The sequence below is a fragment of the Pyrus communis genome, chromosome 8 (genome assembly GCF_963583255.1).
Source record: "Pyrus communis chromosome 8, drPyrComm1.1, whole genome shotgun sequence".
NCBI classification, from domain to species: domain Eukaryota; kingdom Viridiplantae; phylum Streptophyta; class Magnoliopsida; order Rosales; family Rosaceae; genus Pyrus; species Pyrus communis.
Window position 1 is genome coordinate 8,816,974 of NC_084810.1, and position 105,139 is coordinate 8,922,112.

Genomic DNA, 105,139 nt, shown 5'->3' on the forward strand with positions numbered 1-105,139 from the left:
AGAAGTCCAAAAAATTCAATTAGTGCAAAAAGAGTTAAGTGAACAAATAGATAAGTTGCATAATGAAATAGATAAATTATTAGTTTAATTATTAATTTAATGACCGATTCTAGAACTAGCAGAAAATATATCCAAGCTTTGAAAGAAATTAGTAAGTTAGACAAAGAACCAGTAGGTTTAACAAATTTTTCAACACAAGTAGCCAGTAGTAATATTCTCATTAGGCAAAATAATTTAATTATTCAATTAGTTTTAAGTTTGGCTGAAAAATTAGATCAAGTTGAAGAACAAATAGCAAAAATAAACCAAGTTTTACATAACGCATCTTCATTACTTCCACAATCTTTGCTAGATAAATTAGAAAATTTAATTTTAAGTGCAAATAATAATATTAGAAGACCCAAGCTAAATCCTTTTGATAATAGAAAATGGAACTCTTTAGGAAAAAAAAAAAAAAAAAGTAGTTAGAGCTGAAGATATTTATCCAAATGAAGAAGATGCACAATAATTTATTCGAAGAGGTTTTGAGAGAACACGGAAAAATAAATATAATTTGTATCAATTAGGTTTATTTGAAAATAGAAGCAGAATTGTAAGTAGCATCAATCAACATGAAGTTAGCTGTATTGATAAATAAGTTACACTTAATTTAATTAGTAAAGAAGCAGTTACTCATTTGAGAAAATCACATTTTAGTCAAATTCATATAGGGACAATATTAATTGGAATAACAGGATTAATCAGAGCACAAGTAGGCACAATAGCATTAGTGTGTGTGTGTGTGTGTGTGTGTGTGTGTGTGTGTGTGTGTGTGTGTGTGTGTGTGTGTGTGTGATCATAGATGGCATAATCACCAACAAGCAGCAATAACAACAGCTGAAGTAGATTTAAGTTCAAACTTAGCAATCATAAGATGTATTCCAAATTATGTTATGACAATTAATAAATTTAGTAAATATATTAAAATAAGCATAAGAACAAAAAATTATAATATGAAGGGAGAGTATAAAAATTTATGTATTAGCTTAATGTATATTGGTAAAATGTCTGATAAATATAATCACAAGTTTAATTTAAAATTTCAAAATTTAGTTCAAACATTTGATAATAAACATGTAAATATGATAGAAGCAAAATCCGTAGATAATAGCTTTTTAGAAGGAACTCAATGGACATTACCTAATTTACAAGTAACAAGAAATAAACAACCAGTTAAAATACAAGTATATGAAACTAGTACAGGTAACGCAACAATTAGGTTTAGTAATTACAAGAAACTAAAAAATATAGAAGAAAATGAGACTAAGATCGAAAATGAGAGTATACATATGACTTTTGATAATTTAGATATTAATTTAGTTGAGAAAATTTTTGATCATATTGTAGATAAGCTTATAGAAGATATTGATCATTTAGATGAAGAGCAGTACTTAGAAAAATATAGGATATATGATTTAGAACTACATAGAATTTCAGATGAAGAGATGAAAAAATTAATTTTAGAAATAGGATGAGTAGAACGTATTTTAGGATCAAAAGAATATAATAATTTATTAGAATTGAAAAAAGAATGTAATACAGCAGAAGAAAGAAAATCCAGGACACGCAAGTAGAACTGATCAACAATTTTTTAGACCAACAAATGAACAATATAATGAAAAAGCAAAAGTAGATTACATAGAAGAAAGTATGATAAAATTACCTAGAAAAAATATGATTCCATATTTGAGAAGGTTAGAACAAATTAATATAGCTGGCAATATATTAAATTTAGATAATGTAGATCCACAAGATTGGGAAAGAACGATTGAGAGATGGGAAAAGAGTTGCGTACATGCAACATTAATGTTAGATTTTTGTAATTCACAAAATATGTTAGATTACTTTGAATATACTTTGGATGGTTTAGTTTTTTATTATTTCCAGTCATGGAAAGTCCAAAATCCAGAATAGCATCAAGCAGTTAAAGCACATTTTAATATAGATGGTTTTGTTACTTTGATTAAACAAGAATTTTTAAATCATAATAGGTTAGATCAAGAACAAATAAGGGCAATTAGAAATTTAGAACAATTGTAAATTTGTGATTTATTGTATATAGTTGAGTATACAATAGATTTCTATAAATATTTAGGAAAAACAGATAGAATTAGTGATATTAATTTATTAGATACTTATATGACAAAAATAAAAGGATCAATAGGAGAAAAGATTTGGAATGAATGACAAAAGCATCCAAAGACAAATGATATTGCATAGGACCTAGAATTTAACATGTATATGATATATTTAGACAAGAGTGTAGCCAAATAAAAGTTAAGAGACAAATTAGAAAACAATTTTACCTGAGTTGTAAAAATATAGACTTACCACAACAGTATGGTTGTTATAAGAAAAATAAGCATAAGCATAAGAAAATATACAAAAAAAAAAATAAGTCATATAAACCCTACAAACCGCATAAGACATTCAAGAACATATAAGAAGAAAAAATATATTCCAAAACAATTTACGAAAAGAAGTGGCAGAGTTTGGATTAGAAAATATAAAGCACTTAAAGATAAGAATAGTTGTAAATGTTATTCATGTGGAGAAGTTGGACATATTAGATGTGACATCCCAAATCGCCCAGGGGAGTGATCCTTATATGTATATTCTCATCTCTACCTAGCACGAGGCCTTTTGGGAGCTCACTGGCTTCGGGTTCCGTAGGAACTCCGAAGTTAAGCGAGAAAGGGGCTAGAGCAATCTCATGATGGGTGACCCACTGGGAAGTTGCTCGTGAGTTCCCAAAAACAAAACCGTGAGGGAAAGGTAAGCCCAAAGCGGACAATATCGTGCTACGGTGGTGGAGCGGCCCCGGGAAGTGATCCGCCCCGGGTCGGGATGTGACAATTTGGTATCAGAGCCTAACCATGGCCGCATGTGTGCCGACGAGAACGTCGGGCCCCTAAGGGGGTGGATTGTGACATCCCACATCGTCCAGGGGAGTGATCCTTATATGTGTATTCCCATCTCTACCTAGCACGAGGCTTTTTTGGAGTTCACTGGCTTCGGGTTCCGTAGGAACTCCGAAGTTAAGCAAGAAAGGGGGCTAGAGCAATCCCATGATGGGTGACCCACTGGGAAGTTGCTCGTGAGTTCCCAAAAACAAAATCGTGAGGGAATGGTAAGCCCAAAGCGGACAATATCGTGCTACGGTGGTGGAGCGGGCCCAGGAAGTGATCCGTCCCGGGTCGGGATGTGACATTAGACCTAAATGTCCAAAATTAGAAAAACAGTCGTGAGAAAAATGCACATTTGATGGAGTTGTTTAAGTTAGAAGAAAATGAAGATATTCAGTCAATATACAGTTTAGATGATTTAAGTGATAACGAGAGTATTTATAGTATAGAGAGTGTTAACATGATAGATTCAAACTCGGAAGATTCAAGTAGCACAAATAGTGATTTAAAAGAGTATATATGTGCATTCATAGAAGAACAACATGAAGAAGAATATAAATATATTAATTTAGGTTGGCCAGAAAAATGTCATAAGTGTAGTAAATTAGTTGCAAATAAATACTATAATACATATTCAATACTATGCGAAAAGTGTGATAATAATAAGTTATTAGAAATTAATTCAGCAGAATCACAAGAAAACACTAAAATATTAGAAAATATTGTTTATAGTATAGAAAAGCCAAAACATAGTTCTTTAATTACTATAAATTGTGAAATAGAATTAGTAAAAGAACATAAGATACAAAAAACAGCTATGATAGATACAAGGAATACAAAAAGCATCATAAGAGAAGAGTTGGTACCAAAAAAATATAGACAAAAATTAGCAAAACCAGTGAGAATAACACAGTTTGATGAGAGACCAGTTTACTTAACACATTGCATCAATAATGAGTCTGTTAAAGTAGAAAAACAACAATTTAATTTACCATTAACATTTGTTTCACCAATGGGATCATACCCATTCATTTTAGGTTTAAATTTTTTGAAAAGTTTACAAGGCTGTTTATATATGAATCCTAGCATAACATTTTTCAAAAGAGGTATTACAATAATTGACCAAAGTAATAATGTAGAAGCATAAAGAAAACATAAGTATAGAAGAATCTAGTAATCAAGATAGTTATTATTTGGAAAACTCAAAAGAAAATAATGAGCATAATAACATAGAAGAGTTTGATGAAGAAATATTTGAACATGAATATCCAATTTTAGAAGAAGGAACCCGTATAGAAATATTACAGTTAAATAAACCAAAAAGTTTAAAATAAATATTACAATTAGCAGAACAAACTAGAATTATAGGAGAAAATCCACAGTTACATTGGAATAAAAATAAAATACTAGCAAAATTAGATATAATTAATTCAGATTTAACCATAAAAACAGCTAACAAGCCTTGTAGTTATTAGATAAGTAAGAGTTTGAGCAGCAAATAAAAGAGTTGTTAAATTTAAAAGTAATTAGACCCTCTTTAATTAGACCCTCTAAGCATAGACATAGATCAGCAGTATTTATAATGAGAAAACATTCATAGCTTAAGAGATGTAAGGCTAGAATAGTTTATAATTACAAGAGATTAAATGATAATACATATGAAGATGATTATAAGTTACCAAATAAAGATGAGCTTATAAATAAAATTCAAGAAAGTAGATATTTTAGTAAATTTGATTGTAAATCAAGATTTTGGTAAATACGATTAGCAGAATAATCAATTGAGTGGACAGCTTTTACTTATCCAGAAGGACATTTTCAGTGACTTGTTATGCCATTTGGATTTAAAAATGCTCTGCCGAGCTTTCAAAGAAAGATTGATCAAATTTTCAAGAAACATGATAATTTTTGTGGTGTTTATGTAGATGATATTTAGTACATAGTAAAAATAAAAATGAACATAGAAAACACTTAAAGATAGTTTTACAAGAATTTATGAATAATAGAATTGTGATTAGCAAAAATAAAATAGCATTAGATAAGCAAGATATAGAATTTTAAGGAATGTATATTAAGTCATGTACAATACAATTACAAGATCATATAGCTAAAAAAGTCTTAGAATTTCCAGATAAATTAGAAGATGAGAAACAGTTACAAGCATTTTTAGGATTGTTAAATTATGCAAGAAAGAGAAGAAAAATAGCAGTATTACATAGTAAAACTTGCAAAACTGGACAAAAGTATTTTAATAGTGAATATATTAAATTAGTTCAAAATATAAACGAAGAAATTACTAAACTTAAGTCATTAACATTATCATTAGATGATAGTTACAAAATAATTGAAACTGATGTTTCATCATTAGGATGGACATGCATACTATACCAGAAAAAGCATAAGGAGTCTCCAAAGTCTGACGAACAAGTTTGTAGATATTCATCAGGAAAATTTAGTGATGTACATTCAAAACTACTATCAACAGATTTAGAAATTTTAAGAATAATTAACTCACTTGAAGCATTCTCTTTATTTTTACATAATGAAGTATTTACGATTAGAACAGATTGTCAAAATATAGTTTCTCATTATAACAAGATACATGCTAATAAACAGGCAGCCCGAAGATGGTTAATTTTGTTGATTCAATTACAGGAAATTGTTTTAAATCAATTTTTGAACATATAAAAGGTAATGACAATACATTAGCCGATATTTTATTAAGATTATTTTGTTGAACATGAATGGAATATTGTGGACCATCATCCTCAAATAGCACAAGACCACAAAGCAGAAGAACATCTTTCAGTAGTATAATGATGCACCATCAAACTCCACCATTCAGTGGATTCCAAAATAGCATAAGCAGACCAACATCACCACCAATACCCACTTTCAACTTTAATGGCAATATTGTTGAAGGAATCAGAAATCTAACTCTAAGGTATAGGTCAAGAATATCAGAGCTTTCTGATAGGCAACAGGTTCTCTTAGATAATTTTTGGAATATCCAAATCAATCAGCCAAGCATGAGGTTAGGTCATGAAAAACTAATTAGAGCCTTAGAACAAGAGTTTAATAATTTTAATTTTAACTTCCATCAAGGCCAGCAGCATATTCATTCTCTTGAGCATATCCTTCAAGTCATCTCTAAGGATCATGAGTCATTACTTAAGAAGTTTGCCAAAATGAACCAAGAACTCCAATATCTTATAATGCAGCAGAAGGCAAATGACACTTTGAAAAGAGAATTGAAAATAGGTTTGGAAACTGATCATCATAAGAATAAAGGAAAATAGGTTATTGAACCCATAGAACAAGAGGTTAATAAGCATATGGAAGAAATTAAAATTGAACTCTTAGAAGAAGACATTGAAATGGAGCAACATCAAAATAATGAGCAGCATCAGCTTCTGAGTGACAAAGAAAAACAAGAAAAATATGAAAGTTTTCTTAGAAATATATATTTAGACTTAATAATAGATGATATTTTATTAGAAGAAATTTCAAAAACAAAATTAACAATAATGCTACCAGATATGCAAAATGAGATTCTGAGCAGAGCATCATAGTCCATGAAAAAGTTGCAATTACAATTACAATGTGCTTTGTATCAGTCCATCTTTAATTCAAAATCATGGATGGATATTATTACAAAGATGTATCTACCATATTTTTGTGATAGTACAGAGAATTGTATTTGTAAACCGGAGATTGGTATAGTTGTAGCCAAGATTAACATGAGAGATTTTAGACCATAGCATTTTAGTTATGAGCATCAGAAAAAACATAACTTGGTAGAAGTTACCCTAGCCTTACTATTAGAGTTTGACTATCATGATAAAATATTCATTAACCATATTTCAGAATCATTTCCTGAAAAACTTATAAAAGTAGCAGAAGATTATTTGGAAAGATAGAAAGAAATTTGCATAGGTTTTATTAGAAGTAATCTATATTGGTATATACATATGCATAAGAAGAAAGTTAAGCATATAGCCATGATTAATGAACAGTCCTTTAGACTATCCCCTATCTCCTCACATAGGTGGACTCCTTTATACACAAATATTCTAAAATTTCGAGGGATCCAAATGCTAGCCTTAGATGATTTTGAAGATTTTAGGTATGATATGATATTGGTAGTAGAAGAAGAATAAATGTATATTTATAGCAAGACAAGGATCAGTCTTCAGCCTTATTGGAAGCATCAAAATTTCAAATAAGAAACAGTAGAAATGTACTATAAGGTGAAAGAAGAAAGAAAAAGAGATGCAGAGCTAGTAAAAGGTGATGAACAGTACTGGAACAATTTGACAGAAGAAGAGCTATAAAACATCGACAACATGATGGAAGCATAAAGAGCTGATAGCAAATTAGCATAAGTTGAATAGCATCATGTAAAATAATGTATTTCCAAACAGAAATGTCAACATCATTGTGGATCCCACCATAATAACAAAAATAGCATAAGAGTAAATAAAGAAAAGAGCTTGATTCATTATGGACTTTTCATACACAAAGTGTCATTTTGATTAAGAATGAATAGTAACAAATTCTTTTCGTTAAAACTCCTTACAAAAAATGATAAAAAAATAAAAAAAATAAAAGATGTTTAAAAAACTTGGACGCCAATTAGATCCTTCGAATTTCCAGTCTGTTGGCACCGTACGCATTACCATCCAAGGAGCAGGTGGAGATACAAAATATCTCCTCCTTTTTAGTGTTTGTATGGCTAGCTTGTAAATGTCACCATCAAGATTTTTATGGGAAAAATAATATTTAACATTTTAAGAAATTATCTTTTTTGCTTTGGTGGATTGTTCTCTTGGCACCAACCATGATTCTTCCAAGAAACTATGTCCTTTTATTTTTTTTCTGATCATATTAAATTGCTTCAGTACAAGCTATTGGTCATTAATATCCAAACTTTCAACAACTAAATATTCTCTTCTTCAACACTAATTATGTTTCTAGAACTAGATTTAGCCAAGTTGGCTAGATCACAGTGTGTCATATACTTTGCACTCAAGTTCAAACTCTCCTTCTCACAATTTAGATGAATTATTAGTGTAAGTATAGTTCCTATCATTTATATATATAAAAAAAAAAAAAAAAAAGACATTAATTATGTCTATATTCTTTAATTGTTTTTAGATGGTGGAAATAAGTAACTGGTTACTGGTGATCTCAAGACCCTCTGAAAGTCAGGAGAAATGCATGTGAGGGTCTTTCAGAACTCTCTGAAGGTTTGATACGAGACATTTTTTTTTGTCCATCAAGTGTTTGATGAACTACCTTTTAAGAATATCTCGGAAACATTTGGTAAAATGTATCAACAACGCTCAACATGGGATCTTGATATCCCTCGGCAGATTGCTTTGACATTTGTCGACATGAATGCAAATGACTATAGACCCATCTAGTGCATGACAAATTACCCCTCTAAAAAATTTGCACGCTACGTGCACATGCAAAATTTCTATCTAAATAAAACTTGAATATTACACACTGGGCCCTCAAAATTAGAATTTTGGATCCCTCACTGCATGCATGTCTGCTTAATTACCTTTTATCTTATAAAGCAAATATTATGGCTATTGCTATCCACACACCCAATATTATTTGTATGGTATAACCTTTTACATTCTACCAACATCTCCACAACATTTTCTTTTAAGCAGTACTGGAGCTAGAGTTGATTAATCTTCACTGATGTCAACAGTTCTTGGATTGCAGATGAGTATGTTAGACAGAACAACTGCAAATGTTAAGCTTGCAAGGACTAAAAAGAGAAACTTGATATCAATTTGTAACATGTTTCAGCAAGGATCTAATAGAAAACATAAAATTTCATCACTCATTACCCATAAAATAATATTCAAATATATGGAGATTCAGTACAAGGAATTATATATATGTATAATTAGATTATATTATCTTTCTTTCTTTTTTTTCTTAATATGTCTGAACTAGTAACTTCAGTAGTTCTGTACAAACGCAAATAATGATATTAAGGAGGAACCATTACTTAAATTACATGGATTGTTTCCCTCTGACCCATCATAATCCCCAAAAAACCAATGACCTAGATTATGACATACAATAACAACATTTATAAAATTGCAGCAGAAATATTAGAAGGCTTTGTGATAAAACTCATGAATCTTCTTCCATGAGTCTTCCCTCTGCATCTTCAGCTGCTTGTAGAAGTTGCTAATAAAGTTCTCAGCTTTAGCAAACAGCTCTTGCCCACTAAGCTCCTCGAAAACTTCTTCTTCTCCCTCAATGTAACGCTTTTCCTCGACCACTTCGTGATCTCCATGATAAGTCTCACCTCCCCCTATGAAGAAAAGGCTAGGCATAGAAGTACACTTCTTCACACTCTCCACTTTCACAGTGTCCACAATCTTCTCAGACTTGGATTTCTCAACAACCCTAGCCTTCTTTTCGACATAGTGCGGAGCAACAACCGTTTGATGTTCATCATTACGGGAAACAACCCTTTTTTCGTCGGAGGCTAGCTCCGTGGGAACCACAGGTTTGGGAGCAAAAGAAAAACTGGCGCCAGAGCCGTTCTTCTTGTCATGGTCTGAATCAGGTTTGGAAAAGGATGAGAGGACGCCGGCTTGTGCTCCGAGGGCAATGATGAGGAGGTTAGTGATGATGTAGATGTAAGGAGTCCTTAGTGAGGAGGACAACAAAGGTGCAAGGACGAGAAGAAAAACTAGCAGAGAAAACATAAGAATCTGAGATTTTTCATTAAGCTTGCTCATGGCGTCTGCTGAGGGACTGAAAAGGTGGTGCGGGTAGTAGGAATAATAAGGATGAAGTGCGAAGAATGAGAGGAGTAAGAGGGATGTGGTTTATGGTAGTAGAGAACAAGTAAAAGCCTAGGGACATATTTATAGAGAGAGAGAGAGAGAGAGAGAGAGAGAGAGAGATGGAATTGTCTTGCTCATAGGATCATGGCTGCAGAATATTATTATAATAGTCAAAAGAAGTACAAAAGAAATTCATAGGAAGCCAGCAGTGCCTTAATCACACTACAATTTTTATCTCTTCATGCATGTCATTTTCACGATCAATTCATTTAATTAAGCAAAGGATCAATCGAATTATGTACGTTCATATATTCAAACGCACTCACCGGTTAGCACTTAGCAGTAAGAGCATCCACTCTTACATCTAATGCTCTATGTTTGATTTTGTTTACAATATCATCGCACGTGATTTGTATACGTTTAGAGCATTCAAACTTACATATTTGGTTCTATGTCCGTATACTCAAATTCACGCATCAGTTAGAAATTGATCAGAAGCTAGGAACTAATAATTTAAATTGTCAAGAGCTTTCGCTCATGTACTGAGGTTCCATATTTGATTCCTCCCTTCTAGAGTATCATAGTAAATGACTAGTAACTCCAGTAGTAGATAAGAGCACTCAACCTGACATCTGAGATTTTATGTTCAATTTCCCCCTTCGACAATCTACAGTATCATCGTAATACACTTGTAATTCAAATGGTTAAGAACATTAAGACTTAACACATAAGATTCTATGTTCAATTTCTTTACTTTTTACAGTATATTTATAATGAACTTGTATATCAAGTGCTTAAGCACATTCAACCTTTCGCCTGAAATTTCGTGTTTGATTCCTCCCTTCTCCAACATGGTTTGTATTAATAAATAAGAAGATTAACAATATTATCGTCCATTTTAGGAGCAAGATTCTATACAAGAAAGATATAACAGCAGATAACATGCAAGAGGGAGTGAGATTTGAATATAATTGGACAATGGTTGATAAGGTCGGTGAAAGAATATTCTTCAATTGCTTTCATTTGCTCTTTTTGTTTCCATGGTTAAGAGGTTAACTAGCTCTTAGCAGAAACGTGCGGTTCCTGCAGATTAAGCTTGCATCGGGTCCCACGATGGGCTAATTGTGTTGTGGAGAAAATTTTTATTAGTTGGAGTGAGTACGATACTTTTATATATAGAAATCAGGCAATTTAAATTTGATACTTATAATAATACTATTATTTTAGTATGAGTTTAATATATTGATATCATACTCACGAGTTTATCATATTGAAACGATCAAATCACATAGCTACTCAGTACTACAGTTTAGTGGTATTTCTTTTGTAAGTGAGAGGTCTTAGGTTCGAATCTCGTGGTTGACGAATTCAATACCAAATTAGGTTGCCCATTGTGTGGCTTAGCCGAACTCCTCATCTCCCTTAGTGTAAAATATATCGTTGTATTCAGAAAAACGAACCACATAATTCATATGACATAGATTTAAGGTATTAAAAACTAAATTCATGCTACTAACATAAGTAAATTGATAATAACACTTACGCTAAAATTTTTTTAAAAAAAAACTAATGAAAATCGCTTGAAAACTTTGATTTTTAACAATAAGAACAAAATAAAGGGTAAAATGAATAGTACCATAATTGACTTTTAGTGTAAAAATATAATTTTTCGTTAAAGTGAACAATATTGAAAGTTTTTTGTTAAAATTTCTTTTTTTTATCAGTCGGCTAATTAATTGTGGACCCCCAAGAATCTAGCATAGAGCCCCACTTGCAGCACTAGTGCGCCTGTAGGCTGTAGTGAATGGTCCGTCACAACCCCTCCACTTCCAAGGCCCACTTCTCCGTTGGACTTTTTGGCTTCTTCCAATCAAAATAAAATGACCCGACTTTAAGACACACCTAAAAGGATCCGCAAACTTTTTTCTTTTCTTCTGAATTCCCCTTTTTTATTTAATTATTATCTTTTCTAGTTGTTAAAGCAGATAATTCTTTTTTAAACTAATGATATTATCTACTTTAAAAAAATAAAGAAGTTGTCTAAGTCTCATAATGTGTTAACAATATTGTAGTTCAAATTCATATTTGACGATAATCAAACATAAGATTTTTGATTTATAAGTAAAAAAGAATATCACTAAATTGTAGTACTAAGTGAAAATAATTAAAGCAAATTAGCATTAACTCTTTCTCAAATATCAACAAAAATAGACAAGTATTAGTCATGCAGTCCTTCAGTACAATGAGTATCTCATTCCGATTTATAATGCGAAATACATAACACCTAATTTGAAATGTGGATAACAATTTTTTTAAAATAAAGAACAATATTTATTTATTTGAATCCTAATTTTCAGTACTTGTCAAAAGAGACCCCATAAATAGAATCAATAGATGGCTCCCAAAGAAATGGATGAGGCAAAGGATACAAATGCACATGATTTTACTAGTCAAACTTTTCTTTTGTTACCTTTTTGAACAATCTGTAATCTTAAATAAGTTAAATTAGATGACTAATGCAGTCCATAATATTTGTGTGTACAGACAATTGTAGGACCCACATGAGATCAGATAGCCTATAAACCTACACAAGCACTCAATTCAACCAAAAATAACTAAAGAACAATACTTAGCTACTCAAAAATGAGTAGGAGCTTTTACTCAAAACCTTAGTATTTTAATCATAGAGCTTTGTACTCATGATCAGAACCGTTCATATTATGAATCACACTGTAATGATCATCTATGCCGAAAATAAATTAGAACTAAGGTCGTTTAATCAATTTATTAAAGAAAATGCATAGATGGTTCGTACTACTTTTATCAATATCGTTCATTTGTTTTCAAACAACTTAATGATTAAACGACCTTATTTTTATTTGATTTTTTGTAGAGACGATTTTTATAGAGTGATTTATAATTTGAACGGTTCAGATTATAAACACGAAGTTCTATAAATTGACAACAAACAATTTTGAAAAAATTTGAATAAAAATTCTTATTCATCTTTGAGTAAACAAATATCGTTCATAACTAAATCGAAGGGATTCTAAATGTTCTTTCTAGATTGTAGGATGACGATGATGACGATGATGATTCCACTTTTCCAAGCATTGGAAATGGAGGAAGAGATCTTGGGAGACTTGAAATAGAAAGAAAGAAAGAAAGCAATGCTCAACGTGCTTTGCACCGGCAAATCTTGTCCAACAGATTTAGATACTCCCTTATCCTTTTGATCCAACTAAGCGCCAGATAACTCACAGTTTCCTTTATGTGTTTTTCGTCCAAGATTTCCGCCCGTTTGGTATGTAGATTGCATTGTAACGAGTAACCCCTTAGTTTTAAGGTGTATTGAAAGTAGAAGTGAATAATTTTTATTTGGAGGGGATTCGAAGAGCATTAGACATGAAGAAAACTTGCCCCTTCTACTCCTTTAAAAAAGTAGAAGTGAATAATTTTTCGTTAAAGTAAACAGTACCGTGGGTTTTTCGTTAAAATTCTCTTTAAAAAATGATTGGATGATGATTTAGTCATAATATTTTTATTTATCATCTCAACGTATCGTGAAATTAAAAATTAATCATTATGATCAATTTTGCACACCAAACAAGCCCTATTATTGTATAACTTGTACTGGCAGCAAACAACTCTTCAGTTGAGAGCCTAGCTTTCTAAAATAGCTACGTTGCATAGAATTGGTCCCATTAAACTACAGTCCCAGCTCACCTTGCATACCTTCACAATTTCTACTAATTGACATAAGAGTTATGCCAACATCAGTTGCACATGGGCCCTATAGATGCTACCCACCAATCATTCTGGGACCCGAAGCGGGAAACATAAAGAACAATGGCTAGCATTCAGTGATGCGTGACTAGTGTTAGCATTCCCATTGACAATATGGTTTGCAGTTAAACTAGAAGGTTGGTCATAAAAAGTTAGGTTGCAAGCAAAAAATCAAATAAAATTATTGCACAGGAAGCAAATTAGGAGCTGATATTTCATATCAAATTCACACAAGACACATTGAACAGCGTATACAGAAGCTGGATTAGCTTAGGCAAGTTCAGGGCATGCTCAAAATCAACACAACAGCATGCAGCAAAACATGAGAATCAAGGCGACTGAAATAGGCTTACGTTTCTTTCAGAGTACTGCTCGAAAGGCCCCAGTTGCTTGCATATGGCGATGGCAAGCCAGCTTCAAACATTCACATATCAAAATGTACACTACATCTTTGCCTACGATGAGGGCTGGTCCACTCCATCTGAGATTGACGAGATGGAAGATGAATGTTCATGTCATCTAAAGTTGGGCAGTCATCTATGCTTAGCCCGCGGTCATTAGCTAGATGCAAAAGGCAGATGAAACACAAATGGGGAGTGATATCCTGAGCCGCTGCAGCTCGGCAATTGACAGGAAAGGTAGCCAGGACATACTTGAAGGATATGGTGTCTTTGAATTCCTTCTGTAAGTAGAGTAATATTCAGAATGAATGAAAAGCCTCCTTTAGCAGATAAAACAAGAAAATATATCCCTGAGTAACTTGCAAAGAGATACTTAAGTTATGAGATTGGAAAGAAATTTCATGACCATGTTGAAGAAAAACAATATGAATTCCGCACATGCAATCAGAATATGCTTACCGCAGTAGGAACTCTGGCAGATTCTTGCATATGACCCCACAGAGTTTCCTTCAATGCATGAACATCAACTTGTTTTGAAGTTCTGTCGTACTGAACTTCAAGGTTGCTTACCTGAAACATCACAAGTCACAGTCTTTAACCAGAAGTTCAGGTTGCTTACCTGAAACATCACAAGTCAGTCTTTAACCAGAAGTTCTTAGTGCGGAAACACAACGCCCAGCACTCCCAAAAAATTGATTTTCTCAGTGCGTTATTATCATTAGACAATGAGGACATTGTAATTTCAGTTCACACACAAAGCAATTGCATGTCCAGGAAAGCAACAAAAAATGAACAACCCCAGTATGCAGGGTTTTTGTTATTGCAGTTTCGCCCAATTTATTGGAAGATCTACTGACCTAATCTAAAATTCCAAATGAGCACCAACTACCAAGGTAGAGTTTTCATATTCACAAACTAACAAAGAAAAATTTGAAACCTGACGAGGTGGAGAGACAAGAGTATCCGAGTCTTCTACATCGCTATGAATACATCCATCATTATATTGGCCACTAAGCAAACTCTCATCGTCCCATGATCGCAATGCTTCATCAAAATTGTGACTTTGTTTCCAGGAGTTATAATCTGAAAATTAAAAATAAGAGTCATCCTTCAATTCTAGTAAGAGTTGTGCAGAAATTAGCCTTTTTCGTTCTAGAGTAAAATAAGATCACTATCATAAGCCAATAGATAAAAAACCATTAAAACAAAATTACAAGTGGATGATAAATAGGCATTTGAATCATGATGGATGTTTAAACTGACACACACACACACCCGCGTGTAGGAAGAAGCTGATACCTGTATGCTGTTGTCTTCTCTTCCCAAGGCACTACAATAAAAATTGAAATTTTACCACTAGCCACATCAAACAACATAAGGATTCAGAAACTTATGAAACCTAGGCAGAAATATGAGAAAAAGTGTCATAAGGCCAATGTTAAGCCTACAACTTGGACAGGCTAACCATTTGGCCATCGTTTGAAGGCACAAGACCATTGTATGATTTTAGACCTGATAAACAGTTCAAGATTGGCTTAGCATAACCTAGGCTCAGCTCATAACAAAACCAGCCCTCACTACATTACGGAATTAAGCTTGTACACAAACAAAATATGAAACATGGAACTCCACAAGTACAACATATTCTGAGTAATAGCATGTTATTATTTGTATTCAACTCTTTAACTAATTGACAAATTTTATTTTGCGGATTCTTATACTGTAGTTAACACAAACTCAACTGATGGATTATCTACCCTGGATTAGCGTCCTATACATGGAATGAGATCATGATCATGTCAGAATCTCCATCTTTCCTTGAAATTTTTTATCATGGATAACAATGGATTTGTATATTATTGGACAACATGGAGAAATCATTACCAGAACATTGGGAAGAAGAAACAACTTGACAAGATTCTCAGGTTTATAACGGCAGTCATCTGGAAGCCTGTTACTGACAGGTATTCTATTTGGAGGTAGGAGTAAAGACTTGAAATTTTTTGGCACAGCAAAGATATTTGGAATTTCGTTGTCTAGAGATGCTGTGAAATCAAGCTCAACTTCCTTATAGTTTTTGTTCTTTGATATATTAGTAGCTGGTCTGCTTCGAGTGGCAGGAGCTTCCTCTGAACCTACAGAATAGAAAACAAAGACAGTAAAATCAAGGCTTACCCATAACAGAGCAAACCGAAAAGTCATTTCCTTTGTAACACCAACCCTTAGGCCTCCAATACTTCCAGTGATCAGGACCAGACCATGAATTTTCCTTTAATCCCAAACCTTGAAACAAAAACATAGAAACTTTCTCAAATCTGTCATCCACATCCGCTTCATATGATGTATGGGAGTTATTATCCTGCGCAAATTTAGAAAACGTATTCCATTTATCTTTTTCATTCAGCAAGAATATATAAAGAAAACTAGAGAATTGCTGGCGGAAACGTGTTATGTAACAAGCCATTTATCAAAGTCTAAATGACTTCTGTATATAGCCATAACAAGTACCTCATGATGACTTCGAAATGAAGGTCCGAAACTCATATTCTCTTGATCACCACCCATATTATCATTTTGATCAATGTTCAATTTGTAATAGTCCGCAGCATTGAAGGGATCCGTTTTGAGATCTGCATTCTGGCTTATATTAAAATCTTGAGATGATCGATGATTATTTTCATCAAATTGGCAAAATATCTCCCTGAGAGTAGGACATATTTCAGTCTTTGCGCGTATGCCCACCACCATCTGCTCAAGAGATTCTACATAGAAACCAAAAAATAAATAAATGGCTGAAAGAGAAGACAAATAAAAAAGGCAGGGAGGGGGGAAGGGATGAGAAAGAGGTGGCAAATCAACCCATTGGGTTCTTAAGGGGTAATTTTTAAGACCCATTTAGTTTGATTTCACCATAATAAGGTATTACACCATCATCACCACTACCAATCTCACCACCATATTATGGTGCTGTCAAACTAAACGAGTCATAATGGTTACACATTAACAACCCAATCAGTTGATTTGCCACCTCACTGAGATGGTGATTTGGTCAAATGAAGCAAGAGATTCTAATCTCACTCGCCTTTGGCAAAAGAGAGATCAATCAATTCCAAGGCAGTACTTTGCAATGAACATGATCTGCACTTCCCTGGAACTTCGTACGCATCAGAAAGCACCTGGCATCCTCCATATGCTCCAAGGTTATTCAGTAGCAGACCCTTGGCTCCACCTTCATCCAACTTTTCAAACGTTTGATGATATAGAGGATCCGCCACCAATGTGACTAAAGTTCAAAAATAAATCAAATTAGAACTTTAAAAGGTAACAAGATAATAACCAAAATGGATAGTCTAGTTACCATCAAACTTCTTTATGTTAAGAGCTTCGAAGGAGGATTCCACTGTCGACATTGGATCTATCTGTTACAACTACATTCAATACTTTGAACTTGCAGTCAAAGTTTGTAATGCAATATAATTAAAACACAAATAGTTCATACCTTCCTCTCTGACTCTTTCTCCCTACCCTGCTTGTTGCTGACATGGCCATCCTCCATGGTAGTTACTGTCGCTAAAGCAAAACATTAGGGAACTGACGAAAGCAAAGAAGCGGTGAACCTCAAAGCTAATAAATCCGAAAACTGCCTGAGATAAAGAAAAAAGGGACCACAAAATCTGTGACACAAAAATAATTACAGACCTAAACCAGTGTCTAAACCACCAACCTTGTTCATCTTCAAGACGAGCTCGATTCATCCCACTTAGGACCTTATATGCCTCAGCGTGCAATGAATCCACCCTCGCCGAGTAGATTTTCAACCCGGCTTCCAATGTGCAACTTGCCTATTCACTCAAAACCAATAACAATAATATCTCCACAAGTACATACATAAACACCAACTATATCTCAAAAACCAACCAATTTTCACGATAAGTGCTCCAAACCTTGTGAAAATTAGTCTCCACGCCATTTTCCGTTCCAACCTTAATAATGTCGGTAAGATGATCGATAAGCTTAAGCTCCCACGTGTTCTTCTGGGTTATTTTCTAGTATACAGAATACAAAACAAAAAATCACAAAAATATCGAAAATTTTGAAAATAAAATAAACTAATGAGCCGCTTTTTTTCCTTTAGGAATGAAAAAAAACACAGAAAGGTATGATTTTTAAGTATATGCTTCCTATTCCATGTCCATAATATGCTGATTCTCTTCACTTTGCTTTCCCGCATTTTCTCAGCAACCAAACAAACCCTCATAAAATTTGGTCAATAACAGCAAATATAGTAACTGTATTACTAAACGCACTCAGCAATCTATTTTTTTGTATGTAATTTCATAGATTAGATAAGCAGACAGAGCGGAGTGGGAGTGTGGTGATGGTTTGTACGGACATTTTCGCTGGCGAGTTTGATACATTCTTGAAAGAGTTTTATAATCTGTTCTCTGCTGAGACAACGATCGTCCGGTAGAGAAGAATGAGCGGAAACTGTAGCCGCCTTGCAACGAATAGCGGCGGCGCGTGCCACGCGTGCCTGTGCACGTTCGAGCTGGTCGTCGTTGGAGCACAAAACGAAAAGCGGACTGGTAGGCGATTGGGTACGGCTCGCCGTCGACGCCGTACTCCTCGGCGCTGCTGGCGGTTTTGGACTCATTGCCTCCGCCATTGATGAGCGCAGAGAGAGAGAGGGAAGAAGTAAATTTGAAAAGAGGGGAGAATGGTGGTTGCGTGTGGGTTTGTAATTTGATTCTATTCCAGAGACGACGCACGACGTGCCGTATTGTGTGTGGTTCCCGCCAAACATGGGATTGTAGAGAATCAGACGACATGTCGTTTATTCGGTAATTCCAACCCCTTCCTCACGCATTCGCTTTTCCTTGTTTCTTGCTTTTTATTATTTTAGGCATTTATAATTTGGCCATAAACCCTAAACCCTCCACGTGCATCTCATTTCTGTTCGCCAGTGGACTCTCCAGATTCTTCTGGTATGGTGATTTCTGCTCGATCTTTTCAGTTTTTCGTGTTTTAGTGTTCCCATCTATCTACCCATTCTTCTTCGTTTGTGCATTTCTTTGTTAATTTTGTGTTTGGATGGTGAGAAAGTTTTTTAGCAAACAAAAAAGAAAAAAGGAAAATTTGCGGAAAAATCGACATTTTGGACCTTATTTTTCAACCGATTGTTGTTTACTCGTTCTGGTTTTACTGTTTAGGTAACAAAGTAATGAGATTTGCAAGTTGGGTTTGTTTTCTTTTCTGATTTTCGTCCAATTTTCTAGGTTATGTTTGGCCGGTAAGAAAATTTTAGGAGGAGAGAAAAATGGGAGTGTCTACGAGATTCACGAACATGAATCGAAGAAAAATAAGGGCATTATTTTGAATGATTTACTTGGATTAATAACACTGGCATTTAACTTGTCCACACTCAGCATTCAAAAACATGAATTTGAACAAGATGAAAGTCCCCAAACTTCCTGGAGCTCGTGGCATTGCTGCTTTGCTTACGGTGGGAGTTGTTGGTAGTCTTGGTGTATATGGACTTAACAATAGTCTCTACAATGTCGATGGAGGGCATAGGTCCATTGTGTTCAGTCGTCTTGTTGGTGTCAAAGACAAGGTTAGTTCTTTTCTCCAGTTCTTGGGAATTGTGTAACGTTCGATCATTTTAAAATCTTGTTGAACACATTTTTCACGACCTAAGAATGACTTTAAGAGGACTGGTCAATAATGAGATCTGTTGTAATTGCTTATATAGCTCACATGGAGCCAATCTGTGTCCAATTCAGCACATGCTTTGCTCAAAACAGAAACAAAAGTGGAATATCGCAATATTATGAATTGAACAGTTTTGTTCTATACTTGTATGTCCATAACTTTATCTGTAGCATGTCTTTTTTCTGTATCTACTTTTGCAGCACAATATATTTACATCTTAAAGTTGCAGGTTTATCCTGAAGGGACACACCTTATAATTCCATGGTTTGAAAGGCCGGTCATCTATGATGTTCGTGCAAAACCTTATGTAGTGGAGAGTAAAGCTGGAAGCCGTGACCTCCAGATGGTATGTAAATATCCTAATCTTTTTCCTGGAAAATTCTCAGAACAGCTTTAAAATTTATACAAATTGGCCACTGTGTAATAAAGTATGTGTTTGAGGTTATTAGATTTTTTCCTAAACAATTTTTTCATCGACTTGTATAAGTTATGTAGTGAACTTTAAGAGCATGGCTTTGAGGTCCTAAAGTAGGACATCCTCTATCTCTATGAATTTGATCGGCTATTTTGCATATGAGAGTTCAATTATGATTTACTTTCAAGTAGGATAGGGTAAGGTACAAATGCAATCCCCATGAACTATGTATGTCAAAGGTTGAAACACTTGCATCACCTTTCATTACATCTATAGAACACATCAAAACCCCTTAAATCTTGTGATAAGTTATTGTCGTGGCTAATGCCTACAGTGATGTTTCATCAACTGATCTCTTTGTCAAAACCAGTGAGCACTTGTCATGGACTTCTCCTATGTGCTTTATATTATTTGGTGTTTATTATTCTACCCATCAGATCCCAAAAGTTTCAGAATTCTCATGAATTCTTGTGTCGTTAACTCATCCCACCCATTATGTTGCTGGGCACCCATTTTCCCTCTTGCTCCTGGTCTTTTATGTGTGAGAATTGTTATCTGCTGTCGTATTGAGTTGAACCTGGTATTATCCATTTGTAGTTTCCACTTTCCAGTGAAGTGTTTATGGTGTTGTTTAAGAATTTAGGATACAAAGGTTTAAGGGGGCAGTAATAGTTTTGGAAAGTGAAAATTTTCAAACTGACTAATCATAATTCATTTTATTTCTACATATTTTGGTTTTTCTTCCAGGTATTAGTAGGTCTTCGAGTGCTAACCCGTCCCGTGCCAGACGAATTACCTACAGTTTATCGAACTCTGGGTGAGAATTATGTTGAGAGGGTCATGCCTTCAATTATCCATGAAACTTTGAAAGCTGTAGTTGCACAGTATAATGCCAGCCAACTTATTACTCAGAGAGAGGTAAGCAGAAGGTGTATCATTTTCTTTTGGCTATAACTAGGACTTTTTGGTTATGTTAAATTTGAGTTTTATTTCAATTCGTTATCGCTTTAGGTTTTTTTTTCTTGATCCCCTTCTCCCCTTTCTCTCTCCCACAACTAGTTACTGGTTTTTCTTTTTAACCTTTGAGGTAATGAAATGTCTTTTGCATGTTTAATATGTTATGTTGTAGGTATATCTAATATGATATTTGATCTAAAGAAAACAAGGTAATAGTTCAATTTACCGGCGAGAAATCACTATCTATGCCAATAATGTACCAAAAACTTTTAAAACCGGAATTAAAAAGGTAAAATACCGATTAATTCAGTAATAGGAAGGTTGTCTAACAAGTGCAGTGCTGCTTTAATAGCCAGTACTCTTTTTTCAAAATCCAATAAAGCTGGTACTCAAAAGTGTGATAGGTATTCAAATGGTTGATTGGTATGAGGGCTTGGGATTTAAAGTGCAAGTTTGACGCTCTTGCTTTCATCCTCCTCACTTTGAGTTAAAAAGTTCATTGGCTAGTGGGAAGTGTTCTTGATTATTGTGCATCTCTGGTGATCTATTCTTTCTGATGCAACTCAAATGGTTGATTTCCATAACTCAAATCATTTGAAGCAGTACTGATTATGAGTAGGGTCTTTTATTTCCTCTTCCTTTATGGTACATTGCAAACTTGTACACTTCCGTTGTGTACATATTATGTGAGGGAGAAATTGGAGATGGTATTCCATGTGTCACTGACTGTTTATTGACGGTATTCTTATTATTTCGTAGGCCGTCAGTAGGGAGATACGGAAAATTTTGACAGAGAGGGCAGCAAATTTTAACATTGCACTGGATGATGTGTCTATCACTAACCTGACTTTTGGAAAGGAGTTTCTGACTGCAATTGAAGCAAAACAGGTAGCTGCACAAGAGGCTGAGAGGGCAAAATTTGTTGTGGAGAAAGCCGAACAAGACAAGAAAAGTGCTGTTATCAGAGCAGAGGTGAGATGGGGGAATGCTAATTTCTCAATTTTGAATATAGTTTTATTTTTGGTGCATGTTTTTGCAATGTTTTTACTTATCCGTAAAGTATTTCAAAATAAAGACGGTACTGGGGCGGCAACATTGATCGGCTCCTCATCCGTTCGTGATAATGGGAATTGATAGATTTGTAGTGGTAGTAAGTACGTGACCGGAAAAGGAATCAGTTTGTCTGATTATTAAATGCCAACACATTGTATCAAACATTTGTTTCTTTGGTCGTACCCCGCGCATATTGGGACCATACTGCTGGAAAACATCCTCCTATTTATCTGTAGTATCTGGATTTCCAATTTGGTACATGATATAGTGGTAGAATGTGTGTATGGGATTAATCTTTTTTCTGTTCTTTTCTGGTAATCATTTTATTTAGATTCTCGTCCATTGAATTAAACGTCTGACTCCTTTTATTTGCCTGCTTAATTTCTAGGGTGAAGCAACAAGTGCGAAGCTGATTGGTCAAGCCATTGCCAACAATCCAGCATTTATCACTCTACGGAAGATTGAGGCTGCAAGAGAAATCGCGCAGGTTATCTCAGATTCCAAAAACAAGGTTTACTTGAACGCCGATGAACTTTTGCTGAACATTCAGGGGAATGTGCAGTAGTTAAGTAAGCAAAGTTGTTCGGTCGTGGGGATGCTTCAAAAACTCATAAATGAAGAAACTGGATGGTTCTTTTGTAATGTGATGGGTTACAGAAACAGAGGTATTCTGGAAATTCCTATTTTGTGACGATTTTCTTTTCGTTTTGACTGACTAGAATAAGAACAATGTTGGGAGGTAATAGATGGATTCTCCCCAGTGATGCAAATTTACACTAAGCCGGGCACGGCTCTGTCCGGCCTTTTTTACACGATGTTCGCCCGGTCGAAAGTAAATGTGTGGAATTTGTAATGGAAGAAAAACAATCGCATAATTCGAGCCTATCGGATGAAACGCTGACGAGTAAAAATGTATGGCACTGGTAGCATCCGAGCTGGAAATCATCTTTATATACCCGGGATCAACTATCAGATTATCATACAGCCAATTGTTTAGAGAAATTAAACAAGATTTCTAAAGATTTTACAGATGAATTCTGGGTACAAACTTCGCTTTTGCTAAATCCTTTCACCATCGGCGGGGGGAAGAATGTTGAGAATTTTTCAACAATGCAAATCACCGCCAGAGGCTGTGTTTCACTAACCATCCGCTAGCTGGAACTTCTCATGAGATAAGCTACAATACATCCCAACACTGCACCAGCGAGAACCTGCGGCAATATGAATCGAACAAAACAGAGATACAGGTTATGATCATTCGTATTAACTCTTCATCATTGACAATCAAGTGCATGAATAAACAATGACTCATGCCGAATGAACATGAAGACGCAAATGCAGCAGACCTGCAATGGAGTATGACCAAGAGAATCCCGCAGAGGTCTAACACTAGAAACAGGGTGTTCTGGAGGTAGCTCACACACTATTTGGTTTAATAACTGCAATAAGCAACATAACGTATTGAATTAGAAAAGAAAATTACACTAAAAACACAAGCATTGAAACAAACCAAATATACAGTAACACTTACACAACTTACACGAAACAAGTACACAGTAAACAACCACCACAATCAACTAACATTTTTTAATCAAAGATGAAGATTCATAACTTCAAATATACAGGTTGGACACAAGTCCACAGTCCCCAGGGTCCAGAATTTTAGGTGACGTTAACACGAAACGTGACAAAACATAATCAGTAAAGAATGAATACACCATGGATCCACTGTTGTATAGCTTTTTTTCTTTGAATAAACAGTATAGCTGTGAACATGTGTGTCTACGCAATATATGCTACAAGGATAAATAAAATAACTTGCATATAGCTTCAAAAACTTCAGGACAAAACACAGAAACGCATTTTCGACATAACTTGCATATAACATATTACTCTACATACCCCTGCCTTATCCCGGAGAAAGCAATTTTAAATGAGCAAGATGGGATTGGCCGTATTGCTACTTACGCATCAACATACTGCAACTTAAATAAATATAGAGAATCCTAATCCGTGTCTATTCATCTGCACCTATGCTAGGCGCTCCAATATTAGTCATCATTCCTTTCTAATTTGATGTGTTCAGATCATGAGACTGAGTGAATGACAAACAAAAACAAAAGCAGTGGCTCTAATATGTGGCCATCATGATATGCCAATGTTTCCTGCCACACTTGCCAACCATAAAACCTGAGGATTGCGTCTTAGGCTCCAACTATAAGGTGCTTTATAGGAACAGGAAAATGACACGTGTAAAATACATGACAAACAAGAATGTATAATATAATGTGCTATGATTTTTATCCTTAGATTCAGGAGGTATGTACGGGCTAACAGCTAGGTATTGCCTATTGGTGCCCAATAACATAGTAATATAACAAAGGTGTTGCTATTGCCAACAGAAACATTACAATGACCACTAACTTCAAAGGAAACGATGCATACAATGCATAATAATAACTGTCTCCAGAATAGAAATGAATTTTTAAGATGTAAACGGAACAATTATCACATAGCATCCACAGAAAACAAAATAGAAGAAACTCGAACGCAAATTTGCTCAAAGGGGCATATATTCAATCAGTAGCATCCCATATCCCCAAGCTTACTTAACAAACTTCACCAAACTACTCCCATTCTTTATTATTCACAAAGCATGCTGGCTACAAAATATTCTTACTTCAGCTTGACGACCAGCATGAAGTCTTACACCAGTTGCATCATACATGACCTGCAAGAAACAGTAATTTTATATACATGAAACCTAACTCCATGAGAAATTGTGCATGGCATGTAAAGTGACAAAAAAGGTTGAGAACTGAGAATAGTCGTATCATCTCTTTAAATTATAATAAGTTTTGATTGTGCTTCTCATGTTCCATCTTTGTTTAAGGTCAATTACCGCATAGAGTAACTTTCGTATCAAGGGCTTCTAATCTACACCTATAACTGGTCAAACATATGAAGTAGAAGACTTACAACTTCCAAGGAAACAAAAAGACAATGGAGTGCGTTTAGATATTAAAATTGACAGAGTAAAACCATAAGAAACAACAAGTTAATAGTAGCAGTAAATAGATCTTAAATCTATATTATTCACTCGACAGTTCACAAATGTATCAAAGATCAATATTCTGGTACTTATCTTTTGTTATGTTATCTTCAATCAAAGAAGATTGTTGGTCCAAGCGTAGTCAATTAAGTTGTACAGAACCACTATAAATGATTCTATATACTATATAAGTGACGACAATCCAATCACAAACGGAAAGTTGATGTAGGAGTAATGAATGTGTGAAGCAAAACAAATGCAATTAAAGTTAAAAATGTGACATTAATAAGAAGAACTCGGGGTATTAAATCTATAGGGAATGCAACAAGCTCAAAAAAATACAAACAAAATGGGATCGTGACATTATGTCGAGCATTTCACATGACAATCCAAAAGATTTTAAACGTGAGCATGCGAGCCTACACAAAAAGAATGAACAAAACCTGGTTAAGAGTTACATACAACGCATGCCAAAACCACGGCAATGGCAAATGCGGATCCGGTTCCTTCCTGGAAACCAATAGCAACTGCCAATGCCGTCACAGTCGCCGAATGCGATGAGGGCATTCCCCCTGACCCTAGCATTCTTCTGGAGTCCCATCGTTTCTCTTTGTACCTGCACGTCTACGAGCAAATATTTGAAAACCTGAGCAAACAAAACTTCACTAAGCATACCCAAAATGGAAAAACAAAAGACACAGATAGAATTAACAAAACCGAAACTGAAATTCGTCTACTTTTTAACAAAACAGTGCGTGTAAATTAACCTAATCATCCAATTAACTTAAATTGTCACATAATTTCACAAAATTAAAAAGAACCCATCATTACCCATCATTACCCATCAAGCAAATTACCTGAAAATGGAAAATTACAAATCATAGCATAAACCTACATGTTCAAATGCCTAGAGAGAGAGAGAGAGAGAGAGAGAGGATAATACCAGGTGGTGAAGAGCTTGAGAAACTGGGCGAGAGCGCAGGAGAGGAAGGCAGAGAGGAGGGGGAGATTGGAGGGAAGAATGGACGGCTGTGATGATGTAGATCCATTTGATGAGGCATCAGCAGCGGTGATTACCTCGTCCATGGAAGCGCCGATTACCTCGTCCGTTGTTGCAGCCTGGTTGCGTCCCCAAAGCTGGAACCCGGTTCGGATTCTGGCTCTCAATAGACGTTAAAAAAAAAAGAAAGTTCTGACTCCATAAACAAGTCGAATTATTTTTTTAAGTAATTATGGGAGCAACTTATACGAGACATGTTTATCTGTCCGTAATATCATGGCGTTTAGAATTATAATATGTTTAGAGAAAAATTTTCATATAATAATGCATTATTAAACTGTGATGTTAAGTAAAATTAAACACGTTGATCAATTCATGTATTTTAATCTGGTTTTTTTTCTTAATGAGTCGGGTCCGAAGGATAAAAAACACAGATGGTGATTGAATTGGGAGAAAGAGTATGTATTAAAAAATTACAACATAATTAAATAACAGCGTAAGGCATGAAAAATTTTCACTCTTATTACATAATGTAGTCTTTATATTTACTCAATCTATGACAGGGCTTACGTTGAAACTTGGAAGTGATAGGTTGGTGCGGGGAGAGGCGGCAAATGAGAACGAATTTTAGAGGGCCGTGTGAATTGACCCGAAACCTTATGTAATGTTGACGTATTTCAAACAGAAAACGACATGCCCTTCTCCACTAACATAGAATGATACTTTGCAGCGCTAAAATATACTAGAGCTCGTTTGGAATTATTTTTAAAATGATTAAAAGCGTTTTTAGTGAAAATATTTTAATATCAATCTTTAATAAAAATTTAAGTGGATCTTCAAAAACACTTGGCGTGCTTCCTACAAGAAGCATCCATCTAGTACTTCTTCCAAATAACAATTGAAGTGCTTTTTGAACTCAAAATCAATTTCACCAAAAACACTTTCAAATATTACTATGCTTCCTCTTTTGTAGTTAAGTTCAAATCATTTATCGCTCTGTCCAAAAAAATAAAAAATAAAAAAATGTGAGATCATATTAAAAAAAGAAAATTGGAACTTTGTCTTCCTGAACTAAAATATCATGAGTATTAGTCATTGAACTTGTCAAATATAGAACAATGGGCATCTAGATAACTTGTTAGAACTTACGTAACTTATTTGCTCCTTTAACTCTTTATTTTGGATGAAAGTTGTAACCGTGTTATCTACAAAGGTTGTTGCTGCACATTGCGACAAGCTCAAAAAATTCATCAAAATTTATTTGGTATAATATCTCTTATTGTTGGTTACATGTTCAATTTACCAAACTTTAGCGTTGGATACCAATATATAGGCGTTTAGGTACAAGCTTTAGAAACAAGGATAATGCAGCGATGTAGTGAAACTGGCATGAAGACCCCCATTTTTTATGGTCACCGCCCACACCCATGTGAGCAAAGACATAGACAATGGATAAGGTGATTGTCCTTGGTGGATATTCTGGGGCATGGCCTTTACTTTTTAGGACCACCACTTTTTGCTTTGCAAAGCACTTTGGGCCCTCTACGTCCTTGGATGTTCTGGTGCATGGACTTTGACTTTAAGGACGAGGACTTAGACTACTATTTTTTATTTTTTTTTAATTAACTGTTATTGGAAGAAAAGAGAAGAGTTCAAACTATTATAAAAAAAAAGACGAGGGAGTTTAGAATTCAGAATGCATAGATAAAAAACTTAACATTCTATTCATTAAGATATTGAACTACATGCACTACTAGTTCCTCTTTAGTTTGGGAGAACCATATAATGCCATCTATGCAAGTTGAGCCTTGAGCTCCAACTTATGTACAAATGAAAATGAATTCTGTAGTACAAAATGACTAACTTGGACATCAAGAAATTGATTAAAAAAAAAACTACAAGCTTGATGATGAGGAATGAGGATCCTTTGTGGATCCTCTTAAGGGTTCTCCAATCACCTTCGTTTATTGTACATCGTACGGTCAACTTTCGTTAGATGTTGTTTATATTCAATTTTAAATTAAAAAATTATAATAATATATAACCATACGATATGCGATAAACGAATATGATTGAAAGATTTCCGTAATTAAAGAATCCTCACAAAAAGATCTCCGGATCCTCTTTCGACGATGAGGGTGGTTAGGCTCCTAAATACTTGAAAGGTACAATACATCATCAATGGTAGGTTTGAAGTTACAAGTCCACCTCATCCAAAACACAACAGTAGAATGATTCCCTCAGGCTAACTCTAATGGTGGGCTAAAAATCAAATTATTCCCCAAAATTTCCTCCCAAACCCAATCCAACCCAAGGGGAAAATTTAGGCTAAATACTGAATGCTAAACCAAGATCAAATTCCTTCCCAAATTTAGCCCAGAAATCGGAGTCCACTCCACCTAATATTTATCGGAATTTAATTTTTTTAGATTAAAATGTTCATAAAATTAATTTATGATAGTCTACATATTTATTTATTTTTTTAAATTAATTTAACAAAAAAAAATTGCCTAAGTTCATTAATTAATAATTCTAGGCTAAAATTTTAGACTTGAACAGTTGGAACAGAAAAACTATTTCTAGACTAAAAGTTAAATTTTTTGAGCTAAAATATTTAATTTTTACTCCAACTATTGAAGATGGTCTCATGGATCACGAATTCTAAATTTTTATTTCAATTAAAATTTGTGTGCTTGCTTTGTGGAATGTGGACGGTGGACCGTCTACTTGCAAATTTCGTACTCGGCTCTAATTTTTTAATATTAAAATCCGCTGCCATGGTCAAATCACTGTTGAATTATCAACAGGCAGCCTTACAACCCACGTGTTTGTTTGCACGCATTAGAGTATTCACTGTCTATCGTTAGTGGGTCCCTCCAAGTGGGATTAGTTATATTTTTATATTTATTTTTTCTTTTTTAGAGGCTCAGTATGGTCAAATTAAGGTTTTTATTTTAATTTTTTTAACAAAAAAAGGTATTTGGAATTGACTCCCTCCATTAATCTCAAAATTGATCAATACTTTACTATCAAACATCAATTTGGTCGTTTTATTCAACAACTACCAAACTTGACTATTCAAATTATAAATATGAGTTTCTACTCAAAATTATTATAATTATAACAGTTCATATTATAAATCGCTCTATAAATATTGTCTATGCTAGAAACAATTAAAACCAAAGTAGTTGAGTTATTGAATTGTGTAAAAACAGATGAATTGAATTAATAAAAACATTACAAACTGTCTTTGTATTTGGTACAATAGATTGACCGAACGACTTTAGTTTTAATTTTTTTGCAGATATGATATTTACAAAGTGATTCATAATATGAATAGTTCTGATCAGAAACACAAAACTCTATGATTTAAACACGAAAATTTTTTAGCAGGAATCTCTACTCATCCTTGAGTAGCCTGACATTATCCCCCCATTTTGTTAGTGTGCTAATGCAGTAGAAATGTTGAATAATTGTTCTTTCAATTAAAACTAAAGTTGTTAAGTTATTCAAATAGGAAGAGGATCCTCTTCGAATTCACTTTGTAAGAATCTTAGATATTCTCACATCCTAACTGTTCATAGCACATTGTACGGCTAATTTTTGTTAGGTATTATTTGTGTTTAATTTTAAATAAAAAATAATTTATAATTGCACGATATGTGATGAATGATTAAAATATGAGGATTTCTAAAATTCCTACAAGTTAGATTCGAATGGAATCCAAATCCATTCAAATAATCATCTTTTAGAATATACGCTCTTTCTGAGTGGTGGGGTCCTTTAAGTGGGATTTTTAATTTTTTAATCCTTTTTCCTGGTTTTTGGGGCCAATAAAGAATTAAATAATGACAATATCCAGAATTTTCTAAAGCGGGAAGCTTCGGAGATGAAGTGAGAATTTTGGGTTTTGTGGATTGGGACGTTGAGATGTTGTCCTTGCGGTTGAGAAATTTCCTATGGTGGACGTTTGCGTTTGTGATAAAACAAAAGGTGGGTTACTTTACAAGGAAGGGAATTATTATGAAAAAAGTATTAGTTACATTATGATTATACTAGCCTCTTGCCATATCCATATTCTAATGATAAATGGCTTTTTTTTATTTTATTATTTAATTTTTTGGTTTAACAATATATTTTTTATTTTTTTAATTTTAGTTGTGTTAGTTATTATTGTTTTTTGTTAAAATATATTTAAAAAAATAATAAACTTATCCTGTGTGGGGTTTTTTGGTGAATCCTTTTATTCTTTTGAAATTTCAATGGAAAATGGGCAATTTAGGTATAAGCAATACTGTTCTACTTTCTTTCTATATACATGACTAATACGGAAACGTAGTTTGCTTAAATTGGCTACAGTATTATCCCCAAAATACACCACACCAAACAATCCAAGGCCACGAAAATCCCCAAAATGCTAATACATACCCCACGGTGGACGGTTCACCCACAGCCACGAAGACCCCCATCTTCTCCCCACCCCTATAAATCCACCCCCTCATCTCCTCCACACACCCCACTCACTCCCCTAAATCCCCAAATCTCCGTCTGGGTTTTTCGATTCAGTTCGAAAGAGGCGATCCTCACCCTTCTGTTTTGTTTTCCTATCTGGGTTTTATCTGAGGAAGAAGAAAGGAAGGTGTTTGATCATTTTTTGGTATATTTTTAGGGGTAAGACCCAGGTTCGACGAGTTGTAGACATCACGGCTATACACGGAGCTCCTCGGCCTCTCATTCATGTCCGGGCTGTACGACGAAAGGGTTGTGTAATTGAGAGCAGCCCTTCGCCGCACGGCGGGCGTGGTGCCTTGCCTTCCGAAGGCGGTAGCCCCTCCGACCTGCTCTTCCTCGCTGGTGGCGGTTCTGCTTCCTCTGTTTTTCTCTTCTGCTTATATTAGCTTTTTAAGACTTTCTTGGTTAGATTCTTAGGAGATTTTAGAGATTTTTTTTCTTCTATAAAGCGCACGAGTAGATCGTATTGTTGTTTTCGGGTGGTTTTGGGTTTGGTGGTGTTTGATTTTACTGGGAATTAAAAGAGAGAGAGAGAGAGAGAGAGAGAGAGAAGGGGAGGGAGCATGATGTTGAGGATCAAAAGGGTTCCCACCGTCGTTTCGAATTACCAGAAAGATGAGGCGGAGGAGGGTGCTCGCCGCGTCGAGGGTTGTGGCCGCAATTGCCTTAACCAATGTTGCATTCCAGGTATTTGTTGAAATGCCCTCCACTTTGAATTTGAATTTCTGTGCTTTATTTGTTATGCACTTGAATAGGTGTTTTGTAAAACAAGCCTCCGTATGTGATAAGTTGTCAAGAAAATTCTTCATTTGTTGATTTGTGTTTTTTTTATTGGTTCTGGCATTGTTCTTATCTGGGTATTTGTCAATTATTCGAAATATACGGGGTCGGAGTAGTATTAAAGATTCTTGCTTCTTTTTTCTTTTTTCTTTTTTTTTTTTGTTGTTTTTTAATTTTATTTTATGGGATTTGAAGAAAATGATTTTATGTTGGGTTCTCATGGTTTTTCGCTTGGTATAGGCTCTAGTTATGACTGGGTTTTGTACCAATTTCGGTTTGTGTAGGGGCAAAACTTCCATTGTATGCCTTCAAGAAGCGGAACGTGAATAATGGTGACACGGGTGTGCCCGGACATGACAAAAGAGAGCCTCCCGTTGCGTTTCTTGACTCGCTGCTTCTCGGGCAGGTAAATTGATATACAGGAGATGAAGAATGATCACCAGATTTGTTTATTACCTTTTGTGTTTAGCAATTATTTTGGAGTACAATTGCTTACCATTTAATGGTACAGTGGGAGGATCGCATGCAGAGAGGGCTATTTCGCTATGATGTCACTGCTTGTGAAACCAAGGTGTATTCACTTACTTTTCCTCAAATTTGTAGCTTTTGTAAATGGGAATTGGAATTCGAGCTGAGGAACAATGTGTATGTACTATGTACTTATTTGGCATATGGGGACCAATTTCTTTGATAATTGGGTGTAGGTGATCGAAGGGCAATATGGTTTCATTGCCCAGCTGAATGAGGGTCGCCATCTTAAGAAGAGACCAACTGAGTTTCGAGTTGATAAGGTCCTCCAGCCCTTTGATAGCAGCAAGTTTAACTTCACTAAAGTTGGACAAGAGGAGGTTCTATTCCAGTTTGAAGCCAGTGAAGATGGTGAAGTTCACTTTTTCCCTAGTGCACCCATTGATGTTGAAAATTCTCCGAGTGTTGTTGCCATTAATGTAAGCTCTTTCTCCTTGTGCATTATTTGTTGTTAACAAGGTATTTGAGAAAAAGGTATTTATCGTTTACTGTCCCCCAATTAACAGGTCAGTCCTATTGAATATGGCCATGTGCTGTTGATTCCTCGTATTTTTGAGCGTTTGCCACAAAGGATTGACCGGGAAAGCTTCTTGCTTGCACTTCACATGGCGGCTGAAGCTGGGAGTCCTTACTTTCGATTGGGTTACAACAGCTTGGGTGCATTTGCTACCATCAATCACCTTCACTTCCAGGTTTCTAACTCCATACTTTTCTAGCAAGCTATCGTTAATTATTGGATTCAGCTTCTGATGGGTTCACTATTTATAGTTGTCACTCAAACAAATTTTCTTCCGTTTATAGGCTTACTTCTTGGACGTGACCTTTCCCATTGAGAAGGCTCCTACCAAGAAAATATCCACTCTGAATGCTGAGGTGAAGGTCTCTGAGCTTCTGAACTATCCTGTCAGAGGTCTTGTTTTTGAGGGTGGAAAGACTATGGAAGATTTGTCTTACACCGTCTCTGATGCCTGCATATGCCTTCAAGAAAACAACATACCGTACAATGTCCTTATCTCTGATTGTGGAAAGCGAATCTTTCTCCTGCCACAGGTATATAGTCAATGAAACTCAAATGCTTCGTAAGTAATATTTTTGTTGTACATAGGCTGTTTCACTCACCTCCATGCATATCGTATGAAATGCAGTGTTATGCTGAGAAACAAGCTCTCGGAGAAGTGAGTGCAGAGATTCTGGATACACAGGTGAATCCAGCGGTGTGGGAAATTAGTGGGCATATGGTCTTGAAGAGGAAAAAGGACTACGATGAGGCTTCAGATGAAAATGCTTGGAAGCTCCTGGCAGAGGTTTCCCTTTCTGAAGAGAGGTTCCAAGAAGTGAATGCTCTTATTTTCGAACGTATTGCTTCTGGTAATAATGGGAATGAAAATTTGCCGGAGGATCCAGAAGTTAAGCCTCGTTCTCATGAAGAAGTCGACACTACCATTAACAAAAGCTCGCGCACTGCTATGGTGAGTGGGACACAAGAATGCATTGTTCTGCAGTAAATGAGCAGATTGGTGGGTGTTTACAATGTGAATCTAGTATTGCAGTATTCCATTTGGGTTAATGTCTGTACCTTTATTGGATGCTAGCCGATGCCTAAATAAGCAAAATTGGTTTTGCATAGTCGGCTGTTCATAGTTTGCAGTGTTTGTGTATTCTGCATAACAACTTCGATCTATTTGTTTAGGGTGCTTTATGGATATGTAAAATCCCTTGTAGTGGTTACTATTGTGGGTGAATAATGTTATTATTGGCAGTTGTTTGTTTATTGTATTTTAGGGTTTCGGGTTGTATGCATGACTGAGGTTGATTTCTTAGTGACATGTTGTCAACTCCTTAATACATGGGGTTGGTATTCTTTCCAAAGTATGGTGTAAGGATTTCAAGGATGGGTTGTCATCCTCACTTTAGCTAAGTTATGGGCTAAAGTGATGGTCTTAACTCTACTCTTGTCTTACCATACCTTGTCTTGTCCCATGCCTCTTATTTTAATTGCCTCTCACGGGTCTAGGGCAGGAACCAAGGGATTGTGTTTTGCTTCTCCCGTGTGACTTCTCTTCGTAGTTCCTTATAAGAGTGTTCTCACTCTCTTGTAATCTTTACAATGAATATACAAGAAAATCTTTGAAAAGCAACATGGTATCAGTGCAGGAACTTTGACCTGCTCCTGCTATACTGCTTTCCTTAGTTTTCACTCTAAAAAATGTCTCAAGAAAATCCGGCAACTTCAACAGCTGATAGCTCCCCGGAAATTTCCTCCGTAAATGCACAGGAAGTGGATGTCAATCCAAATCAAAGGTTAAGCTCAGTCGTATTAAATGAGTTCAATTACTTGTCATGGTCGAGAGCTGTATCGTTGGCGTTGGGTGGCAGGTCCAAGTTAGGGTTCATAAATGGAAGCATCAAAGTCCCTGAGGCTTCCTCATCAAACTATGAATCCTGGCTGAGCAAGGATCAGCTAGTTATGTCATGGCTCCTGAATTCCATGGAGCGAAAGTTAGCTGAAATTTTCAGCTACTCAAAATCCTCTTATCAACTATGGGAAGCAGTCAAGGAAATGTATGGCAGCCAAAATAATGTTGCACGGGTCTTCCAACTAAAGAAGGACATCTCCGATTTGCAACAAGATGGTAAGCCGTTCGTGCAACTCCTGGGAAGCATGAAGACCATGTGGAACGAGTTGGAAACCTATCGCCCTCATACAACTGATGCAGTGCTGTTACGAAAGAGGGCAAAAGAAGACAAGATATTCCAACTCTTGTCCAGTCTTGACTCAACATATGAAGATCTGCGATGTCACATGCTCATGAACACAGAACTACCGTCCTTTCCTAGTGTGTGTGCAACTATTCAACGTGAGGAAGTAAGAAGGAAAGTCATGAACATGAGTACAATGCCAAATGTACCAGAATCTAGGGCATATGTAACCAACGAAAGAAGGTACAAAGGAAAGCACCCTCACCTAAAGTGTCAACACTGCAATAACACAGGCCATGTTAGGGATACTTGCTGGATTTTACATCCAGAATTAAAGCCTGACTTCATGAAGGGTGTACAAAGGGTGAATCGTGCTCCACATCGAGCAAATCATGCATCCACCTTCATTTCCAACAAGTCAGATTCATTCAAGAACTTCACAGCAAATCCGACAGAACTCATGAATGAGTTCATGTCATTTCTTCAAGGCAAGAAAGGAGGTGCTCAAAGAGACAGTACTCATAACATGGAAGAAGGAACATCGACAGCAATGCTTGGCAAGTTTACAGGGTTCTTGACAGACACAAATCCTGTGCCCCAAGAAGACATGTCAGGTATTATAAAAGCCTTTAAGACTGCACTCAAATTAAATATGTTACATGATTTTTGGGTTATAGATTCGGGTGCCACATATCACATGACCAACCATGTGTCTGATTCTCAAAAATTTGAAAGATTAACCAAACCTTCTCAAGTCTCAATAGCAGATGGAAATCAAGTAAAGGTTTTAGGGAGAGAAAAAATCAAGTTGATGTCTGATGAAATAGAGTCTGTCGCTTTATATGTTCCATCGTTTCCATTCCAACTTCTATCTGTGGGAAGGATCACAAACACCTTGAATTGTTTAGCCATTTTCTCTCCTCACAATGTGATTTTTCAGGACTGTGCCACCAAAAGGATGATTGGTGAAGGGTTCTACTTAGATGGTCTCTATTACCTGTCAAAGAGCAATCCCAAGGGTTTTCAAGCCAAGCTAAACTCTACTCGTGATACTTGGTTGTGGCATCAACGTTTAACACATCCTTCCTCTCCCATTCTGTCAGCTTTATTCCCAAAGTTAGGAAAGGATGATATAATCTGTGAAACTTGTCACTTGTCTAAAGACACTAGATTATCCTCTAAATCCTCTCTTTCTAGAACCAGTAAGTGTTTTGAACTAGTTCATTCCGATGTTTGGGGACCAACTAGTGAATCTTTTGATGGTTACAAGTATTTTGTGATTTTTGTGGATGACTTCTCTCGAGTCACCTGGTTGTACCTGCTAAAATCTAAGAGTGAAGTTGTAGAAGTTTTTAAAGATTTCCATAACCTTGTAAAAAACCATTTCTCATCTCAAATACAGACCTTACGATCTGATAATGGCACTGAATACATGTCCCATATCATGAAACATTATTTGAGTGCTCATGGCATCATGCATCAAATGAGTTGCGTTGGAACCCCTCAACAAAATGGGGTAGCCGAACGTAAAAACCGTGATCTCCTTGAGAAAACTAGGGCACTGATGTTGCAAATGCATGTACCAAAGAGGTTCTGGTCCCAAGGTGTTATGATAGCAGCATACATCATCAACAGATTACCTAGTCGAGTCTTGGATCTCAAGTCTCCCCTAGAGGTCCTGAAAGGAAGAAAAATCGATATATCTCACCTTAAAGTGTTTGGTTGCATTTGTTTTGTGCATGTTCAATCTCAATACCGAGATAAATTGGATCCCAGGTCTGCTAAATGTGTCTTTCTGGGTTATTCTTCCACTCAAAAGGGATATAAGTGCTATAACCCCCAACTAAGGAAAGTGATTGTGTCCAAAGATGTTAGATTCCATGAGTCTAACTATTTTTTCAATAGAACAAGTGACATCATAGACCAAGGGGATGACATTCTGGACCTGTTCCCATTACCAAGAATCGGACCTGAGGATCTACATCACCAAGAGCTCAGTCACGACAACACTGATACTAGTCTCCAAAACCCTCAGCCTGATGGGTTCATACAAGATGAAGACAGTGAGAACCAAGAAGGCTCTCAAGATGTGGCTGAAAGGTTACACGAGAATGAGCCATCTCTCCCAGAACCTCGACGCAATCCCCGTCGAGATAGGCAGCCTCCCACCAGGTTTCAAGATTTTGATATATACAAACCAAAGCATCCAATGTCAAGTTATGTTTCATATCAAATGGTAACTCCTTCGCATGCTGCTTTTCTTAACAACATCTCTAGTTACAGGGAGCCTCAAAGTTTCCATGAGGCTAGTAACCAGGAAGTGTGGCAAGAAGCAATGCGAGATGAACTCAAAGCTCTAGACCAGCACAACACCTGGAACATCACCAAACTTCCAAAAGGAAAAAGGGCAGTGGGGTGCAAGTGGATCTATAAGATCAAGTTCAATGTAGATGGTTCAATCGAGAGACATAAAGCAAGGCTAGTGGCTCGGGGATTCACTCAAACGTTTGAGGTGGACTATAAAGAAACTTTCGCACCTGTTGCAAAAATGAACTCAGTAAGGGTGTTGCTGTCTGTTGCTGCCAATAAAGGTTGGTCTATGTACCAAATGGACGTAAAGAACGCTTTTCTTCACGGTGATCTCGAAGAAGAAGTTTACATGTGATTGCCACCTGGACATCCTCAAAGTCAGGTCCCTGATATGGTGTGTAAGTTACATAAGTCCATTTATGGACTGAAGCAATCGCCTCGAGCTTGGTATGCTAAACTAAGTTCAGTCCTTCACAGTGCTGGTTTCAAAAGAAGTGGAGCTAATTCTTCATTATTTGTTCGTATTGGAACTGGTGGCACATTAGTGGTGTTGACTTATGTGGACGATTTAATAATTACTGGTGATAATGCAGTCGAAATCTTCAAACTCAAACAGTCACTACAACAAAAGTTTGCTATCAAAGATCTTGGGGTGTTAAAATATTTCCTTGGGATTGAAATGGCATCTTCTCACAAGGGATTATTTCTTAATCAACGGAAATATGTCATAGATCTCCTCAAGGATGCTAACATGAGTGAGTCCAAGCCTGCCACTACTCCTCTCGATAGCAAGCTCAAACTTAACATGGGTGGAACTCCACTCTCGGACATCAGTTCATATCAGAGGCTTGTTGGTAAGCTAATCTACCTAACAATCACCAGACCCGATATCTCATATGCAGTGAGCATTGTCAGTCAATTCATGCACTCTCCTTCCATCGATCATTTGAATCTTGTAAAGAGAATCCTACGTTATTTGAAAGGGTCTGTTGGTCGTGGTATTCTCATGACAAAAAATGATCACACTCACATCATGGGGTACTGTGATGCAGATTGGGCAGGTAATGCCATTGATCGTAAATCCACGAGTGGTTACTGCACCTTCGTTGGTGGAAATTTGGTCACCTGGAAGAGTAAAAAACAAACTGTCATCGCCAGATCCAGTGCCGAAGCTGAGTATCGTGCAATGGCTTCAACAGCATGTGAATTAGTCTGGCTCAAGGGTCTTCTAAGTGATTTAGGGTTTTCTGCAACTCTTCCTATGTCTCTATTCTGTGACAACCAAGCTGCCATGCACATAGCCTCCAATCCCGTGTTTCACGAACGAACGAAGCACATTGAAGTTGACTGTCATTACATTCATGAACAGGTGCAATCACAAGTAATCCAGACACATTACACCAGAAGCACCAAACAACTGGCTGACATCCTCATAAAGCCCTTACCCTCTCATCAGTTTCAGCGTCTTCTTTCCAAGCTCGGATCCATCAACCTTCAGGATCCAGCTTGAGGGGGAGTATTGGCAATTGTTTGTTTATTGTATTTTAGGGTTTCGGGTTGTATGCATGACTGAGGTTGATTTCTTAGTGACATGTTGTCAACTCCTTAATACATGGGGTTGGTATTCTTTCCAAAGTATGGTGTAAGGATTTCAAGGATGGGTTGTAATCCTCACTTTAGCTAAGTTATGGGCTAAAGTGATGGTCTTAACCCTACTCTTGTCTTACCATACCTTGTCTTGTCACATGCCTCTTATTTTAATTGCCTCTCACGGGTCTAGGGCAGGAACCAAGGGATTGTGTTTTGCTTCTCCCGTGTGACTTCTCTTCATAGTTCCTTATAAGAGTGTTCTCACTCTCTTGTAATCTTTACAATGAATATACAAGAAAATCTTTGAAAAGCAACAGTTATGTTCTATGTATATAACGGTGTCATGTCGGTTATGTTTTACCCCGTCCTGGTCCAAAGATTTTTCGGTATGCATAAAACACAAGTATGTACATCACATGTTATGAAATAAGTGAAGCGACGTTGAAAAATATTTTTTAAAATGGGCATATTGGTTATGACATTTAATTATATTATAATTCGTGATGTATTACTTTGATCCCTTAGTTTTATAATTGACTGCATGAAGGAAAATAAGAAGTTTCTATCCAAGTGTGATCTGATAATGACCCTATTAGTTAACGTGTTGATCCCAACTTATTATTTTCGAATCATTAGATTAATAGATCGTGTAAGAAATTATCAAGTCTAATTTTTACTCAAGTGTTTGCATGTGAATGAATTTGCATTTATGGTCATTTGGTTCTTTGATTATTTCATTCGTCTTTGTTACATTTAAATTATAATTTAATTGTTATCCAAAAAAGTTGCCCACAGCTAAATCTAAATGCATGGGTCACACACGAAAATAGGTGGCGCCGACTCTAGCATGGGGTTTTCAATCCTGCTAAAAAATCGGTGGCGCCAACTCTAGCTTTGGTTGGGTCGGTTGCCAATTTCCCCTTTCTTCCTTTGTCTTTTCTTTTCCCTTCTTTGATGCTTTTTCCTCTGCTCTACATCTCAATCTATCTTCCTCTTTTTACTTTACTGGCATCCCTTCCTATCGTTCATCTAAGCTTTGATCTTCAGTCATACTTCCCATCAAGATGGTGCGTAGAGTTCTAGTTTCTTTACTTTGTGGATGTGCACAGAGGGCTATTTAGGGTTGGATGATGAGTTTGGCAAGGCAATGTTTGGTGATGGGCATATATTTGCGCCAGTCAAGATGCACTATTTTGGCAGAGGCGGAAGCAGCAGGTTTACCGGTTTTATTTTTTTCTGTCTTTGGGCCTTAGCTGTTTGGTTGGGCTCTTATTGGTTTGTTTGGTTGACCTTTTTTTTTGTTTATTTATGTTTCTCTTCTGAGCCTTTTATATGTAAATCTAGGACACGTTTACGTAACCGTAATCGGAATCAATTTACAGAATTGGATTCCGATTATGGGATACACCTTTGTTTACGTAATCTTGGGGAATCAAAATACATGTGGGGTCCACACACATTAAGGAATCCAACTCCTAATTTTGGAGGAATTGGACTCCCTACATGAGGGAGGTATTTCAATTCCTTGACACTTGAGGAATCCGGAATGGATTTCGTCTACCAATTATGCCCTCACTTGTTTCTTATTATTCCAACATTGCCGTTCATTTGACACTCATTATGCCATCTTTTAATAAATAAATAAAACCTTTTTATATATTTTTATATAGGTGAATTTTATTATATAAATTTAATTAAGAATTTAATTTAATTAATTAGTGTGAAAATAATTTATTTATGTAAGGGAAATTTAGTAATCAACATAGTTTTCATTCCGATTGAAGTAAATTAGTAAACAATTTATATGGACTCAACATCATTCTTGTCATCTTTTAATAAATAAATAAAACCTATTTATATATTTTTATATAGATGAATTTGATTATATAAATTTAATTAAGAATTTCATATAATTAATTAGTATGAAAATAATTTATTTATGTAAGGGCAATATAGTAATTAACCTAGTTTTCATTCCGATTGAAGTGAATTAGTAAACAACTTATATGGACTCAACATCATTCCTACTCCGATTCCAGACAGTTTTAGTAAACAACTTCAACAGGAATCTAATTCTGATTCCATCTCATTTCAATTCCTCCTCAATCCAATTCCTTCTCAATTCAATTCCTCTCAATTTGATTGCGGATTAGTAAACGCACCCCTATTTCTTTGTAATTAAGAATAATTTCCTTGACCAAAAAAAAAGTCCATAAATTATACCATATCAAAAGTACCATACTCTACCCTTCTAAACTATTTAGGAAATTTGAATTCGAGCGTTGGGGAAGCACTTAACTAATGTGGCTATGCCTAACAAGTTGTTTGTCTAGTATTGGTAAAATTAGTATAGAAGGACTATGTAAGTGTGAGGACTTACATTCAATTTTCGTAAATAACAAGTTCAATACTAATTTATTATAACTATTGTGTGGTTTAGTTCAAATTCAAATAGATAGTTGTGTCAAAAGTATTAGGGAAATACCTAGAAATAGGACAATTCATTAATCTTGGGACAAAAATAGGACATTTTGAATATGCACATGCCATGCACAACAATTAGACAAAAATATAATTTTTCCTACACCTTGAAATGACTTAATTGCACTCGTATATAAATAGGTTATTTCCTCCCATTTTTTTATTTCTCTATTTGTCTCCATTTCTCTCTCTCTCTCTCTCTCTCTCTCTTCTCTCACTTTCTCCCTCACGCACTCTCTCTCCCTTTCTCACTATGCACACACGGTGCACAATCGTCCTGACCAACACTGTCCAAATCGAAGCCATCACCAATTTCATCTCATCCTCACGAATCTCATCTCCGATTGTTAGGATCGAAACTCAAGCAGGCCATGAGTTTTCCAGCCATTTTATGGCAACACGGCAAACAATCGAGGCTCGAGACCACCACTGGACTTGCATTGAGGGTGGAACAAAGCCTAGTCATTAAATGATGATGTTTTGTTTGATGAATTTTTCAAGATTTGCTCACTGTATGTACATGAGATGCACATGATATGCTCACAGATGTGAGCCAACTCAAAAATCCAGAGCTCACAGCTATCTCTTTGAAATCAGAAAAATGACATCATCACCTGTTCATATACACTATATGCACATTAAATGCACATCATATGTAAAGTACATGCATAAAACTAGAGATCGAGCAACGAGCTGCTTTTCACATTAATAAGAAACTTTAATGGCAACCTGTTGGTATAGTGAATACAATTAAAACATAATTGTTACATATATAAGGTTACAATGGCAATTTGAAAAGTCTTGTTATGTATATCAAACACCGCTTAATCGTGCATGTGGAAAACATGATACTCATTGTCGTTGTTTCATGGACACGCATGATCCTTAACATCCTCTAAGCTTTTTCTTAATTTAGTTTTTTGTCGAGGCCAACTAGGTTGTGGTCCCAGTCACTTATTTCTGGGGCACAACATTCGTATATCATAACAAGTGAACATTCCTGCTTTTCATATTAAGATGTAGTCATGCACACCATATGCACATTATGGAAAAAATTTCACAAATTTCTGCAATTGAGCACTTGAACTAGAAATTGTTCCATCCCAGTTTTGTAGCACGTCAAAACCGGAAATTTATTCCACAATCCATAGGCCCCAACATGAAATACAAACCCTAATTTAACTTCTAAGTATTAATTCATCTTACAAACAAAAATCATTGATGAAGGAACTTGGAACTAAACACCCTACCTTACTATGCTTGTCTGTCGAAGCTTCAGTCATTAGAAAAAAAATGGAACTTTCCGGCCAAAACATAAAATATAGTACAAAACCCAGCTCATTTATCTCACCTCTCTTTCTCTCACATCTCTTTGTTTGAAATAAGACATATGACGTCAATTCAAAACCCAACTCACTGTTCTCACCTCTCTTTAGACTTTCCTCTCTTTGAAATCGGAGCTCAACCCAAAAACCCAGTGCTCACAAATCTCTCTCGACATCCCTCTCTTCCAAATGAGAAAATGATGCAATGGGCTTCTGATTTTTAGTATTTATACGTGAGTATTTTAATAATTTCGGATTTGTGCATGGTGTGTATGGCTTGTACATGACCGGTTTGTTTTATTTTTGTCCCAAGATTAAAAAATTGTCTCATTTTCGATAATTTCCCAAAGTATTATGAGAGATGGAAGAAAAATGATTCTAGGTCATTCTAACAAAAGGGTAAACTGGTCAAAAACATCATTGAAAGTTGAGCAAAAATAAGTAGCACTCGAAATTGGAGATTTAAGTACAATACATCCATATACTATTACAATCACTTATTAACATTCATATATAATAACAGAGACATCGACCGTCAATAAGTAATTACATTGAGGTCTTGTTTGACAGTTCAAATTGTATTGACTATTTTTGTTGAATAAGGTAAATAATCACCAGATGGTACTGATTAAATTAATTGAACGTTTGGTGCAGTATCGGACTAATGATATATTATTTATACTGTGTTTAGTACTGTTCCGATTCCGAATAAATAGTTCGAACTATTATTAATTTTATTAATGAGAAAAAAGGACAAAAAAAAAAAAAAAAAAAAAAACAAATTTGTGATGATATATTCTGCCTCAAAACTATCTTCTTTTAAACTTTCTTTTTAATATGTTTTAAAAATTTTATAAACAGAAATAAAAAAAGCAGCGCCCTTGTCCCTTCATCCCACACCCCTGTTGGAGCAATATTAGAAAATATGAAAGATAACAAAATAATTTCAATGCTAATAATCATAAAGAAATTCACAACATCAATTATATATGAGATTAATATAAACAACTAGAGACAAAGTTAGAATAACTGACAAACTTGGAGATTGAGGCTTGCATAAATGCAATGTCCTAAAGATAGAATTTCGCCCCTACTCTTGTGCTTGTAGTTCGGTAGGCGTCCATCTCCCAAGATTCAACAATCTATAATTCGAAGTCAAAGCACTTCAATCTTCGAACTCTGACGAACTTTATATATTCCTTACTCTCAAGACACGACTCGGAATTTGACTCACAAAACATGAGAGAAACAAAGTGGGGAAACCCTATTTCTCAAGAGTAAAAATTAACTCTAATTTTCTCTATATAATACCAATGGTTTCATGGGTTTAAATAGAATCCAATTTCTACTTATTAAAGAGATGTAACTTTTCATCTATAAGTATACATCACTTATCAAGGAATACAACTAAACAACATAACCTTTCTAAGAAATTGGTTAACAATATTTTTCATTCAATTATTAAAATTATATACTATAATATATAATATGTAATTTCCAACAATCCCCCACATGAATGAAAAATTAGGAAGAATTTGAGAGTACAGGCGGACAAGAGATGCATCGGGAGAGGTGTCTTTTGGACTTGAACCTACCCTAGTGAATACTTATCGGATTTACTTGGTGACGCAGTAAATATAGAATCTTGAACTGTTCACCGCAGTAGTAAACCGAGACAATAAGCAACACACATCACTAATCCTAATATATTCTGGTTCATACGGTTGTGTTCATTTTGGTCCTGAACAAATCCCGGATTCATGAGAGTTTTAGAGAATTTAGTCATCTCATACTCATAGAAGCGACCCACTTCTACTCTCACATAGGTGACCACTGATTAAGAATAATCTGCTTTATTCCTCTTATTTATAAGATATCACTGTCATTAAGTACAAATATACATCCTAAAACTTCTGCAGACAACGCACTTCTTCCACCATAAGAATGAGGTATATAGTGTGTTAGCTTCTTTGAATCATGCCCAACCAGTTTGCCTATTGAACTTAGACCATGGGATCTCCAATCAACTAAGTTAGGTTTCCGCTCGGCTAATTCATTAGTTATGTTGGCTTTAGCCTCATTCCCCTCGATGATCAACTTACTCTCTAATCAAACCTTTAATAATTGGTATCACTAAGGTTGACTACTCTTATGGTGTGCACTTCCATATTATGAAATTATATTTCATACGAGAGTAGTTGTTTGACATTGTTTGAAATGTCAAGTCCTCAAAATTTATATTAGGACTTAATTACTAAGTAATTTGCTAACAATAAGCACTTGGGTAAACTCCCCCACATTTAAGGTATTTGTAAGAAGATCTCTAAGCTTGCCATACCTTAAACAATTACTCATTACAAGAGATGACATCTTAAATGTCATTCAATTAGTAAACTACTTTTAACCAACCCCCACAATTCTTTCATAATTGTGGTTGCTTTTAATGGTATCACTCAATTTATCATTTTTTTTCGTACTTTAAGAAGTAGGAAACAATGAAGACTATATCTTCATATAATTAGGGCCTTAATGCCTTACAAGCCGTTTTTGGAAAATCACTTGTTGGCCTTCATCCTTTAGCTTATAAGCTTTCAAAATTGTCACGGGTCTCAAACCCCCACACAAGAATGTTATCTTTTTTTTTTTTTTTTTCCCCACATTTAAGGTAATTGAAAGAAGGTCTCTAACCTCTTCACACGTTAAAAGTCATTCATAATAAGAGATATTACTTATTATCTCTTTTACATGCAAATTACTCTTTCTAATTTATTCTTTGCCTTACTATGACTAACATGCATGACCATTCATATGCTTACTTAATAAACATCATCATGTCTAATTAGTGTCTAGTCTTTTCTTTTCCCAAAGACCCCCACACTTCAAGTGTATAATTCCTCTCAAATGAATTTCCTTTGGTTTCATCCATGACTAACATGGGCACCGTAAAATTACTTATCATAAAACTGATCTTCTTCTTTTGCTAGTACTCGTACTAGTCTCACTTCCTTTACAATTCTAACACTACACTAATTACTAGCAACGGTAGTGTCTAGTGCCAATTACTAGCCTAAAACTGTTTCTCTATAGCACTAGTAACACATTTTTGCAAAGAGTTGCATAGGCTTGTACAAATAATAACGTCAATACCTTCTTGTGTGATTTTCTGCACGTTTTTTCACAGTTCTCTTTTCAAACTACACATTCATGATATTTCTTCATAAATAAATAAAATATTCATGTTCATTTCAAATTAGAATCGAACAACCATCACGTTCCCTTTGGTTGAAAAATCAAAGGGCATTTGACATATTTCAATACCAAAATTTTCTACTTTGATAACACATCTCCTTTCTGGGAAAAAGATCTATTTCATGAACTTGTATGAATCTAGTACACCACTTTGGCATTCACTTGACCTTAACCAACGTCTTCCTTTTCATAAAGGAGACATACACAGAACATGACCTTTAAACGGATCTCATAATAATTGCAGCAATTAACCACATGATGAAAATTGTTATCATCGTATCTTTTTGGAAACCAGAATCTCCAGCTTTTCTATATCCCAAACGGCACTATCACTGCAACCGATATGGTTATAGTCTGAAAAGAACCAAACTAGTGACCACGCCATCTCTGTCCGTAACCAATGACCGAATGGTTCACCAATTTGTTTCCTTATCCTTGTGTTCGTATCGTTTGAGAAAACTTGGAGACCTTCACATATTGTTTGGCATCTATTTGTTATTTGAACATATAAATCCATTCAAATAGAAAATCATGTCTGGTTTCAGCCCACCACGAACCTCACCAATCATAACTGATTGTGTTGGTTAGAATTTTTGTTTGACAAGTTTAAACACCAATTAACCAAGCATCAGCCTGATATATCAAGCCCAGATATGGCTTCGTTAAAATATATGCAGTGGTTTGCATCTTCCCTATCAAGACAAGATTTGTCTAGATCATGAAGCCACCATCTTCCATGTTAAATAATGGGATTCATAATACTGCATATCAATTTGATTCTCTTAGAGGAATCACTCCATAACAACATCGTTAAGAAACCATTTAACAAGCACAACGGTTGGCGAAATTTGGAAATGGCAAAACTAATCACATATCATAAGAACTGATCGCCATTCACAATGTCTAATTTTTGGAGTATTGAACCAACAACAATAATGTTAAATGCAAAAAAACATTAAATAAACAATCCCTTAACAAACTGCCCATTTCGTTCTTAATGAAATTCAAGAACAATATCTTCACAGCAATATGCATGCGTTTCAAAGTATTAAACAACAGTTTCGCTAACATATTAATGAATTTGATTAATTTTAAATTCCAAGGCCCCAAGGCCGCCCAAGGCCCTTGTCTTGATTAATTAATATTAATTGTATTTAGGCTATATTATATTTAAGCCTAATTCACACAACCATAAGGCCCAAGCCTTCAATCCATTTCCAAATGGTCCAAGTTCTAATTACTAAGAAAAGGGAATAAGCCTATATAAAGGTTTATGAAAAAATACTATTGACCAATGTGGGACAAGAGGATCTCAAACTCCAACAATACCCCACATTTGAGACACCTCTCCTGATGTATGTCGCATCTATTGTTTACTCTCGTATCTTAGTGTGTCTAGGACCAAAGAGTTGTCTCAAATGTGGGGTATTGTTGGAGTTTGAGACCCTCTTGTCCCACATTGGTCAATAGTATTTTTTCATAAGCCTTTATATAGGCTTATTCCCTTTTCTTAGTAATTAGAACTTGGACCATTTGAAAATGGATTGAAGGCTTGGGCCTTATGGTTGTGTGAATTAGGCTTAAATATAATATAGTCTAAATACAATTAATATCAATTAATCAAGACAAGGGCCTTGGGCCTTGGGATTTAAAATTAATCAAATTCATTAATTTTAATTTTCGGATTAAGTTTTTTAATTAATTTATTAATTAAAAAACGTTTTGATTAAAAGACACAGCTGTTAGAAAGAGATTGTACATTTTGATTAAAAGATACAGCTATTAGAAAGAGTTGCCTTGGGATTTAAAATTAATCAAATTCATTAATTTTAATTTTCGGATTAATTTTTTTAATTAATTTATTAATTAAAAAACGTTTTGATTAAAAGACACAGCTGTTAGAAAGAGTTGTACTTTTTGATTAAAAGATACAGCTATTAGAAAGAGTTGTGTGCTTTCAAATACACTGAACAGGTATTTGAAAGGGTGTGAAACAGCCTATATATTTGTAATCACAGTATCCAAGTGAGAATTATCTTTTCTTCCTCCTTATCTTCCGTACAAAATTTCCAGAGAGTAAACACACAAAGCAATTCGCTAGAGTTTTATAATCCGGTGCGGGTTGTAGAATTTGGTAGTTGTATCCTGGTCGAGCAGACGTTGTAAAACCACAAGCACAAGAGTGGGACGAAAATACTGTTCGAATGACATAGCTTTTACGCTAGCCTCTACCTTCTGTGATCAAGTTAGTATCATTGATATTATTATATTAGTTTATATATTTATTGTATAATTTCATTCTGCACATCAAGTATATTTGGTAAATAAAATATTAGAATTTCAAGTTCTGCTTATTTCTGTTATATTTGTTTATTTCTGAATTGTTCTCCAACAACCCCAACAAACGCCATCGCCACACCACCCTCATTCAATTCCGGTGACAAGCACCATACCCACCCCACCCTCAATCAATTCGTGAACACCTCAATTGTTGAACATGACTTCTCGCCACCGCATCTTCCCCAACCCAGTAAACCGAACAAAGTTGCTCACAATTTTGCATTTCTAAATCGAAAAAAGCTCTAAACACAAATGTTGGGTAAGTCTGTAAAACCCTTTTCTGGAGGATGAAGTCTGTAAGACCCTTTTCTGGAGGACGAAACGAAGCCAATGCAAAGACAGAGAACCTGCTCCATCATCACGTTCACCATCCTCCTCAGATCTACAATCAGGGCATCAGTTCGTTGGTGATACGGTCGTCGGCGAGGCATCGGCTGGTCTTCAGCAATGCCTTGTGGTTCGCTAAGGACACGGCGTCGAGAGTTGGTGTTGGGTGCGGTGGATTGAGGGAACGGAGAGAGCGAGCACCTTCCTACCCGACTAAATAATACTGAGGTTTTAGAGTGTATTTTTTTTTTTTTTTTGAGTGAAACGGTAACGTTAATAAGCTAAACGTTAGATTAGTTATTGATGGAGTTTGAACTCACGCCGTCGTACAAAGGCACAACACCTTTCCGCCTTTATGGTAAAGAGCCATTTGCAGGTCTTAGAATGTATAGTATATGAGAGTGGGAAGTTTTGTTTTGTTTTGTTTTTTTTTTTAATTAATTAGAGATAGGTTAGGATTATATGTAGGTGAGGTTTTGAAAAAAAAATAGTAAAATTTGATTATGTAAAATTACATTTCTGCCCCATATTTTTTATTCATATTTTGTTTAATTAGAAGGTTGAATTGGTAATTTTATAGGATTTTGATTCACAATGAATTAGTAGAGATTAGTTATACGCGTGAGCTGTATATAATAAGTGGGGCCAGGACAATTAATACGGAGTCTATCTATTACGAAACTGCACCAAACAACCGGATTGGTATAATTATTCCAATCCGGTCCTTTATACGATGTGCCAAATAAGCAGCCTCGAAAATTGGGAGCAAACATCAAAATTGTAAGGTGGAGGCCCAAATCTAATTGTAAGCCCGCGTTAACAAGGCCGTCGGACACATTTTGATTACTCTGTTTTGACGACCAAGCAACAAGAAGGGCGTCAGAGCGGCTGATTTTGTATCAAACCTGACGATCGTATTTGGAAGCTCTCATTTTGTCGTCGGCTTTGCTTTAGTCTCTGTAAGTACTAGTATTATTCCACTTCACACGCCATTAGATTTCCCATCCCTTTTATATTTTTACGTATATTTTCGAATCCTCTGTTTTTAGTGGTGACACATTCACTTATGGTTTAGGGTTTAGCTAACGTGACTACGAACATCGAAGGAAACAGTGTCAATGCACACCAACTGTTTGATGAAATGCGTAGAAGTAAAACTTGGTGCTTTATAATATTCAAAGGGAACCAGTCTGAGTAATAAAATTTGGGGCTTAAAGTGAAGATGAACACCAACTGTTTGATGAAATGCTTCTACCAACCGTTTGATACACTGAAAAATGCTCTGTGTTTTTGAGTTGTGATAGTTATTTTGTTTCTCAATTTCGTTTGATTTTTGATAGATTTGGGTGTGAATTTGTGAAAGGTGATGTTTTGATAACTGAGAAGTGATGCTTTGAAACTGCAGATTATCGGAGGAGATGAAGAAAGGGATGCACCCTCAGATGCAATGGATATCGTACGTGACACAGAGTGGGAGATTGATGCAGGTTATGATGCCCAAGATCCACCACGCTGGTAAAGTCTACCACTTGAAGGCGAAACGCCAAATGGCTGAGCATATGAGCCAGATGACCAAGTTTAGGCAGCGTTACGAGAAGCAGATTGCTCCGAGAGATAAACCATGATTGCTAAGTCATGACAACTTTGTTTCGGAATAAAGATGAACTTGCTTTGTGAGATTTTAAGCACTCGTGCTTTGCCACTCTATGTTTTGTTTAACTTGGAGAAAAGTTGAAGTTTCTGTTTAAGTCAAAGGGAAAAGTTGATAGAAGTCTTGCATGCTAATCACTGTTGATATTCTATCAGAAGTAGAATTAATCTGGATTTGAGGTTAGAGTTGTTCCTTTTCGTCGCTATTTCTTTGCGATTTTTTTTGAAGCTCAGGTAATGTGGTTGAACTAAATTGCCGATGATCATTTGGTCCAACGGCGTTCTCCACTCTGTTGGGAATAGATTTCAGGCCCCAATCCCCTGAATAAGATTTTGATACCTGTGAAAACGACTTTTGTAATGTTTGTGGCAATGAAGGGAGGGTTGCGCCCAACTCAGATTTGCGTTCCAAGTAAAACTTGCGGCAGAACTGAATTACAAGCGTCGCACTGGATGTGCAATCTACAATGCTACCTGGTAAAAAACAAGGTTCTAAGGCGCTAGTCAGTGGCGGATAGGGGCCTAGTGGGAATTTTTTTTGTCCCTTACAAAACAGGTAGCATTTACACTATTATCTATTAAAATTGCTACTCAACGTAGTTTACATGGCAAGTAAACTTGTAGGTCTGTCTTACAAATGTATGGCGCACTTTGAGTAGAAGGTCGTACCACACCAGTATCAATCAGTTTTGGGACCGTCCTACGAAATTCTTGCGATCTGATTTGCACAATTTGATGAAAGCCAAATGAGACCGAGAGGACAATTTCTCGATCCTCTAGGGTTGCTCCTCTGAAAGAAAAAAAACATAATTAAATTCTCCTTCGATTGTCCACCCGTGTTTTCTTGGATGCACGCTCATCTTGCAGATGCTCACTACTTGACTGAACCTGGTAGAGGAGAAAATGCATTACATTTTACAAAACCCAGAACAAAGGTCGAAGAAAAAACACATGCAATTGATGTTATCACCTTATTGAGCTTCTCCCTCACCATCTTGACAGTCTGATTCATAGATTGTGAAGGAAAATACTCCTTCAATGAATTACAGCGGATCAAATGTCAGTTTAACCAGTTAACACAGCAAAAGTAGCATAAGAATAAGGTCTCGTTTGGCATCTAAGATTGTATTGGAATGGATAACCCTTTATATTCAAGGTGTGCTGAATGGAGAAATGAAAAAAATTGTGTCTGACTTGAAGGTAGAATATGAAATGATTCATTAAGGAAACTTATCCCGACCAATCTGCCCAAAAATGGTAGGAATAGAAGGGATAAGTTTCCTTCATGCTTAATCCCCTCGAAATGAAAAATCATTCACCTCTACCTTCAATATACCGTGAACATAGTGGGTTATTTATTCCAATCCAATCTAGACACCAAACGAGGCCTAAAGGTAATCATTTGAAAATAATAACAAACCTGGTCAGATGAAACTCTTGAAAGAGGAGGGTTAGTAACGTGTGAAGCAAGTTGTGATTCTCCAGAGTCCCTAACCAGAAAAAGAAGGGCAATTCAGCACACCAGTTTCAAATGCCTTTTGTGTCCATGACAAGAAGAGCAATTTTCCAATTCAAAGTTCACAATACCTTTGACTTGAGTTTACATGCTGGGGAAAGCAATCAATCTGAGTGGGAATTGCACGCAAAGAAGGGTCAGTCGAAGCACCAGACTTATTGACTGTAGACCCCTTAGATCTTTTGGCTGAAATCATGAATAAATATATCATGTTTCTGAGAGATATGATAAGTTTAAATCAATTGGTCACATGACTATACAAAAGAACATACGGTTCAATCGTCCTAGAACTTCTCTTGTCCTGCTTTCCAGCTTATCCTTTGTATCAGTAAGGGTCTCAAATTCAGGAGCATATGATACATTAAGTCGATTCCCGAGGAAAGCATACTCATCCAATTTTCTCTTTGCAAACCTAAAATGTTAAAACCAATAGGGTCTGGTACTTAGATGTTAGATCTATGTTTAACTATTATCAACAAGTTATCATCAGACATAATCACCTGGCATTGGTGACCAGACGAAATTTTATCCAATAAACGTCGGTGAATTGATCACAATCTGCTTCATCCATTGGTTTACACCTGAATATGGAAAACAACCAAAGTTACAATGATTTGAAGGACGACAGTCTACACTTTACAGTTGGATTATTAAAGACTTAAAACTTGTACAAGAGAAAGGATAGTAAAATACTCCTCTACTTCTCCGTAGGATGCAAATAATTTCAACAGATCATCGCCGCAACCCAAAGATGGAACGTTCCTCACAATCAAATACCTGCCACAAAATATATGCATAAACAAAACACTGAAAACAAGTTTCTACTTTCTGGAAACATACATAAGCACCATGGACAGACCTTGATTCGTCACAAACTGTGTAAACGCGAACCGCTGGAGGTTCATCTTTGTATCGAGGCATTATGTTCCACCAAAATCCGAAGGGGAGTAACTACCAGTTACTTGCGTCAATGAATTAAAGGAGCTGAGGCAGCAATTAAAAGTGGCTCTGAAAGTTATTACTGGTTCTGCTCCTCAAACATATTTTCTGGGTGCCAAAAACAGGCAAAAATAATTGCTGTACTACTTTCACTAACAAAACAGACACAAATGCACACATACATGCAACAGAACCACAAACACAAACGTATCTACGCCAATGTCAGAAGCCAAATGTGCCAACTTTTCTGTCAGCCAATTATGCCTTATTTTACAATTAGGTGGTTAAGAATCCCTTCGTCTCTCTAAAACTAAAAGTTCCTGGTTTTTCTAGCATGATGCAATGACTCTCAAGGCCCAAAGTGAAAAGAGAGCTGCCGCATCTTGCCAACTCATTTTCAATATAAAATTAAGCATAGTAAAAAATGGAAACAGATAAAGTACCATCAGTTCATTCTCTCAATCCAACTTGATCAAATATTATTATCCAACACGTAAAAGGTCTTTCTGCTGTGTAGAAATCATGTGAAAATTCACCTTACTTAAAATGTCAAGTGGAAAAAAATTGAGATTGACAGAGTAACATAGACAAAAGCCTTTCATAATCCTATATTTCATGAGTTCGGGCTGATTTACCAAAGTCCAGCTACAGCTGACTGAAGAAGGTGATGCAGGAATCCAGAAAATCAGGTGTAGCTTTTATTACTTGCAGCTCAAACAACTATCCTAATTCATTATTCTGCTGGAAAAATTCAAGTTACCTTCTGACAGCAATGGTTTAACACTTTTAACTTCAAAACATGACTCAAATAATTTCAACATGGTTTCGAGTAAATTCCGTTCCGAAACAACACTTGGAAGAGTTAACAGTAAAAGCATAACCATGAAGAGTAGATATAATACTGGCCAAAACAAACCCCACTCATCAAACATTGCAACAGCATTTCAGTTTTGATTTCATACATACAATCCAGAGCATTCAAAGAAAAACACAACACGAAAGCAGCCAGATTCCAAGTTCGAGATTTCCATACCTCGAACCGAAGGTGGCGTGGCGTCTGCTACTCCAAAACTTGATCCTTGATGAATTGAACTTCCTTCTTCGATCTAACAATCGAAAAAAAATAGGTATATTAAGCATCCTGTCATCTCAATGTAACACCCCTATACGCTATACCTGCATACACACATACCAAAACACACCACGTTCGGATTTGCATCATATCCTTGTTTCTAACTCGATGGGGAATTTTCACAAACACCTAATACGCAAGCTCTAATAGCTCCACAGAACCAATTTTAATAGAAATATTCCTAATTTTTTTCTTCTGGCAATTAAGAAATTTATAAAACCAAATTAACTTGCTAATTTGCTATCCTAAACATCAATCCTTAGCCTCTCGAAACCAAATTAAATTCCTTCATGCATGCGACTAGAAATTCAGAAGATAAACTTACCTAATTTTCTCTCTGATGAATTTGCACAGTCGGAGGGGGAGAGAGAGAGAGAGAGGGAGGGAGCTTGGATGATAACGGCGTCAAGGGAGTGACGGTTTGAACAAACGAGTGAAATGACAAGATTGCCCCTCGTAAGTGAAACATCGACAAAAGCCGCAAAGAGGCGCGCGGCTGCGACCGTCTCTTCCAAACCTCAAAAGCTCCCTGCTCGGCTCAGCTTTTACTCTCTGGGACTGTTACTGCGACTGCGACTCCATGGATCACGGCGGCGGCGAGGCCTCTGCGATTCTTCGCCAGCTCGAAGACTTGAAGGCCAGTAAGAGCGAAATAGAGCGTCAAATCTCAGCCCTCGAAGCTCGGTTCCAAGAGATTGCCCTTCAGCAGCCCAACGGCAGCGTTTCCAATGGCTGTTGTCCTCCCACTATCCCGTCCGTTGGTTCCGGCTACGGCCACGATTTGTCGCCTCAGATGATTTACCGCTACAGTCGCCACCTCTTGCTCCCTTCTTTCGGAGTCCAAGGTATAATTTTATGAGTCCCTGTCTCTGTGTATATGTTTATTTTATATGTATATGTATTTATGTATACATGTATGGCATGCATATGTTGCAAAGTTATAATCTTTATAAATTATGCCTAATTAGGATTTAGAATTGTCCAAAAGAGCTCACTTCTAATAGTAATTTTTGTGGGTAATTTCTTTTTGCATTTTTGGTAATACAAAGAAGTTAATTCTCGTTTGGTATCTACGATTGGATTGGAACGGATAATCCATTATATATGTATATTAAAGGTGGATTACAGGTAGCGGTGAATGATTTTACATTTTGTGGGATTTAAAGGGGATTAGACACGAAGGAAACTTATCCATTGTAATTCCACCATTTTGGGGGATTGGAATGGATAAGTTTACTTAATTAGCAATCCATCTTCTACGTTGAAGTTGGACACAAATTTTTTATTTTTTCGGTCACCATACCTGTTGAATTAGTGGGTTATGTGATCCTATCCAATCCTAGACTCTAAATGGGGCTTCTTGTGAAAAAATAAAAGTTGAGGCATTGAGATGAAAGAATGATTTTTGAGCTTTTGTAATTCATATAACACCTATGTAAACGATGAGATGATTTTTGCATCTTTTTTAATGGCTTAGATTTTCTAATTGGACTCTTATATCCTGATTGACTCAGGGCAGTCAAAGCTCTTAAAGTCATCGATTTTGGTGGTCGGAGCCGGAGGATTAGGCTCCCCTGTTCTGCTGTATCTTGCAGCCTCTGGTGTTGGTAATGTTTCCGGCTAATTGGGATTTTAACAATGCCTACTATAGATATTGTCTTTATGATGATTTGATACCATGAAACTGAAATTGAACTCTTCTGCTTTTTGGGAACTGAATCTTTAGGCCGATTGGGGGTCGTTGATCATGATGTGGTTGAGCTCAATAATATGCACAGACAGGTACAATTTGGAAATCATGTTCCTACTCTTGTTCTTCATATTGTTGACTTTATGTCGTGTATTTAATGGTATATAAGATAGCAATGCTAACTGGTAAAGCTCAGTTAATTTACTATTGTGATGCAGACTTAGTGCGCTTTGTTAAGCGGAGTTTGTGTGTGCGCAAATGTATGTGGATATTTTTTCGCTTTATATTGAACGAATTTTTACTGTTTCCTTTCCTATTTCAGATTATCCACACTGAAAGTTTTATTGGTCAGCCAAAAGTGAAATCTGCTGCAGCTGCTTGTCATTCGTATGTCTCTCTTTTGGGAATATTTTTCAGTGCTTAAAAGAATGACCTATATTGGAGTAGTATTGCAAATGATATACTGGCCATTGATTTCTATCAAATTCTGTTTGTGGGCTTCTATTAACACTCAGAATATACAATACACCAGCACTAAGTTTTTTTTCAACAAACTTCCAACTTTACCCTTGTCTATTGCGTAAACCCAGCAAAATCCCTTCGCCACCCCTCTGAGAACTAGAGAGGGAGAGGAGGGACTATTTAATGGTTGCTTTGGAGGTAGGTGGCTGTGGACTGGGGCGTATCTACTCTGTCGCAGAAGGGTATGCAAAGTTGATAAGAAAAACCGCCAAACCTATGCATTTCTTTGAAAGTTTTTTTTCAAACCAGGGTCCCACCCCCATCACCCACATCAAGATAACGAATGTAGCTCCGCCACTGGCTGTGAGGATGGGGAAGGAAGGGCTGCCATTGGGTGGAGGGTTCAGGGGTTGGGGAAGGGAGGCTGCATGGGGGATGTAGCTTACTTTTTCAATGTTTTTTCAATACAGGCCAGGTCAACACAGTCAATTGCTGGGTTCTAACTTCTAATAGACAAACTCCTGTTTTTTATTTGGTTGAAAAAACTCCTGTTTACTATAGTTATTTTGCGTCATTCTAACATGGATTCATGTCCCAGGATTAACTCCACTATTCAGGTTGTGGAGTACCAAGAACCACTACGTACATCCAATGCTTTGGAAATTATGAGCAAGTATCCTTGAAGATTTTCAATTTTTTAAAATCTTTTGTTCCTTTATCGTAATTCAGAGATACACTTTTACAATCTTATATATTTATTATTGGTCCCAAATTGCTGAAATATAGCGTCATCCTTTTATTTTGAAGAAAATATAGCGTCATCCTTAACTCATCTCTAAGATATGATATAATAGTAGATGCAACAGATAATGCTCCTAGTCGTTACATGATTAACGATTGTTGTGTGGTGTTAGGGAAGGTAAATTGGCTCCTTGTGATGATGTTACGAAGGCACTCTGTGTTACCTTTTTTATTTACCAGCTCATGGTTTTCATACTTGCAACATATATATATATATATATATATATGTATGTATGTATGTATATATATTGTATGGATATGTAGGTTGTTCTTGCATTGTTTTAACTTTCCATTTACTCATTTATTCAAATTTCTCCACTTATTCAATTTTCTCCACTAAGTACTAATGGGTACTGATATACTCTTACAGCCTCTTGTATCTGGTGCTGCAGTGGGATTAGAAGGGCAGGTATGTTGTGTAGAAAGCTTATTTGGTTCATTTGTAATATATGATTTTGTATAATGAGGTAGTATAAATTGTCATTTGCAGTATTTTATCATGTTAAAGTTTCCAAGTATTTACTCCAAATATATTTGTGCAGCTCACGGTTTTCAATTATAATGGTGGTCCATGCTATCGATGCCTATTTCCAACTCCACCACCTACAACCGCATGTCAAAGATGTTCTGACGCTGGTGTCCTAGGAGTTGGTATGTCAATAAATTGTTTTTATTAAAAAATCATGGAATATAAAGTTCTGGAAAACTACCTATTAACAATCCCAGTCTGCTGCTGTACAAGGTGAAATGTTCTACAAAGAGAAGTAGTTTGATAACTTGTATGGTGGTTAGGAGGAAAATTTGGTAATCCGGAGTTTAATCATCATTAATTTCTTGTTTGATTTAAAATATCTCACTTAGTATTTTCATTCCTTGCTTGAGAAACCAAGTCCCTGTTTCTTACTACTCAATTATTTCAGTTCCAGGTGTCATCGGCTGTCTCCAAGCCCTAGAAGCTATTAAGATTGCAAGTGCAGTTGGAGAACCACTCTCAGAACGCATGCTTTTATTTGATGCATTGTCAGGACGGATACGTAATGTATGCTTCATCTTAGTATCGCTGAAATCCAGTAGACTTTAATTTGCTTTGAGTTTATGAATGCATTAGTCTTAGAACAAGAATTGTTGAAGCCATATGGCTTTGCATGTACGTAATCAATGTCACCTCAGTATGTTAGTTATTTAGGCTTTTGGTCCAGTGGACCCCCTACACAATGACCATTCGCCCTTCCCTTCCCCTAAACACCTCTCCATTCTTTGGATATTGGATTACATGTTCGATTTCAGGTCGATTGTGCCTAACTTTTAATAAGGAGTTAGTTACCATCCTACTACGTGGATTTGCTTTCTTGAAATCTGGATTTGTTTTCTTTTAGAACTGAAAATGAATAATTAGCTTCACAGTTGACATTTCACGTTTATCAGATATGGCTTATCTGTCTGTTGGTGTGCATTTTAGAAATTTTCTTTGTATTCCAGGTTAAGATTCGAGGAAGGTCACCGCAGTGCGTAGTGTGCGGTGTGAAAGCACCATTCTCTAAGCAGCAATTTCAAGAATTTGATTATGAAAACTTCACTCATTCTCCACTGACTCCGGTAAAATTTGTCTCACAATTTGTCTCTTTTAAAGTGTCTGATTTTAAATGTATGCTTGGATTGAGAACTGGTATTAACAATCACGCTATTTATTCAATACAGTTACCTTTGAAGTTGAACTTACTTCAGCCAGACTCCAGAATAAACAGTAAAGAGTACAAGGAGAAACTAGTTAGTGGCGAGGCACATGTTTTGGTCGACGTTCGTCCAGAACATCACTTCAAGATTGTTTCTCTGCCGAATTCCTTAAACATCCCGCTCCCACGATTGGAGGCTCGGTTGCCGGAAATAACTTCAGCCTTAAAGGAAAAGGAAGACTATCGGGGTACTGATTCTGGTTCAGGTGGGCAAGTATATGTAATATGTAGAAGGGGTAACGATTCTCAAAGGGCTGTTCAGTATCTCCAGAAGATGGGTTTCACATCGGCCAAAGACATCATCGGAGGACTGGAGGGCTGGGCGCATGAGGTCGATCCAAGCGTCCCTACTTATTAGTAGGAGTTGATTAGTTTTGGAACTTGTGTACTGTATACCCTTTTTTGGTCTTTCCGTTCTGAGTTTGCAGGTATACGTCTTGATATAGAGTATTTATTTTGGGTATTAGTGTTGCATTTTCATGTACGTACACACGAAGGGATAATTCGGATTAAGATTTTGGTCATGTTAATTTCCACTTAAACAAGCCATTTTACTCTTTCTTTATGTGCAATTGGGAATATTTTTCTCTCTTCTTTTCAACTTATAATCCTAAGGCTACTTCCAATCGATAGGTGAGAAATTCTAAAATTTAGCCTTGAATTTTCAACTCTTCATCTATAGTTTGGGTTAATGAGTTTTTTTCTCAGATGGTAATGGACTTATAATTCTCACCCCCAACTTTATAACTTGTTAAACTTTTGTATTTCTTTTAATATTTTTTTTGTTTTGCTAATAATTTTGTAATTAGTTTTCTATAATCTATATTTTATTTTTACAAATGCTTTTATTTAAAAAATTCAAATACCTAAAAATACAATTTTTGGTAGTGAAATATGAAAAAATCGAATTTTTATGAATCATTGACAAATGGCTGGATATTTATAGAGTTTTGGATGAGTTCTTGTGTTGGATATTATTTGGATAAATTAATAATATTATTTTGACCATCATGTTTAAATATGAGGCGTTGAATTTTTTTTAATACCGTTAAAATTGATTAAATTGGATTTGAGCAGTTAAATTTAGAAATGATGTAGCTTGTCGTGACTCACCGGTCAAAACCCAAGGGGAGCAACAGTCAATGGATGGCAGTGACTCGTGCATCTTAGCCGTAGAAAATGAGCTTGTTGTAAGTCCACCCGCACCGAATTTCCTGTGACGCGCGGGCTCGCCATTCTCCTCGCTTCGTGTGTTGCTGCAGCTCGCTGAGCACTCCTCTCTTGCATTTCTTATCCATTTGAGGTGGATGCAAGACCCAAATACCCACCCCAAAACTCAAGCTCCTATATTTCCCTCCCAAAATGAATTTCTTGGAGATGGCTGGACCCAAAATTTGGATTTTCCTGTTGGAGACAGCCCAAGGGAATTATTAAAATTAAAGTGCAAATTAGACAAAAGAGTCGGGCCAAACTTTATTCCCGATTCGCTTGCGAGACTTCGAATGGTTAAAAATTAACTGCTCACACAATGTCATGTCATGAACCACTTACACAATACCATGTCATAAACCACTCACATAATGTCATGTCTGCATGAGCATAAAATTTCACCTCGGACAAAACTACAAGGAAAAGAAATTTATTCTTGTATATGTAAACCCAACCCAATAGTAAACGGATGTATCAGTGTCTAAATAGTTAAATTGTGATGGTCAAAATTTAGTCACGCAAATTCAAACGTCCCTTAATTTTATCTCATACACTTGTACATTATGAACCCGCCTCCTAAGTTTAGGTGATTTTTTTCTTCTTTTTTTTTTTTTTTTTTCTCAACAGTTCCGCTAATCAATTCAAGTACATGACATTAATAAGAGAGGGTCGATTTGGATTGAAGATCGGTCGTGTTGTAGTCGGATTTCTATTAACCAAAAGATCTAGGTGAATTTTTAAAGTTTTGTTTTTTTTAGGATGTTGATATTTTTACACTAAGGGGAATGGGAGTTCAGCTAAGTCATATAATGGGTAGCCTAATTTGGTATCGAATTCGTTATCCACCAGATTCGAACCTAAGACCTCTCACTTCCAAGTGAAGAGGAATACCATTAGACCGTAATACTGAGTGACGTGAATTTTTGAAGTTTAATAGAAGGTTTTCCATGAGATACGGTTCAATTTGGTTCTTGGAATGGAACTTTGGAAGAGAAATGCCATGCACGTTCCTAGAAGATTCTTAAACTTGGTGCTTATAATCTAATTAAAGAGTAATGTTATTCATACCATATTTTTGTACCATATTCCTATATCATCTTAGGTGACATCTGATGTGGACAGCCACATCATTTGAAAAATTTGCAAAACCCAAGAAAATGAAGAAGAAAGACTCTTCATATACCACAATCATTATTTAATTAACTAGTTTTTCTTAGTTATTAGTTTATTAAATAATGAACTAAATTTAAAAATCTGATTAATTCAAATGATGTGGTTGTCCACATCAAATGTCACCTAAGATGGTATGAAAATGTGGTACAAAAACATGGTACGAATAACATTACTCATTAAATGATGATTGTGGTATATGAGGAATCTTTCTCCTTCATTTCCTTGGGTTTTGCAAATTTTTCAAATGATGTGGCTGTCCGCATCAGATGTCACCTAAGGTGGTATAGAAATGTGGTACAAAAACATGGTATGAATAGCATTACTCCTAATTAAATAACAAAATACATATTGATCGCTTAAAAGGAAACTAATCATCAATATAGGATCAACACCAAGGGGCACGTACATAGACAAATAAATTGCATGCATGCATGGCTTGATCATACTCTTACAAACATCATTAAAAACATGAAAGCCCTATCTATTTCCATGCATGGAACTGCAATATGAACCAAAACTCCAAATTAATTACCAAACTAACTCTCCTGGCACACAGGCCTTCAGAAGGGAGAGGTGACCAAACTAAGAGTACACGATTACGTACTAACAATTTGAAAATTTAAGAACTTTACTGCTCCACAAATGGGGGTGGATGAGGGCGCGGCGGCCATGGTCGTTTAGGAGGAAAAGGAAACGGAGGGCGCGGCGGCCATGGTCTTCTAGAAGGAAAAGGATACGGAAGGCGCGGCCCTGGAGGCAAGTCCGGTTCCGCATAGCCACACATGCCATACAAGCAACGCACACCATAAGGGCACCTATTTCCACATCTCCCACAATTAAATGGGCTAATATTGGTATTACTGCAAAAACCACCACAGCATTGCCAACTAAACGGGCATCTGATTCCACACAACCCACAATTGTAGACATCGGAGCTGACGTCAACACAACGATCTCTACAGCACCGCCATCTTTGCCGAAACGGATCCGGCCATTTTTCCGAAAACTCTTCCTTCCTACGACATACCCAGGGCCGGCCCCGGCACCCTCGTGGCCATGGTGAGCGTGGCCAGTTCGTTGTTATTTTTTTCAGCCACGGTGACGTGGATGCACCGGCAGCAGCAGTTGTGCTGGTATTGGAATAATGCCCTTGGATTGTGCTCACTAAAAGCGATAGCAATAGTAGAAGTGTTGAAACGATCACAAATTGAATTTTGGAAACCAGCATCGTCTAGGGTTTTGAAGAGGGAGGGGACTTTATTGTGATATATATACACGTAATTAACACATGTACCTGTACGTTTTAATTTAATTAATTAATGTGATTAGTTAGTTATTTCTTGTTGTAGAATTAATTAAGGGCGGTCTTGACTTAACAGAGATCATGCTTTCCTTACATGGTTTACGATTTGAGGATTTTTGTAGTGAGTTATGGACGGTGGATGCTGTTCATGTGGAGAGACAAACAATTTCGTGAGATATCAACGAGGTTTTCATTAGCTTTATGTATTTCTGGGGGCTACTCTATTATCAAATTGAAGTGATTAGAGTGGGCCAAATGGCGTGACAGAGAGCAAACCGGTAAGCTTCATTTTGCTTGCTAGCTGGCCTCATATATATCATATGTTAGAGACCTCATGCACATGAAGGTCCGATTACGTATATACTATGGAGCTTGAACGTACACACTTTTGCACAACTTTTGGACGAATAGGGGGGAAATGCCCTCGAACATATATGAGATTGAGATGGGACTGAAAGAATTACAGAGGAAAAGGACAAAACAAATGCTAAAATATGGAGCAGAGGGCTATATATAAGTATGTCGTAGTTATACAAAATCTTAATTATCTAAACTACTTATTAATAAAATCCTCTTCGTCAAAGACAATTCGATCTTATATCACAAAATAAAATCATGAGCAATAATGTAATTTTACACAAACTAAGTTTTGCTGATTTTTCCATCTTTCACCCACGTATCATTATAGTATATTTCTAATTTTGAAAAGTAAAATAAAAATATAAACCTCTCTTCACTCCAACTTTTTCTCTCACTCCCCCACATTTCTCTCCAACTTCTCTCTCTCCCATATATTTTCCAATATAAAAAAAGCTTATTTACACGCAAAATGTATGGGCTTAGGCTAGTAATAAGCTAACTAAACTCAATTAGGTTAGGCTCACGTAAGTTAATATTCCCTCTCAAAATAGTGCATAAATACGATCAAAGTCTAACTTATAGAGTGAGTATGATAGACTTTGCTAGACACAACTTTGTAACAATATCTGCCAGTTGATCCTCACAGAGCAAACAGTGAACAAATTAATTAGCTTCCAATTTATTTTTTGATAAAATGTCTCTTTACTTTAACATGTTTAGGCCGATCAATCATGTTGAACTAAATTGTGAACAATGTAAATCGCAACCTTGTTACCACAATTCAACTGCGTAAACTTTTGAGGTATAAATCCCAACTGAAAGTCAATTCCAAATCCATACAAACCGCAAATGTCACGTGCATACCTTAAAGCTTAGCCTCAATGCTTTATCTATCAACAATCTTTTGCTTCTTGCTTCACTAGATAACAAGATTGCCTCCAATTACAAATGTGAATTAACCTGAAGTTGAACACCTGTCAATGATTGAGCATGCCCAATCTGCATTCCTATATCCAAAAACATCTAAGTGAGCATGCTTTAAATACACAAGTCGTTTACACGATGCGGACATCAAGTATCTCAAAAATCATCAATAACACTATTATGTTTAGTATCAGGAGTATGTATAAATTAACTAACGACTGTGGAGTAAAAAAAAAAAAAAAATCAAAAGTTCAGAAAACGACACGTAGACCTTTTTCTGAAGAAGACAAAATTGTTCTTATTAAATGTACAGGACACACAAATATTCTCACATGTAACTCAATATCTGGAGGCTCGAGCAGCTAATTATGACTATACCAAGCTCCCCTACTAGTGGCATGGAAAAGTCAAAGGCATTAAAGATATGATTAATCATCAAAACTATCTTTAATACATTCTTGATTGAAGATCAACTCAAACAAGTAAGGAATACTCACCACAATCAATGATGCTTACCAAATAATCCCAAGATACTATCTCATAATTAATATATTGGGATAATTCTTTCCTTATCCATCTTACGGATGACACACCTTGGCCAGTGGGAAGCCACCATGTATAGGCAAAATCCTAACCCTCTGGCCACCTCCCTATAAGTACCTCATCTGTTTATGGTAAACTTTTGCTACGCAATAGAAGCCCTAAACTCTTTCTCTTTTCAGAGAAACTGACTTAGGAATCAGATATCCATTGGCCAAACCTCCATCCTCAACCCCCCCCCCCCCCCCCCAAAAAAAACTATATGAGCGTGTGAGGCTTTGACCTTGATCAAAGGTGTTTGTTATTTTGTTAATACAAATTCGTCAAAACTGAAGACAATTGATTTTTGCTACCACACTTACTATAGGCAATATCTGGTATGGTGGGAGCCAAGTATATATATTAGCCTTCCAACAACAAGCTAGCTAGTACTATTCCTACTCATGTAGCCTGTGATTTATCTCAATAGATGTATTAGTATGTTTACAAGCAAGCATCTCGATCCATGTCAATAACTCCATCATATACTTTCGCTGAGACAAGAAAATACTTTGTGATTCTGAACAACTCAATCTCCAAAAAATACTTTAAGACTGAGATCATTCATCTCAAATTGTGAGACAAATATGTTTGTAGTGCACCTCTTTGTTCAAAATTATATCAACATAAACGATCAAAGCAGTTCTTGATTTCTTCAATTTGCACACATGATTCTGTAAATAGATTTATTAAGCTTTTTATTGATCATCCATCTCTTACTAGTACAAAAACATGTTTGCGCGACGATAAACACAAGACGTCGCGCAAGTGGTATTTGCGCGACGAAGAGCGTCGCGTAAAACTGTTTTGCGCGACGAAGGTACACCTACGTCACGCAAAATAGTTTTGTGCGACACCTTGCTTCGTCATGCAAATATCACTTGCACGACGTCTTGTGTTTATTGGCGCACAAGATTTTGGCTACAAACCAAGAATGTTTTACCGCTTTTTTCCAACTTTGCGCGACGCAGGTTCACTACGTCGAGCAAAGTCATCACGAAAATGTCCCTTTTTGTCTTTCTTTCCAGTGTTCTAACACAAGTCAAAAGCTCCATAGCTGCCTTCCCCTCATCCTCTCCTGCAGACCTCCATAGCCGCCTGATCACACTCAGGTGATTTAAAAACCTCTATGTTATTCATCCATTTTTTTTTATCTATATGATTGTATTGAAATTTTGGTTAATATTACCCAATATATTGAAAATTTTCATCTTTTTTGTTCTTATCATGCATATATGATTGAGGATAAATACTCAATTTGGTAAATACCCAACATATTGAAAAATTTGATCTCCTGTTGATGATGGATGTGTAGCACAAAGGGACTCCTTCTCTAACGTGAGGGTAAATACTCAGTTTAGTGATCCCCCTGTTGTTGCACCTACACTAGAAAACTCTAACGTATTATCCGAAGGCCAAATTAATGACTCTATCCTGAGAATTGAGAGGAAACGCAAGGTATATTTGTTCGGTTAACTTTAGTATAATAGTATATTTTCTCAACCAAGGACTTAACCAGTTGCACCTTGTAGAGTGAAGAAGCGAGAATCGCTAAAGAAGTTGAAGCTCATGAGTTGCGGATCCACAAGGAGCTGGAGAAACAAGAAATTCTGAGGAGAAAGGTTCTATTTTTAAGTCCTAAACAATTGTTTCTGAAGCATAGCGATTAATATGCTGATATTTTGATTTTTCTGTTTATAGACGAAAAGAAAAGAGAGGTTGATGCGTGAGAGGCAACGCAAGGAAGAGAGATTAAAACGTGAGCAAAAACGTGAAATTGAACAAAGGGAAAACTTTTCATTTTATAGCTTAATACAATCATAAATTAAATTCACTTCAAATCATCATAAATTAAATTCACTTGAAAAAATCTTGAAAATTAACGTGATTGCAAATAATGGGCTCTTTTGAGTTTGCGTAACTCAATTAAACAAAAAAACAATAGCATGACATACTTAAGGCCCTACAACACATAATGCACAGAAACAAATAAAACTAAGCAACCACTACACCGCTAAAAGCTTATTCACAAGATCTCTTTAAATACAACATAGGGTAATGTATTGTTATCCTATATTTCTTTCCAAGTAGACCAAAAATGTACACATCCAAAGGGAAACAAAATATGTACAAAACGTTTGCATGCTTCGAATGACATGGCAAACTTACACAGGACCACGCTTCTATAGCACCCACATTGCTCAGAACAGAAGACGCATGTAATGCCATTTACCTCAGCACCTTCATCCATATATCATATATATATATATCTATGCCAACACAAATCTAATTTGGCACTTTCTTTCCTTCTCTGTCTATTGCAATCCGAAATCAAGATATCAAATTAAGCTACTTATATTAGTGTGTTCAAGTTCAACATGGGAGGGCATATTTTTCTTCTCCGCGCTTTCTCCTCAAGGTCAAGGTCCACGATTTTGAAGTCATTAGCTGCATGTCATTACACAACCAACCAGGTAGGTTATAGTTTCATCACTAATTTGGTTCATAAATAATGAATGATTGATCCATATGTTTTAGGTCAAGTAACTAATTAATTGTGTGATAATTGATTTTTCTCTGATTTATTCAATCTTACGATTTTATTTTAGAAAGTATGCGGAGAAATGTGAAAATCACTTTTTAGTATTTCAATATTCTCCAGTTTATTGTACTATGTCCCAAATTCAAACATAAATTAACGATACAATTCGAATTAAGAGAAAAAATAACCTACGAATCCGAATTTGATAACATTGATTTGGTGGTGATATTTGTACTATGATTGAGTGAATCGGTTGGAAATGGAACTCTTTCTTTGATCAATGTTGGAATTCGGACTTGATTGCTATGCTATCTGAAATTTCAATGAAGAGATATAGGAGCCAAGGGAGAAAGGGAGAGCACCACCACGGCCACGCAGGTATAGAAGAGAGAGCACCTTCTACGGCTGAGGAGTTCAAGAGAGTGGCGGAGGAGAAGCGGAAGGCAGAGGAGAAGCTGAAGGTGGCGGAGCAAGGTGTGGCCAGCCAGACAGCGGACAAGGCATACGATGGGACAGAGGAAGCTATCTTGGGTGACTCTAACGTTGAATCTGTCAAGAACAGGTACAAGGAACATGAGCCCGGGGCTGACTACAGAAGGAGGCCACAGGACGACTAAAACATTTTTTTTGGGTCTAATTTATGGTTAGTTTGATATTACTGTGTTTTTTTTTTTAAATTGTTTCTGCTGTGATATGACAATAAATTGCTGTAAAATAAAGTTGTTGAGTGTTTGGTAAACTTCTTTTTTTTTTTTTTTTGTTAAAAGTGTTTTTAACAAAAAAAAAAAAAAAAAAAAAATAGTGTCTGAATGTTTGATAAATTTTTATATAAATTGTTGTGAATGTGTGAAATGGCTAAAAATTATATGTATTTAATGTGACATAATAATTGTCAAAGAGAATAATGTAGGAGCAATAATTACAATTTTGTAAAATATGAGTACTATGCTTTGATAAAAATAAAAAAAACATTTTTTTAAGCATGGTGTGGAGTCAAAAATAATTTCAGAAGATGAAACATGGATTTTCGGACAATAATGACAAGATTATCCTCGAGGCACATCGAAATTCTCACGTGCATGCAACAATTAATAACGGCTCAATCAAGGAAGAGTCAAAGGTGATCAATCATTCCTTATCAATTCCTTATTGATTTTATTCAAAAGGTAACTCCCAAAACTTCCTATTTAAATTAGGAATAATTACTATGTTAGTTGCAAGATATTATTTCAAATAATATCTTGCAATTATTCACCTATTACCACCAAATATGGTTGGCCACTCTCCATCTAAAGGGTTGACCACTCTCTTATAAATACCATTTTTATCCCACTAAAATGTTAAGTCATTCGCTATCCGCAAACTCCTAAATACATTCTTTTCAGAATTCTAACATTAGCATCAGAGATTCTTCGGCCAAAGCTCAGCCAAAACCCCTCCCACATTCATCGTGGGCGTGTGACCCTTTTGACCTTAATCTTAAGTGTGATTATTTTGCAAGTGCCTTTTCATAAAAAGAGAAGATGACTGAAATTTGCATCCACAAATTGGTGCTTTCATTGAGAGTTTGATTCACATGCTCGAAGAAGACTCTTGCATTCAAAGTTTCTCTTTTCTCGTTCATACATAAATTTTTCATACATTCTTGTTCCTAGAATTTTTTAATTCTTTGAACATATGTAGGAGAAAAGTACAATGGTGGAAATTCGGAAACCACGACGAACAGAAATTCCTTCGTTCAAAGATCCAGATCAAATGATGGAGATTGTGATTAGCTACACCACGATGATCCACGAGACTCAGCACGGTGGCAAAAGGGGTAACTTTGCCACCACGGGGTGCCACCACCATGGCAGCCATGTTACAAAATTCAAGAAGATGATTCAAAGGATATGAATTGAACAGAATTGAGAACATATCGAAGAGCGACAGTTCCATGACGGTAACGGTGAGCCACTTGAAATGTGGGCTGCAAGCCTTCGACAACACCTAGGTTTTGGAGGGGGATTTCTTTTGCACGACTAATATTAGTTAAAAGTCTATTTAGGGTTTCTTTTGCACCACAATAGTTTCATGATTTTTTTATTAGGGTTCAAAGTTTGAATCCAAGTCTTGATCGAAATGGGAATGGGAGAACCAATTTCAGTTAAATTATCTTCCTTTTTTAATTTTCCAGATTTTTTTTTTTCAGTTTTATTTATCTTTAATATTAGTTAAAATCCACATAAGCATCCATGTCATTTAATGAATAAATAAGAACCCTTAGATGTCATGTAATCAAAAGGCTTAAAAAGAGTCTAAAAGTATTTGTAAAAATCTTTGTCGCTTAATCCTATCCCATATTTATATTATACAATACTATATTTATTAATATAATTTATAGGGATCGGGGACCCCTATAACCATAACCAAATAATATTTTCAGTTTTTCCCCATATCTGAAATATAACCGAATTTTCATCCCCAAATCCGTTTCATTCGGACGATTATCCACGGGTATCGGGTTTAACCGTTTAAATTGCCATTGCTACTTGCACACCCTTAAAGCCGACCCTACTAAAAATTGTTGGTTTAAAGATTTAGAGCTTGAAAGACGACTATCAGTGAAAATTAACTTCAATATTCGTTCCCCCTAATGGATGTTCATTATCAAAGATTTAGATTCATTATCTGAAATGTTTTAGAAGATTGATGCCACTATTAAAAAAAACATTGTATTCAAGTTCCTGTTTTGTTTATATGAAGTGGGATATTTACTGATATGACGAAAAGAATACATATATGTTGGAGGATAGGGTGCATTTATGTGGGTCTTAATAAAAATCTTGTTAGAGATTTCAACTCAATCAAAAGAAAAAGAGTGTCCTGCAACAAATGACAGAGTTATACCATCCTCCAAAATAAGGTAAGTGATTACATCCGAAGGTTCCTCAAACCAAATCGTTGATCTAAAGTTAGACCCAATTGTGCCAGTCTATGAGCAACCTTGTTTGCCTCCATCAGGTGTAGGCGAGCTTTGTTTGGGGAATTGTATGCATAAAATAGCGAGCATCATTCACCACATGTCCAAAACTTCGTATAAACCATTATGAATGTCAACAAATTTTACACCGTGATTTCCTAGGCTAATAGTGCACAAATTACGTTCACCTAAGTACATATGTTTCAATAACACACAAACCCAAAATTTCACATAACCAACCCCCCCACCCCCTCCCCCCCCCCCCCCCCCCCCCCAAAACCACCACACACACACATATAACCCAATTAGACAAATTAAAATTTCCTGTAAAATTAAATTGAGAGACAAATACATACGTTTCCTTTAATTTTCTTCCAATTCAATCACAAATCTACAAAAATCAAACTTAATTAATTACACAACTAAACAAAAAGTATTTAACAAATAAAAAAACCTTAAATTAATTGGGAGAGGGAGAGTGAGAGATGGGTGATGAGGATGGTATGAGAAGGGTGTAAGATGTGTGTGAGAGAGAGCAGATTTGCAGAGCACGGAGAACAGCGCGCAGGGGGGAAGAAGAAAGAAAGGAGAAAGAGAAAAAGAAGGCTGCATGGCCTGTTTTAATGAACTAGATTTTGCTCGACGAATAACAACGCTGTCAAGCAAAAAAGTGTCGGTGGGTTTTTTGACAGGTCATCATGGAACTTTGCCGACACGTATAACACTTTACCCGACAAAATCTTTCATCGGGCAACATTCCAAAAGCCGATGAACTGGTTTTTCGTCGAGCAAAGGGTGACACAATACAATATGCGTCCCTGACAAACTTACTTTGCCTGAAGAACTTTACTTTACCCTTCGAATTTCATCACGCAAAATCCTTAACAAAAACTTAAACGTTGACCAAGTTTGTCCGATCAAATTTTGTATCTTCATCGGACGAAATTATGTCTCACTCATGCATTTGTCGAACACCTTACGTGCATGAATTAGTTACTACCCAAATGACACAGGGGTCATCAAAGGTGCTTCCCACCAATTTTTGGTCGTTGGCATGTTGACTTCAAGGTGGATCTGTCACTAAATCATAATCTATACTCTCTTTTTTCACATTTGCTAGATTAATCTATCATTCACCCCTTGATGCGATAGTTAATTAGTATTTATTATATTAACCTTTTTGGTATCTGACGCGTTAATTTAATATTATATATTTTACTATATTCTTCGTATGTTTTGGTAATTATTTTGATAAAATTTTGATACTTTGCTTTGTATTTTCAATATAGGACATTCGACTTCCCTTGGAGCAAAACATGACCAAACGGACGAATTTTGGAGTGATTCAAATTGGAGGACGTTCGTGTTTCCCTTGGTGTGTTTGTATCAAAATTTGGGATTTTTCTACCAAACAGTTATTTTCTGGCAATGGAGTAAAGAAGTGCATGTTGGAGGAAAGTGACGTTTATGTGCTTAATTGTGATTTTTGGAGCCCGAGATGACCTTTGATGGGTTTGTGGGCTTCTGGAGAAGTGTTCAAAATATTCCAAGCTTTAAATCTAGCTATATTGGGCTGGTTTTGGGGCAGATATGAGTCCAAAACGTGGCTGTGCAGATTTAGAGCGAATTTTACCATTTAATTTAGGGTTATGTTTCCTATTTTATTTTAATTTATTTAGTTTCCTAGTCTTGATGGAAGACCTTTTATTAGGAGGATTTAATTTAGTAGGATAAATAAGCTTGGCCGGCCCTATTTTTCTCTTCTTCTCTGTGCAATATTGGGAGAGGAAATTGGCCAAGCGTAGAGATTTTCAGACTTTTACATTTAAGGTGTTTTCGATCTTTTATTATTTCATTACAATTTATGTTGATTTTAGTTATGAATATGCGTAACTAATTTCCTTTTTGATAGGGTGAAGCCACGAGCCTTAACAGAAATAAATAGTTTTTTTTTTAATTTGCTTATGATATTATGCATGCAAGTTTTGAATTGTTAATCACCGGTTTAAATTATCTAGTGTCTTGATGATTCGTGACCATTAGGATATTTATAAAAGTAATTTGATGCAATTTTGGTTGGAGGTCGGTCCCTGAAATTGACGAAGGCTGCTTGTTGTTAATATGTGCAAGTTCACTTAGGATGAATACCACGTCATGAATACCACGACTTAAGGGTTACATGGTTTTTCAAAAGGTTTCACAGAACTTAATGAGTCATATATGTTTATATTTGATATGAATACCACAGACTAGGCTCGGCCCAGGCCCAGTGCGGGCAGGGAGATCGTCCAATGCCCAAAAAAATTGGGGGCACAAAAATTATTAGGATGGTATATTATATATGTTTTTATAAGAGTATAAATTTATAAAATTTGGTTTAATGAAAAAGAAATTTAACTCGAACTAGTGGTTTTGTTGTTTAAAATTAATGAGAAGGTTTCAGGTTCAAAACACCATGTGTGCTTATTTAGATTCCAATATTTTAAAATTTTCTTTTCATAACATTATAAATTTATAAAATTTGGCTAAATGATCAAGAAGTTTAATTATAAGCAATGGTTTTTGTTGTTTAAAATTAACGAGAGGTCTTAAGTTCGAAATGCTATGTGCATGCTTATTTTTTTCAATTTTTTACAAATTTTTGTTTGGTTGTTAATTTATTTACTAGCTAGTAGTTATGTAGTTGCTATTTTTAAACATCCATTCCAATTCAAGTCTAATATTCAACAAAGAGTAACGCGTAGACTAATTTTTTAAACCAAATTTGTGAATAATATTACGTGTCATCAAAATGTTTAATTTAGTGTTCATTCATTACTTATACATATCTTTAAAGACTCGAAAATATTATTATATTTTTAGTCTTATATTAATGAGGTTAGTAAATAAGAAAAAATACCTCATGATTTATACAAAAGCACTTTAAAAGTTCAGATGGAAAACAAAACTTATAATCTATCTACTTGTAAACCCGAAGTTTTTTGGTTTCCTTCTCTCAATACAAAATAAATTTGTTATTCCGTGTTTTTAAATTATTGAGTTTGAAGTGCTTTCTAAATATAATTTTATCGATGTCTTACGTGTAAAAACAAATATTTTTTTTATATGAAGTGATGGCACATTTTTTAGCGTCGCCCCGGGCCTTAAAAATCTCTGGACCGGCCCTGCCATAGACAAATTGCATGTTTGATATACGTTCTATATTGGGGGTTCAAGTAGGAATATATTAGGAAAACCTAACCTTCGAAATATGCATTTATAAGTCATAAATAATTGGGAGAACTATATATGATTGATAAGGTGACGGCGAAATCCTAATGCTTTCATAATTTGACTTCTAAAAACTATTTCCTTTTCCTCATCTTTAATATTGCAAATTGTTTACTCTCATTTATTAATTTTGTTTTTATTAAATTAGATCATAAAATCAATCATCACAAATCTTTGCTTTACAATAATTAACTGAAATTTCGTTTGATACGAATTATTTAAGAATCCTTGTGGAGAACGACCTTGTTAGAAACATTTATACTACAATATCCTTGTCATTCTTGCAAGTATTATAGGTGTTTTTAACCCTTTTGTGTGTGTGGTAAAAATCCTATCAGTGCCTCATGTAAATGACTAAAATGGGGTACAGAACCTCTACGGATCCTATGGACCTCCGTACCATCACTCACCTCCCCTTACCTCTCCCACAACATATTTTTCTAACCTTCAACCCCTCCCATTTTCTTCTACTTCTTTTCTTTCTCTACGGTTCTGCTTCGTCGATCGCTGTCAGAGAAAAAGGCAACGATGTTGAGGAGAAATAGAAATAGTGAGAAAGTTAAAGAGGAAGAGTGATCTCAGCCTGCACGATTTTACGTGAAGAGATTATTTGGTCTGCATAATTCAGATGGTTTGAATCCGAAAAGGATCATGTTCCACTAAAATGTGTTCACAAAATTACTCATCAATAGAAAAGTAAGAGTGTGGATAGAAAGGAAAATTGGTCAACTTAATTGTTGTCTGTCAAAATAAAAGTTCATTAATTTATTCCTCATTGTATTTCTTTCTTTTGCATAATAATTATACATTTTTTCCAAGTACTATGATTATACATTGATTTAGGACTGTATATATGGTGATTTGTTTATCAAAATTATAAGCCCAATTGAAAGACATTTTCATACATACACATCCTATTAACTAACTAGCTTGAAGCTATTAATGATTGATTAAGCCACATATAATCACCTTTTAATCTATCCAATTTAGCAAGAACCCCAACTAATGTTGCAGTATTGTAAGTGCATGCCTCAGTCTGCATGTAATTCCACCTCTCGTCCCTGAATCCATCGTTCCCATCGGGCCCACCAACCAGTGCCCCAACAAGCACGTTAGGGTTTGGACCCTGCTTCCCATACCAGCTATCGTACCCCTGAGTGCACCCAATGAAACCCTTGTTCTTCTTATACGAATCAATGGATGCTCCTCTGTGGTGCACCCTTTGAGGGTATTTTGGTCCATACCCAACCAAGTAGCTCATGGCCATTGGATTGGACCCCAGAATGTAATCAACCTGTGATTTGGCAAAAGATAAGATTTCTTGTGGGCTCACCTGTCCTTTGTCGCAAGTAAGATTCTCATGAGTGGCTTGGAGATAATCAGTGTATGTTGTGAGTAGAAACGCTGCGTTTGAGACGTATTGCATGTTGTTCCATTGGCGGATATACAACAAGCCTCCTGGGGTGCGTTGCACGTTGGCTACGTTGTTTCTGTCAAGGCAAGCACACATGTAAAACTCTGCTTTTGAACGATACTGTTGCAGTATTTGCATGTGTTGCTTGTGTTTCTCTTCCTTTAGCAACTGAAAAAAGAAAACGTATGTGAGAGTTAAGGAATTGAAACAAACAAACTAAATATTTGTTAATTTACAAATCAGACAGTTCATCACATGACTGATGCTAGAGGTGAGTTCTAATAAAGATTTGAGACACACTAGTGGTAGTAGAATGTTGTGCGTTGTATGGTGTGAATAAAAAAGTTTACTTAAATTTAGAGAAAGAATAATGCTTGAATTCCTCTTGGAGGAATGAACTCATTCCTACACTTGCAAATAACGTATTTTCAACCTAAAAATTTCATAATCAGAACCATGTCAATCTCTAGATACGTTATTTATAAGTGGAAGAATGAGCTCATTCCCCAATAAGGGAATGCAAGTATTATCCTTAGAGAAGGATGTTAAGTTCAGTCAACGTAACGGTGGGTAGCTTTGAGGGACTCTTCGGAATGACTTTTGAAATAACTGAAAGCGCTTTTGATAATGTATGGGGAAAAAATTCAAAGTGCTCTTGAGTTAAGAAAGGCGGCATTTGAAGTGCTTTCAACAATTAAGCACTTGTTTTTATTATATCTTTTTAATAATGCATTTCAAGTGCTTCTTCATGAATCGCATGCATTTCATGAAATTTTTGATGTGCTTCTAATAGAAGTTATTTCACTAGAAGCACTTATGAGCAGGAGTATTTTGTAAACAAGTAAGTTCAAACAAATCTTGAGTCAATGATGCATTAATTATGTGGTCGATGACTTGATTTGAAACTATGTAGTATGATAGTTGATAAATTGTAGGTCTCACAATGCACCATCGGCTACAATCCACTACGCGCCTAACCTAGTATAGTTCTATTTACCAATGAGATGGAAATTAAAGAGAATTAGACAGGTGATCAAGTTTGAGTTTATGTACCATTGAAGCAATGATTTGAACACCAGCATACTTAACATCCCAGCTAAACTCTTTGATGGCCCAAGTAGTGCCCCCAAGAGACTGGCCATTGTTCAAAGCATAGTTCAAATAATCCTCATTCTGTGTGGCTTTGTACAACCACAAAGCTGCCCAGAGCAACTCATCCATGTAACCACTCCAAGATGTGTAGTGCCCCTTCACCACTCCAATACTCTCGTCATATTTACCTCTATATTTGTCACCAAACTCAAACAACTGCCAACAAATCCAATTCCCATATTAATTATATGTTAAATACATTGAATAAATTTATATCAAAGATTTAAGAGTACGTATTTATTTAACCAAAACCATTGTACTTTGGTAACCAGTACACCAACCCTTGCATAGTTGTATATCAACCTTGCATATATTTCTGTATATATATCGTTATCAGACTATTTAAATATGTTACCTGTTGTGCATGGTGTAAAAGTAGGCCAGAGTAATGTGGGTTGGTTTTCCTAAATACAATAGCAGCCGCTGCCATTGCCGCCGCAGTCTCACCAGCAATATCTGACCCGGGGTGGTTCTCATCGACCTTGTAGGCTTGTCGAGACGTTGTCATGTCCTCCGGCCTTTGCCAACAGTAGTGATCCGTCGATCCATCTCCCACCTAACAATCATAGACTCGTATGGTAAATTTATTGACCGACCCAAGCTATTGACAGTCTAACGTATTAGAAATTATCATATGACAATGTTGTCAACCACATTTAAATCAAAGTTTAATAACATGTCAGACTGAGACTTTTCAACAGTTTTATTTCATTATTACTATTACCTCAGCCCACAAAACATTTGGGTGAGTATGAGCCTTGATGAAATAATCAGTCCCCCATTTGATAGCTTCTAAGGCATGATTGTACTCTCCAGCATCCTCTATTTGTTTGCCGTACTCAATTACACCCCAAGACAGCATTGTTATGGTAAAAGCCATTGGCAGACCAAATTTCACATTGTCACCTGCATCATAGTACCCTCCCACCAAGTCCACCTGAAAAACATACGTGAATACGCCAGACGAAGTACATCACATCAAACACATGCATACATAATTATGATTTATGTTTTTGCTTTTATACAAGCAATATTGGGATAATCAAATTCAGAACCTCGAATGAATGCTAACTAGCTGAGCTACAAACACGATGTATATGATTGATGAATTATGATGATAAAATGGATAACTGACCCCTTGTTCTAGGCCATCGTCAAGGCCGGAATGGTGACGCCAGGTGACCCGTTGGTTGTGGGGCAAGCGGCCGGAACGTTGGGACTCGAAGTAGAGGAGACTCTTGGAGAGAGCTTCGCCGTAGTCGAAGGACTGAGTCTGAGACAAGGAAAAGAGTGCGAAAATGGAGAGTAGAGAAAGCCATTGGACAATACCTTGCTTCATGTCCTCCGTAATATTATTGTGTTTCTCACTCTCTTCTCTTCCTACCCCTCCCACAGGCCCCTATTTATAGTTATACTCCTGCTCAGTCAGTGTGGGGCCAAGACCACGCGAGCTTAATAAATGGATTCCCCCATTGATTGGTTAATCACAAATTACCCCAAAAAGGCTACAATCCATAGTAAAAGTATTCAAAAATATTTAGACATGTTATACCAGAATTTAGTTGGCAAATACAAAAATTAATGAAAAATGTTTCAAAACTTTAAGTTTTAAGGATAAGAACAAAATAAAAGGTAAACTGAATAATATCAGGATTGACTTTTTAGTGTAAAAATAAGGTTTTTCGTTAAATAAACAGTACTGGAAGCTTTTGGTTAAAATTCCCTTAGCAAATGACCACAATTTTTATACAACGGTACATTTACACTAAGAGGTGAGTAAATAAATAACTATAATTTATAAGCCATTATATTTACAAGATTTTGGTTGGGCGTGAAAAAAATGTACAGACTCGTCAAATGAAAAAAGTTATAGTTGTGTCCACGAATGTGTCGGCGATTCTGCAGCACATATTACACTACGTCTTATAAGATGAAACTCATTTCTATCAATAGTTTCACGTTATCTGTAAAAAAATTCCTGAAGAAGAAAAAACAGACCAATTGAGCTTTACTCTGGACTTGAAATTGACTAAATACATATCGAGTGCTCCCACGCGAAATCAGATTTCCCTAATCAATGTTTTTGACCAAATTCAGGTAATAATATCTGGCATAATTTTGCTCCAAATAGTAATTATGTGGGCCCATGTAAGGTTGATCAAACGGCTAGGAGAAATTAGACAACCCCAAATATTTTCTTGGCCAGATTTTAGCTGCATAGCCTTTCTGTATACGGAATGATATCTGGTTTTATAAAGATGTTGGCTGGGCATTTTTAAATTTGAAAAGCCAGCGTATTCTACAATTTTTATTATTGAATAATTTTAAGAGGGTATTAATTGAAATGTGCAATTAAATTCATATTTTTTCTATTTTCTGTTTTGATAGATAGACACATTTATGTTGAGTGCAGAAATAAATTAGTATCCACTCTGGATCCCTGTATCTAGAGCCTACGGACCGAGAAATCAATACTCAATTTTAATCTTACGGCGCCCTTAACCATCCTATTGATTCACTTCACAAAGATTAAAAAATTTGAACAGTCCAGATCTCTCTTTTGAAAGCTCTGGATCTGTCAGTCTGTGAGTTCCGATCATGACTAGATCTCATTCCACGATGTGGCTACGTTGCTTTTAAACAACAGGGTGTTTATAAGTGGGATGACTTTGGTATGTTTTAACATTTTTTTTTTTTTTTTTTTGATATTAATGCAGATGTTTGTTTTTTATTGTCATTTGACGAGTCCCGACTACATCAATTTTTCACCCAAAGTGGTTCTATTCAAACTCAACCAAGATTTAGTCTCAATGGCGTCACCATCACAGTCCGTCCACCCAGTTAGATGCAGCCACTCTCAACCCCTTAATTTTGGAAAGAATCGATGGTCGTAAGCTGGTAGACGTGGTACAGAGAGTTGCAGAGATGGAAGTTCATATATATTTCAATGTTGAACAGAAAGTGTGTTTGAGTCCTTAACGCGAATTCTTGATAAACGTCAAACAAGTCAAACATACCAAGCAAATGCAGTAAGTTAAACAAGAGAACTACAAAAACACTCAAATTTAAGTGCTCGTTTTGGTGTCCAGTAATCGAATGGATTGGCTAACTCCTTGTACTTCACGGAATGTCGAAGAAAGAAATGAGATAAATTGTTTCCTTCATGTCTGATCACCTCCACCTTCAACATACCTTGAACTTCATGAGTTATCCAATCCACTTCAAACCTAGGAACCTAACAGACCCCTAACATCCTAAGATGACCTGACCACCAGAGAAGCTTAGACAGGACAAACTGGTTCCTAATGCAAATACCACTTCATCAACGTCAACGATGACACATTTTTGTGTCACAATGTTGTTGATTTTTAATGTGATTCATGCTATTGTATCCAAAACCAACACTACTCCCCCACGACGATCATCCTCAAGATTCAGCACGCAAATGACACGTCAAGCAACAATTTCATCTTGACAAGTCAATTGACAGCCAAGGATTTGTTATAGAGAGATCTCAAAATGCATCCATCTGCTCCCTCATGATCAAACTTTAACCATTATTCACAAATGTGTAGACCACCATTCAGGACACACGAAAAAAAATACAAGTCGCATGAAGAACAGCCAGATATTAGTGCTAAGAATAAAAAGAATAGGCCACACAGAGAGAATGTAAAGCAGAAGCCATACCTCATATACTTTGAAACCATACCACCATACTCATTACACACACAATTGCCAGGTATTGACAAACATCTAGCAATAAAGCTTAAATACGACTACTAGTGTTGATAGATACTAAAAGTTCAAACATCAGCCTTCGCGATAGTTTAAAGTCTACATATACTTAGCTCCTACTAGGAAAACAACCTTACATATTCATTGATTAGGCAAAAGAACCTCCAGTTTGATGCAGCATTGCATCTATTTCATCCCCATCTTCCATTTCCAACTGCAGGAGAAGAACAATAATCAGTCAGAACTCAAAAAATTCACACACATACTGACATATCGGGAGAGATAAAGAACCGAACCTCATCAGGGGTCTGCTCGGCTCTCAGACGACGGCCATCAAACAGGAATGCAATAGAGTTGAATTCCACCGACTGTCTGTCGCAGTAAGCGTTCATAAGCTTCTTCAGTTGGGTACTTCTCTTGATCCTGAAAAACACTTCATTCCCATCCTACATAACCAAAACCAATATATTTCCAGCATTAACAATAATTCACATACAACGTGCACCAAAGTATCCATTGTCATCAAACTTTACAATCGCATATAGTAAAATTCCAAAAATTTGTAAAGTAAAAGGAGATAACATTTCAGGCTGATATCAAAATTCCTCTTCCATACAACAATCTATAATCTCAAAATTGTTGAGAAATTAAGGTCAATTTAGGGTTTATTGAACAGTAATTTCAGGCACAACCATAAAAAAATAAATCAAAGGTAAGACAGACATCAAACACAGGAAAAAACAAAACATGCTTCATTAAACATTCAAAAAAAAAAAAAAAAAACAATTTTGTAGGGTATGTTCTCATCACGATTAACACATAATTTCCATAAACAAAACAAAACCTAGAATGAGGTGGGGGTGGGATTAGAGAAAGGGGACCTGGCCCTTGACTTTGAGGTTGATGTGGGCGGACTGATCGGTGGGCTTCTTGTCCTCCTCCTGGTTCGTGACACCTGACATTCTTCCTTGCTTCTCTGTGTGATCCGAGTGCAGAGGGAGACTATGTGTGTTCAAGTCTTCTGAGACGGAGACCAAGAGACCTACCACCACTTCAACTCTTGGACTCGATGAAAACAAAGTGGGTGCCTTGTGCCTTCCCCTCCCCTCTTTTTCTCTCTCTGCACCCCACTTACACAACCCCACCCAAATTTTCCACTTTTCAAGGATGTTACTGTACGACATCCAATAGTGACACCGTCGTACATTACTCGACCCATTTCGTTCAACCTTACATATTCATTTGGGCTAAGGCTCATCTTAGATTAATCTCTCAAATGGGCTCTTGTTAGGTTTGGATTGGAATGCTTCTAGTCTCTAGGTAAAGGAATCATACAGTTAAGTCTCACTCGTTCACACATGAAAACAAATGTACGGAACTCTAAATCCAATTGCTTTAAAGGCCTATTAAACATATATGTTTGTTTTTGTATCTTTGGCTTCTTTATCGGTGTCTAATTCGCGTAAGGTGATTTGCAACACCAATTTTCAAATTTTGAGGGATTGACATTTTTCATATGCTCATATGTGATCGGTTATTTGGTCCAACATCTCTGGCTTCTTTATAGTAATTAAATTTTTTTTGCTAGATTAGATATTGATTCTAGTTTTCATATCAATTGAAAATAAAAATTCGTAACTAATAATCTCATATCACTCGTCTCTCTACAAAATTTAAAAGTTTACTTATGTAAATTGGTTAAACACTTTAATTTGAAAATAGAAAATTCCTTAATTTTTTTTTTCTAAATCATCATTATCCTCATTCAAAGGTTTGAAGCCTAAAAAACTTGAAATGGAAAGCAACCAATATAAGGGATATTATTAAAAAGTAAATAAATGGTATTTCTAGAATATAGAATTACATTAATTTGAATAACTTAAACTTTTGTCCTTATAAAACTTGTGGTATATGTTCATCTCCTCCAATAAAAATTCTGGTACAAATACATTGTTCAATTGAAGAAATGCCTAGCATTCATGTATTGTATTAATTTACAATTTATTATATAAAGGGATGTGACCATACCAACGTATTATACTACACTCGAACTCTTTTGAAAAGAATAAGGTCATAATATTTATCTGAGTTTTGACAACGCAAGAGAGAAGAACAAATGCCGAAGAACATTTTAGTTGTGTTATGCATTGTTGCAAGCTTTATCTGGGCATCAGTAGCCACACCAGGAATTGCTACTTTCTACTCAAGCTATATTCGTAAGTTTGTTTTCTTCCTCACTCTTCTTTTTTCTTTAAACCACTGTATTGAGCTTCTGGAGACGAAGAAAACATTGTATATAAATTATGACATAACACGGAACTAAATATAATTAACGAAATGTCCTTTTCATAAACTGTATATAGGTATAATTTTTAAGGAAAATTGATCAAAGGTGGATATCTTTTTTGTTTTTACAGCCTCAGCATGCTACGGGAATACACCACAAGGCATTTTGATCGCTGCTGCAGGTGATGCGATATGGAACAATGGTGCTGGATGTGGAAAGTTTTATAACGTCAAATGCACTGGACCTCGAAACCCAGTTCCACATCCATGCACCAACTCGACGGTTAGAGTAAAGATCGTTGATCATTGTCCTGGATGTCAATCCACACTTGACCTCTCTCAACCGGCTTTCGCCAAAATTGCTAACCCGGTGGCAGGAATTATCAACATTGATTACTGGTAATCGTATTTGCTACACATTACCAAATTTGTTCTACGTGTATCTAATTTATGAATAATATTCTTCTTCGTGCCGATTTGCTGGGCATGAAGATCTTCAGTTATTACACAAATTATTGTAATATCGTCAACATTACTACTAAATAAAATAAATATAAATGTTATTTAAATTCTCACCAGATGCACATGAGACATTTCATTGTTTACCACAAATTAAAATTAATTAATCTAGTTTAGTTGACATATGTTGCAAGATATTTATGTACGTCCAGTAATTGGTATAAGTCGCACGATATTTATGTCTGTCCACTAATTGTTATAATTGTTGTAATGTTAGTCAATTGATTCTCCCTATTGAATTAGGGGTATTTTTGTAATTTTTCAGAATAGCCGCGCCACTATATAAAGGTGGCTATACCTCACATTTGTAACACACTACTATGAAATTCTTGAATAGAATTCTCCCACTCTCTTAAATTATTTTCCTCTAAAACAACATAACAATTTTTACCCAAATTTGCCACACCTAATTCTATTGGATCGAGCACACATTTTTGTTTCTTTGAGACGAATTAATTAACGAAGAAGCAAGTCTAATTAACTAAATTCCTATAGTGGAACATCCCAAATAAATTCAAAAATTGTTGAACTAGATCATCTTAGCCTAGAGGAGTTTGAATTGCTTAATGTTTTCAGTTTGGCAGTTTTCCCTTACATTTGACAAAAGAAAATTGAACATAACAAAAGCTTTCATGCATGTGTCAAATTGTTATTGTCGATAAGACGAAAACAATCCTTCCATGTAATGAGCCAATATATTTTGCTTGCAAACCTCATAGATACAAGCGAAGCACATACAACGCATGCCAACATGACCTCCTCTCCACATCTTTGATGAACATACGTAATTATATGTGCCAACCAGTCTCATGTTAATGATTCACTAGTTAAAATGAGATCATGGGTGCAATAGGCTATTATATATAGTTCATTTGTTAAGAGCATTCACCCTTGCACCGGAAGACTCTTTCCCTTGTCCCTTACTCTCTCTTTGGTTGTGAGAAAATTTACTCTACTGATTGGTCTTTTGTTCGCACTGAAAATTTACTTACAAAATCATATATAATAGAGAGCTAGAAGAGCTGCTACTTGCCCCATTCGGACTCAAAGCCCTTAACTAGTTCAAATTCCAGAATGCAGCAACAAAACAGATACAACAAAGCAAAAAGAAACGCATAATTATCTAATATCTACCCATCTCTACACCCTCCCCTCCATCCATGCCACTCGAGAATTACGCTGACTCCAACCGCTACCAGGGCGAGGTGATACATCAATTTCAGCTCCATCTCCATTCCCAGCTGCAATAAAAAGATTTTGAGTCAATTCGAAAATTCAACAGTGCGAACCACATTCACACGGAATAAAAGAATAGATAACGTAGGTAGAGAAAGGTAGAAAGATGACCTGATCTGGAGTGATATCGAATCCAATGCTACGGCCACCATGCGAGAACATAACATCGTCGAGCGCCACAGAAAGTTCACTACAGTAAGCACTCGTACACCTCTTCAGTGGAGTGCTTGGCTTCATCCTGAAGAACATTTTAGTCCAGCCCTACAAACCGCAATGAATTGTGAAATAGCAAACCTTAACTATAATATACAGATATTCAACAGAAAAGAGATCTATAATATACAGATAAAGTGATCAATAATGGAGCACATGTATTAAACAGAATAAATAAAAAGCATATCAGACTAAATGTATATTAACTACGGAAAATGAAATATATGTTTTGGATTCGTTTCTGGGATAAAAACAACACTCTAAGGACGCATTTCCATAACCGTAATCGGAATTAAAATACGAAATTGAATTTTAATTATGGGGTATAGCTTTGTTTACTAAACTTGGGGAGTAAAAAAAAGGTGAGACCCACACAAAATTTTGGAATTCAATTCCAAAATTTGGAGGATTTGGATTCCTTAGATTAACATGGTATTTGGATTCCTAATTACTTTGGCAATCGGAATGACATTTTTGTTTCCTTTATGTCCTCACTTCTTTTATTTCCAATACTATCCTTTATAAACCTATTAACCCTAGTTTAATTATGCACAACTCCTTACTTTTTTTTATTTTCATGCTCGTTCACATTATGCACAACTACATGCATATGCCGAAGAGAAGAAACTACAACTTGATTGAGAAAATTTAAATATTAAAGTAAATGTGACATCCCACATCGCCCAGGGGAGTGGATCCTGTAAGCCTTATATGTATATTCTCATCTCTACCTAGCATAAGACTTTTTAGGAGCTCACTGGCTTCGGGTTCCATAGGAACTTCGAAGTTAAGTGAGTTCGGGCGAGAGCAATCCCAGGATGGGTGACCCATTGGGAAGTTCTCGTGTGAGTTCCCAAAAACAAAACCGTGAGGGCGTGGTCGGGGCCCAAAACGAACAATATCGTGCTACGGGTGGAGTCGAGCCCAGGATGTGGTGGGAGCCCGGGTCGGGATATGACAATTTGGTAAGGGGTGGATTGTGACATCCCACATCGCCCAAGGGAGTGGATCTTGTAAGCCTTATATGTATATTCTCATCTCTACCTAGCACGAGGCCTTTTAGGAGCTCACTAGCTTCGGATTCCGTAGGAACTCCGAAGTTAAGCGAGTTCAGGCGAGAGCAATCTCAGGATGGGTGACCGTTTTCATGTGAGTTCCCAGAAACAAAATCGTGAGGGCGTGGTTGGGGCCCAAAGCTGACAATATCGTGCTACGGTGGAGTCGAGCCTGGGATGTGGTTGGGGCTCGTGCCGAGATATGACAATTTGGAAGTTTTCATGTGAGTTCCCAGAAACAAAACTGTGAGGGCGTGGTCAGGGCCCAAAGCGGACAATATCGTGCTACGATGGAGTCGAGCCCGGGATGTGGTTGGGGCCCGCGCAGGGATATGACAATTTGGAAGTTTTCATTTGAGTTCCCAAAAACAAAACCGTGAGGGCATGGTCGGGGCCCAAAGCGAACAATATCATGCTATGGTGGAGTCGAGCTCGGGATGTGGTTGGGGCCCGTTCCGGGATATGACAATTTGGAAGTTTTCATCTGAGTTCCCAAAAACAAAACCGTGAGGCCGTTTGTCACATCCTGGCCCGGGCCCCCACTACATCACGGGCTCGACTCCACCGTAGCACGATATTGTCCGTTTTGGACCCCGACCACGCCTTTAAGGTTTTGTTTATGGGAACTCACAAATTGTCACATCCCAGCCCTAGCCCCCACCACATCCCAGACTCGACTTCACCTTAGCACGATATTGTCTGCTTTGAGCCCCGACCACGCCCTCACGGTTTTGTTTCTGGGAACTCACACGAAAACTTCCTAGCGGGTCACCCATCCTAGGATTGCTCTCGCCCGAACTCGCTTAACTTTGGAGTTTCTACGGAACCCGAAGCAAGTGAGCTCCCAAAAGGCCTCATGCTAGGTAGAGATGAGAATATACATATAAGACTTATAGAATCCACTTCCCTGGACAATGTGGGATGTCACAATAAATACTTAAATTTATAAGAATAAATAAATAAAAGCATTTTAGTGTGTCTATGAAATAAAAAAAGCAATTTAATTTTTTTCTTACTCTTATATATTATATCAAATTTTATTTAAAAGGTATATAAAATATTTGATTTGGAACAAATGTATTTTAGTAATCATACTGGTTAATATTCTAATTCTGCTGAATTAGTAAAAAGCTTTATAGAATTAGTGTCATTTTTATTCTGATTCCAAAACATTTAAGTAATCAACTCCGACAGGAATCCGATTCTGACTTCTCTTCATTCCAACTCCTTTTTAATTCAATTCTTCCTCAATTTAATTCATCATATTTTCATCACGGTTACGTAAATGCACCATAAAAAAAAAGAGATAGGGGAAGACGGGTGGTCATGGACTTCGATATTGATCATGAGGTGGACGACTCCCAACATATTGTTTTGTGGTCTGACAGGAACTTTGCGACTCGCCCCCATTTCAAGGAACTAGATCCTCTCCTGAGCTCAGGATGGGGATCCTCCTGAGCAGCCCATCTGGATTGTTCAAATTTGATCCAACGGCTCCAAATAGGAGGCCCTTCTAAAAGTTATAATAATTGGAGCCGTTAGATCAAGTTTGAACGGCCCATATGGGCTGCTTAAGAGGATCCCCATCGTGAGCTTAGGTGAGGATCCAGTTCCCCATTTCAAAGCCTTCAATGATTTGCTTTTCTTTGTGCTTCTCTCTTTACTTTGAGAGATTTTTCAGTGTGACCGATATCACGTGTTATTATACAATTGGTGAGATATATGTGTTAAAAAGTTAATAACTTTAAAAAAAAAAATTCCACCACTTACATAAAAATACGTGGTGTATCACCCGTATTCCCGTCACAATAAAAAATTTCTCCTTTACTTTTTCAACTTTCAACTTTCAAAACAAGTGAAGACTCTTGTAGTTAATGCAATGAACTGTGCAATTCAAAATTAATTATGGCTTTCCGGAGAAGTTCTGCATATGAGCTTCAGTTCTCGAATAAAATTATTTGAGAAACATCCTTGTACGCAGGGGTAGAATAAAATACCAAAAATATCAAAACTAACCGGACCCGTATAGAAGCCGAACAAACAATGTATCGAACCAAAAATATTGAATCATTCGGTACCTGAATGGAAAATACTGAACCATTTAGTACCCGAAACGAAATAGATACCAAAACTTTCGGTACATGAATCAGTATAAAATACGTGTTTGTTCAGTAAGATTGTACCAAACCGATTTAAATTTTAAGATGCATAAATTTAATTATACATATAATATATAAGATTATAAATTGTTACAGTCATCAGGATCAATTGAGATTTAATCTCAACCATTGAATTGATATCATCTTTCTCGCCCGACACCTCTTTACTTCACGTCAGTCTTGACTCTATCGACCTCAATTGAGATATAAATTTTAAGGAAAAATATCGACTTTAAGGAAAAGTACCAAACCTAATTAATCCTTTTATTTGGATTAAGCCACACTTTATGGGTCAAGACAACTGTAAAGATTGTACATTTAGGGTGCGTTTGTTGCACCGGACTAACTCGGACTGGACTAACTTTAGGGACTAAGTTTGATTGGCTTAGACTAGACTAAGCTGGACTGACTTAGTGAAACATTTGGTGAAGTGTCAAACTAGAAAACTAGACTAACAATAAATTATTATTATTATTATAATATTTTAATTTATTTCCTGTTAAAAATATCAACATTAATATGGAAAAATGGGGCATCTTCTTCACAAATTGCTAGTGCTCATCTGCACATAGAACTTCTATTCACATAATCCAATAATTGTTCAATGATCATAACTAAATGGTATCCCATAAAACTAACAAATCCAAGCCTACCTTCACAAACCAAACACAACCAATTCACAGAATCCATCAAATATTCTGAAATTTAAAGAACAGAACAAATAAGGTAAAAAAAAAAAAGAGATGAAGAACGCAAAGCACCCAACCCGGAACCCAATCAACTTCTGCAAACCCTCCATAGTTGTAATCCTTCGTAAGGAAAATTAAATCCCAGAAAAATCAAATCCTTTAAGCTCACTTGTATATGCAGGACCAAAAATTCAATTTGAAAACCTTAAATCGTCGAAGTTCTGTCGAATTGGATACGGAGCTCGTCGGTTCTCCAATTGAAGATCGAATTTGAGGTCTCATTCTAGGTTGTGGGTTGGGGCGATAAGAGAGAGATTGGTGGTGGTTTGGACTGGTGGTGTGATCTTGGCTATGTTTGGCAATTGAAAGATGTGTAGAACTTCTAACGAATTTGGTTTTGCAATTCGAATATGGGATTTGCAATGGAATCTAGGTTTCACGATTCGAATGTGGATTGCAATTTTGGCAAATTTGGGCTCTATCTACTGGCTTTCAGGTCTGGGTTTTGCGATTCGAATCGAAGTGAATCAAACGATAGCGAGAGCAGGGAGAGAATGCGACAGGTTCTGGGTTCTGAGAAATTTGAAACAAGCAGACAATGTGATTTTGGGTTGGCGAGTGTTGACGATGTTGGCAACGCAAGCAGACGAAGCAGCAAAGACAAGAGATTGAGGATGACAAAGAGAGAGAACGTGAGAAGATGAAGATGCAGTAAAGGTCTTGGCAGTCTCATGGTTATTGGGGGGGGGGGGGTCTCGTTAAGACCTCTTAGTGAAGGGTTTTGTCCATGCGAGTCCCCTTTAGTCTTATTAATGTTAATCCCAGCATGGAACAAACACGGTATTAGACTAACAGTTAGTCCAGTCCAGTCCAGTCCCACTAAGTGAGGGCAAACAAACGCCCCTTTACATTTGTACCACATGACCCACAGCCCACACAACATAAGTGCCGAAATACTAGCTGGAAAATGTTCTGCTGCCAAAATCTTCGACGAATTTTTTTAACTGCCAAGATTCTAAAAATTTTTAGCTCTGGTTACCTTGATTGGTTATGACCCAAAGCCCACACATCATAAGCGCCAAAATACTTGCCAAAAAATGTTCGGTTGCTAGATTCTTCAACAAAATTTTTTAGCCGTCGAGATTTTTAAACTGAAAAATTTTCAGTCATCAAAAGTTTTTACTTCCAATTACCTTGATTGGTGGTGGCTTATATATTCAATAAAAAATTAGAAATAATGTCTACCAACTCAACTAACTGCATTAACTTGTTTGTATCTCTTTATGTTTTATTATCTAAATCTCTACTAATTAATAAAACATTTATTGTCAATCAAAACCCTATGAAATTACCAGTTTAACCCTCTAATTAAAACAAAACATGAATAAGAAATATGAGGCAGAAATGTAATTTCACACAACCAAATTTTGCTATTTTGTTTTTTCAAAGCCTCATCCACTTGTAATCCTAATATATCTCTAATTAAAAATAAAAATGAAAAATTCCCACTCCCACATTCTCTATCACTCTCTTCCTCTCTCCTTCTATTTCAAAAACAAAAATAAAAAAACTTCTCACATACTTTGTGTGTGCCTATATGCTAGTAATCTATTAACAAAACTCTTTTTGTTAACCAATAGAGGGTGAAAAAACTAAATTAACTTTCTCAACAAAACTAAATGAAATAACTAAAAATATGAGAAACAATCGCTAAAAATATGAACAATGATGTTCCCTGACCCCGAATGTCCACTTGGACTCCGAATCGAGCTATGTTGGCCGACACTTAAAGGTGACGAAGCCATAAAGTGTAGTGATGTGGAAAATATGAATAAATTTAAACCTAAAAGTGTCTCAATGTAAGAGTGTGCTTGTGAGCGGGAAAGAACTCATTTCACACGTGATGTCAAGGCATAAGTAAAGTACAGTAAAATTAGAATAAGAATTATACCATCATGAGTAGTCTCCGATATCAGCGTTTGCCAGAAATTCTTGTCGACACGAACACTGCCACTAAATCCTGAAGGGGCGAAAAACAAAGGTGAGTGGTCTTGAAAATAAAGTTTTGTAGAAATCTTTTCAAAACGTAATAACCCATCACCGTAAAACAAGTTTAGTTTCCAAAATATACATATTACGTGTAGTATGAAAATACTTACTGTAGCCTACAATATCTCCAAAATTCAATACGTCACAATATTTCATAAATAACCATCTAACATTGGATGATCACATAATCTCTCATAATAAACATAAATAGACATATGCTGACACACGAGTTCATGCAGATGTATTCTAACATAAACAAGACTGGGCGTAATAATGATTTACGCTCTAGTACTACAATCACGTGAAGATTGGCGCTATGTGCATCACATACGATTCCTAATTGCTTACAACAATCTAAGACAAGACTGGCACCTAAAATGGATCCAAAGTGAGAGTGTGGTGCGATGTGAACATATACGTAAAGCATAGCCCTGACTCAAGCGAGTTGTCACATCCCGGCCCGGGTGCGACCACTTCCGGGGCCCGACTCCACTACCGTAGCACGATATTGTCCGCTTTGGGCTTACCATTCCCTCACGGTTTTGTTTTTGGGAACTCACGAGCAACTTCCCAGTGGGTCACCCATCATGGGATTGCTCTAGCCTCATTCTCGCTTAACTTCGGAGTTCCTACGGAACCCGAAGCCAGTGAGCTCCCAAAAGGCCTCGTGCTAAGTAGGGATGGGAATATACATTTAAGGATCACTCCCCTGGGCGATGTTGGATGTCACAATCCACCCCCCTTAGGGGCCCGACGTCCTCGTCGGCACACAAGCGACCAGGGTTAGGCCCTGATACCAAATTGTCACATCCCGGCCCGGGCGCGACCACGTCCCGGGCCCGACTCCACTACCGTAGCACGATATTGTCTGCTTTGGGCTTACCATTCCCTCACGGTTTTGTTTTTGGGAACTCACGAACAACTTCCCAGTGGATCACCCATCATGGGATTGCTCTAGCCTCATTCTCGCTTAACTTCGGAGTTCCTACGGAACCCGAAGCCAGTGAGCTCCCAAAAGGCCTTGTGCTAAGTAGGGATGGGAATATACATTTAAGGATCACTCCCTTGGGCGATGTTGGATGTGTCACATCCCGGCCCGGGCGCGACCACTTCCCGGGCCCGACTCCACTACCGTAGCACGATATTGTCCGCTTTGGGCTTACCATTCCCTCACGGTTTTTTTTTTGGGAACTCACGAGCAACTTCCCAGTGGGTCACCCATCATGGGATTGCTCTAGCCTCATTCTCGCTTAACTTCGGAGTTCCTACGGAACCCGAAGCCAGTGAGCTCCCAAAAGGCCTCGTGCTAAGTAGGGATGGGAATATACATTTAAGGATCACTCCCCTGGGCGATGTTGGATGTCACAATCCACCCCCCTTAGGGGCCCGACGTCCTCGTCGGCACACACGCGACCAGGGTTAGGCTCTGATACCAAATTGTCACATCCCGGCCCGGGGGGGGACCACTTCCTGGGCCCGCTCCACCACCGTAGCACGATATTGTCCGCTTTGGACCCCGACCACGCCCTCACGGTTTTGTTTTTGGGAACTCACGAGCAACTTCCCAGTGGGTCACCTATCATGGGATTGCTCTAGTCTCATTCTCGCTTAACTTCGGAGTTCCTACGGAACCCGAAGCTAGTGAGCTCCCAAAAGGCCTCGTGCTAAGTAGGGATGAGAATATACATTTAAGGATCACTCCCCTGGGCGATGTTGGATGTCACACGAGTACTGACACCAGTGTAGCATACAATGAGTAGATAACGTAACTAAAATCATACAGCAATAAATTGATAATTCATGTCACCATAATACTATTCATAACCATAAATATAATTAAGACATCAATAAGAATACGCATATATGTGCATCCTATAGGACGTAGCATAATTTTATAATTTCTATCAATGCACTAAATCTTATAACAATTAAGTTAATCTAGGTGTATCGTAGAAAAATCCTTATGAAATATATAAATGGAAACTAAAAATTGTATATGTACTATATAAAAAAGAAGACTCACTCACAGTTACTTGCGAAGTCGCAGCCTTTCGAATTAGAAAAGTCGGAGTCTCCGATAGTAATCGCACCTAAGCATAATATTAGGACATGTGAGTAAAACTCAACTAAAACGATTAAATTTGGAGAAACAAATGGTGAATTCGAAATAAACGCGTCGAAATACGCTAAGAAAGGTCCTAGGAAAATTTTGTAAAAGTCAATAGTCAATCAAAAAGTCAATCGAGACTCTAAGTCAGTCAACTACGTTAAATCTTCAGAATTTCACTTAGTGGATGTCAAAAACAGAATCAGGACGTTGAAATTAACCTAAGAGGGTTTCCGAGAAAATTTCAAAAAAGTCAACAAAAATCAACTAATAGCCAACAATTAACTTTAACAAAATATTTCATTCTCAAATGGAATATTCTGTTAAAGTTAACTTAAAGGTTAACATAATATTCCTTCCAAATCTGAAATGGATTCGGGTCGTATATCTCACCCACAGTTCTAGGTTGGCCCTTTTTTTTTTTTTTTTTCTTTTTTCGATTGCCGTTGCAAATGTCGAAAACTAGGGATTTGGACAGGAAACTTCCACGGCTCTGATCAGCTTCAAAACTCAACTAAAACCAACGCATAATATATGGCTTTTAAGTTGGGGAAACAAGGAAGAGGGATATACCTATCCTGTGGTCGAAGTTGGCTGGAAAATGGCTCGAAAGCTGCCGTATCCTTTGCCGAAAACTGGGTAAAAGCTTCCTGAGGTGTTTCTTTGTGTTAAACGTTGTAATGAGGCTAAAAACGATATGAAACTATGATTTAGGACAACCTACAATGGTTTCGAGGCTTATCCTGCACGAAAATCTTGAGGGTTCTCCAAGAACCAAAGGGGGAAGACAATGAACAGTGGCGACGTCGAGATTGGACTCCAAGGTCTTGGCCTGGTTCGACATGCGAAGGGTCAGACGATGGTGTATGTCTAGGTTGGTTGGTGCAACTTACCGGAGACGACGAGGCAAGGTGGTGGCATCGGTGATGTCTTACCGAGATGAGAGAGAGATATAGTTTGAGATGAGAGAGTGAGGGAGTTCGATCCCCTTGTTTATGAGTTTTGGGAAGGATGACAAGGTAGTAGTATTTAGGTGGCGGTTCAATAGAGCTTGCCGGATGAGTGGTGGTGATGGCGGGTGATCTCTGTGTTTACATAGAGAGAGTGAAGAGAGAGAGAGAGTTAGATGAGAGAGAATGGAGAAAGTTTGAAATGAGGGAGAGATAGTGCTCCAAAAAGAAGGGAGGCACGGGAGTGAAGGGAGGAGTGGTGTGGGCCCTACTAACTCACAAAACAAAGCCATAAAAGACAAGATAGAAAATATCTCAAAAACGTGAAATTACTAAAACGCCCTTCACCTTTGTAGTTTCGTAAAATTGTAACCATAGCTCCAATTTCGATTCTACTTACACCTACGCGTTTGTACCAATGAGTACATCGAGAATACGATAAAATAGTAGCTCGCACACATCACTAAATGATGGTCAGTGAAAGTCAACAATCTCGCCTCTAGGGGCATTTTCATCAATTCACTCCTTTAAAAATATTAAAATAAAAAAAATTAGGGATGAGTTGTTACAAACAACATCTTCAACGACGAAAAATCATTTGAAGGTTGTCAGCAAAAAGTTTTAGCGAACATTTTATATTTTTTCTAAATTTTATTTTCAAAATTTTAATAAACACGCATGACATATGTACAATTGCTAGTATTAGTTAACAAATGAGCATCAATATTGAGAAAAAAACTAAAGAAACATAAAACTACAATAAAATGTCACGAGGCCAAACAACTCCTGCTAAAAGACGTCGACAGAATACAAGAGCTTGCTCAAAAAAATATTAAAATATATCCACGATGCAACCGTACTCTTGTTTCCTAGGGTTTCAAAGCCCAAGCCTTGTCCAAATACGAAGACGCAACAAGCCATACGAAATAACCAAAAACAAAATAGTCAACGCTCGTTGAATCATCTCCAATGAATTCTTAGCGGAGAAGGAAAGGGATGTCCCAACGAAACATCCCGCATGCACCCGACAAATTGTAATAAAATTTCCAATTAATCTACAAATTAATCAATTAATTAATCATCCCAATTAATATAAAGATTAATTATTTCTAAACACATTACGTGTATAGTGTATAAGTCAACATAATTAACAAAAGGGTAATTAATGTTATGAATACTATATTTTTAAACTAAATTTTGGTAAATCATATGACGTGATTGTTGATAATTGAATTATTATTTAAGATCCAGACTCATGAATGTTGGGACTAAAAAATAGTCCATGCCCCCTGCCTATTCACTGTTTAATGCCCGACCTAATGAGGATTGGTTGCAAGCCAAAATAATGGAGTGACACTTGTCTCCCCCTTCATAGATGAACAAGTAAACTACCACATTCCCAACTAAACTACCTACTTGTAACGTTTTCAGTAAGAAAACCAAATGTATATGTACATATCATGGGAATGGGTTGACCTCTGCGCGCGTTATCTAACCAGCACTTTTGGTTTTTCTTTTCTTAATCAATGGGGGCTGGAAAGATTTAGAGTTGCAATATACATTTCTCACCTTGGGAGAAACAAGTAGCACACTTGTACAATATCAAAAGGTTTTTTTTTTTTTTTTTTTTTTTCGGTAACGGTTAAATAATTGATTATGCGAGGTTAGCCTTTATGTTCTGGTCTAAATGCATTTAGCGCTAATCTTCTCTTGAAGAAAAGAGAATCCTAGCAATCACCACAAGACCAAACCTACATGGCCAGTTTGTAGCAGTTTCGTTCAACAATATTTCATCAGAGAACATGTTTATAGAAAAGATGTTACTTAAGAAAATGAACCTACAAAATAGTGCTTAAAATGCTTCTAATCTAAATTGAAATGTCTCTGGAGTCTTGAATGTTAACGTTGAAAATCATGCAACTTGATTCACCGTTAGAAAAATAAAAATAAAAATCTCTAAAAACACTTCTTGAGAGATTTGTGTATCCATTCCGATTTATATCTCCCTGTTTCTGTCGATCCCAGCATGTAACCTTTGATCACGTGGTCTAGAGAAACGAGAGATGCACTCTGGGAATAGCCCACGTTTTTCGAATTCGATTTGGGATAGGCAATCAAGCAGCAGGCAAATCACTCTTTGTTTCTGAGAGATTTAGATTTAGAGTATATCCTCAATTACTTAGGGGTAGAACTGATTGATATGTCTGGCAAAGTCGCAAATGAATGATGACTATGAGAGACCAGTTAAGAACATAAGGGGTCAACAGAGTGGCTAGCCAGCCGCGTTCTTTTTTCCTTTTCAAACCAACTAGTCGTTGTAATTGATGACTTTGTTGGTTCTCCAATCTCTCAACCCTATCCATAGTATGTCTAGCAAATCTACCAAAACACAAGCAAATAAGCTGCTTCTTTCGTTTCACATGATCATGCAAGGAAATTAAATACATAATACAAAATTAATGCATTTGATACTTAGTACTACGGTCTAGTGATATTTCTCTTTACTTATACTACGGTCTAATGATATTTCTCTTCACTTGTAAGTGAGAGATCATAGATTCGATTTTCGCGAAAAGTGAACTTGAACCACATTATTACTAGAAAAGTTCATTGATTTCATTTCACACAAAGGCTATGTTTAAGTAATGCGATATGTAGTGCGCATGCAGATAATACATACGAAATTAAGCAGCTTCTTAGTATAATAATTGATTGTTTTAATATTAAGTAAGAAGATATTTCTAAAAGGGGTCAATATCTAATTTAATTTTATACAATTTTATACTCTGATTGGTGTTCTGAATATATCTAGTAATTATCCCACTAAATTTGAGTTGTATAGTTTATTAACAATAATACTTGAATACCCTCTAAGGGGATGAACTCATTTCCCACTTACAAGTAACGTATTTTCGTTGTAGAAGTTTTCTAATCGGAATCATTTAATTTCTTAGTCTTCACTTGAAGATCATCCGTACAAATTTTTATTTGAATCGACAATCATTTAATCATCCAAATGTTTTAAATAAATGGACGGTGAACTATTAGTATGTTACTTGGTACCTACACCATCCATTTATTTGAGACACACTAGCTAGGATGACTTACAATTCCCGATTTGAATAACAATTCTTTGTAGGAATCATCTTCAAATGAAAATTAAAAAATTAGACGATTTTGACTATAAAATTTCAACGATAAATGTATTTTAGTTGCAAATGGGAATGAGCTCATTCCCAAAGAAAAGATGCAGTAGTATTATCCTTTTTTATTGTGACAATACGACCTTTAGCTTCTTTTGAGTTATTTATTTGATTTTGTCTCTTTTCATCTCTGTCTTAAAAAAATGATTATATAACTCGATTAAGATTGAATTCTCTTCTAATACATATGTGAATGCGGTTTATGGTGATCATCATTAATAAATTAGCTCAACAATCTGAACAGTATATGTTAATTACATAATACATAAATACTTGAAGTACCGCATTAGAAAACCTATAAATTAGTTATTGCTACCAATTAGCAAACGCTTATTTTGACAACAAGAATCCTTATAAATCTTTTTACATTATTTTCTTGACAAAATGTTGGGCGCCGTTGCCGCCGAATTAATATATTTCATCATGACATTGATTGATGATAGAATAAAGGTATACATATATAGAGTTCCATCCATATTGCTCACTTCACAGAGATAGTAATGAGTTCTAAAATTACAGAACACTTTTATGTAAGACGGTTGTATTGCTACGTGTTACTGCTCTAGGTTGTATTGTATAGATTAACGTTTTAACATGAGTTAATTTTTAGTAGTACGTGTATGATAATTCTAAATTTTGGTATATCATGAGTCCAGCTCATGATAAAATTTTGGAGAATACTACGTTCAAGGGAATGTAATGGTTGGTTTACCCACTTTATACGTTGGAATTGCGAATGACATTAATCAAACATAGGAACTCTATGTGGTGCATGCATATATGAAGTTCCAAGGCTAATTAATTGGATGGCTCATGAAATTTTCGACTTCCAATTATAGTAGCGGAGCTAATTCTTGGACTAACTGGGGTGTTTCATCCATACATACAAATAGATATGGCATTTCCCCATTGTAGATCATCCAAAAGCAAGCATACCACTCATTTAGAGTGTTAGAGAGAGTGCATGATACTTTCTTGTATTCATCAAACCTTGTATTTGCCTTAGTAAGATTGTTCTTGTTGTACCGATTACTTTGATATAGTGAAAGCTTGATCGATGCTCTATGGACGTAGGCACAAATTGCTGAATCACGTAAATTCTTGTTGTCGATCTTTCTACTTTACTTTTTTTTTTTTTTTTTCTTTTCTATTTTATAATACCGTGAATCCTAATACTATAACACCTTATTTATTGGGAGTAAGAAACTAGAGCCAAGCCAATGTTTAGGTAAGTTTTTCTCTCTAAGTTAGAAAGCAAGAAAGTAAAGCATATGATTAATATAAGACAAACCAACGTTCACATTTGGGACATAATTGAATTAACACTCATTTTCCCCTAAAACATCATAATACCATGTCATGCTCCATGCACCAAGCAATGGATCCGACGCGTCGTGACACTGACAAGTCGGCCACCAAACGCACCCCTCAATGAAAACCCAAATATTCCATCCGTCTGATCCAATCAACTGCCACGTGTACGGTCAAAACAAAAAGAAGCCAACGATTCAACCCAGATTAGAATTATTAAAAAATCTAAACACCCAACATTAGCAATACGTAACAAATAACGGTCGTGTAAATATGCGCTTCCGCCCGTTGCGCAATGTGGAGCGGTTATACCCATTTGTTTCTATCCCCACCACCGTGTAATATTTGGCTCTATAAATAAACCCTACAATCACACTCAACAGAAACCCCATCACCTCTAAGCATCTCTTGCTCTGCTCTGCTTCTCTCAGAACCAGAGCATCAGCATGGCCACCTTCACATTCCCTCTCTTTCTCTCTCTCCTCCTCCCACTTTTCGCTTTTGCAGCTGCTGCTGGTACGTACATAATAACGCGGATATACGTTATCAGATTTTCTATCATGCACCGGCTTATCTGATATGCTTGTTTATTGATTGTTCAAATGCATTGTGCATATCATGTTAGAGCTTGTGTACATTTTGTGCTAATTAATTACTTATGGGTTAAATTTGAACTCATTACATCTAATGGGTTTTTTTTCTGGCTTTGCGGAAACAGGTACTGTTGGAATAAACTACGGCAGGATAGCGGACAACTTACCACCGCCCGAAAAGGTGGTGGCACTCTTCAAATCCCAAGGCATTAACAAAGTGAAGCTCTACGACACCGACGCCGCTGTCCTCACCGCCCTCGCCAACTCCGGCATTGGAGTCGTCGTCGCCATCCCCAACGGGCTCCTCTCCTCCGCCGCCAGCGACCCCTCATTCGCCGACAAATGGGTCCAATCCAACATCTCCCAATACCACCCCAAAACCCAAATCGAAGCCATCGCCGTAGGCAACGAGGTCTTTGCCGACCCAAACAACACCACCCAATTCCTCGTCCCCGCCATTAAAAACATACAGTCTTCCCTCGTCAAGTACAACCTCAGCTCCATCAAACTCTCCTCCCCGGTCGCCCTTAGTGCCCTGAATTCCTCGTACCCGCCTTCTGCCGGGGCCTTCAAACCCGACTTAATCGAACCCGTCATCAAACCGTTTCTGGAATTTTTAACCCAAACGTCGTCGTATTTGATGATAAACGCGTACCCATTTTTCGCGTACGAGTCCACCTCCGATGAGATTTCTCTCGACTACGCTCTGTTCCGGACCAACCCGGGAAATCCGGACTCGGGTAACGGGCTGAAGTACTACAGTTTGCTCGATGCCCAAATCGACGCCGTTTTCGCCGCCATGTCGGCTGTCGGATACGGTGACATAAAGTTGGTGGTGACCGAGACCGGGTGGCCCTCCAACGGCGATGAGAACGAGATTGGCGCGGGGAAAGCCAATGCGGCGGCGTATAACGGAAACTTGGTGAAGAGAGTTTTGACGGGAGGTGGGACCCCCTTGAAGCCAAACGACCCGCTCAACGTCTATCTATTCGCTCTGTTTAACGAGGATCAGAAGACCGGGCCCACATCGGAGAGGAACTACGGTCTGTTTTATCCGGACGAAACGAAGGTTTACGACATTCCGCTTACGGTGGCTGGGCTGAGTGGGGCCCAGTCATCGCCGGCCAATGAGAGCAAGGTTCAGGTCCCGGCAGCGTCGCCCTCTGCGGGGAACACGTGGTGCGTGGCGAATGGGAAGGCAGGGGAGGAGAAGCTTCAGGCCGCACTGGATTATGCTTGCGGAGAAGGAGGAGCTGACTGCCGTTCGATCCAGGAAGGGTCCACGTGTTTTAATCCTAATACGCTTGAGGCGCACGCTTCGTACGCTTTCAATAGTTTTTATCAGAAGAAAGCACGCGGGACTGGCACGTGCGATTTCGGTGGTGCTGCCTACGTTGTTGCTCAACCTCCAAGTACGTAACACACTCCTTTATTATTTCATCTCTAAATTTCTTGATTTAATTTATTCAATTTATGATTTAATTTTTAGCATACCAAATTAATGGTGTATACGAAAATTCATCCATTGTTACTCGAAAGGGTGATGGATTTTGTTTTACGAATACTAATCTAACACGGAATCCTCAACACGAAAGTAATATGCATACTAATTTCTTCTTTTTTTTGTATTGTTGGTAGGTTATGGGACGTGCGAGTTTCCGACACGTTACTGAATGAAGAAATTAAGATGGGGTTGTTTTAGTTTGGTGAATTATTTTTTGGTGCCACCCTTATAGATTTTAGAGCAGTTTAGGCACACCTATCTGATTTGTATTTGTATTTATTTATTGCTATCACCATTATTTAATGAATATAGTGATTTGGATTGGTTGTGTTTGGTTCGACTTATTTATCTGTAATTACTTGCATGTTCCTTTTCTTCTAGATTTCTCAGTCTGCATTTCCGTTGGCTTTTGTTTTTGTTGGTATTGCGACTATTGTCAATTATGATTGAGTTTTTTAATTCGGTTTGATGGGAGTTATGTACTTATGGTAGGCTACAAAGCTTATGTTAAAATATGTGACATAATTGACTTATTACTTATTTTTAAAATTAAATTATTGTGAAAGAGTTAAATTAATTATCATATTTATCGATGATGTCTACATTCACTTGTTCATAAAATTCAAAGAGAAACGACATAAAAATACATATCAAGGAGTGATATATAGTAGCTAATAATAAATAAATAATATATATATATATAGGGGCTAATAAACTCGGTTGAAGTGGTCATGACAAAAGATCTACTTATATTTCGTTTGATCTCCCTTGTATTATCCTTTCTTTAAAGCTTTTGTATGATGGTAGGAAATCCTTTTAATCTTTTTTCTTTTTAATTTTCAAAATGGAAAAAAATTTTGAGGATCTGTTTTTTTTTTTTTTTTTTTTTTTTAAAGGGACAACTAATGGTAAGTCATAGTTACTTATCTCTTTCGGGAGCCAGAAAGACTTACAAAGACATTTCGGTTTTCCTCTGACCACAAATTTGACTTTTACTTTCAAGGATCTTTAGATATGCTGAATTGGAGTAACTCGTAGAAAGGCTGCAATGTAGATTGGGCTTAGAGGGCTCGTGCAACACTTTAGATAATGGGCGTGAGCTTGCAAACCCAAAACACTTGGGCCAACTCAGGTGTCCGCAATTAAATGTGAAGAATCCAAATTACGATTTCAGCATATCTTGTGGGATTGAAACATGTTTGATTATGTTTTTGCCATTTATTACTACGGTTCAACCTTAACATATTGTGTTAATTTACACAATTTGCGTGATGCACATGTCGTAAATTTAGGACCTAATGACTAAATGACTACTTCGTTTTGGGTAGGGACAACCTGAACTTCTCATCGTTCAAATGATGATAGCTAAGAATGGAACCTCTCACACTCAAAGACTAGGTTAATGCCAATCAAGTTTGAATCCTCAACACCAAAATCAGCTTCAATCGCAAAGTTATCGAACGTGAAGGTTCTAAGAACATGAATTAGACTTATTGATTATCATATTACCATATATATATATAATGCATGTACAATCATTAATGACACACTCCGACCGAAATCAAGGCGTGTTGGCCGTCATGTGAGAGTGACGTAACCATGTGCACAGTGTGAAAGCAAAATGATAAAGAGAAATACAAATAAATAAAAACCAAACTACTAGCAGTACTAGCTAAGATAACATGCTAGTGCGAGAGTAAGTGTGAAATACACAACCAGAGCGTAAATAGCCTAAGTGCAGTCCGACTGGACAAGTACTAATTAAACAACACCCAAAGGTGACCCTGCGTTTGTGAAATCTGTCAGAACCACCACTGGAATCCTCGTATGCCACCAACGATAACTTCTACCCAGAACCTGGAGGGGCGCAAAATAGAAAGTGTGAGTGGGCAAAAACAATGTTTTTCAAAATCATTTCATTTCTCAAAAGTTCTAACCCCTCGATGTAAAACCTGTATAATTTCCCAGAAAATATAATATATAACAATATATTCCACAACCATGCTCAGAATAGCAAAATTCATCATTATACCATGTCAAATATCTCAGCATAAAAATATATGTAAGCCAGATGATATCAATCAATGCAAATGATATGTCAGCCGGAGTCACCTAACGTGACCAATACAGCTAAATCTAGAGCTCAAATCCACATCTCAACAACTATACCTGCACACGAGTCGAAACCACCTAAAGTGGTCTGTACGACATGATTGGGTGTAAATAAATATGCTCAAGTGCTACAATCACGTGAAGACTATGTGAATAATCGCGGGTCACCTACGAATCGGAACCACCTATAGTGGTTTGTACAATAGGACTATGCACCTAACTTGGATCCAAGATGAGCGTATGGTGCGGGAGGTGAACATCACGTGAAGGATTGTGCCCTAACTCTGGGCGGGAGTACTAACACGAGGGTGCAGGTTTATGAGCTCTCAATGCCTCTTAACATAATCATCATAATGCAACTCATCATTATCAACACATAATCTCACCTGAAACTTACCTGAGCGCCCGCAACGTCAACAACCATAAACATAATCAATGATGCACATTTAAAGCATAAGCATATTTGGCATGGCATTTCATTTCATCAAATCATTTAAATTCATTTTCTGGGAAAAATACCAAGTATATAGGTATATACGGAAAACCAAAAGCCCACTCACTGGTATGTGGAAGGGTCATAGCCCCCAAGCCTCGATTGACTACGCTCGTCCTCAAGATAGGTCTCACCTATATGCAAAACAACTATATAAATGTTAATTTAAAGCACATAAACAAAACTAGGTAATAACTTCTCAAACATTGCTTAAATGGGGTGTTTGAATATACCAACGTGATCTACTCAACACCATAAACATCCCCATATTTTTAAAATAATTTTTTGAACACCCACGCTCCAGCCACGCGCAGGCACACGTACTGGAACCCTAATGACGTTAGGGAATATTCCATCTAAAAGCAAGCATATTCCGTTAAAACTAACATGACGTCGTTAACTGTCGTTATGAATATTCCATTAAGATTAACGGAATATTCCCCTTTATTCTACGGCTAGTTGCCAGACTCTGTCGCCGTCGTCGGAAATGGGAAAAACTTCCATTCGTCATATCTAACTCGTTTCTCAACCAAAATTCACGAATTTTATGTCAAAATGAAGCTTAGGACAAGGGAAAGAAGTTTATACCACTTTGAAGCACCAAAAATGTTGGAATCTCGCCGGAGAAATCTCACAAAATTCGGCCAACTTTAGAACTTGCTATCCTAACGTCCAAAATCCTTCAAACTTGCTCTCCGAGCTTCGTGAGAAAGTTCTAAAGCTCCCTACGACCTTAAAAACTCCTAAAAACCTCACAATAATTAGTGCATGAATAGTGCATGAAATATGGGGTTAGGGTTCTTGAGGTTTTTGAAGGTTTCAAGTCTCACAAATGATATATATGAACTCAGAAACTTGCAAGGAGTTTGAATCTTACCTTCTAGACATTGATTCGTGCGTGAATGGTTGGTTTTGAAGTTCGTTCATACAATTGCAAATGAATGGAAGAAATCCGAGAGGAAAGAGAGAGAGGGTCAACGGGAGAGAAAGATAGGGTGTGAGTGTATGGTTCAGATGGCAGCCAACCAAAAACAAAAGAAAACAACTAAACAACACCCCTGCACGCCAACTAACATCCAAGGGCAATTTAGTCTTTTCACACCTACGGTACAAAAAGTTCGGAACGAACTGTCACAATTAATATCTAAACTTTAAACGTCAAATTATAAGCTTATCGTATTGTATCAAGGATTTGTTGACATACCCCGATCGAGATCAGAGCATGTTGGGCGTCACGTGGAAGTGACGTAACCATGTGCACAGTGCGGAACCTTATAAAATAATAATAAAAGTAGTACGAATAAATAAAAACCAGCTATACACATTGTAAAAACATACATGTGCAAGCGTAAGTGTGAAAACAAAGTTCAGAGCTCGAAGACCTAATGCAGTCCGGGAGAAAATAACGCTACACAAGCACACCTAAAGGTGGTCCTACACTAGTAATAATCTGTCAGATATGTCGGGGAAATCCTCAGGGAAGCCACCAAAAGTGCTAGCCAACTAGAACTTGGAGGGGCGCAAAACAAAAAGTGTGAGTGGGCAAAAACAAAACTTTTCAAAAACCATTTCATAAACAAAGTTCTAACCCTTCGCCGTAAAACCTGTATACTTCCCAAAAAAATAGAATATACATACATATATATATATATATAAGTCATGCTCATAAATATGCCATGTCAAAGCCTCGAAGTAAAATGCAAGTGCTCAGGTAATGTTAAATCAATATCATGTAATCTGTCAGCCGGAGTCACCTAACGTGACCTGTACGGCTGAATCTAGAGCTCAAATCCCCATCTCACTAACTATACCTGCACACGAGTCGGAACTACCTAAAGTGGTCTGTACGACAAGACTGGGTGTATAATAAGTACGCTCGAGTGCTACAATCACGTGAAGGCTGGGCGAATAATCGCGGGTCACCTACGAGTCGGAACCACCTAAAGTGGTCTGTACGACAGGACTGTGCACCTAACTTGGAACCAAGGTGAGCGTGTGGTGTGGGAGGTGAACATCACGTGAAAGACCGTGCCCAACTCTGGGCGGGAGCACTAACACCGGGGGTGCAGGTTATGATCTCTCTGTGTATCTCACATTGCTACTGAACATAAACGTAAACCATACTTACCTGGCACTTACCTGTGCGTCCACAGCACCAATACACATATATATGTATGCAACTAATAATGCGTAAATAAATGGCAAACAATAAGCATGGCATATAAACGAATAAATGTTTCACTTCACTTTCTGGGAAAAGTATGAGTATATAGGTATATACGGAAAACCAAAAGCCAACTCACTGGTATGTAGAAGGGTCGTAACCCCTTTGCCTCGAGTGACCGCGCTTGTCCTCAAGATAGGCATCACCTATATGCGAAACAACTATAAAAACGTTAATTTTAAAGCACATAACCAACATCACGAAATAACTTCTCATACAATGCTCAAATGGGGTGTATGAATACACCAACGTGATCTACTCAACCTCAGGAACATCCCCATATTTTTAGAAAAATTTTCCACCGCCGCATGCGCCCCCACGCGCCGGCCACGCGCAGGCACGTGCCTGGCACACTGACGGCGTCTGTGATATCCCGTCCCCAAAATTATTATTTTATTTTATTCTTGACGTATTTCGAAGATTTGATTGGGACTAGTTCTTTATTTCTCCAAATTTGAGAAAAACGAAGTGAGGGTTACTTTAGTCATTTCCAATTTTCTCGACCTTTTCGGTCAACTCTTGAATTGGTTAGGTAGAGTTCGATTCCATTAGCGCGTAGGTGTAAACAGATCTTATTTCCGAGTCCGAACGGAGAAGTTAAAGTCGTTTAAAGTTGGTGGCATTTTGTTAATATTACCAAAATGTTATAAATGGGAGGGAAACCTCCAGAAAAGGAGGAGGGTTTTTCAGAAAATGGGAAATGGAAACTGAACTAACCCGTTTTAGGGGGAAATTTGACCCATAAACCCACCAAACTTGACCCGCTTGTATCTTTTTCATCCGAACTCCGTTTTGGATGATCTTGGTGTCCATGGAAAGCTCTTGACGAGCCCTACATCTCTGTGGTGTTAGATTTTCCCATTTCTTTTCCATCTTTGCAGCTCGAGGTCGCAAAGTCCACGACTTTTCCGGCGGTTTTATCATTTTTCCGGCGATTCCGGCAACGATTTTCTGCGAGTGAGGTATGAAACTTCATCTACTCTTCATAATCTTCAAGTGGGTATGCTTAGTTTGTGCTTTCGTATTCATTTTAGAGTTGGGTGTTTAGAACCCTAGAAATCCAGTTTTCTCCGGTGAAATTGGACGGTTTCCGGTTAGAATTTGTCGTCGGCCTAGTTGTGAAAAGCGTTTCCCTTGTTGAGCTCTAGCTACCACGTAAATTTGAGCTCATCTAGTTAATGTTGAAATTCGGGGTTTGTAAACCCTCCACCTTGACTTCCACCGCATGTGGCGGTGCGTGGGATTGTTCACGAGTGTTGTCTAGGTTTCAAATACCTTCTAGTGACCATGTGAACCTATGTCTAGCTTGGTTGCCAAAGATTCAATTGTTGGGTGTGGTGATCAATTTGGACCGCCATTTGTTTGTGTGATTGACGACAATTCGACCATTGGATCATAATGAAACTTTAGTATGTTATCCTCAAAGCATAATGTGGACTTTGGGAAGTTATGGATCATAAATCTGATTTGCGGATTGTTGTGGACCCCATCGTTGACCGAGAGTTGAATTGTGGTCAACATGTCTCGGAACGTTCTAAATAATAAAATTAGTACTAGGGGAGACTTAAGTGAAGTCTAATGGGCCTACATTGGTTAGAGA

General features: G+C 36.7%; 10 protein-coding genes, 1 long non-coding RNA gene and 1 pseudogene across 12 annotated transcripts; 7 read left to right on the forward strand and 5 right to left on the reverse strand.

Annotated features, from left to right (window-relative positions):
* Nucleotides 1-13,764: 13,764 nt before the first annotated feature.
* Nucleotides 13,765-18,649, reverse strand: LOC137742903 (condensin complex subunit 2-like; annotated as a pseudogene).
* A 209-nt stretch (nt 18,650-18,858) lies between these two features.
* On the forward strand, nt 18,859-22,804 carry LOC137742230 (prohibitin-1, mitochondrial-like). Its single transcript, XM_068482041.1, has 6 exons — nt 18,859-18,941; nt 19,383-19,570; nt 19,898-20,014; nt 20,831-21,001; nt 21,800-22,012; nt 22,482-22,804. Exons 2-6 carry the CDS (start codon nt 19,394-19,396, stop codon nt 22,656-22,658), a joined length of 855 nt encoding a protein of 284 aa, XP_068338142.1. The 5' UTR covers nt 18,859-18,941; nt 19,383-19,393; the 3' UTR covers nt 22,659-22,804.
* Nucleotides 22,805-23,024: 220 nt separating this feature from the next.
* Nucleotides 23,025-26,381, reverse strand: LOC137742232 (uncharacterized). Its single transcript, XM_068482042.1, has 5 exons — nt 26,089-26,381; nt 25,608-25,761; nt 24,774-24,824; nt 23,440-23,532; nt 23,025-23,304 (listed from the first exon to the last, which is right to left on the reverse strand). Exons 1-5 carry the CDS (start codon nt 26,229-26,231, stop codon nt 23,245-23,247), a joined length of 501 nt encoding a protein of 166 aa, XP_068338143.1. The 5' UTR covers nt 26,232-26,381; the 3' UTR covers nt 23,025-23,244.
* Nucleotides 26,382-30,636: 4,255 nt separating this feature from the next.
* Nucleotides 30,637-33,736, forward strand: LOC137741466 (GDP-L-galactose phosphorylase 1-like). Its single transcript, XM_068481172.1, has 7 exons — nt 30,637-31,344; nt 31,722-31,843; nt 31,949-32,008; nt 32,142-32,384; nt 32,472-32,657; nt 32,767-33,015; nt 33,111-33,736. Exons 1-7 carry the CDS (start codon nt 31,221-31,223, stop codon nt 33,468-33,470), a joined length of 1,344 nt encoding a protein of 447 aa, XP_068337273.1. The 5' UTR covers nt 30,637-31,220; the 3' UTR covers nt 33,471-33,736.
* Nucleotides 33,737-37,366: 3,630 nt separating this feature from the next.
* LOC137742904 (uncharacterized mitochondrial protein AtMg00810-like) lies at nt 37,367-38,485 on the forward strand. The gene has a single exon (XM_068482844.1). The coding sequence runs from the start codon at nt 37,367-37,369 to the stop codon at nt 38,483-38,485; it is 1,119 nt and encodes a 372-aa protein (XP_068338945.1).
* Nucleotides 38,486-49,038: 10,553 nt separating this feature from the next.
* Nucleotides 49,039-50,121, forward strand: LOC137742358 (uncharacterized). Its single transcript, XR_011069385.1, has 2 exons — nt 49,039-49,246; nt 49,693-50,121. It is a non-coding gene; the product is annotated as an uncharacterized lncRNA (long non-coding RNA).
* A 119-nt stretch (nt 50,122-50,240) lies between these two features.
* On the reverse strand, nt 50,241-53,912 carry LOC137742357 (uncharacterized). Of its 2 annotated transcripts, none has more exons than XM_068482207.1 (10): nt 53,850-53,912; nt 53,426-53,498; nt 52,313-52,437; nt 52,147-52,230; nt 51,954-52,034; nt 51,726-51,865; nt 51,525-51,639; nt 51,358-51,427; nt 50,908-50,970; nt 50,241-50,825 (listed from the first exon to the last, which is right to left on the reverse strand). In XM_068482207.1, exons 3-10 carry the CDS (start codon nt 52,372-52,374, stop codon nt 50,748-50,750), a joined length of 693 nt encoding a protein of 230 aa, XP_068338308.1. In that variant the 5' UTR covers nt 52,375-52,437; nt 53,426-53,498; nt 53,850-53,912; the 3' UTR covers nt 50,241-50,747. The 2 variants fall into 2 exon arrangements, with proteins under 2 accessions (XP_068338308.1, XP_068338309.1); XM_068482208.1 differs by having other exon boundaries at nt 52,313-52,500.
* Nucleotides 53,913-53,930: 18 nt separating this feature from the next.
* On the forward strand, nt 53,931-58,734 carry LOC137742356 (adenylyltransferase and sulfurtransferase MOCS3-like). The gene is made up of 11 exons (XM_068482206.1): nt 53,931-54,369; nt 55,039-55,131; nt 55,251-55,306; nt 55,537-55,601; nt 56,275-56,349; nt 56,517-56,595; nt 56,848-56,886; nt 57,020-57,128; nt 57,398-57,516; nt 57,957-58,073; nt 58,176-58,734. The coding sequence occupies exons 1-11, from the start codon at nt 54,105-54,107 to the stop codon at nt 58,566-58,568; spliced, it is 1,410 nt and encodes a 469-aa protein (XP_068338307.1). The 5' UTR covers nt 53,931-54,104; the 3' UTR covers nt 58,569-58,734.
* A 14,574-nt stretch (nt 58,735-73,308) lies between these two features.
* LOC137743917 (endoglucanase 11-like) lies at nt 73,309-76,437 on the reverse strand. The gene is made up of 5 exons (XM_068483845.1): nt 76,234-76,437; nt 75,823-76,035; nt 75,454-75,654; nt 75,000-75,254; nt 73,309-74,114 (listed from the first exon to the last, which is right to left on the reverse strand). The coding sequence occupies exons 1-5, from the start codon at nt 76,435-76,437 to the stop codon at nt 73,458-73,460; spliced, it is 1,530 nt and encodes a 509-aa protein (XP_068339946.1). The 3' UTR covers nt 73,309-73,457.
* Nucleotides 76,438-78,769: 2,332 nt separating this feature from the next.
* On the reverse strand, nt 78,770-79,939 carry LOC137742007 (small ubiquitin-related modifier 1). Its single transcript, XM_068481738.1, has 3 exons — nt 79,718-79,939; nt 79,133-79,282; nt 78,770-79,050 (listed from the first exon to the last, which is right to left on the reverse strand). The coding sequence occupies exons 1-3, from the start codon at nt 79,796-79,798 to the stop codon at nt 78,985-78,987; spliced, it is 297 nt and encodes a 98-aa protein (XP_068337839.1). The 5' UTR covers nt 79,799-79,939; the 3' UTR covers nt 78,770-78,984.
* Nucleotides 79,940-80,952: 1,013 nt separating this feature from the next.
* Nucleotides 80,953-81,525, forward strand: LOC137741643 (putative EG45-like domain containing protein 1). Its single transcript, XM_068481334.1, has 2 exons — nt 80,953-81,052; nt 81,254-81,525. The coding sequence occupies exons 1-2, from the start codon at nt 80,953-80,955 to the stop codon at nt 81,523-81,525; spliced, it is 372 nt and encodes a 123-aa protein (XP_068337435.1).
* A 15,450-nt stretch (nt 81,526-96,975) lies between these two features.
* Nucleotides 96,976-99,050, forward strand: LOC137742681 (glucan endo-1,3-beta-glucosidase 7-like). The gene is made up of 3 exons (XM_068482608.1): nt 96,976-97,129; nt 97,332-98,618; nt 98,845-99,050. The coding sequence occupies exons 1-3, from the start codon at nt 97,060-97,062 to the stop codon at nt 98,877-98,879; spliced, it is 1,392 nt and encodes a 463-aa protein (XP_068338709.1). The 5' UTR covers nt 96,976-97,059; the 3' UTR covers nt 98,880-99,050.
* The last annotated feature ends 6,089 nt before the right edge of the window (nt 99,051-105,139 follow it).

Excerpts from the sequence above, each read along its gene's own strand:
- LOC137742230 (XM_068482041.1), top strand. The coding sequence starts at position 19,394 with ATGAATTTGAACAAGATGAAAGTCCCCAAACTTCCTGGAGCTCGTGGC. Across the intron at positions 20,015-20,830 it reads GAAGCCGTGACCTCCAGATG|GTATTAGTAGGTCTTCGAGT; the intron begins GTATGTAAATAT and ends TTTTTCTTCCAG. Across the intron at positions 22,013-22,481 it reads GTGCTGTTATCAGAGCAGAG|GGTGAAGCAACAAGTGCGAA; the intron begins GTGAGATGGGGG and ends CTTAATTTCTAG.
- LOC137742232 (XM_068482042.1), bottom strand. The coding sequence starts at position 26,231 with ATGGACGAGGTAATCACCGCTGCTGATGCCTCATCAAATGGATCTACA. Across the intron at positions 25,762-26,088 it reads CTCAAGCTCTTCACCACCTG|GTACAAAGAGAAACGATGGG; the intron begins GTATTATCCTCT and ends GTAGACGTGCAG. Across the intron at positions 24,825-25,607 it reads CCGTGGTTTTGGCATGCGTT|GTCATGTATGATGCAACTGG; the intron begins GTATGTAACTCT and ends TGTTTCTTGCAG.
- LOC137741466 (XM_068481172.1), top strand. The coding sequence starts at position 31,221 with ATGATGTTGAGGATCAAAAGGGTTCCCACCGTCGTTTCGAATTACCAG. Across the intron at positions 32,009-32,141 it reads TCACTGCTTGTGAAACCAAG|GTGATCGAAGGGCAATATGG; the intron begins GTGTATTCACTT and ends AATTGGGTGTAG. Across the intron at positions 32,658-32,766 it reads TCAATCACCTTCACTTCCAG|GCTTACTTCTTGGACGTGAC; the intron begins GTTTCTAACTCC and ends TTCCGTTTATAG.
- LOC137742904 (XM_068482844.1), top strand. The coding sequence starts at position 37,367 with ATGGTGTGTAAGTTACATAAGTCCATTTATGGACTGAAGCAATCGCCT.
- LOC137742357 (XM_068482207.1), bottom strand. The coding sequence starts at position 52,374 with ATGCCTCGATACAAAGATGAACCTCCAGCGGTTCGCGTTTACACAGTT. Across the intron at positions 52,231-52,312 it reads ACAGTTTGTGACGAATCAAG|GTATTTGATTGTGAGGAACG; the intron begins GTCTGTCCATGG and ends ATTTTGTGGCAG. Across the intron at positions 51,866-51,953 it reads CGTCTGGTCACCAATGCCAG|GTTTGCAAAGAGAAAATTGG; the intron begins GTGATTATGTCT and ends TTAACATTTTAG.
- LOC137742356 (XM_068482206.1), top strand. The coding sequence starts at position 54,105 with ATGGATCACGGCGGCGGCGAGGCCTCTGCGATTCTTCGCCAGCTCGAA. Across the intron at positions 55,132-55,250 it reads TCTTGCAGCCTCTGGTGTTG|GCCGATTGGGGGTCGTTGAT; the intron begins GTAATGTTTCCG and ends CTGAATCTTTAG. Across the intron at positions 56,887-57,019 it reads CAGTGGGATTAGAAGGGCAG|CTCACGGTTTTCAATTATAA; the intron begins GTATGTTGTGTA and ends ATATTTGTGCAG.
- LOC137743917 (XM_068483845.1), bottom strand. The coding sequence starts at position 76,437 with ATGAAGCAAGGTATTGTCCAATGGCTTTCTCTACTCTCCATTTTCGCA. Across the intron at positions 76,036-76,233 it reads ACGATGGCCTAGAACAAGGG|GTGGACTTGGTGGGAGGGTA; the intron begins GTCAGTTATCCA and ends TATGTTTTTCAG. Across the intron at positions 74,115-74,999 it reads TTCAAATCATTGCTTCAATG|TTGCTAAAGGAAGAGAAACA; the intron begins GTACATAAACTC and ends TTCTTTTTTCAG.
- LOC137742007 (XM_068481738.1), bottom strand. The coding sequence starts at position 79,798 with ATGTCAGGTGTCACGAACCAGGAGGAGGACAAGAAGCCCACCGATCAG. Across the intron at positions 79,283-79,717 it reads ACCTCAAAGTCAAGGGCCAG|GATGGGAATGAAGTGTTTTT; the intron begins GTCCCCTTTCTC and ends TTGGTTATGTAG. Across the intron at positions 79,051-79,132 it reads CCGAGCAGACCCCTGATGAG|TTGGAAATGGAAGATGGGGA; the intron begins GTTCGGTTCTTT and ends CTTCTCCTGCAG.
- LOC137741643 (XM_068481334.1), top strand. The coding sequence starts at position 80,953 with ATGCCGAAGAACATTTTAGTTGTGTTATGCATTGTTGCAAGCTTTATC. Across the intron at positions 81,053-81,253 it reads TTTCTACTCAAGCTATATTC|CCTCAGCATGCTACGGGAAT; the intron begins GTAAGTTTGTTT and ends TTGTTTTTACAG.
- LOC137742681 (XM_068482608.1), top strand. The coding sequence starts at position 97,060 with ATGGCCACCTTCACATTCCCTCTCTTTCTCTCTCTCCTCCTCCCACTT. Across the intron at positions 97,130-97,331 it reads CGCTTTTGCAGCTGCTGCTG|GTACTGTTGGAATAAACTAC; the intron begins GTACGTACATAA and ends TTGCGGAAACAG. Across the intron at positions 98,619-98,844 it reads CGTTGTTGCTCAACCTCCAA|GTTATGGGACGTGCGAGTTT; the intron begins GTACGTAACACA and ends TATTGTTGGTAG.